This window comes from Hemitrygon akajei, chromosome 1 (assembly GCF_048418815.1).
Source record: "Hemitrygon akajei chromosome 1, sHemAka1.3, whole genome shotgun sequence".
NCBI classification, from domain to species: domain Eukaryota; kingdom Metazoa; phylum Chordata; class Chondrichthyes; order Myliobatiformes; family Dasyatidae; genus Hemitrygon; species Hemitrygon akajei.
This window is the reverse complement of record NC_133124.1, coordinates 5,469,021-5,578,820: the sequence shown is the minus strand read 5'-3', so window position 1 is coordinate 5,578,820 and position 109,800 is coordinate 5,469,021. Positions and strand designations below refer to the sequence as shown.

General features: G+C 43.1%; 1 protein-coding gene across 3 annotated transcripts; it reads left to right on the top strand.

The window, feature by feature from the left end:
• The first annotated feature begins 1,553 nt into the window (after positions 1 to 1,553).
• esrp1 (epithelial splicing regulatory protein 1) lies at positions 1,554 to 109,543 on the top strand. 3 transcript variants are annotated; one of them, XM_073025970.1, is made up of 15 exons: positions 1,554 to 1,892; positions 2,455 to 2,583; positions 19,423 to 19,530; positions 22,757 to 22,871; positions 32,419 to 32,517; positions 33,218 to 33,272; positions 37,001 to 37,111; positions 41,822 to 41,954; positions 50,485 to 50,527; positions 52,635 to 52,936; positions 57,190 to 57,408; positions 61,360 to 61,546; positions 75,205 to 75,370; positions 104,132 to 104,235; positions 105,784 to 109,543. In XM_073025970.1, exons 1-14 carry the CDS (start codon positions 1,761 to 1,763, stop codon positions 104,196 to 104,198), a joined length of 1,866 nt encoding a protein of 621 aa, XP_072882071.1. In that variant the 5' UTR covers positions 1,554 to 1,760; the 3' UTR covers positions 104,199 to 104,235; positions 105,784 to 109,543. The 3 variants fall into 3 exon arrangements, with proteins under 3 accessions (XP_072882071.1, XP_072881987.1, XP_072882154.1); XM_073025886.1 differs by having other exon boundaries at positions 61,360 to 61,558; XM_073026053.1 differs by lacking the exon at positions 104,132 to 104,235 and having other exon boundaries at positions 61,360 to 61,558.
• Positions 109,544 to 109,800: the final 257 nt, after the last annotated feature.

Sequence of the window (109,800 nt, the reverse complement as noted above, 5' to 3'; positions counted from 1 at the left end):
GGTAGCCTGTTACCATGCAGCAGAGGTGAATCTATATCCTCATTTCCCCTTCCAGATTGAACAACTCATCAATGTAGAATGCTGCACTTAATAATTGTAATAATAATGTTTTAGAATCAGAGTCCTACAAATTATATTACAACTGATCTATCATGGCAGATAGGACATCCCATAATAACCATCCAGATATAATATTACAAGATAAGCAAGCAAGAACAACTTATTTAATAGATACTGCCATTCCAAACACACATACATACAGAAATCAACAAGTGAAAAACACCAGAAATATGCTGAGGATATTGAAAGACTATGGAACATGAACAGGGTATACATTGTCCCAATGGTAATATCTACAACTAGTGTCATTCCCAAAGTCACTACAAAATAGCATTAAACGATCAGACCTACACAGGAATATCTATGTAAATCCTCAGAAGCCACAATACTAAACATCACTAGAATAGTCCGAAAGTTCCCAGCAGTTGATAAATAAGTGTGCTTGGGTTTCACCTCAGGATTCACCGGCTGAGCTGAGAAAAAAAATACAACAATAATAAGAATCTCACAAGGGGTGATTGATAAGTTCATGGCCTAAGGTGGAAGGAATCCATTTTAGAAAACCTAGCACATATATTTTTCAACATAGTCCCCTCCTACATTTACTCACTTAGTCCAGCGGTCGTGGAGCATATGGAACTTGGACCTCCAGAAAGTATCCACAGATGGGTGATTGATAAGTTTGTGGCCTAAGATAGCAGGAGATGAGTTATACAGCTCTCGTTACATGCACATGCAGGTCAACTCTTTGAGTGATTATACAGAAAGTTAATAGCTCATCAGTTAACTCATCAGGGTTGATTGATAAGTTCGTGGCCTAAGGTGAGTTATTAACTTTGAACTTTCTGCATAATCACTCAAAGAGTTGACCAGCATGTGCATGTAACAGAGCTGTATAACTCATCTCCTTCTACCTTAAGCCACAAACTTATCAATCACCCCTTTATAGAGCACTTTTCATACCTTTGATGAATTCAAAGTGCTTTACAATGGAATAGAATGCAAATATTAAAAAATAGAAATATAAAATTTAACCTGAAAATAAAAGACAAAAAGATGTTACTTCAAAGCAAGGATAAATGAATAGGTTTGGAACTAGCGTTTAAAAGTGTCAATTGAGTCTGCATCCCTTATAGTTTTAGGTATTGAGTTCCACAAGTTAGGAGCACAGCTTTAAAAAGCTGACTTGTCACTTATCTTCTGAGGGATATCGTTTAAATTTAAGAGACTGGCGGAAGAAGTCCTGAGAGCTGAGCAGAATTATAAAATGAAAACGATTCTGTAATGTAGTCCGGTCCCAGACCATTGAGGCGTTTTTAAAACAAGTAAGAGAACTTTAAAATCAATCCTAAACGACACAGGAAGCCAATGCAGAGTAGCTCGGTCATGCTTGATCACAGTGCCACGTACCTGCACTAAAGCAGCCAATGGTTTTGCCTCTTTTGGGAGCCAGGTATCTGTTTCCAGACTCGCGTAGTGTGTGGGCAGGTAAATAAAAGTGGGGGAGAAAAGTATTAAAGGAAGCCCAATTTATTTGCATGGGTCGCGCGCAAGCTGAAGGTATGGCGATCGCTTCCTCCAGTTAGGAGGGTTGCAGGTGTGGTGTGTCTCCTCTCCCGCTGATTTACTTTTAACTGCGGAAGGGGAACCGCTTGCGCGGGGCTGATTTGCGGACTTGGATTGACTCTACATGGTGGAACATGACAGCGTCTCTGGATTACCTGGTGGTTTTATTCGGGGCGACGGCCGGGGCGCACGGCAGAAAGCTGGGATCTGACGAGAAAGAGCTGGTGCTTTTGTTGTGGCAAGTAGTGGACTTGGTAAACCGAAAGGTAGGGACCGATTTCGCTTGCACTCTGAAATGTTGAGGGACCAGAAGACACAGGAGCAGAATTGGGCCATTTGGCCCATCGTGCCTGCTCTGTATTCCATCATGGCTGATTTATTATCCCTCTCAATCCCATTCTCCTGCCTTCTCCCCGTAACCTTCGACACCCTAATCAAGAATATATCGGACTCTGCTTTAAATATACCCAATAACTTGGCCTCCACATCCGCCTGTGGCAATAAATTCCACAGATTCGTCAGCTCTGGCTAAAGAAGTTCCTCCATCTCTGTTCTAATGGACGTTCCCTCTATCCCAGGGGCGCTCAACCTTTTTTATGCCATGGACCAATACCAGTAAGCAAGGGGTTGGTGGATCCCAGGTAGGGAACCCCTGTCCTATTCTGAGGCTGTGTCCTCTGGTCCAAGAGCCCCCCACTCTCTCCACATCCATTCTGTCAGGACCTTTCAATATTCGATAGTTTTCGATGGGATCCTTACTAGTACACAGCGTGCGAATCCGCGGAAGATAGTACGTTTAACCAGAGATTTGATATATGCATTTTCCAGGCAGGGGTCATACACAAAACGTTCGTAAAGCCTAATGACTCGGAGTTAACGGAGCGATACACTGAACACACTGGCATTACAGTGGAAAATCTGATGACAGCGGAACCTCTGGAAGAAGTCCTTCAACAGGTGAATAGGCGCCTTCCGGGAAAAGTCGCTCAGTTCCTGTTGTCAGTGGAAAAATCCAATTTGATCGGCGCTACGCCCAGTCTTTGTCCTCGTTTCACCTCATTTTCCCTCCCCCTCATTTCTAAAATTATTTCAGAATCAGGTTTTATAGCACTGGCACAGGTCGAGAAATTTGTTGTTGAGAGGCAGCAGGACATTGTAATACCTAATATTAAAATAGTATAAATTACAATAAAAATAAGACCATAAATACAGGAGCTGAATTTGGCCATCGAGTCTGCTCTGCCATTTCATCACTGCTGATCCAACTTCCTTTCAGTCCCAGTCTCCTGACTTCTCCCCAAATCCCTTCATGCCATGATCAATCAAGAATCTATAAATAAAAACACAAAATGCTGGCAGAACTCAGCAGGCCAGACAGCATCTATGGGAGGAGGTAGTGACGACGTTTCGGGCCAAAACCCTTCATCAGGAGTGATGAAGAATCTATAAACCTCTGCCATAAATATACCTAATGACTTGGCTTCCAAGCTGCCTGTAGCAAAGAATTCCACAGATTCACCACTCTCTGGCTAAAGAAATTCCTCCTCGTCTCCATTCTAAAAGGACGCCCCTCTATTCTGAGGCTGTGTCCTTTTGTCTTAGACTCTCTAACCATAGGAAATGTCCTCTCCACATCCACTCTATCAAGGTCTGAAACTGGAGAGGGTTCAAAGGAGGTTCATGCAAACGACTGCAGGACTGAACAGCTTATCATATGAAGAGAATTTGATAGCTCTGCGCCTGTATTCACTAGAATTCGGAAGAATGAGGGGTCAAGAGAGTGAATTTGTTGAATGCCTATGAGGTGCTTTGTAGAGCACCTACTAGGTGATCAGCTATTCTGGATTGGGTGTTATGCAATGATTAGTGAGCTTAAGGTACTGGAACCTTTAGGAGGCAGTGATTACAATATGATTGAGTACAATTTGAAGTTTGATAGGGAGAAAGTCAAGTCTCACATAGAAGAATTTCAGAGGAGTAAAGGAAATTGCAGTGTTATGAGAGTAACTTAGAAGGAGATGCTGGCAGAAATGATAGTGGAGCAGTAATGGTGTGAGTTTCTGGAAAAAATTAGGAAGGTGCAGGATAGACATATTCCAAAAACAAAGAAATACACAAATGGCAAAATAATACAACTGTGGCTGACAAGGGAAGTCAAAGCTAATGTAAAAGCAAAAGAGAGGGCATACAACAAAGCAAAAATTAGTGGAAAGATAGAGGATTGGGAAGTTTTTAAAAACCCATTGAAAGTAACTATAGCAGTCATTAGGAGGGAAAAGAAGAATATGAAAACAAGTTAGCAACCAATATCAAGGTGGATAGTAAAAGCTTTTTCAAGTATGCAAAAAAATAAGAAAGATGAGAGTAGATATAGGACCACTAGAAACTGAGGCTGGAGAAATAATAATGGAGGACAAGGAAGATGGCAGAAGAACTAAATGAGTATTTTGTCTCTGTCTTCACTGTAGAGCACACTAACTGTGCCAGGTGTTGAAAGGTGTGAGGGAAGAGAAGTGAGTGCAGTTACTATTACAAAGGCGAATGTGCTCAAAAAGCTGAAAAACACACCCTAGGGTTCTGAAAGAAGTAGCGTTAGAGATTGTGGAGACATTAGTAATGATCTTTCAAAAATCATTGGACTCTGGCATGGTTCTGGAGGACTGGAAAACTGCAAATGTAACTCCACTTTTTAAGAAAGGGTGGAGGAAGTAGAAAGGAAATTATAGACCAGTTAGCCCAATCTCAAGATTGGGGAAGATGTTGGAGTCAATTGTTGGATGAGGTGATGGAGTACTTGGTGACACAGGACAAGACAGGACAAAGCATGGTTTCATTAAGGAAAAATCTTGCCTGATGAATCTGTTGGAATTCTTTGATAAGATTACAAGTAGAATAGATAAAGAGGATGCAGTGAATGTTGTATATTTGGATTTTCAGAAGGTCTTTGACAAGGTGCTACACGGTTAAGAGACCACGGTGTTACAGGAAAGTTACTAGCATGCTTAGAACATTGGCTGATTGGTAGGAGGTAGCGAGTGAGAATAAAAGGATCCTTTTCTGGTTGGTTGCCAGTGACAAGTGGTGATCCGCAGGAGTTGGTGTTGGGACCCCTTCTTTTTATGCTGTATGTCAATGATTTAGATGATGGAATAGATGGCTTTGTTGCCAAATTTGCAGATGATATTAAGATTGGTGAAGGGGCAGGTTGAAGAAACAGGTACGCTGCAGAAGGACTTAGGCAGTTTCGGAGAACGGGCAAGAAAGTGGCAAATGAAATACAATGTTGGAAAATGCATGGTTATGCATTTTGATAGAAGAAATAAATGTGCGGACTATTTTCTATACACAGAGAAAAATCTGAGATGTAAAGGGACTTGGAGTCCTTGAGCAAAACACCCTAAAGTAGGGGTGGTCAACCCTTTACATTCCATGTGTCAATTTTTTCACTCACAAGTTCAAATGTGCCATGCAACTCTTGTACCCTCATTCAATTCTTGTAAAAATATGTTAATATAGAACTCGTGTGAGAAAAAATCGCATCCGAACTCGTGTGTGAAAAAATTGATGCATGGAATGTAAAAGGTTGGCCACCCCTGCCCTAAAGGTTAACTTGCAGGTTGAGTTGGTGGTGAGGAAGGCAAATGCAATGTTAGCATTCATTTCAAGAGGTTTACAATATAAGAAAGAGCAGGGATGAAATGCTGAGTCTCGATAAGGCACTGGTGAGGCCTCACCTTGAGTATTGTGAAGAATTTTGGGCTCCTCATCTAAGAAAGAATATGCTGGCATTGGAAGGGGTTCAGAGGAGGTTCACAAGGATGACGCTGGGAATGAAAGAGTTATCATTTGATGGCTTTGGGCTGATACTCACTGGAATTCAGAAGAATGAGGAGGAATCTCATCGAAACCTTTCAAATGTTGAAAGGCCTAGACAGAGTAGATGTGGAAAGGATGTTTCCCATGGTGGGAGAGTCTAGGACAAGAAGGCACAGATTCAGGATAGAGGGTGCCCTTTCAAAACAGAGATGTAGAGAAATTTCTTTACCCAGAGGGTGGAGAATTTGTGGAATTTGTTATCACAGGCAGCTGTGGAGGTCAGGCCATTGGGTGTATTTAAGGCAGAGATTAGCCATGGTATAAAAGGTTTTGGGGAGAAGGCCAGAGAGTGGGGCTGAGGAGGGGGAAAAAAATCAGCCATGATTGAATGGTGGAGCAGATTCGAAGGGCCAAATGGTCTAATTCTGTTCCTGTATCTTATGGTCTTATGGTAATACTGATACATTGAACTTTAGCTTCTCCTTCTCAAATTTTAGTGTGAATTCAATCATATTATGATCATTTGCTCCTCAGGGTTTTTTTTAAACCTTAAGCTGTCTAATCTCTCACTCTCTCTCTAAATATGTATATGGAGTAGGGAGGGTGTGGCGGAGGGCTGCGATGTGGTATTGGCCCCGATGGACGTTGCATTGAGAAGATGGAGTTCTGGCATTCCTCAGATCATTGTAGTCCAGGTTCTGCCACAAGGCTCCAAGCGCAGCAGTGTTTGGGGAATAATGAGGGATCTTCCTTGTGGCACATGGGTGGGTATGCCTGTGGTGCCCAGCTGGATTTGCAAGAGATCAGGGAGTGATAATTTCCATTTTGATACATCTATATATCTTTGCATCTATACATATATCTATTATAAAATAAGTAATGCGAAAAGAGAGGGAAAATAGTAAGGCAGAATACATGGGTTCAGTGTCTATTCAGAAATTGGATGGCAGATGGGAAGAATTTAGTGTTGAAAAGTTGAGTGTGCATCATCAGGCTCCTGTACCTCCTCCCTGATAATAGTAATGGGAAGAGTCCATGTTCTGTGTGATGGGGGTCCTCCTTAAAGATGGATGTCATCTTTCTGAGGCATCGCCTTTCGAAGATGTCCTTGATAGAGATTAGTGCCCAAGATGGAGCTGGCAGAGTGTACAATTTCTGCTACTTTTTACGATCTTGTGTAGTGGTCCCTCTATACCAGACAGTGTGTAACCAGTTCAGCTGTTAGTGCCAAATACTGTGGCCAAGAAAACAGCTGAAAATAGCTGATAATCTATTTGCTTTTGGTTTGGTAGGTGAAGAGTGTGATTGTAATTCAACCTTCTGGAACTCTCTCCCAGAGCTGTACATAAGTTGCAAGGAATACCATACTGACTCACTTTGGAGGAGCACATGTTTGGCACTTTTGTACAAAGCTGACTTTTTTTTTTAAAGAACAAAACACAAAATGCCAGAGGATCTCAGCAGGTCAGGCAGCATCCATCTATGGACCATAAGACATAGGAATAGAATAAGGCCAATCCACCCATCAAGTCTGTTCAACCATTGTGGCTAATTTATTATCCCTCTCAACCCCATTCTCCTTGTAACCTTTGGTGTCCTGACTAATCAAGAACCTATCAATCTTGGCTTTAAATATACCCAATGATTTGGTCTCCATAGACATCTGTGGCAATGAATTCCACAGATTCATCACCCTCTGGCTAAAGAAATTGCTCCTCATCTTTGTTCTAAAAGGACGCCCCTCTATCCTGAGGCTGTGCTCTCTGGTCCTAGACCCCACCCCCTCCAACCCCACTATAGGAAATAACCTCTCCATGTCCACACTATCTAGACCTTTCAATATTTGGTAGGTTTCAATGAGATCCCTCCTTATTCTTCTAAATTCCAGTGAGTACAGACTCAGAGCCATTAAACGCTCCTTTTACATTAGCCCCTTCATTTCAACTTAATTGAAATTTAGACCTTGATCTGCAATGGGAGGGGATTGATTAACTGTCAATGTTACAGGCCAAGACCCTTCATCAGGATCATCTGCATCTGCAGAATCTCAACAGAATAGATTCTACAGTTGCTGGAAATCTAGAGCAGAACACACACAATGCTGAAGGATCTCAGCAGGTCAGTCAGCATCTGCGGAGAGGAGTAAACAGTTGAAGTCCTGATGAACGATCTCAGCCTGAAACATTGAATGTTTATTCCTCTGCATGAATGCTGTCTGACCTGCTGAGTTCCTCCAGCATTTTGCATCTGCAGGATCTCTTCATGTTTTTTTAAAGAGTTACCATGGGGATATTGGGTGGGAGGGAAAAAGTAAACTCCGTTTAATTTAGTACTGAAACTTAATTTTCAAAGCTCCTGAACCTCAACACTGAACTGATTCCACAGCCAGCTCATGTTCTCATTATTTATTTATTTTAAATTTATATTCCTTTGCAGATTAGTTGTTTGTCTGTCGTTGTTTATGTGTAGTTTTTCATTTGAGTCAGAGTCAGGTTTATTATCACCGGCATGTGATGTGAAATTTGTTAACTTAGCAGCAGCAGTTCAAAGCAATACGTAATCTAGCAGAGACAGAGAAAAAAAAATAAAACATAATAATAAATAAACAAGTAAATCAATTACATATATTGAATAAATTATTTTAAAAATGTGTAAAAACAGAAATACTGTATATTTTAAAAAGTGAGGTAGTGTCCAAAGCTTCAATGTCCATTCAAGAATTAGATGGCAGAGGGGAAGAAGCTGTTCCTGAATCGCTGAGTGTGTGCTTTCAGGCTTCTGTATCTCCTACCTGATGGTAACAGTGAGAAAAGTGCATGCCCTGGGTGCTGGAGGTCTTTAATAATGGATGCTGCCTTTCTGAGACACCGCTCCCTAAAGATGTCCTGGGTACTTTGTAGGCTAGTGCCCAAGATAGAGCTGACTAGATTTGCAACCTTCTGCAGCTTCTTTCAGTCCTGTGCAGTAGTCCCTCCATACTAGACAGTGATGCAGCCTGTCAGAATGCTCTCCACGGTACAACTATAGAGGTTTTTGAGTGTATTTATTGACATGCCAAATCTCTTCAAACTCCTAATACAGCATAGCTGCTGTTTGGCCTTCTTTATGACTACATCAATATGTTGGGACCAGGTTAGATCCTCAGAGATCTTGACACCCAGGAACTTGAAGCTGCTCACTCTCTCCACTTCTGATCCCTCTATGAGGATTGGTATGTGCTCCTTTGTCATACCCTTCCTGAATCAAGTTTAATATCACTGGCATATGTTGTGAAATTTGTCTTACAGCAGCAGTACATTGCAATACATAACAAAACAGTAAATAACAGTGAAGAAATATACATATTGAGAAGTTAAGTAAGTAGTGCAGAAAGAGTGAAAAATAGTGAGGTTGTGTTCATGGGTTCAATGTCCTTTCAGCAATCTGATGGCGGAGGGGAAAAAGCTGTTTCTGAAATGTTGAGTGTGTGTCTGCAGGCTCCTGAACCTCCTTCCTGATGGCGGTAATGAGAAGAGGGCGTGTCCTGGGTGATGTGGGTTCTTAACGATGGATGCTGTCTTTTTGTGGCATTGATTTCATTGTCCTGAAGTGCTGAGTGTGCGTATTCAGGCTCCTGTATCTCCTCCTTGATGGTAGCAATGGGAAGGGGCATGTCCAGTCTCCCCTTGACAGAGCTGACTGAGTTCACAATTTTCTGCAGCTTCTTCCGATCCTTTGCAGTGGCCCTCCATACCTGACAGTGATGAATGCTCTCCACAGTGCATCTGTAATCTATAGTATTTTTTTGTTCCACTGAAAATGCCTGCAAGGAAGTGAATCTCAGGGTAATATATCCATGCTTTGATAATACATTTACTTTGAACTTTGGTTGATGCTGAAATTAAGTACTACATTATAACAAACCCTGTCTGCTGCTGTTACCTTTAAAATAAGCATTTAAAGATATTTGGTATGATTAAAGCCTCTTGATCAGTGTTGTGTGGAGTTCTGTTGCACTCAAAGACCTGGAGCGGTTTGCTTTTGTCTCCTGCAAACACAGCTGCAGCATACTGGTGCCTGTCTGGCTAACGCAGGAACTAACGGCTTTGGAGGCACCAGGCAAATCACCTATGCAAATTCATTGATGGGCTGAAAGATTCATCTGTCCTTTCTGCTGCCTTTATTTGAGTTATCACCAATTTCTAAATAGGTGCAGGAGATTTTGTAGATGCTGGAAATACAGAGCAATATGCACAAAATGCTGGAGGAACTCAGCAGGTCAGGCTGCATCTATGGAAATGAACGGTCACCAGCTGAGCATATTATTTAATAGAATAATGACTATGTAATAATGTTTATAAGATTCCCATTGAAGATGCACGTGTAGATACAGTGAAATCAAAAGCAATACACTGAGCAGAACACCAAGACTGTTTACTGCTTATCAATGATGAAGGTACTTACCTGGCTTTAGGGTATCAGCCCGAAACATTGGCTGTTTATTCCTCTCCATAGATGCTGCCTGACCTGCTGCGTTCCTCCAGCATTTTGCATGTTATTCAGTGTTTTCTATGTGATTCAAATATGGCTTTCCCTCAGCCACAGCTTTCCATTGTATCTTTGCCATTTCCTGCACGTCTGCCCTTTCTCTCTTCTCCTCCCTCTCAGGGCAAGGAAACAGTTTAAAAGTTGCTCCAGCATTTTGTCTGTGTTACCTGTTGTTAGTTTCTTAAAGAATGGGAATGGCTCCACAACAAGTAATCAGAACTGCCTTCCGGCTGTCAGGGAGGTATACAGAATACAGAAAGGTGCTGGAAAAAGGCCAGTAACATCACAAAGGATCCCACCCACCCTGGTCATGGACTTTGTCCCACTCCCATCTGGGAGGAGTCTACGTAGCATCCACACCAGGACCACCAGGCTCAAAACCAGTTACTTTCCTCAAGCAGTAAGGCTGATCAACACCTCCAGCCACTAACCCACCCAACTACCACTTCTTTATAATTTCCTGTCAGCTACCTTGTAGGATTTTGTGAATAAAACAAGCCAGAGTCCTTTTATGTGCTGAACAAAAGCTACAACCTTTTACTTCCATTACCAACACACCAAATTCAGTCACCTTACACTGATGACATTATGTCAGATACCACTTCTTAAAGTGAACACAATTTAATGTCGGTGTTTTTGAATTATGTATGTTACGTACGCGCAACCCTGTAAAAGTATCAGCAGCAATAGACCACACCTGGAGTCTGGTTTTGCTGTTAATAAACACTACTTTATTAGTAACTACGTCATATGGTAACTTAAACCAGGTAAATCAAGAGTTAATGGTGTTATGCATATCTAGGTGTAAATATATAAACACCCAAACTTCTTCAAGCTTAGGTGGTAAGTGAAACAGTCTTACGATGGTATGTAAGAAAGTTCTGCTCAAATGGGACAGGTTAATTCATGCGAGATATTTGTAATCCAAAGGTGAAAGTTGTGAGAAGGCAATTACATCAATATTCCACAGATTCCACAACAGCAATACAAAATAACAATAGCGGTAGGTTTTGTCGGGGGGTGGGGGGGGCACTAGTAAGGTGAGTGCAGTATAGACGTGTTTTTTCCAGCTCCTCATGGCACACTAAACTTTACCAGTTAAAACTGCCTTTTTGAATGCTTGACTCTCAGTTTTTGTTGCAAGATCTCTGTTGTTTGTTTCTCTTTTGCGCCACCAAAAAGTGTAACGTGAACATGTCCAGTAAAACAGCACGAGGCAGGAAGGGAGCCGCTTGCCCGCTAGCCGATGCTGTAGCTAATGTTAGCTGGGACCAGACTAGCAAGAACCCTCCAGAAATGTCGTCAGTTAAAGAGGAAGATGATCTTCCTCTTATTTGGCAGAAAATGTTAAACAAGCTCTTGAAGTCCTTCAATGAGCGGTTTGACAAGTTTGAGCACAGTTTCCAGAGTCTGTTGTCCGCCCAGCAAGCGCTCACTGAGAGACTGTCGAACACCAAAAATCAGACCGCCGACCACCAGCAGCGAATCCACGTTGTGGAAACTTCAGCCGCCGAGCTGCAGCAAGAAAATAAAAGGCTGCGGGCCAAGCTTTCAGATCTGGAAGGGAGATCCAGACGCAATAACATAAAGATTGTTGGCGTCCCAGAAGGTGAGGAGAAAGGGAGGCCGACTGAATTTGTCGCTAACCTGATCCCTAAGCTGCTGGGGGATGATAACTTCACCAAGCCGGTCGTTATCGATAGAGCACACCGCACACAACAGCCCAAACCACCGGAAGGCTCAAGGCCCCAAACGATAACTGCAAGGGTGCATTTCGCACAAGAGAAAGAAAAGATTCTGCGACTCGGGAGGCAACACAAGATGGATTACGGAGGTCATCGAATCTTAATCTACCCGACTACACCGCGGAGGTTATGGAGCAACGGCAGAGTTTCCGTGAGGTGCTGCAACTGCTGAGAAAGAAGGAGGTCCGGCATTTGTTACGTTTCCCGACCAAGCTCCATATTCATCACCAAGGGCAAGTGAAAGTATTCAGCAACCTGGCTGAAGCCAAGGCTTTTGTAGACCAAAAACTTTGAAAGGCTATTTTTCACAACATAAATGAAGAGAGTCTAAATGTGCTCTGGGCAGACTTTAATTATGGCAGTTCTTTTTTCTATCCTCAATTTGTTCTTTACTATGTGTGCTAATGAGGGGCTGTTAGTTGGAGGGTTTTTTTTTCTCCGCTTTTGTCCGGCGGTCCCAGATTAGGATGAGGGCAACTCTGCTTCGTTTAGGGAAGCAATGGGTGGGGGTTTTGTTCATATATTTGTTAACTGTTCATGTTATTTTTTGTTGGTTTTTGCTGGCTGCCAGACTGAATGTTAAGTTTGCATTTTATTATAATGTAAAAGGTACCACAAATGAATAATACTCTTGACTCCATATCCTTGTTCTCTTGGAATGTGCACGGTTTAGGTCACCCAATAAAGCGAGGTAAAGCTTTCGCACATTTGAAGTCACTGAAATCTGACATTATATTCTTACAAGAAACTCACGTTAAAGCCACACAGCATAGGAAACTCAGGGCTCATTGGATTTCACAGGTCTATCAGGCACCTTTCACTTCCAAAGCCAAAGACTGTGCTTTTTCATTTTTACTCATCCACAATTGATCCAAATGGCAGATTTATAATTTTAACTGGGCATATCAATTCACTTCCCATTACACTGGTAAACGTTTACGGGCCGAACTCGGATGATCCAGGTGTTTTCTGTAAGGTGTTTGACTTGATCGCAGATAACGATTCAAGCCACATATTGATTGGCGGTGACTTTAATTGCTACCTGGACCCCTATTTAGATAGGCTGTCCTCTGCCCCCCCCCCACCCAATATTCTTGCTGTGCAAATTCTTAACAATTTGATGAAGTTGAAGAAGGTGGTGGATATTTGGAGACTACAACACCCACCTGACCGTAATTATTCTTTTTATTCTCCTGTACACAGATCATATACACGGATCGATTATTTTTCAGTTGATTATAGATTAATCTCTCATATTGACCACATCAAATATCACAGCATAATAATATCTGACCATAGTCCTGTCAATCTCAATCTTCAATTGTCCCTCCCTAAGCAAGCCTATAACTGGCGCTTTAATCCCTTTTCACTCAAGGATCAGGCATTTAAAGAATATACTACGATGCACATTTTGCAGTTCCTTGAGACCAACGACAGTGGCGAGGTGAATGACTCAACACTCTGGGAAACACTTAAAGTGTATATCTGAGGACAAATTATTTCTTATGAAGCAACACAGAAAAGGGTTAAGCGAGGTAGATTGGAAGTGATTGAGAAAGAATTAGTAGCGGCTGAACAGGCTTACAAAAACTCTTTGCTCCAATCAGATTATAATAATATTCTCAAATTTATATACGAATACAACTCCATTCTAGGGGAACAAATTGACAACATACTACTTAAACTTAAACAACGCCATTTTGAGTTTGATGACAAACCACAGAAGTTATTGGCAAGGCAGTTAAAAGGAGAACAAGCAAAACGAGCCATTTACAAAATAAAATCCAAATCTGGCCTGATGTTTACGGACTTAAAGGATATTAACAAACGATTTAGTGAGTTCTATTCAGAAATTTACACCTCCAAATCAACAGCTACACAGGAAGATTTTGATAAGTTTTTTGATCTGCTTTACTTTCCACAGTTAGATGCAGCTTTCAGGGAGAATTTGGATTTGGAATTTTCGCTATCTGAGTTACAGGATGCCATCAAAGCATTTCCCACCGGTAAGGCAGCTGGACCTGACGGGATCAGGCCAGAGTTCTACAAAGCCTTCCGAGATGTCCTTACACCGACTTTGCTGAGAATGGTTTGGGATACCTTTAAAAACAAGAGGCTCCTACCCTCTCTCAGTGAAGCAAATATCTGTGTTTCACTAAAAAAAGATAAAGACAAAACAGACCCTGGAAGCTATAGGCCCATTGCACTTCTAAATTATGATCTGAGAATAATTAGTGTTAGCAAATGGGCTCGGTAAGCATATAGCAAATATCATTCACCCGGACCAAATGGGATTTATCCCGGGCAGGTACTCCTTTTGTAATGTTCGCAAAATTCTCAATATTTTGTATGCCGATTATGGGAAAGATGATAGAGCTGCTATAGTGTCTCTAGATGCCACAAGGCATTCGATATGATAGAGTGGCCCTATCTAACTGCAACACTCAAGAAGTTTGGATTCGGCGATACTTTTATAGAATGGGTTAAAATATTATATACCAATCCAAAATCCTCCATTCTCACAAATGGGTATAAATCCAATCCGTTCTCCCTGCACTGTGGTGCCCACCAAGGGGACCCATTGTCCGCCCTGCTGTTCAACATAGCGCTGGAGCACCTGGCAATTGGCATTAGGGGCCACCCACACATTAAAGGTATTACGTTGGGAATATTGAGACCCGCGTGACCCTGTACGCAGACGACCTCCTTGTTTGTCTAGCCGATCCAGCGGTCTCTATTCCCATCCTACTAGAATATATAAATTCCTTCGGGAGTATTTCTGGCTATACCATAAATTGGAGAAAGAGTGAATTCAATCCCTTAGTGGATCAATTTCCTGAAAAAGTTGCCTTTTAGAGTAGAGAAGGACTGTTTCACCTATTTGGGGATTAGACTGACTAAGAATCCAAAGCGTCTTTTCAAATTTAACTTTACAGAATCCTTAGAAAAACTCAGAACAAATATCGAGTCCTGGAGGATACTGCCCTTATCCATGATTGGACGGGTAAATGCGATCAAAATGGTGACCCTACCCAGGTTTCTATATCTGTTTCAAAACCTGCCTATATACTTAAATGCATCATTTTTTAAGAAACTTGACTCTATCATATTGCCCTTCGTGTGGGGCTATAAATCACACAGGATATCTAAGGCTCACCTACACAAACCTCTTAAGAAGGGCGGTCTTGATCTGCCAATTTTCAAACATGACTATTGGGCAGCTAACTCCAGGGCTCTTACACACTGGAAATGTGGAGGTGCTGAGACCGAAGAAAATCCTTCATGGCTACAGCTGGAGGCTTCTGTTGTTAAATATTCTTCACTTCCTGCTCTTCTGCTTTCCACTTATGCCTTAACAGATAAGCTAATCCAACAAAACTTTACCTTAAAGAATTCTTTACGAATATTAAACTAGATAAAAGTGGCTCACCAAATTCCCAGTGTTTCCATACACGCTCCCATTTGTCAAAACCACTCATTTAAGCCTGGACAATTAGATGGGGTGTTTACAGTCCGGAGAGAGAGGGGTATCTGTACATCGATGGCCAATTTGCATCATTCACACAATTAAGCACTAAGTTTAACCTTCCAAATTCACATTTTTTTCACTATCTCCAAGTTAGACACTACGTTAAGGAAAAGTGCCCACACTTCGAGCCTATTTTCACCACTCATCCCTTTCTTGAAAACCTCTTGCTCCCTCCAGACTCCAAACAGTTAATATCAAAATTTGTGAATTGCTTTCCTCCTTTGGTCTCTACAGATTTTATTAGGGAAGCCTGGACTAGGGACTTGAACTCAAGAGATATCAGTGGAAGTTTGGGAGGAGGCAGCATCCCGAGTTCACTGTTGTTCTATTAATTCACGCTACAGGTTAATCCAGTACAAGGTGATGCATAGATTGCATTATTCAAAAACAAAACTGAATCGCATCTTCCCATCTGTGTCTCCTGATTGCGACAGGTGCCGCTCTGCTGAGGGCTCACTAGCACATCTTTTCTGGTTTTGCTCTACATTATACAACTTTTGGACTGCAATTTTTGAGTGGCTCTCAAAAGCCTATTCTAGAGACATTCAGCCCAATCCCGACCTCGCCATCTTTGGATGTTCTGCAGTGACTCTTGAGTTGCCACACGACCTGCAGATTGCTCTGCATCTAGGAATGGTGGTGGCTAAGAAACTTACTCTTCTGACCTGGAAGTCTACTACACCACCTACCTTTGCACACTGGCTCAAGGAGATGTTGTCTATTATACAAATGGAAAGACTGCGTCTGCACAAACCCAATACACAGAACATATTTGGGAGAATATGGGGACCTTTCTTGGCTCAGTGTCATATTACCTCACATACATAGTGATCTTGATCTGTCTAGTCTCATGAGTGGGTGTGGTGCCTAACCGGACTCCTTTATTCATTTTATTTTACATTGCTTCCATGATACCACTGTTGTGTCAACTTTTTTTTCGCAAGTCTATTAAGGTAATCTTGTAAATTGTCTGGCAGCCTTTTAGAAACATAGAAACATAGAAAGTAGGTGCAGGAGTAGGCCATTCGGCCCTTTGAGCCTGCACCGTCATTCAGTATGATCATGGCTGATCATCCAACTCAGAACCCTGTACCTGCTTTCTCTCCATACCCCTGGTCCCTTTAGCCACAAGGGCCATATCTAACTCCCTCTTAAATATAGCCAATGAACCAGCCTCAACTGTTTCCTGTGGCAGAGAATTCCATAGATTCACCACTCTCTGTGTGAAGAAGTTTTTCCTCATCTCGGTCCTAAAAGGCTTCCCCTTTATCCTTAAACTGTGACCCCTCGTTCTGGACTTCCCCAACATCGGAAACAATCTTCCTGCATCTAGCCTGTCCAATCCCTTTAGAATTTTATACGTTTCAATAAGATCCCCCGTCAATCTTCTAAATTCCAATGAGTATTTGTTTCTGTTTCTGTTTTTGATTTGTTTTGTCTGCGCTCCACCTGGAGCTGCATTTCCTTTGTATTGTTTTGTACGTCTTCAATATGTAAAACTGAAAATTGTAAATAAAGTATTGGAGCAGTAGGTTTTATCTCTGCAGTTGTTCCACTTCACGCATGAAGTATCACCGACAATGATCTTCAACGAATATCCTTTCAACACAAGTGGTACCAACCCAAATTCAGCTACGGGACATCTCAAAGTGGTGGCCACAGGAAACTCAAACAGAATCTACATATGGATTATCACCAACGGTAGCTTATCACAAAGGGGACCATCTTCAAGGGAACCACCACCCAGGCAAGGGTCGACACACCGGTAGATTCCACAAGGTTACCCCAATCACACACAATGTGATAGCCACTTATCCAGTTCCACGACTTACGAAATAACTACAACAGTGATTTGCCATAGGGATGCCTGTCTTCAGTGAACTACCACACCCAGACAAAGGGTAAACAAACACATAGTATTCACAAAGGTTTTCCCCTTACCAGAGAACCCACTCCTGTGGATTAACTAAGTGATAATCACACTTTAGTAGCCGAATGGAAACAAACTCATCCCTTACGGACTACTTAGAGCGAGAGTCCAAACAGTGATCTCTTTGTCACTAGGTTTCTTCTGTTTCAAACCTTCCTCTCCTCCCATCTCTTCTCTGCAAACTTCTTCTAGTTGCAGCACATGTGAGAGTCATTTATCAATACTCTGGATCGATCTCAACTCACCCCTTTGGGCTACTGAAAGTTTAAACCAGCGACCGACTTACTGGTGTCTTCCATTGACCGACTCCATCTTGACTCTGACTGTGTGTGTCTGTGTGTCCTCGTACATTCAAAACAAGCCACAGAGAAACCATAACATCGATTGTCCATCAAATAATTCCACTTCTCTCACCATAGTAATCAAGCAACTTTGTAATCAGTAGAAATCCAAGTATCCAAAAGTCAGTCTCATTCTCTCGGCATTTTAAAGTGACAGTCCACAGAAAAAATTAACCCTGGGGGTACATAACATGTAGAAGAGTTTCTATTAGGAACAATATTTAATCTGTCACCATTACATTGTCCTATATTCTTTTATACAGATACTCCTGTACCTAGTGTCACTTTATGGATATACAATCATAAGACCATAAGATATAGGAGCAGAATTAGGCCATTTGGCCCATCAAGTCTGCTCCACCATTTCATCATGGCTGATCCATTTTTCCTCTCTGCACTAAACTCCTACCTTTCTCCCGTATTCTTTCATGCCCTGACCAATCAAGAATCTATTAAACTCTTCCTGAAATATACATGATGACTTGACCCCCCAGCTGCCTGTAGCAGACAATTCCATAGATTGACCACTCTCTGGCTAAAGAAATTCCTCCTCATCTCTGTTCTAAAAGGACACTTCTCTATTCTGAGTCTGCGTCCTCTGGTCTTAGGCAGTCCCACCATAAGAAACAATCTCATCACATCCACTCTATCAAGGCCTTTCACCATTTGATAGGTTTCAATGAGGTCACTTCTCATTCTTCTGAATTCTAGTGAACACAGGTCAAGAGCCATCAAACGCTCTTCATATGACAAGCCATTCAATCCTGGAACCATTTTTATGAACCTCCTTTGAACCCTCTCCAGTTTCAGCGCATCCTTTCTCAGATAAGGGGCCCAAAACTGCTGACAATACTCTAAGTGAGGCCTCACCAGTGCTTTATAAAGTCTCAATGTTACATCCTTACTTTTATATACTGGTCCTCTTGAAATGAATGCTAACATCACATGTGCCTTCCTCACCACAGACTCAAGCTGCAAATGAACTTTTAGGGAATCCTGCACAAGGGCTCCCAAGTCCCTTTGTGCCTCAGATTTTTGTACTTTCTCTCCATTTAGAAAATAGTCGACCCTTTGATTTCTTCTACCAAAGTGCATGACCATACACTGCCCGATACTATATTACACCTGCCACTTCTTCCCCCATTCTCCTAATTTGTCTAAGTCCTTCTGTAGCCTCTCTACTTCCTCTCTACCTGCCCCTCTACCTATCTTCATATCATCTGCAAACTTTGCAACAAAGCCATCAATTCCATCATCCAAGTCATTAACATATAACGTTAAAAGAATCGGTCCCAACATAGACCCCTGTGGAACATCCCTGGTCACCAACAGCAAACCAGAAAAGACTCCCTTTATTCCCACTCTTTGCCAAACAGCCACTGCTTTATCCATGCTAGAATCTTTCCTGTAATACCATATTAAACTGCCTCATTTAAGGCATAGGTTAATAGATTCTTGATTGGTCAGGGCATGAAGGGATATAGGGAGAAGGCAGGAGATTAGAGCTGAGATAAAAATTGGATCTGCCAAGAAGAAATGGTGGAGCAGGCTTGATGGGCTAAATAGCCTAATTCTGCTCCGATGTCTTATGGTCTTACGTGTGGCACCTTTTCAAAGGCCTTCTGAAAATCCTTTACAATAAGTCTTATGTTTGTAAACCAATTTAATGTATCTATATTTACTGAGTTTTTATTGTGTTCTTTATGCTTACTCTGTTTTTTTGTGCTGTGTTGGATCCAGAGTAGAAATCATATTGTTCTTCTTTACATTCGTGCACTGAAGAAAGACGATAAACAATATTGAATTGTGGAAGAACCTTGCGTAGAATGAGAGTTTTTACTGTTTTAACTTCCTTACTAAGTCATCCGGAGGAGGCACTGAAAATGATTGCTAATTGTTTTCACACAGTTCAATCAGTCTGTGAGCAAAGAGCTGAATGAGGGAACTTCGTTCTGCCTTTGTACTGACAGTCAACTGCACGTTCGCCAAGTCTTCCACCCTGAGGCTTCCAGCAAGGTAATCTCTGCATGCCGTTTACTAGTACCCGCACACCTCTGGGAAAAGAAACACGCATATCCAATGACTTACAATTGTCTCCTTTCTTGACACGATTTAAACTGAAACTATATGACATCATGGAGACCAAGTCACAGGGTATATTTAAAGCAGAGGTTGATAGGTTCTGATTAGTCAGCATGTCAAAGGTTATGGGGAGAATGCAGGAAAATGGGGTTGAGAGGGATAATAAATCAGCCATGATGGAATGGCAGAGCAGACTCAATGGGCTGAATGGCCAGATTTTGCACCTATGTCTTATGGCTTTACCTCATACTTGTTTAATTACTTTTAGCATTGGACTTGGTTTTTAAATAAATCTTAAAAACTTAACATTTAAAGAGTTTTTTTAATTATAAGAATTGCAGGAAAATATAGGAGAGATGTCAACGGTTTTTAACATACAAGAGTGCAGTTGATGTGTGGAAACTGCTACAGGGGTGAGAGATGACTTCACGTGTCAAATAATATAGAGCATATATCAAGAGAACATCTAGAGACCTTTCCCCAGGGAGTCAATGGCTAAAACAAACCTTCATGTGATTGGCAGCATGTATAGGGGGATGTCAGAGGCAGGATGTTTAGAAGTCTTGCCAGGGTTGTGTTAGAGACAGATACATTAGGGATATTTAAGAGACTCAGATAGGCACATGAATGATAGAAAAATGGAGAGCTGAGAACTATGTAGGAGAGAAGATCTAGGAGTAGGTTAAAATGTCAGCATAAAATAGAGATCCAAAGGGCCTGCACAGTGCTATAATGAGACCATAAGACATAAGAGCAGAATTAGGCCATTTGACCCATCGAGTCTGCTCCCCCATTCAATCATGGATGATCCTTTTTCTCCCCTCCTCCACCCCACTCCCCAGACTTCTCCCTGTAACCTTTGATGCCGTGTCCAATCAGGAACCTGATTGTGAGCCTCCTCTGAACACTCTCCAATACCAGCACATCGTCTCTTAGATAAGGAGCCCAAAATTGTTCAGAATACTCAAGGTGAGGCCTCACAACGGCTTCAGCATCACATCCCTGCTCTTGTATTCTAGATCTCTTGAAATGAATGCTAACATTGCATTTGCCTTCTTCACCACCGACTCAACCTGCAAGTTAACCTTTAGGATATTCTGCACAAGGACTCTCAAATCCCTTTGCATCTCAGATTTCAGCATTTTCCAACATTGTATTTTCCACTCTCTTGCCCATTCCCCTAATCTGTCTAAGTTCTGCATCCTACCTGTTTCCTCAACACTACCTACCCCTTCACTAAACTTTGTATCATCTGTAAACTTGGCAACAAAGCCATCTATTCCATCATCTAAATCACTGATGTACAGCATAAAAAGAATCAGTTCCAACACAGCCCCCTGTGTAACACCACTAGTCACTGGCAGCTTATCAGAAAAGAACCCTTTTATTCCCACTCGCTGCCTCCTACCGATCAGCCAATACTCTAACCATGTTAGTAACTTTCCTGTAATACCATAGGCTCTTAACTTGGTAAGCAGCCTCATGTGTGGTACCTTATCAAAGACATTATGAAACTCCAAATGTACAACACCCACTGCATCCTATTTAACTATCCTATGTGTAATCTCCTTGAAGAATTCCATCAGGTTCGTCAGGCAAAATTTTCCGTTAAGGAAACCATGTTGACATTGTCCTATCTAGTCTAGTGTCACCAAGTACTCCATAACCTCATCCTTAACAATTAACTCTAACATCTTCCCACCCACAGAGGTCAGGCTAACTGGTCTATAATTTCCTTTCTGCTACCTTCCTTCTTTCTTAAAGAGTGGAGTGCCATTTGCAATTTTCCCAGTCCTCTGACACCATGCCAGGGTCCAATGATTTTTGAAAGATTATTACTAATGCTTCCACAATTTCCGCTGCTACCTCTTTCAAAACCCTAGGTTGCAGTTCATCTGGCCTAGGTGACTTATGTACCCTTAGGTCTTTCAGCTTTTTGAGCACTTTCTCCGTTATAATAACTGCACTCACTTATCTTCCCTCACACCCTTCGAGATCTGGCACACTGCTATCGTCTTGCACGGTGAAGACTGATGCAAAATTTAGTTCATCTACTGTCTCCTTGTCCCCCGTATTATTTCTCTTGCCTCATTTTCCAGTGGTCTGTTATCCACTCTCATCTCTCTTTTGTTTTTTATATACTTGAAAAAGCTTTTACTATCTACTTTGATATTGTTTGCTTGCTTGCTTCATATTTCTTCTTTTCCCTCTTAATGATTCTTTTAGTTGCTCTCTGTAGTGTTTTAGGAGCTTCCAAATCCTCTGTTGTCCCACTAGTTTTTCCTTTGTTATATGCTGTCTCTTTTGCTTTTACATTATCATTGACTTCCCTAGTCAGCCACAGTTGTACAAATAGTATTTGATTATTAAATAGTATTTGATTATTTCTTTGTTTTTGGAATATATCTATCCTGCGTCTTCCTCATTTTTCCCAGAAACTCACACCAATTCTGCTCTGCTATCATCTCTGCCAGCATCTCCTTCTAATTTATTTTGGCCACTGTAATTTACCACTGTAAATTACACTGTAATTGCCATACCACCGTAATTTCCTTTACTCCACTAAAATACTGCTATATCAGACTTGACTTTCTCCCTATCAAATTTCAAGTTGAACTCAGTCATATTGTAATCACTGCCTCCTAAGGGTTATTTTACCTTAAGCTCCCTAATCTCCTCCGGTTCATTACATAACACTCAATACAGTATAGCTGATCCCTTAGTAGGCTCAAAGACAAACTGCTCTAAAAAGCTATCTCTTTGGCATTCAACAAACTCATACCCTTGAGATCCAATACCAACCTGATTTTCCCAATTAACCTGTATGTTGAAATCTCCCATGACTATCATAACATTGCCCTTTTGACACACCTTTTCTATTTCCCATTGTACTCTGTGGTTCACATCCGAGCTACTGTTGGGAGGCTTGTGTATAACTGCCATCAGGGTCCTTTTACCCTTGCAGTTTCTTAACTCAACCTACTAGGATTCGACATCTTCTGGTCCCATGTCACATGTTTCTACCATGTTCTAAGTTCTATCAGAAAAAGCAGCGAGCTGTTTTTTCTCACTTTTGCACCAACATTAAGGGTAATCTGAAAAATCATAGTCCTGATTAACTTCTTTTCAGACAGAAACATGCTTTTCATTTCTCTGACAGAATATTACGTTGCCAGAGTGCTTCTATTCCTTTTTTGATCTACAAAAAGAATTCAAGAAATGCTGCCCAGATGCTCCGGACCTTCATGAAATTGATCTCAATGTTATATCTGATTGTATCCTTTAAAATGTTTTCTTTTCCCCCTTTGCCAAGGGGGAAGGCCATGGTTTTGTTTCATTAAGTAGAGTATCTCCACTGTTTGTGGTTTAAAGTTACCCCTCGAAACCAGAATAAGTCCGGTCTAATAATGCAACACCAGTCAATAGGGAGGTTTCTTAAGGTAGTTATAGGCAGGGGTGCAGTGGGGATAAGTTCCCACGACCTACTAAATACTCCCAATGGTGTGCGTCTCAAGTAGCCTCTGACAGCCAAGTCCAGCTCCTTGCCTTCATGTGTGGCTCAGCTACTAAGCCCAGTGGAACCGTTTCTACTGACAGGAGAAGGAGCAAAGTTGGGTTACTGGCACCTTAAAATTAGACACTTTGAGCAGATTGGTCTCATCAGCCTTGGTTGAAACATCAATTAGGAGAAGGAAAACTCTGATCTCAAACCTCCACTGCCTTGCAATATACCCACTCATGGAGAAGGCTTCAGAAGTAAACCCGAAGAAAAATTCTTGAGATGGACTCCCCAAGACAGTCCTATGTTGAGTTCAACATTGACTGTCAACTCCTGTGACGTTGGTGCTGAACTGTATCGGTCTCTGGCATTCATCGGCTGCATGGAGAGGGGGAGTCTGCTGCATGGCCAACAGACTGCTCCCCATATGCTACTGCCCTGGCCTGCATACTGACTGATGGTGACAATGTAGTCCGCTAGGGCGACCAGTGGAGGGAGACTTGAAGTCAATAGGGAACAAGGTATGTGATTGTTGTCAATCAGGGGTTGCTGCAATGCAGTAGAATTGAGCATGTATTATTGAAGCTCACATGTTGCAACCAGGAGTTACTAAGGGACGCGGGGCATCACTAAGGGACACGGGGTGTCACAGGGCATGACTGAAGGACACTCTGCATTTATTTTTTGCTTACAAGCAAATAATGACCTGAAACCAACTGTGTAACCATACATCACCTGACTAAACAAATTTTTCTTGCTCCTTCTCCCGTAAACACAGTAAAACCAAATCAGACATACCTTATCATTATTCTAAATTTAAACCACTATGCAAATGTTTGAACTACTGTTTTGCTTGAAGGCAAAATTCACTGAATATTCAATATATAATGAGTATTCAGTGAAGGGCACACCACTGGGTTCAGGAATAGTTATTACCCTGCAACCATCAGGCTCCTGAACCAGCGTGGATAACCACACTCACCTCAACACCAAACTGATTCCACAACCTACAGACTCACGTTTACGGACTCTACAACCCATGTTCTTAGTGTTATTAATTTCTATTTGCACAACTTGTCTTCTTTTGCAAAAGACCATAACAATTGGAGCAGAAGTAGACTATTCAGCCCATTGAGTCTGCACTGTCGTTCCAACATGGCTGATTTATTATCCTTTTCAACCCCATTATTCTGCCTTCTCCCTGCAACCTTAGACACCCTGACTAATCAAGAACCTAGCAACATCTGCTTTTAATATGCCCAATGACATGGCCTCCACAGGTTCACCACCTAACTCCTCCTTAGCTCTGTTCTCAGTGGATGTCCCTCTATTCTGAGGCTGTGCCCTCTGATTTTACACTCCCCCACTATAGGAAACATCCTCCCTACATCCACTCTATCTAGGCCTTTCAATATTCGATAGGTTTCAATGAGATTTCATCTCCCCCGTCATTTTTCTAATCTTCAGAGAGTACAGACCCAGAGTCATCAAACAATCTACATACTTACATTCTCAGAATCATTCTCGTCCTACCTGCCTGTCCTTTCCATTCAATGTATTTCCTTGGATGTTAAGCTCTCGACTATAATCTTCTTTCAGCCATGAGTCAGTGATGCCCATAATGTTATACTGTACTGTCAATCACTAATTGCACGACAAGATCATCTACTTTATTCCATGTACTGTGCGCATACAAATATAACACCTTCAGTTCTGCATTCATCACCCTTTTTGCCCTCATGTTACACTGCAAACCATCCCACTGACTGCAAATTTTCCCTGTCCTTCCTCACACACTCACTGCACACTGCACCTACTTGTATACCAATGGGCCATTCTCAGCCCTGTCATTCCAGTTTCCACCCCCTGCCAAATTAGTTTAAACCTTCCCCAACACCTTCAGCAAACCTGCCCACAAGGGTCCCCCTGGATTCAGGTGTAACCCGTTCTTTTTGTACGATCTGTACCTTCCCTAGAAGAGATCCCAATGATCCATAAACCTGAACCATTGCCCTCTGCACCAGTTCCTCAGCCACGTAATCACCTGCCAAATCATCCTATTCTTATCCTCACTGGCAGCATTCCAGAGATTACTACCATGTTGGTCCTGCTTTTCACCTTTCTACCGAGCTCCATAAATTGCCTCTTCAGGATTTCCTTCCTTTCCCTGCTTATGTCGCTGGTACCAAAATGTGCCATGACTTTTGCCTATTTACCCTCTCCTGTTGAATGGTGTGGACCCAGTCTGAGACATCCCTGACCCTAGCGCCTGTGAGGCAGAATACCATCCAAGTGACTTTATCAGTCCACAGAATTTCCTGACTGCTCCACTAGCTATGGCATCCCGTCACCACAGCATTCCACGTCTCCCCACTTCCCTTCTGAGCCAGCAAGTCAGACTCTTCCAGAGACCTGCTAGCTATGACCTCTCCCTGGTAGGTCATTCCCCCACCACCAACAGATTCCAAAGTGGTACACTTATAATTGAGGGGAACAACCACAGGGTTACTCTGCACTGGCTCCCCATTTCCCTTCCTTCTCCTGGCAGTCACCCAGTTATCTGCCTCCTGCAGCCCAGGGGTGACTCTACCTCCCTACAGCTCCTATCTGTCAGCTCCTCATTCTCCCGTGTGAGCCAAAGGTAATTTAACTGCATCTCCAGTTCCTTAACATTCTCTCAGGAGTCATAGCTGGGTGAACTTGGTGCAGATGTAGTTATCAGGGAGACATGGAAGTATCCCAGTGTTCCCACATCTCACCAAGTAACATAGCACTAACTCTGGACCCTTCTCAGTACTCAGAGGAAAAAAAATTATTTGTTTTACACATTGGTGGATTGTGAATATTTATTAATGTATAGTTTTTCATTAATTCCATTGTATTTCTTTATTTTCCTGTAAATGCCTGAAAGAAATTGATTTGTAAGGTAGTGTATGGTGAAATAGGTGTACTTTCATCATTATTTGCTTTCATTCTGACCTGAACTAAACAGAGGAAAATGCAATTTCTGCTGGTATAAAAGGTTATCTCATTGAAACTCTTTGAATTCTGAAAGGTCTGGATAGAATGGATGTGGAGATGATGTTTCCAATGGTGAAGGAGTCTAGGACCAGAGGACACAGCCTCAGCATAGAGGAATCTCCATTTAGAACAGAGGTGAGGAGGAATTTCTTGAGCCTGAGGGTGGTGAATCTGTGGAATTCATTGCCCCAGATGGCTATAGAGGCCAAAGTCATTGGATATATTTAAAGCAGAGGTTGATAGATTCTTAATTAGTCAGGAGTCAAAGGTTACGGGCAGAAGGCAGGAGAATGGCATTGAGAGGGATAATAAGTCAGCCACGATGGAATGGCAGAGCAGGCATAATGAGCCAGATGATCTAATTCTGCTCCTATGTCTTATGGTCTTATCTTTCATAGAATCACAAACTGTTAAATTCTTCTCAGGTTTCCAGTCAGGACAAGGTGTTGATTTTAACCAACATTTTGATGACAAACTCTTCCATTTTCATCAGGGATGATGCCTAGGCATGTCTCGTCTGCTGGTATATATACTCAACTCCCGTCATTGGTTAGATTGATTGGTTAGATTTTGATTGGTTAGATCTCAACCAATCAGGTTTCCGCTTATTTAAAATATTATTCCAGTTCTTACTTAGAGTAAGACCATTGTCTTTGTTGAAATTCTTCTTCTCTAATCTTATTTCAATGGCTTCCTTTACCAGGCGATCCCAAAACCCCTTGACTACCGTGCTGTTTCCCTCTGTTGGGGACTGTGAGCATCACACCTGGCTGACTTCGTAAAAATTGTCAGGAGGGGCCGGATGGACCCAAACGCAGGATGCAGACACTGAAGTACTAGGGGAAGGACAGGATGGGAATGCCATGACACTAAAGGGTAGAGCTGGGGTTCAGGTAGATAGAGTTCAGGCAAGCAGAGCGGAGCAGGCTCCCGAAGTTCGAGATCAGGTAGACAGGCTCCCGGGGTTCAGGCAGGCAGGTCCCCGGGGTTCAGGCAGGCAGGCAGGTAGACAGGTCCCTGGGTTCAGGCAGGCAGGCAGACAGGTCCCTGGGTTCAGGCAGGCAGGTCCCCGGGGTTCAGGCAGGCAGGTCCCCGGGGTTCAGGCAGGCAGGCAGGTCCCCGGGGTTCAGGCAAGCAGACAGGTCCCCGGGGTTCAGGCAGACAGGCAGGTCCCCGGGGTTCAGGCAGACAGGCAGGTCCTCGGGGTTCAGGCAGACAGGCAGGTCCTCGGGGTTCAGGCAGGCAGGTCCCCGGGGTTCAGGCAGGCAGGTCCTCGGGGTTCAGGCAGGCAGGTCCCCGGGGTTCAGGCAGGCAGGTCCTCGGGGTTCAGGCAGGCAGGCAGGTCTAGGTGGTTAGATAAGCTGGCGGAGAGCCCTCCCTGGGCGGGCCGCATATATCCTGGGTAGGGACGCCCCCCAGGCGGAAACACCGGAGGCCTGGGCACGACGCGAACCCCTAGGCGGGTGCGGGGCACAATCCCAGGGTTCGGGTGGAAGAGGAGGACGGGACAGAACCCCCGCCGGGCAGCGGCAAGCCGACGGAGGCAAGGGATAGGAACGGGCATAGGTCCAGGGTGACCAACACAACAGTCATGATCACGGGAAAATCGGAAAACGGCCGGCAGAACGCGACCGCACGAACAAAACCACCGAGCGGAGAAGCGGGACCAGAACAGAACGACCTCCCGCCTGGTCCCAGTCCCAAGGCCCCTTATAAACACCTGCAGCTCAGTGAGTCACAGGTGTGCCTCCTTGAACCAGGAGGGTCCCAACTAGATCATGGGTGACGGGAGGGACAACTGCAGGACCCAGAGTCCGGAGCCCTCGGACCGGATCAAAACCCAGAACGCGGCTCCGGACCGGACCCTGACAAAAAAATAATAGCCAACACCCAGCTGACCCCGGAGGATGTCAGTTTCATTGTAGCGTCCCTGTTCACAAGAGTTCCCATTAAGGACACCTTGGCCCTCCTGTGGTCAAGGTTTCACAAGGATACCATTGACCTTCTTGAACACACTCTTACATCAACGTACCGTACTTGCTCTCAAAGGGGAACTACTATGAACAAAGGAGCACAGTGGCCATGGGATTGCCCTTGTTGCCGGCTATTGCTAATTTCTACATGGCGGACTTTGAGGAGAGGGTGCTGAGTTCATCACCCTTATGCCCCAAATGCTTCTTCAGATATCTGTGACATCTTCCTTGTGTGGCCACATGGACTCCAGGCACTCCAACAGTTCCACAGCCACCTGAAGCTTAAATCCAAGCTATGTGGTTCAAAGATGACCTGGGGACTCAGAACGGCTGCTGTTTGCAGGAGTCTCTGTGAACGCAGAGCAACGTATATCGGCCAGACAGGGCGCACGATGGAAACCTGCATCAAGGAGAATAGGTGGTGTATTCGCTTGCAGCAGAACATTGCTTACGCAGTGACCACAGGATTGACTGACAGTACAGAACTACTGTGCCATTCCAATGGCTTTTGCGATCACCTGGTGAAGGAAGCCATTGAAGTAAGACTAGAGAATACGAATTTCAACAAAGTCGAAGGTCTCACTCTAAGTAAGAACTGGAAAATGATTTTAAATAAGGTGGAACAGCAGGAACCTGATTGGTTGAGGACTAACCAATCAGGAGGGCTAGGCATCATCCCTGAGGAAGATGGCAGAGTTTGTCGTTGAAACATCAGTTAAAATTGACACCTGGACCTGGGTGGTGGCCGAAGAAGAGTTTGTGCGTTATATGCACCAGGAAAGTACTAGATCCTTTTTCTGCTCACAATACTGACAGTGGGGTTGAGAGGGAAAAATAAATCAGCCATGGCGGAGCAGACTCGATGGGCCGAATGGCCTAATTCTGCTCCAGGTGGTCTTATGATATATCTCTGAAGTAAAAGTTCAAAAGACAAAAACATTTTCTTGGTTGACTCAGATTGTAACCAAGTGGTTTTTGGATTACTAAGTAAGATATTAACTGCTTTATGAGCATGGAAAAACAGGTAAAAGTTAATAGGGTAATTTAGAACTCTTAGAGGAGCTTTGCTTGTTTGTAAGTGAATGATTAAGTCTTGTAGATTGCAGTGATGATCAATGTACTTATCACCCATAAATGAGGGGGTGGGTGTTGGCAGAGCAACTGAAGGTACATCAATTACTGGCGAAAGACTTTTTGAAGAGAATTCATATTGTCTCAGTAGCTTCCAACCTGATGGCATGAACACTGAATTTTTCAACTTCCAGTAATTTTCCCCTTGCCCATCCATCTTCTTAAATTTTCCCACTCAGGTCTCCTACCTCTTCTCCTAACCTGCATATTACCACCCCCTTCCCCCCCAGTGCCCCATCTCCTTCCCTTTCTCCCATGATCCACGCTCCTCTCCTATCAGATTCCAGATTCCTCCTTCTCCAGCTCTTTGCCCTTTCCACCTATCACCTTCCAGCTTCAGTTCTGACGAAGGGTCTCGGCCTGAAACGTTGACTGTTTATTCCTCTCAATAGATACTGCCCGACCTGCTGAGTTCCTCCAGCATTTTGTCTGTGTTAATCTGGATTGCCAGCATCTGCAGAATGCCCTGTGTTTAAGAGAACATATTCATCAGTGCTGAGCCAAGATCTAAAGAAATAACTTTTAATAAAACATCCCAAGATGCTCCACAGAATTATTGACACAAGGAATTACTTGAGCAAGTGCACAAGCAGAGTTTTGGAGAAAAATTTAGACTTATACACCTCCTTTGGTGAAGCAGTTAAAATCTGAGTCTTTTAAACATCATGAATTAAGCATGACCATGAGTTTAGGAAGTTGAAGTTCAAGTTCAAGTCTAGTTATCATTTGACCATAAATGGATACATATAACCATATGTATATGTATATGCATATGTAACCATTTCAGGCAGGAAATATGTTCCAGATGCTGGGAGAGTCCAGTACCAGAGGGCATGGTTTGAGAATAAGGTGTAGGTCATTTAGGACAGAGTTAAGGAAAAACTTCTCCCAGAGATTTGTGGGGGTCTGGAATGCACTGCCTCGGAAGGCAGTGGAGGCCAATTCTCTGGATGCTTTCAAGAAGGAGCTAGATTGGTATCTTATGGATAGGGGAATCAAGGGATATGGAGACAAGGCAGGAACCGGGTATTGATAGTAGATGATCAGCCATGATCTCAAAATGGCGGTGCAGGCTCGAAGGGCCGAATGGTCTACTTCTGCACCTATTGTCTATGACAATTACAGCATGGCAACAGGCCATCTCGGCCCTTCTAGTATGTGCCAAACGCTTATTCTCACCTAGTCCCACCTACCTGCATTCAGCCCATAACCCTCCATTCCTTTCCTGTCCATATACCTATCCAATTTGTTTTTAAATGACAATACCGAACCTGCCTCTACCACTTCTACTGGAAGCTCGTTCCACACAGCTACCACTCTCTGAGTAAAGAAGTTCCCCCTTGTGCCCCCAAACTTTTGCCCCTTAACACTCATCTCATGTCCTCTTGTTTGAATCTCCCCTACTCTCAATGGAAAAAGCCTATCCACGTCAACTCTATCTATCCCCCTCATAATTTTAAATACCTCTATCAAGTCTCCCCTCAACCTTCTATGCTCCAAAGAATAAAGACCTAACTTGTTCAACCTTTCCCTGTAACTTAGGTGCTGAAACCCAGGTAACATTTTAGTAAATCTCCTCTGCACTCTCTCTATTTTGTTGACATCTTTCCTATAATTCAGTGACCAGAACTGTACACAATACTCCAAATTTGGCCTCACCAATGCCTTGTACAATTTTAACATTACATCCCAACTCCGATACTCAATACTCTGATTCATAAAGGCCAACATACCAAAAGCTTTCTTCACCACCCTATCCACATGAGATTCCACGTTCAGGGAACTATGCACCATTATTCCTAGATCACTGTGTTCTACTGCATTCTTCAGTGCCCTACCATTTACCATGTATGTCCCATTTTGATTAGTCCTACCAAAACGTAGCACCTCACACTTATCAGCATTAAACTACAATGATTCTATTGTGTTTCTTAGCATCTACAGTGAAAGCCCACGAGTAATTGGATCTCAGGGTCATATGTGGTAACATGCTGTAAATGTACTTGGAACTGCAGTCACTAAGCAATGGTACACCAAATTAGGTAAAAACTTATTCTGCCTTTGTTCACCTGTTTCCCTCATTTACAGAGCTGGGATCTTGATTTCCAAATTCAAAGTCCCACCCATTCCTATATTTAATCATCCCTAGTCTTACAGTTGCCTGTTGGGAAGGAGGCATCAAGGGGGTGTGGGAGAGGCCTCTGTGGGCACCGGGTTGGGAGCTGGCTCCTCCTGCTACCGCTGCTCTCCAGTATTCGCTCCATGGAAGAACAAACTGGACCAGAGCAACTTACCACATATCTACAGTCCTGCCACTTAGGCACTTGGGCTATATGTTTTTTTTTCTTTCTGACTCTGCGTGTTCTGCTGTTGTACCCATATGTGGTATTTGTGCTATGCCCGTGTGCTGTGTGCTGTTTGTAATGTGTTTTGCACCTTGGCCTCAGAGGATCACTGTTTCATTTAGCTGCTACCACATATGACCCTGAGATCCAATTACTTGTGGGCATTCACTGTAGATGCTAAGAAACACAGTAGAATCAATGGAAAACTTCACTCATACAACCAATGTGCAAGAGAAGACAAACTGCACTGATTGCTGACCAGGCAACCTTCGTGCAAGCCAGAGCAGGATAACTGCAGATGCTGGCAAAAAGTTGTGATCTCCATCGAGAATTGTATTTTGTGGCAGACTTATTATGATAATCTGTCACGTGGGTTGGGGTGTGGTAGAAACAAATGAGCATAGTTATGTATTCACGTTTGTGGTTAGTTGTTAGAGGCAGCCAGCGAATTATATTTTTCTGTTGACCACTAAGAACACTTAAATACACTAACTCTGCTAAATGAAGCACTAATTTAGTTTGACGACTAACTACGCTCAGTATCACTTTGTTATTTTGTTAATTGGAACACATTGTTATGCTGATTTGAATGCTAAGATCATTATATCGCTAATTTAGTGTTATTAGTTTTTTATTGCTGCAAGATCATTCATCTTTGCTGCTTTCGTAATGAAGGATTGAACGTACCTTTCTCAATTTGGAAATTCGTTGTTTGGAAGCGCGTCATACAATGTCGATTACCCTGGCCGAGACTCTTAGTGGTTTTGATTTGTTTTCAAGTAACCGCTAAAGTGTTATTAATAGTATTTTCATCATTAAAGATGTTTTTTCCATGATGAGTTTAAATTTGCAGATCTACATCTTGAAGATAATTCAGCCCCTTACAGATTTGGTATTTCCGATATTATGACTGCGACCAGCATTATATTAAGCATTATTTCTGAACCACACAGTGAGTAGTACTATTTATATGCTTTAATATGAATGAGTCTACCATTCTGGTCTATAATGGATGGGGCTGTAACGAGAGGTGGCAGAGTAAGGTTTAGTATACACTCTGACTTAGACTTGAAAGAAACAAGACAACACAAGCAATACTCAAGGGCAGAGTCACAGGCAGTAGTACTAGTGTGGTGAACTAGATATACCTGTCTGACTGCTCCTGTGGCTCCTCCCACAGACCCTGCTGACTGCTCCTGTGGCTCCTCCCACAGACCCCTGTATAAAGGCGACTGTGGGCTGCTGCTCTCCCTCATTTTCCCCAGGATGTAGTGCTGTTTATTCTTCCAGTCAATAAAAGCCGATATCTCACTTCCTAAGTCTCAGCGTGAGTTATTGATGGTGCATCAACTAGGAGTGGAACTCTGTGCTCAGCACGAGCCCTTTAAGAACAGACTGCCCATGGAGGAATGCGGCAGGCAATAATTGGCAGTCGGACCCTAAGGGGACAGAGGTAGCTAACCATAGTGACTGCGTGGGTTTTCTCTGGGCGCTACGGTTTCCTCCACATTCCAAAGACATACGGGTTAGAAGCTTAATTGGTCACATGGGTGTAACTGGGTGGTGAGGGCTCATTGGACCTGAAAGGATTGTTACAGTGCTGTATCGTTAAATAAATGCTGAAAATTAAAATAATGTTTTGCACTGTTCAGACCACAGGTTTGTAGATCCTGAAAGAGTGAATCACAAATTTGAAACGGGGACTTGGTAAGTCTTCATGCTTTAATTGTGAAAATCGCTCTCTGTGATTTAAATATTTGCTTGTTTACTCTGTGATAGTACATTTCCTTCTTTATTGTCTGCGTGCACATGAAACATTTTTTTAACAAAAAAGTGCCTTTTCTGGGAGTCTCCTGCCTTCTCCCTGTACCTTTGAAGCCCTTACTAATCATGAAGCTAACAACCTCTGGTTAAAATATACACAATGACCTGGTCTCCAGAGCTGTCTGTGACAAAGTTCATTATCAAACAGAGAAACCCAAGAGAACCCATTAAAACAAAACAGGACCATCGAGCACCAATGTGTAGAGAGAAAAAACCCACATTATGCAAGCAATAACACTAAGCAAATAGCATTCAGAACTGAAGTTTATGATTCAGATGCCGACTGCAGCCTCCGTTCAGTTCACATATGAGTATCTGAAGAGCGACAATCTGAAGTTCAGTGCAGAGATGAGCAAACCTCACAGAGCAGCGATCTGAACGGGCTTGACGCTTGTCTCCAGCCCCGACACCCTGACCTGTTCGATTCTACATAATAATGATGAATTAATAGCTTTATTTGACTTTTTCAAACACTCCCTTCTGGATTTTCCAAGTCATCATGTAGACAGCTGAGTGTTTGAATAACAGACCTAGGTAGAGGGTACTTGGAGAGGTTGCTTCATAGAGTTGGGAATCCAGGACCAGAGGACACAGCCTCGGGTTAGAGGGACATCCCTTTAGAACAGGAATGAGGAGGAATCTCTTTAGCCAGAGGGTGGTGAATCTATGAAATTCATTGCTACAGATAGCTGTGGAGGCCAAGTCATTAGGTATATTTAAAGTGGAGGTTGATTCGTTCTTAATTAGTCAGGGTGTCAAAGGTTACGGGGAGAAGGCAGGAGAATGGGGTTGAGAGGGATAATAAATCAGCCATGATGGAATGGCAGAGCAGGCTCAATTGGCTCCTATGTCTTATGATATTAAAGGTAACTAATTAATGTTGGTGATGAATTAGACCATAATACCATTAGACATAGGAACAGAGATAGGCCATTCGGCCCATCGAGTCTGCTCCACTATTCCATCATGGCTAATTTATTATCCCTCTCAACCTAGTCACCTGCCTTCTCCCTGTAACCTTTGATACCCTGACTAATTAGTTAAGCAAGATACCCAGTTGAGAAATGATGGCAAGATATTAAGAGGAATAGACAGAGTGGATAGCCAGCGCCTCTTCCCCAGGGCACCACTGCTCAGTACAAGAGGACATGGCTTCAAGGTAAGGGGTGGGAAGTTCAAGGGGGATATTAGAGGAAGGTTTTTCACTCAGAGAGTGGTTGGTGCGTGGAATGCACTGCATGAGTCAGTGGTGGAGGCAGATACACTAGTGAAATTTAAGAGACTACTAAACAGGTATATGGAAGAACTTAAGGTGGGGGGATATATGGGAGGCAGGGTTTAAGGGTTGGCATAACATTGTGGGCCAAAGGGCCTGTACTGTGCTGTACTATTCTATGTTCTATATAATTTCTTGGGATTTGCATTGGGCTCTCGGCTTTACTGGATAGCTTGATTAGAGGCATGGCTTAGTCTGGAGCACAGAGTGTCATACTCAGGATGTTGTCTGGTTTCTGAGCCATTTCTTTATCATGTGGACTGAACTGAATTTGTGGTGGCCTGATTATTCTGCTGGGTATCGCATGAAGAAATCAATACAAAGGTTTATTACTGTCACATGTACCCAGATGCAGTGAAACGCTTTTGTTTATGTGTCATTAGACTTTAAAATTCACACATCTGTACATTGTTACAGGGTCCTAATGCAAAGACTTTTACTCTCTCATGTTGTGGGATGGATGAAAGATTTAAATAAATTCCAAATCCTATATTCTATTCATCCAGACACATCATTGCAAATATAGATCATATGACAGAGAAGCAGAATTACTTCTTCCTGAGGCCAAAGAAATTCAGCACATCCTGTTTGGCCCTCACAAACTTTTATCAAGGCACCTTAGAAAGCATCCGTTCGGGACGCATCACGGCTGATACAGTACCTGCTCTGCCCATGACCGAGGGAAACTGCACATCACAGAAACCAGCCTCCCATCCAGAACATCAACCGATTCTCCTTTCTCTATCCTGCTTGATGTTTCTTCAAAGAATTCCAACAGATCTGTCAGGCAAGATTTTCCCTTGAAGAAACCATGCTGACCACGGCCTATCTTATCATGTGCCTCCAAGTACCCTGAGTTCTCATCCTTACTAATCGACTCCAACATTTTCCCAACCACTGAGGTCAGACTAACTGGCCAATAATTTCCTTTCTTCTACCTTTCTCCCTTCTTGAAGAGTGGAGTGGCATTTGCAAAGAACTCTTTTGATTTAGTGTGTTTTCCCCTATTATTATTTTTTTGTTGTTGTTTGGGTGCAATTTTTAACATGGGGTTGATGTTTTTCTTTAAATGAGTTTCATGGTGTTTCTATGTTTCATGGCTGTCTGTGGGGAAAATGAATCTCAGGGTTATATGCTGCATGTATACTTTGATAATGAATGCACTTTGAATATATGAGAAGTGTGAGGTGTTTCTCTTTATCTATGAAAGAGAATAAAAGACAAAAAGTATGATTGGTCAAAGCCTCCAATTTATATTTTGATTATCGCAGTAAATTGAACGTAGTGGAATGTTTCATAAATCTACCTGAACTTCAATGAAATAATAGTTATAAAACCTAGGTTAAATATTCCTACAAAAATTTAGGATTAGGATTGAATGGTCAACTCCAAGGCATCTTTATTTACAACAAAACCTGCCATTCCTTCAGCAGGTATTCTAGTTCAGTTTGCTAATTTGATTATTTTTCTCTGCATCTTAAAATTAGAAAGATGCATTCCCCTCCTTATTCTGGCTCCCCTCTTACTTCTTTCCCCCTCATCTACCCATCACCTCCCCTGTGTTCCTTCCTCCTTCCCTTTCTCCCATGGTCCACTCTCCTCACCTATTAGATACCTTTTCCTCCAGCCCTTTACCTCTTCCACCTATCACCTCCCAGCTTCTCACTTAGATAGATAGATAGATAGATAGATAGATAGATAGATAGATAGATAGATAGATAGATAGATAGATACTTTATTCATCCCCATGGGGAAATTCAACTTCATCTCCCTCCCTTCACCTGGTCTCACCTATCACTTCCCCTCCCTGCCCTCTTTTTTCTGGCTTCTTCCCCCTTCCTTTCCAGTCCCAATGAAGGGTCTCGGCCCAAAACATCAACTATTTATCGTTGAAGAGTAACAACTGTTCCCTGAACTTGGTAGTGTGGGTTCTGAAGTTCCCGTATCTTCTTCCTGATGGCAGCAGTGAGAAGAGAGCATTGCCTGGGTGGTGGGGGTCCCTGATGGTTGAGGGGTAATAACTGTTCCTGAACCTGGTGGTGTGGGACCTGAGGCTTCCTGACAGCAGCAGTGAGAAGAGAGCACAGCCTGGGTGGCGGGGGTCCCTGATGATGGATGCTGCTTTCCTGCAACAACACTCTGTGTAGCTGTGCTCAGTGGTGGGGAGGGCTTTATCAGTGATAGACTGGACCTTATCCACTACTTTTTGTAGGATTTTCCATTGTCCTTCCAGTCTCCTCTTGTGAACAGAGGAGTTTGTTCAAAATAAAATCGAACACCTAACATCGTCTGAATGGTGGGTGAAGGAATATAACTCTCTTCTTTTTATTTTCAGCAGCAAGATGGAGGTGATAGATGATAATACAGTTATCAGAGCCAGGGGGTTACCCTGGCAGACGTCTGATCAAGACATCGCCAGATTCTTCAGTGGTCTCAACATAGTTAAGTTAGTATTGGATTTTTTAAATATAATACAATCGGATAATGATAGCATAACCATTTTATTAAATTACAATATATTTATTTATCAAGTTCAAGTTTATTGTCATACAACCAAATAGAACAAAGTCCCTCCGGATCACAGTGCACCCACAAAGTATATCACACACAACACACAGAACTAAATATCACCATAAATAAATTAGTAAAATATAATTCAAAGTGCATGTAGTATGCAAAAAAAAGATCATCTGTACATCTTCCCATTGGGGAATTGAAGCCTTGTTATCCATGTGCCAGGCAAGATTACTAACCACTATAATAACAAGGAACCGTGATTGTTTACCTTGGCCTTTTTCTTTTCTGGTTTATTTGTTACTTCTCCCTTCCATTTTAATCACTATATGTTGTTTACTTTGGGTGTCTATATACACAGTCTTGTACATAGCTGTTAAGTGAATGCAATATTTGGCAACTTCTGGTCTCGATGCACGTCTATATTCACATCCTTCTACCGATGCGCAGTAGAGAGCATCCTAACCTGCTGCATCACTGCATGGTACGGAAACTGCACTACCCTGCGGCAGAGAGGAAGGTTCAACAACAGGAAGTAAAAACTGCAGCACCAGCATCATGAAGTAGGATCCCACCCATCCTGCTCATGGACTGTTTGTCCCATTCCCATCAGGGAGGGGAATAGCATCCACACTGGGACCACCAGACAAAAACAATTACTTCCCCCCCACAAGCAGTAAGGCTGATCAATGCCTCCACCTACTAACCCGCCCCTCCATACCCCCAACTACCACTACTATATCAAATCCTGGCAGTCACCTTATGTACAGACACTCTTGTGTAAATTTATGGACATTCAATTAAGAATCTACATTCTCTATTTACACTTGTAGTTATTGTGTTTTTATCTTACTGTGTATTTTTTTTGTGTTGCGCCAGATCCAAAGTAACAATTATTTTGTTTTCCTTTACACTTGTCTACTGGAAATGGCACTAAACAATCCTAAATCTTCAAAATAAACTTTTCTAAACTCTACAAGTAACAGCTTCCATGATCTCAAGCTTTGTATTTCCTCTTGAAAATCCTGATTTTATAAATGTTTCTCATGTAAAGGTGCGTATTTAACAAAAGCATTAGAAATGCAGAATCAGGTTTGTTAGCATTAATTTATCTGATGTGAAATTAGTTTTTTACAATGGCAGTACGGTGCAAACTCGTTAAATCACAAAGGGGAGTTCAGCGATTCAGAAATCTGATTGTGGAGGGGAAGATGCTGTTAAACTTGAACCAGCTCAGTCACATTCAACTGTCCCCATGTATCCAAAAAATGAAACAATGTTCCTCTGGACCAGGGTGACGACACAGTACATATAACTCACACACAACCGTCCCCATGTATACCACCAAATGAAACAATGTTCCTCTGGACCAGGGTGACGACACAGTACATATAACTCACACACAACCGTCCCTATGTATACCACCAAATGAAACAATGTTCCTCTGGACCAGGGTACACAACACAGTACATATAACTCACACACAACCGTCCCCATGTATACCACCAAATGAAACAATGTTCCTCTGGACCAGGGTACACAACACAGTACATATAACTCACACACAACCGTCCCCATGTATACCACCAAATGAAACAATGTTCCTCTGGACCAGGGTGACGACACAGTACATATAACTCACACACAACCGTCCCTATGTATACCACCAAATGAAACAATGTTCCTCTGGACCAGGGTACACAACACAGTACATATAACTCACACACAACCGTCCCCATGTATACCACCAAATGAAACAATGTTCCTCTGGACCAGGGTACACAACACAGTACATATAACTCACACACAACCGTCCCCATGTATACCACCAAATGAAACAATGTTCCTCTGGACCGACTGACAACACAGTACATATAACTCACACACAACCGTCCCTATATATATCACCAAATGAAACAATGTTCCTCTGGACCAGGGTGACGACACAGTACATATAACTCACACACAACCGTCCCTATGTATGTCACCAAACAAAACTACATCTCTCTGGACCAGGGTACACAACACAGTACATATAACTCACACACAACCGTCCCTATGTAGATCACCAAATGAAACAATGTTCCTCTGGACCGAGTGACAACACAGTACATATAACTCACACACAACTGTCCCCATGTATACCACCAAATGAAACAATGTTCCTCTGGACCGAGTGACAACACAGTACATATAACTCAGGCACACATAACACAGAGAGCAATATTACCACTAGTGAATTAACAAATAATAAGATGCATTTACTGTACAACACAAATTAAAAAGTGAACAGTATAATGCTACTGGCGCTTCACACATATTGATGAAAGCTGGGTGTTGGCAGGAAGTTCAGTAATCTCACATCCTGGGTAAGAAGGTGCTTCCCATGCTAACAGTACCTCCTGCCTGATGTTTGGGGGTCAAGGAGAATGTTGGGAGGGATCATTGACAATGTGTGACCGCACTCTGGATAATGATCTCAGTTGGGTGGACCCGTGTCCTTGATGATCCTCTCAGCAGTTGCAATCCTTGGTGGGGTCTGGCAGTCAGATGCTTCACAATTTCCATGCCAGACAGTGATGCAGCTGATCCATTCTCGATGGTGCCCCTGTAAAAATTGGTAAGAATGGGGGTGGGAGCCTTGCTCGCTTCAGTCTGCTCAGGACGAACTGCTGTGCTTTCTCAGCTAAAGAGGAGGTGTGGAGTGACCAGGTGACATCATCCATTATGAGCACAAAAATTTGGTGTCCTGACTCGCTCAACAGCTGAGCCGTTTACGTGCAGTGAGAAGTGATCAGTCTGCATCTTCCTGAAGTCCACAGTCACCTCTTTAGTCATACGTAGAATAATTATAAATTCTTTAAATCAAACAATTATGACTACAGATTGCTTTGCCCTTGACTGTGATGAGGTGATTTACTATAGAAAATAATCACATTCGAATTGAGATACATATCTGTATTCTGCATTGTTTGATTTTGCAATTCTTTTGCTAGTTGCAAGGCTGTCATGATTCAGGGAGTTCTCAACCAATTCAGTAATGTGAATAACAGTAATTTCCATGACTGTAAATTCTGTACACAAATAATTTTCAATAGAAGCTGCTAGATATTGGTTTTTAGAAACTTACAATGTAGATTTAAACCTTCATGCCTGTACCGGATCTTGTTGTTCTACACTCTTTATATTGCCAACATTCTGTAAGCTCCTTATTCCACAGAATTGTGCATTTAATTCTAGAATTAAAGAAAAACTCCTCTCTGAAACAGTTGTTATTGGACCTTGATCGAATTTGATGTCTTTGAACCACTTGCCAAAATCTTCACCTTGAAACCCTCTACCTTGTCATCTCTTGAATAAGCTAAAATTCAAACTTAATGTAAATTTCTCAGATCTGCAAACTTCTTGAGAATTTCTGATCAGTAACTAAATATGAGTAAATAATTAAATTATTACACCTGTCTAAGTGTGGACACTTTACCCAGTTGTTCTGGGTATTTCCTTTCAATTAATTACTTTATATTTGATGCACCATCAATAACTCTCTCTGAGACGTAAAGGCGAGATATTGGCTTTTATTGACTGGAAGAAGGAACAAGCAGTGGTTGACCACCATACTACATCCTGGAGACAGAGAGACCGGGCTCAGACCTCAATCGCCTTTATACAGGGGTCAGTGGGAGGATCCACAGGAGCAGTCAGCAGGGGGTGTGTCCAGACAGGTATATGTAGTTCACCACAATATTCTCCACACAAATTATAAACCAGAGAACATGGAACAGTACAGTACAGTGCAGGGCTTTCAGCTCAAGATGTTGTGTTGACCTTTTATCCGACTCTCAGATCAATCTAATCCCTTCCCTGTCACATAACCCTCAATGTTTCTGTCATCCATATGCCTATATAGGAGTCTCTTAAATATCTTTAGTGTGTCTGCCTCAATCACCACCGCTGGCAGGGTGTTCCACACACAAGCCTCTCTATGTGTAAAACAAGTGACCTCTGACATCTCCCCGATACTTCCCTCCAGTCACCTTAAAATTATGCTCTCTCACATTAGCCACTTCTACCCTGGGGAAAATTCTCTGACGATCCACTCTATTTATGCCTCTTACCATCTTTTACACCTCTTGTACTCCTCATCTTGAAAATCTCTACCTTATCATCCCTTGGATAAGCTAAAATGCATACTTAATATAGGTTTGTCAGAGCTGCAAACCTTTAAAGAATTTTCATTCGGTAACTGAAGAGGAATACATCCAGCCAGCGGTGTAGTGGCACCTGTACCGGACTTCGAGGTGAGTGGTCCGGGCTTCGAACCTGGCCAGCTCCTTGCATGCTCTCCATCCGTGTTCAGCTGAGCATCGAGCAGGCAACTCGACCCTGTAAAAACAGACAAAGGCTAAAGAAACAGCACGGTTGCCTCCTGATGTGCCAGTGAGGTGCAGAGGGATATCACGTATTATATTATAACTGATGAAGAAACTTTTGGTTATTACGGGTAGCTAAGTACAGACATTTTATATAACTGGATTGGCTATTCACTTTCAATTTATTATTTTATATTCTCATATTTCTAATATTTGTATATGTTGCTGTCATTGCCTTTTAAATATCAGTGATTTTTTTCTTAATTTTAAAGGGGTGGTATAGCACTTTGCCTGAATTTTCAGGGACGACGGAATGGAGAAGCACTTGTGAGGTTCATCAATAATGAACACAGAGACCTGGCACTACAGAGGCATAAACATCACATGGGCAGTCGATATATTGAGGTAGGCCAACATCTTAGCTTGCTTGAGTTTGAATTGCCAGTCAGGGAAAACCACTTTCAGGAAAATATGGCTGTTGGCTGGCCCATGGCACATGGTATTCCCAAGTGGACTGCCTAGGCCTGCAGACCATGCAAGAGTGGTTGAGATGGTACATTAATATCATGAAATCTCACTATTCCCAAAGCAGAAGGAATAATGGTGTCAACTAGTTTCTCAACAGGGAGCAAAGCAGAAATCAGAAATGCAGGATTCCCTAAAGGTTAACTTGCAGATTGAGTCAGTGGTGAGGAAGGCAAATGCAATGTTAGCATTCATTTCAAGAGGACTAGAATATAAACCCAAACTGTAATGCTGAGGCTTTATAAGACATTGGTCAGACTGCACATGGACTATTATGAGCAGTTTTGTGCCCCTTACCTAAGCAAACAGGGTGGTGAATCTGTGGAATCCATAGCTACAGGCAGCCATGGAGGCCAAGTCATTGGGTATATTTAAAGCTGTGGTTGATAGGTTCTTGATTAGTAAGGGTGTTAAAGTTTATGGGGAGAAGGCAGGAGAATGGGGTTGAGAGGAATGATAAATCAGCCATGATGGAATGATGGAACAAATTTGATGGGCTGATTGGCCTAATTCTGCTCCAGTATCTTATGGTCTTATGGACAGTGAGGGACTACCATGGTATGTTAATTTTCTAGTGATAACTCTCGTTTCCCAAGGCCTTCCTTAATTCCTTTTCCAGGCTTGCTCAAGGTGTTTCTTTCTTTTTCCAATATTTTTATTAAATTTCATATACACAAATACAGAATTCATAAGGATACTTATCTATACCCACTACCAAGACAAAGAAGACAAAGCTGGTTGGTAAAAAAAAAACAAGCGAAAAAAATAGTGTTTTATAATAGTAGCCCAGATCTATATTTTAATAACAATAACAATTCGAAGATTTTTTAAATAGTTCAGAAAAGGTTCCCATAGCATTTGAAAATCTTGGTTAGAATCAGAAATCGAACAATGAATCTTCTCTAAACATGACATAACATCGCATAACCATTGAGCATGTGTAGGGGGAGAACCTCCTTCCATTTAAGCAAGATCTCCCTCCTAGCCACAAGAAATATAAAAGCCAGTACCCGTGAATGAGAAGGCTCCAAAGTTATAGCCCTCTCCTCAACAATACCAAATAAGGCAGTCAAAGGATTGGGCTTAAAATTAACTTTAAAAAGTACAGAAAATTTTGGAATATAAGGCTCGAACATGACCAAAACATATGAATTAATGAAGCCTCTCCATTATTACATCTGTCACAATAAGGAGATACATCTGCAAAAAAATGAGAGAGCTTGTCTTTAGACATATGAACCCTATGTACCACTTTAAATTGTAGGAGGGAATGATGAGCACATAATGATGAAGAATTAGCCCTTTTGAAAATAGCCCTCCAGGTCTCATCAGATAATGAAGTCTGTAAATCCTTTTCCCAATCTTTTTTAATTTTGTCTAAAGGAGCCATTCTCAATCCCAACAACAGACCATAAATTTAAGATATTGAGCCATTATCAAAATTAAATTTTCAAATTAAAAATTACATCTATTATGTTCTTATCCGGGTTGGTAGGAACTATATGTAGTTTAGATCTTAAAAAAATCTCTAATCTGTAAATACTAAAAAAAATGGGTATTTAATAGGTTATATTTCACTGAGAGCTGCTCAAAAGAAGAGAGATTCCCTCCAACAAACAGATCCTGAAATCATTTGATACCTAATCTATCCCATTCTCTAAAAAACAGATCGGTCGTAGATGGTTTAAAAAAAAATCAGAAAAAATAGGACTAGAAAGGGAAAATCTCAATAAACCGAAATGTTTTCTAAACTGTAGCCAGATCCTCAAGGTGTGTTTAACCACCAAACTGTCAGTTAATTTATTTAAAGATAAAGGAAGAGAGGATCCAAGAAGAAAAATAATAGAAAATTTCGTAACAGAGTTGGCTTCCAAAAAGAACCATATTGGACAATCCTCACGATTAATATAATATAACCAGAACGTAAGATTTTGTATGTTAATTGCCCAATAATATAACCTAAAATTGGGTAGAGCAAAGCCTCCCTTCTTTTTAATTTTTTGAAGGTGGGCTTTATTTAATCGGGGTTTTCTGCTCTTCCATATATAGGAAGAAAGAATCGAATCTAAAGAATCAAAAAAAAGACTTAGGAATAAAATCAGGTACAACTTGAAAAAGGTATATAAATTTAGGTTAAATATTCATTCTAATAGAATTGATTCGACCAATTAATGATAAAAAAGAGAGGCGACCAATTAGAAAGTGTCTTTTTCACATAATTCATTAAGGTTAGAAAATTTTCTTTGAATGATCTTTATAGTTCTTAGTGATTGTTACACCCAAATATGTAAACTGTTTTCTTACAATTTTAAAAGGAAAGTTAATATTGGTTGGTATCAAATTATTTAAAGGAAACAATTCACTCTTATGTAAATTCAATTTATATCCTGAAAACTGACTAAAATTAGTCAGTAAAAGAAACACAGAGGGTAAAGAAGTTGCAACATTAGATATAATAAGCAATAAGTCATCAGCATAAGAAGATCATATTTAGTTTTAATTTCAATACATCTTTTGTATAGTTCAGGGTCTGGTGTCAAAGCATATTTCTGGTCTAATTGTTTTAATTGATTAACTAAATCAGTTCTCTCTTTATTAGTTTTTTTCTTAATATATGCAGTATAGGAGATAATTTGTCCTCTAATATATGCCTTAAAAGCATCCTAAATGATAAGACTAGAAGTCTCTTCCAACGCATTTTCTTAAAGAAAAAGAGTAATTTGATTCTCCAGAAATTTTAGGAAGTCCTTATTCAGATAACAAAGTTAAATTAAAATGCCCGGATCTGTTCATATAAGTGAAACCAGGAAGATTTAAAGATAGAAATACAGGAGAATGGTCAGATACAGCTATTTCTTTATATTCAATGGATAGAACTAATGGAATCATTTGACTATCAATAAAAAAAAATCAAACCTGGTATGGGAATGATGGACATGAGAGAAAAATGAATACTCCCTTTCTGCTGGGTGAAAAAAATCGCCAGACATCAACAATATCGCACTTCATTAGAAAGGATTGAATAAATAAAGCTGATTTATTAGGTGTGGCTGATTTAAGAGAAGAATGATCTAATACTGGGTCTAGACAACAATTAAAATCTCCTCCCATCACTAAAAAATAAAAACTCAAATCTAGCAGGAATGAAAAGAAACGCTCAAAAAATCCTGGGCCATCCACATTGGGAGTGTATACATTAGCAAATACAATTAATTTATTATCTAGTTTCCCTGACACTATGACAAATCGCCCATTAAATATCACAATATCTAATGAAGTGTGATATTGTTGACGTCTGACATTTTTTTCACCCAGCAGAAAGGGAGTATTAATTTTAACTTTATGTTAAACAAAAGAAATTGTATTATCTATAAAAATCGAGACTCCTCGAACTTTTGCTCTGAATGAAGAATGAAATTGTAGACCCCTCCACTGATTATAAAGGCATGCATTGTCACAACTACGTACATGTGTTTCTTGTAGAAAAATAATGGGGGCCCGTAACTTTTTAATATAAGCAAAAATCTTAATCCGTTTTACAAGATGATTTAACCCTTTCACTTTAAAACTAAGTAAATTAATATTTCGATCCATTATAAATTCTAATTAACAGAAGAGTTAAAAGATCTGACCATAAATTATTTGAACCAGAGAATGAACCATAAAATAAGGTACTCAAACAGAAAATCTGGATGGTAGCCCAACCCAGCTTCCAGAGAAAAACGAAAAAAGAGATCCCACCCTCTCCTCCTCCCAAAGCCAAAAATCTGGCCAAAGGACAGTCAGCATGCTAAACCCTAAAGACAACCCTCCTGAAGAAATCATGCTGGCAAAACTCCAGTCATCCAAGGTTATTATGTTCCTACCACGACAAAACAGAAAAAAAACTTAGATCAAAAATCCAAAACATAAGAGGATTCATTTTAACAATTTCAAAAAATATTTATATAGAAAACCCTCAAAAAAAAGAATAAAGTAGTAAAACAATCAAAGAAAATATCAAAAGACAAGATATATAAACGGTCAAAATGTGGGTTTATTAAAACCTTATTCTATCCAACATTAAAAAGATAATTGCTCTTGTAAGAGATATAACGCAATTAATCTTCTGCTTTCAAAAACTTCTGCGCATGTTCAACCGATCCCAGCCATTTCTGCACACCATTTTTCAGAACGATTCTAAGACATGCAGGGAAATAAAGAAAGGGCTTAAACCCTTTCTTATAAAGCAACGACATGACCTCTTTGTACTAGCACGTTCAGCCATAACCTCCGGTGTATAATCTTCCACGAATCTGACCATCTTCCCATTGTAATCAATCATTCCTACTCGATGGGTATGACTTATTAAAAGCTCCTTAGTACGAAATTCGTGAAACATAAAATAACCGATCTAGGACGCTCTCCCAACTTTGGTTTGGGGACCAGTGATCGATGGGCACGCTCCAACTTAGGCACAGACAGTAATAAATCAGGGAATAGCTGCTTCAGAAAGCTTGCAAAGAACTCCATGGGGTGGGCACCTTCAATCGATTCTTCAAGACCCAGAATACATAGGTTGTTCCTTCTGCTTCTACTTTCCAGGTTGGTAAACTTTGTTAATTTTTCATTAGATAATGATAATTTTTTGCAGAGCTTACTCATGTCTTCTAAGTCTGCTTTCAGTATCAACAAAGTTTCTTTATTCTCCTTAATTTGCTTTTCATGTTCGATTAGAGTTTGTTGAATAGTGTCCAACATTGAAATTCCTCAGAGAGTTCTGTTCTTTGCTTCTTAAGGAAATCTCCAATTGATTCCAAAGTGGTTGGAGAATCATCTTCTTTTTCTTTTGTAGAGGCATTCGTCTTTCTCAAAGACATAATATAGTAGAGCAATATTAAGATTTATAATAAGGTTTCAAAAAACAGGTAGGAAACAAAAAGATAGATAAGGTAGAAGCAAGTTCAAAAAGATATTACCCTATTGGCTGCCAGCAGGGCTCTCCAATGTGTTTCAAGGTAAAGTTACTTACAAAGCACATATATTTTAGCGTATACCACCCTGAGATTCATTGTCTTGTGGGCAGTTAATCCAAAACACATAACAGAATCAATGAAAGACTGTACCCAACAGGATAGACAAAAAAATCAATGTGCCAAGTCAACAAACTGTGCAAATACAAAAGAGAAAGTCATAATAATAAATATGCCTTGCTGCTCTACCCTCTGATGGGGAAGGCAACAGGAGTAAACCCTAAGGAAATATCCAGAGCTGGAGTCCCTAAGGCAGTCTCGTGTTGAGTTCAGCGCTGGCTAGTAACTCCTGCAAAACTGCTGGTGCTAACTGTATCAGTCTCTGCCATTCCTTTGGATCTATCAGCTTGCTCCCCATATTGTACTGCCCAGGCTTATGTATTGACATCGACAGCTAGGACACATCCATGGTCAACCTCGACCAACAGAGGCCATCAAAATTGATGTGTGCCGGTAAACGTTGTCCTTCATATGCAAAGATGACAGGAAGCCAGTGCCAGAGAGTTTTTACTGTGAAAAGTCTCGGAAGTCTGAGTCCAGTGGTCAGAGTAGTCGTCACAAACTGGTGTCTTGGTTGCAGTGGATGACCATGGCTCCTTTTGTGCCTCCTCACACCCTTAACTCTTCACTCTTGTCACCAATCTGCCTTCCTGGCCATCACATCTCACAGTACATCTCAGCCACCCAGTCTGCCGGAACTGAATTGATGTGTAATCCATTTTCAAATAATCCAATGTTCACCACATAGCATGGCTTCAGAAGAAAATGTCTCTTTTTGCAGTCTCCAAGCATAACCTTTCTTCAGAAAGCTACAACTTAAGCTGAACTTGTGATACTTTTGCTTATGATGTAATGAGGATATCTAGATGAGCAGTGTGATACTGAATAACTGGGGTTTAAAAATCTGGGGGTGAAGCAGAGTAGCTGGGGGGCAGTAACTAAAATATGGTTATCCCCTGTTGAATTCTGATGCTTTTAATCCAAAGTTCCTTCAGACATCAGGAAAGTGGCACAAAACATTGCTTCACAATTGTTTTATTAAGCACTGATAGAACATTAAAATTGAAAACAGTGATAGAGGTCTAGTAAGTGAAGAAAGAGAGAAGCAAAGATGGCACTGCTGTGTAGATAGTTATTTTAATACCCATAGATAAGAAACATCCCATTCAAATTTGTAAATAAGAGTCAGCCAATCAGAAAGTTGCTATTGAAACAATGCAGCACCAGAAAAGCTTCCAGAGTTTTCCAGAATGATACAAAAGTAACCACTAGGGAGCACACAGAACAACTGTATACACACTGTGATCACTCGGGGGCACACTGAACAACTTTATATACAAACAGTGACCACTAGGGGACACACTGAGCAAATGTATATACATACTGTGACCACTAGGAAATATACTAAACAGTTACATGTGTATAAGTAGTTATATAAAATTCAAGTAGGCAATAAATTGTTAAACTGCAAAGAAAAGCTTCTTCCTTTATCCTCTGCCTATCACCTCCTCTGGTCCCTTCCTCCTTCCCTTTCTGCCATGGTCACTGTCAGATTTCTTCTTCTTTAGCCCTTTGCCTTTTGCACCTATCACCTCCCAGCTTCTTATTCCCACCCCCCCCCCCCGCAATCTGGCTTCACTTATCACATGCCAGCTTCTTAATCCCCCCCAACACAATCCACCTGGCCTAACCTATCACCCCACAGATTCTTAATCCACCCCCATCTGGATTCACTTATCGCTTGCATCTTCTTAATCCTTTCCCCCATACAATCCACCTGGCCTAACCTATCACCTGCCAGCTTCTCTTCCTTCCTCTCTCCCACCTTCTTATTCTGGTGCCTTCCCCCTTTTCTCCCATCCAGATTAAGCATCTCGGCTCGAAGTATCGCTGGTTTATTCCCTTCCGTAGATGCTGCCTGATCTGCTGAATTCCTCCAGCATTTTGTGTGCACTGCTCTGGGCTTCCAGCATCTGTACATTCTCTGGTGCTTATGACGCAGAATTCACATGTTAATATTAAGCATTTCATAGCAGAGTTATCAACTCAGCAGGTCAGCCAGCATCTATGGAGAGTAATAAACAGGCCAAAACTGTACTTTAGCATTTGTACCTGTAGTGCTTTTTACTGCATTGAAATGTGTTAAGTGTAAATTATAGGATTGAAAAAAACTGATAAAGAGCAGAGTAATTTTCTGTGCTTTTGTAATAAAATGCTGTAAGGAGTCCATAAGGCATAGGAGTAGAATTAAGAGAATTGGCCATCGAGTCTGCTCTGCCGTTCCTTCATGGCTGATTTAATTTCATTGTAATTGCCAGTTTATAAAGCAAATGTTTTAAGTGTTAACACAAACAACAAGGCGATCTCTAAATCACAAGGCCATTACAAATGAGAAAGGTAAGGTCTATTTTACTCAGCACACAAAAATTCTGGAGGGACTCAGTAATTTGAACCAAAGGAGATTGGAGGCCCAGTGCCTGTCTTGAAGTTGGAGAGTTGGAGGACTGACCATGTGGGTGTGAGGGAGGGACAGGGCTTGTTCTGCTGTGGTTCTTTTGTTGCTTGTTGTGTTCTGTGTTGTTCTGCCGAGCATTGTGTGCTTGCTATGTTGGCGGCAGAATATGGGAAATCTCGAGGGCCGCTGCCAGCACATCCTTGGATGCTTTGGCTATCAACACAAGCAAAACATTTCTCAGTGCGTTTGGGTGTACATGTGATAAATCAATCTGAAACTGAATTGGAATCTGTTCCTCAAGATCCTATTCATGTCAACCTGAATCTGAAACATGACGTTTTGGGCCAAGACTGGAAAGGAACAGCCGAAGCCACATTAAGAAGTTGGGGAGAGGAGAGATAGTATAAGCTGGCAGTGACGGGTGAGACCAGGTGGGGGGGAGGGGATGAAGTGAGAAGCTGGGACTTGATAGGTGGAAGAAGTAAAGGGCTGAAGAATAAAGAATCTTGGAGAGAACAGCGAACCAAGGGAGAAGAGGGACAAAGAAAAAAGAAAATGTTAATTGTTTGCAAACACAAGGAAATCTGCAGATGCTGGAAATTCAAGCAACACACACAAAATGCAAGATGAAGGGTCTCGGCTCGAAACGTCGACAGTTCTTCTCCCTATAGATACTGCCTGGTCTGCTGTGTTCCACCAGCATTTTGTGGATGTTAATTGTTTATTGCTTTCCGCAGATGCTGCCTAATCCAGCATTTTGTCTGTATTGTTCTGGATTACCAGCATCTGCAAAATCTCTTGTGTTTGTCTGTAAAGCAAACGGGCTTTCATTTGTTTGATCACCAGGATATCGGAAAGCACTTTATAAACAACAAAATACTGTGTTGTGTTGAGGGGAATGCCCAGATCACACAATATCCTCATTGTTAACCTTTTAAAACAGGTATACAAGGCAACGGGGGAAGATTTTCTAAAGATTGCTGGAGGTAAAGAATATTTTATCCTTCATTATTAAAGCATCTACCTCAACCATTTTAACATTTTCCAAACCAGTAAAATTAGGTACCCAGGAAGTAACCCAATTCTTATCAAAGGAAAATCAATTTGACTTATTAGGGATAAACTCTCATCACTGTGTGTAAGAATTTGTACATTCTGCATGTGACCGTGTGGATTTCAAAGTTCAAAATAAGTTTATTATCAAAGTACATAATGTCACCATATACAATCCAGAGATTAATTTCCTTGTGGGCATTTACAGTAAATACAAAGAAACACAATAGAATCAATAAAAATTCGCTCATAACAAGATAGACAAACGACCAATCTACAAAACACTGTGCAAATACAAAACAAATAAAAGAGAAAAAAATATAAATAATCAGAATCAGGCTTAATATCGCTAGCCTTAGAACATAAGAAATAGGAGCATGAGTAGGCCATCCAGCCCATCAAGCCTGCCCCACCATTCAATAAGATCATTGCTGATTTGTCTGTAAACTCAGCCCCATAACCCTTAATTCCCTTACTATGTAAAAATCTATCTAACTGTTTCTTAAATATATTTAGTGAAGAAGCCTCAACTGCTTCCCTGGGCAGAGAATTCCACAGATTCACCACTCTCTGGGAAAAACAGTTTCTCCTCATCTCCATCCTAAATCTTCTCCCCTGAATCTTGAGGCAATGTCCCCTAGTTCTAGTTATGTCATGTTACTTGTTATTGTAGATGCAGTACACTGCATACATAATAAAACTAAACCATGGTAAGAAGTATATATATATTAAAAAGTTAAATTAAATAAATAGTGCAAAAAGAGAAAGTATGGTAGTGAGGTAGTGTCTGTGGGTTCAATTACCCTTCAGAAGTCTGAGGGCAAAGGGGAAAAAGCTATTCCTGAAATGTTGAGTGTGTCTTCAGGCTCCATTACCTCCTTCCTGATGTTAGCAATGAGAAGAGGCCATGTCATGGTGAAGGGCGTCCTTAATGACAGATGCCACCTTTCTGAAGCATTTCTCCTTGAAGATGTCCTTGATGCTGGGGAGGCATGTGCCCATGATGGAGCTGGCTGAGTTTAGAACTTCCTGCGGCTTTCTCTGATCCTGTGCAGTGGCTCCTGCATACCAGATGGTGATGCAACCAGTTAGAATGCTCTCCACGGTACATCTGCAGAAATAAATAAGCAATAAATATCAAGAACATGAGATGAATCTTTGAAAGTGCGTCCGGGTTTTCTCTGGGTGCTCCAGTTTCCTCCCCCATTCTAAAAACATATTGGTTTCAGTTATTAAGTTGTGAACATGCTATGTTGATGTCAGAAACATGGCAATATTTGCAGACTGCTGCTAGCAGCCCCCAATGGCATTTCATTGTATGTTTCGATGTACATGTTTCCAATAAAGTTAATCTTTAATCTTTTATTGTCATTTGCTTTTGGATTTATTTGTGTTTTATTTTATGAACAATATTTTTCCATTTTTAGAACCATAGAAAAATACAGCAGGCCCTTTGGCCCATCTAGTTTGTGCTGAACCATTTTAACTGTCTACTCCCATTGACCTGCACGGAACCATAGCCCTCCATATCCCATCCATCCATGTACCAATAAGTTTCCCCTCATTTTCCCTGTAAACTTTTCACTTTTTGCCCTTACCCCATGACCTCGAGTTGTAGTCTCACCCAACCTTTGTGGAAAAAGTTTGTTTGCATTTACCCTAACTATACCCCTCATAATTTTGTATACCTCTATTAAATCTCCCCTCAGTCTTCTATGTTTCCTGGAATGAAGTCCGAACCTATTCAATCTTTCCTATAACTCAGGTCCTCCAGTCGCAGCAACATCCTTGTAAATTTTCTCTGCACTCTTTAAACCTTATTTACATCATTCCTGTAGGTAGGTGATCAAAACTGCACACGATACTCCAAATTAGGCCTCACCGATGTCACCTTCAACAAAACATCCCATCCCCTGTACTCAGTACATTGATTTATAAAGGCCAATGTACCAAAAGCTTTCTTAATGACCCCATCTACCTACGATGCCACTTTCAATGAATTATGGACCTGTTTTATGACATTAATTTTGCACTTACCAGGTACCTCCAACGAAGTAGCACAGTTCCTATCAAAGGAACATCAAGTCATCATTCGAATGCGTGGTCTTCCCTTTGTGGCCACAGCAGAGGAGGTCCTGGCATTTTTTGGATCAAATTGTCCAGTAACAGGTGGAAAGGAAGGAATACTTTTTGTCAACTACTCTGATGGGAGGCCAACGGGTGATGCCTTTGTATTATTTGCCTGTGAGGAATACGCCCAAACTGCACTCAAGAAGCACAAGGGCTTGTTGGGGAAGCGCTACCTCGAGCTGTTCAGAAGCACAGCTTCTGAAGTACAACAGGTTAGTACTGTGGTGTTCCTCCACCGTATCCAGCAATGACAGGAAACCTGTTAAACTGGAAAAGCCGTTCCACTCTGTCAACCTCAGAAGTTCAGGTGCAGTGCTACGAGCAGTTGACACAAACTGGGGTCTTCCTTGATTGCAGTGGATGACCATGACTTCTTCTGTGCCTTGTCATGTCCTTCGCTCCTCACAGAGCGTTACAGAACCACCTTCCTGGACATTGGATCTCACTGTTGATCTCACTCGCCCAGTCCGCCTTCACTTACTAAGACAGGCAAGTCCTAGAGGTATGAAGCCCACCAGCTACCTTCACCTGGTTCAGCTGGTACCAGTGTAGCAGCGAAGCAGTTTACCAGGGTGTGGTAGCTGTCTTATGCAGAGCCAAAGGTGGGAGATGAGTGTTCAGTGGGACCAAAGGTGAGTGAACTGCTTTGGAATGGACATGACAAGCCCCTTTCACCAGAGATGACACCCCTCCCTAGACACCCCATACAGCCCGGTTAGGGTTCATACTGTACTGCTCTCTTTAATTATACTTTGGAGCACCACAAGCTACTTATTGAAGGTGATACAAAGTGCTAGAGCACTCAGCAGGTCAGGTAGTGTCTATGAAGGGAATACACAGTCGAGACAAGACCCTTCATCAGGACATCAATTCCATAGAGTCCTCTCCATAGATGCTGATGAAGGGTGTCAGCCTGAAACATTGACTGTTTATTCCCTTCTGTCGATGCTCCCTGACCTGCTGAGTTCCTCTGGCATTTTGTATGTGTTGCTCTGGATTTTCAGCATCTACAGAATCTTTTGTGTTTATTGAGGTGCATGCTCCTTTCAATACTTTTGTGAGATTATTTGTCTTTGAACATTTGTATGTCTTCATGAACACGGTAAACTAACAATTGGGAAAATGATTTTCACTGTTTATAGAACAAAGAACATGGAACAGCGCAGCACAATACAGGCCCTTCAGCCCATGATGTTGTGTGGAAATTTAACCTACTCTAAGATCAATCTAACCTTTCCCTCCCGTGTAGCCCTCAGTTTTTATATCATCCATGTTTCTTTCTGAGAATTTCTTAAATGTTCCTAGCAGTCATTCCATGCACGCTCCTACATTCCGTCATGGCTGATTTATTATCCCTCTCAATCCCATTCTCCTGCCTTCTCCCCATATCTTTTGTTGCTCTGACTAATCATGAATCTATCAGCCTCTGCTTTAAATGGCATGGCTTCCACAGCCGTCTGTAGCAATGAATTCCACAGATTCACCACCCTCTGGCTAAAGAAATTTCAAATCATCTCTATTCTAAGTAGAAGTCCTTCTATTCTGTGGCTGTGACCTCAGGTCCTTGACTCCATCACCACAGGAAACATTCTCTCCATATCCACACTATCAAGGCCTTTCAATATTTGACATGTTTCAATAAGATTCTCTTCATTCTTCTAAACTCCAGTCAGTACAGGCCCAGTGTCAGCAAACACTATTCATATAATAACCCTTTCATTTCCAGAATCATTCTCATGAACCTCCTCTGGACCCTCTCCAATGCCAGCACATCATCTGTTAGATTGGGGACCAAAAACTCCAAGCATGGTCTGACCACTGTCTTAAAAAGCCTCAGCATTACATCCTTGTTCTTATGTCCTAGTCCTCTCAAAATCAATGCTAGAATTGCATTTGCCTTCCTCACCACTCAACCTGCAAATTAGCCCTTAAGGAATCCTGCACATGGACTCCCAAGTCCCTTTGTGCCTCTGATTTTTGAATTTTCTTCCCATTTAGAAAATAGTCTATACCTTTATTCCTTCTACCAAATTGTATGACCAAACACTTCCTTAAACTATATTCCATTTGCCACTCCTTTGCCCACTTTCCCAATCTCTCCAAGTCCTTCTGCAGACACTCTGCTTCCTCAACACTACCTGCCCCTTCACCTGTCTTTGTATTGTCTGAGAATTTGATCACAAAGCTATCAACATTGTCATCCAAATCATTGGCATATAACGTGAAAAGAAGCAGACCCAACACAGTCCCCAGTGGAACACCCCTGGTCACCGGCAGCCAACCAGAAAAGGCTCCCTTTATTTCCACTCTTTGCCTCCTGCCAATCAGCCACTGCTTTACCCTTGCTAGAATTTTCCCGTAATACCATTGGATCTTATCTTGTCAAATAGCCTCACTTGTGGCATCTTGACAAAGGCCTTCTAAAAATTCAGTTATACAACCCTACTGATTCTCCTTTGTCTATCCTGCCTGTTATTTCCTCAAAGAATTGAACAAATTTGTCAGGTAAGGTTTCTCCTTAAGGAAACCATGCTGACGTAGCTCTATTTTATCATGTGCCAAAGTCCAAGGAACTTTTCTACCTTCAGGCTCTTCAGCTTCCTTCCTTCCCCTTAGTAATAGCAACTATACTCACTTCTGCCCCCTGATGCTCCAGAATTTCTGGAATACTGCCAGTGCCTTCCACAGTGAAGTCAGACACAAAATACTTCTTTTGTTCTTCCGCCATTTTTTTGTCCCCCATTACTACCTCTTGAGCGCCATTTTCCAGTGGTCTGATATCCACTCTCACCTCCCTTTTACTCTACTTTGAAAAAGCTTTTGGTATACTCCTACCTTCATATTTCATCTTTTCACTCTTTATGGTTTTTATAGTTGCCTTATGTTCTGTAAAAGCTACCCAATCCTCTAACCTTCCATTATCTTTTTATATATTATTTGCCCTCTCTTTAGCTTTAAGCTGTCTTTGACTTCCCTTGTCACCCATGGTTGCCTCATCCAGCCTTTAGAAAACTTGTTTATCTTTCGGATGTATCTATCCCGTGCCTTCCATTGCTCCTGGAAACTCCAGCCACTGCTGTTTGGCTGTTCCACCTATTTAGTCCTAGTCAAAACACAGGACAATTTACAATGACCGATTAGCCTACTAACCGTAACGTCTTTGGACTGTGGGTGGAAACCCAAGCACCCAGAGGAAACCTACGCGGTCATGGAGAGAACGTACAAACTCCTTACAGAGGACAGCAGAACTGAACTCTGAATTCTGACGCTCTGAACCATAATAGTGTTGCCCTAATCACCACGCTACCATGGCACCCTCTTGTGTAGAGAAATATGGGAGGATGTCAAAGACAGGCTTTTTGTTACACCGAGAGTGGTGGCGTGCTGCCAGGGGTGGTGGTACAGACAGATACATCAGGGACATTTAAGAGACCCTTAGATAGGCACATGGATGATAGAAAAATGGAGGGCTATTTAGAAGGAGAGGGTTAGATTGATCTTGGAGTAGGTTAAAAGGTTAGCACAACATCATGGACCACAGAGCCTGTAGTGTGATGTTCTATGTAACATCATGTAACCAGCAAAATGAAGAAGGATTCCACCCACCTTACTCATGGACTGTTTGTCCCACTCCCATCAGAGAGGAGGCTATGTAGCATCCACACCAGGACCACCAGACTCAAAAACAGTTACTTTCCCCAAGCAGTAAAGCTGATCAACAACTCCACCCACTAACCCACCCCATCACATCCCAACCACCACTACTTTATTACTTCCTGTCAGTCACCTTAGGTACAGACATTTCTGTGCCTAGCATCACTTTATTAAACTGAATACATAACCTATTGTATGTATTTATATTTATTTTGTTTTTTATTATTACTGTGTTTGTTTGGGTGGGGGGGGTGGAGATGCATCTCCACCTTCCCTCCGCCAGCCTGCAGGCAACCCTTGGGCAAGGTGTAGCACCTGCTGTGCCCGCCCGATTAGGGTCATGTGAAGTACATGGGATCAGGTGGTGGATGGCAGTATGAGCAGCTGGTGCGTATCACAAGTCCTGGTTATGCGGTCACTAATCTCCAGGCAACCTCTGAAGAGCACTGATAATGGCTGGGGTCACTTGTCTTGTAAAGACACTGCCCAGAAGGCAATGGCAAACCACTTCTGTAGAGAAATTTGCCAAGAACAATCATGGTCATGGAAAGACCGTGATCGCCCACTTCATATGACTCGGCTCATAATGGTGATGATTACAATGTGTTCTTTATATTATTGTGTGTTTTTTTGTGCTGCATCTGATCTGGAGTAACAATTATTTCATTCTCCTTTACAGCTGTGTACTGGAAATGACATTAAACTATTTGAATCTTGAATCTATTCACCGATGCATATGATGATAAACTCGGCCTTGACTTTGCCTTCCACATCGATAACACAAAATATTCCTTATTTGAATTCCACACAGGTTCTTAACAGGTACAGGTCAACACCCCTGATTCCCGTTGCCCCCGCTCCTATCGTTCCTGTGAGACCTCAACCATTTGTACCTTCTGCAAGTATTCGTGACTGTGTCCGTTTACGAGGCCTGCCCTACACTGCCACAATTGACGATATTCTGCAGTTCCTGGGGGAATTTGCCTCTGATATTCGACCTCAAGGAGTGCACATGGTATTGAATCACCAGGTGAGGTAGTAAATCAAATTAAATTCCAAAGTAATTTCAAAATTCTAAGTAAATTTTATTATTAGAATACATATGTACGCTATAATGAATCTCACCGTAGACAATACAGAGATTCATTTTCCTGCGGGAATAATAACTATAACAGGATCAATGAAAGATCAGCCAGAGTGCCGAAGACAACAAACTGCGTAAATGCAAATATAAATAAACAGCAATTGGCTAGGGTTAAATCGGGGGTTGCTGCATCTCTGAATAGACAAATTGCATACAGTGACCTGGAGAGAAGTCATCTGGATAGTGAAAGACTGATCAGAGTGACGTGCAGTGCCAGTGCACACGGTGCCAAGCAGGATACTGCCAGCAGCTCATAATTTAGATTTTAACCAGCTTAGAGCCAATATGTATTCTGCAAGCTGCTGGGTGATACAGCTTGTTGGACGAGTTGAGCCTATTCAGAGCTATATATAAAATAAAATAGAATATTTTGTACAATTATACAAAAACTTGGGTATGCTTGAACAGTTGCTGGTAATCCAGCGAAACATACACGGAATGCTGGGGGTACTCCGCTGGTCAGGCAGCACCTATGGAGGGTAGTAAACATACAAGGTTTTGGACTGAGACCCTTCATCAGGTCCTGATGAAGCTGGAGCATTGTCAGCAGTTTTTGGGTCCTTATCGAAGAAAGGGTGTACTGGCATCGGTGAGGATCCAGAAGAGGTTCACGAGAATTATTCTGGGAATGAAAGGGTTAACATATGAGAAGCACTTGATGGCTTTGGGCCTGTACTCGCTGGAGTTCAGAAGAATGAGGGGGGGGTCTCACTGAAACCTACTGAATATTGAAAACCTAGACAGAGAGGCACACACAAACTGCTGCAGGAGCTCAGCAGGCCAGGCAACATCCATAGAAAAAAGTACAGTCAGCATTTTGGGCTAAAACCCTTCAGAGTGGATATATGGTGAGAGTGTTTCCTATAGTGGTGGGTGAGTCTAGGACCAAAGGACACAGCCAAGGAACACAGAGATGAGGAGAAATTTCCTTAGCCAGAAGGTGGTGAATCTGTGGAATTCATTTCACAGACGGCTGTGGAGGCCAAGTTATTAGATATATTTAAAGCGGAGGTTGACAGGTTTGTGTTTAATCAGGGGTCAAAGGTTACACAGAGAAGGCAGGAAAATGGGGTTGAGAGGGATAATTAATCAGCCATGATAAAATGGTGAGGCAAACTCAATAGGCCAACTGGCCTAATTCTGCTCCTGTGTCTTATAGTCTTATGGTCTCCAGCATTTTGTGTTTGCTATACTTCCCAGTTACTAAAGGCAAGTGTACATTTTCTGCAGGAATCTCCTGCAGATGGTTCCAAGATTTCAGAGAAGTTTGGATAGGTGCTTGGATAGAAGGGTTCTGGATGTCGCTGGTGCAAGTTCAGATTGATGATCCTAGGCAGAAAGACAATCTGGCATAGACTAGATGGGCTGAAGGGTCTGTTTCTCTACTGTAGCCCTCTATGACTCCTTCCTTCCACTGACCAGCAGGTCACTCTTGGACCTGCTTAGCCCCCCCAGTCAGGGTCACGTGAAGTCATGGGAGCAGGTGGTGGATAGTCGTATGAGCAGCTGTTCTAGATTGACAATAGACAATAGGTGCAGAAGTAGACCATTCGGCCCTTCGAGCCTGCACCGCCATTTTGAGATCATGGCTGATCAATTACTATCAATACCCAATTCCTGCCTTGTCCCCATATCCCTTGATTCCCCTATCCATAAGATACCTATCTAGCTCCTTCTTGAAAGCATCCAGAGAATTGGCCTCCACTACCTTCTGAGGCAGTGCATTCCAGACCCTCACAACTCTCTGGGAGAAAAAGTTTTTCCTTAACTCTGTCCTAAATGACCTACCCCTTATTCTCAAACCATGCCCTCTGGTGCTGGACTCTCCCAGCATCTGGAACATATTTCCTGCCTCTATCTTGTCCAATCCCTTAATAATCTTATATGTTTCAATCAGATCCCCTCTCAATCTCCTTAATTCCAGCGTGTACAAGCCCAGTCTCTCTAACCTCTCTGCGTAAGACTGTCCAGACATCCCAGGAATTAACCTCGTGAATCTACGCTGCACTTCCTCTACAGCCAGGATGTCCTTCCTTAACCCTGGAGACCAAAACTGTACCCAATACTCCAGGTGTGGTCTCACCAGGGCTCTGTACAAATGCAAGAGGATTTCCTTGCTCTTGTACTCAATTCCCTTTGTAATAAAGGCCAACATTTCATTAGCCTTCTTCACTGCCTGCTGCACTTGCTCATTCACCTTCAGTGACTGATGAACAAGGACTCCGAGATCTCTTTGTATTTCTCCCTTACCCAACTCTACACCGTTCAGATAATAATCTGCCTTCCTGTTCTTACTCCCAAAGTGGATAACCTCACACTTATTCACATTAAACTTGAGTCAAGTCAAGTCAAGTCAAGTCACTTTTATTGTCATTTCAACCATAGCTGCTATGTACAGTACATAGTAAAAATGAGACAACGTTTTTCAGGACCATGGTGTTACATGGCACAGTACAAAAACTAGACTGAACTACGTAAAAAAACAAACAAAAACAACTACACTAGACTACAGACCTACCCAGGACTGCATAAAGTGCACAAAACAGTGCAGGCATTACAATAAATAATAAACAAGACAATAGGCACAGTAGAGGGCAGTAAGTTGGTGTCAGTCCAGGCTCTGGGTATTGAGGAGTCTGATGGCTTGGGGGAAGGAACTGTTACATAGTCTGGTTGTGAGAGCCCAAATGCTTCAGTGCCTTTTCCCAGATGGCAGGAGGGAGAAGAGTTTGTATGAGGGGTGTGTGGGGTCCTTCATAATGCTGTTTGCTTTGTGGATGCAGCGTGTAGTGTAAATGTCCGTGATGGCGGGAAGAGAGACCCCGATGATCTTCTCAGCTGACCTCATCAGAGTCTTGCGATCCGAGATGGGGCAATTTCCGAACGAGGCAGTGATGCAGCTGCTCAGGATGCTCTCAATACAACCCCTGTAGAATGTGATGAGGATGGGGGGTGGGAGATAGACTTTCCTCAGCCTTCGCAGAAAGTAGAGATGCTACTGGGCTTTCTTTGCTATGGAGCTGGTGTTGAGGGACCAGGTGAGATTCTCCGCCAGGTGAACACCAAGAAATTTGGTGTCACTGACACTTTATGTGACCACTGACACCAGGCAAACAGTCTCTGAAGAGTATTGATAACGGCTGGTGTCACCTGTCTTGTAAAGACACTGCCCAGAAAAAGGTGATGGCTAACCAATTCTGTAGAAAACTTTGCCAAGAACAATCATAGTTATGAAACCATGATTGCCCACATCATTGGATATGGCATGTAATGATGATGATAATTATAAAGTGTTGGAGGAAAGTTTTGGGGGAATGTCAGACGTAGATTTTTTCACACAGTGAGTGGTGAGAGTATGGAATGCCTTGCCAGGGGTGGTAATAAAGGTAAATACATTAGTGGCATTTAATAACTCTTAGCTACTAACTGGGATGATAGAACGATAGAGGATTATGTGGGAGGGAAGGGTTAGACTGATTTTAGAGTAGGTTAATATTAAGTTGATCTTAGAATAGGTTAAGAGGTCGGCACACCATTGTGGGCTGAAGGGCCTGCACTGTGCTGTCCTGATGCTGGATGTTGGCCCGAAACATCAACTCTTTGCTCATTGCCTGACCTGCTGAGTTCCTCCAGCACTTTGTGTGTGTTACTCTGTACCGTGCTGTGGTGTTCTATCATCTGTGATCGATGCTGGATGTTGGCCCGAAACATCAACTCTTTGCTCATTGCCTGACCTGCTGAGTTCCTCCAGCACTTTGTGTGTGTTACTCTGTACCGTGCTGTGGTGTTCTATCATCTGTGATCGATGCCTCGAAAGTTGCATCTTGCTGTTTGCAGGGCCGCCCTTCAGGTGATGCCTTCATCCAGATGAAGACGTCAGATCGAGCGTTCCTGAGCTCTCAGAAATGTCACAAAAGGACAATGAAGGACAGATATGTTGAAGCATTCCAGTATTCAGCTGAGGAAATGAACTTTGTGTTAATGGGTGGCACTTTAACTCGAAATGGCTTGTCACCTCCGCCATGTAAGTTACCATGTAAGTTTGCGTCCCTGTAAGTGGTTCTCTTTGCGGGGTCCTGGTAGGTGATTTATCTTGGATTCCCTGATTCAAAAGTCGACTTTTTCTTCTTCTTCTTCTTAAGCTCATCACACCATTGGGGCCTAGGCCGCCGATAGCAGCCTGCAGAGTCCTCTGTTCTTGGCTGGAAGGTGATTGGTTCTGTGGTTTTAGCTTTCACTACACGACTTCATATATCTTCAGGGTGAATATCCTTCCTCTCCCAGAGATGAGGTCTTTGAAGCTTCTGTCAGTGTTTCTGTAGTTCTGTGTTTTATGAATGGGGTTACTAGATCCATGCCCAGCCCTCCTCCTTTCACAGGCAGGCTTGGGACCATCCATGGCAAAGTTATTCAAAATACTTGGGGGGGGGGGGGGGCAGGAAGGAAGGAAGGGAGGGAGAGGGAGAGAGAGATTGTAGTGGCTTTGATTTACATTTGGGATGGTTTCTGTACTTCAGAAAACATTTTTAATATTATAAGGTTTACGTGGATTTGAATGATCTTTTAAATACCTGGCAATGACAGATTTGTGCAATTTGTTTGATTTGGAGAAATTTACAAAGAAACCTGTGCAGGAGAGTTTTTAAAGTGGAAAGGCATTGCACTGGGGCAGGAAAAGCCTTCCCTTCCCTACCTTTGAGCACACCTATACAGAGTGCTGTCCCAGCATCCATCATCAGGGACCTCAACCACCCAGGACATGCTCTCTTCTCACTGCCACCATCAGGAAGAAGGTACAGGAGCCTCAGGACCCACAGCACCACATCCAGGAACAGTTATTACCCCTCAAACATCAGGCTATTGAATCAGTGTGGATAATATCAGTCAACTTCACTCACCCCATCACTGAACTGTTCCCACAACCTATGGACTCACTTTCAAGGACTCCACAGCTAATGTTCTCAACATTTATTATTATTATCATTATTATTTGTATTTTTTTCTCAGTTCAAGCTGGTAGAACTTGAGTTATGTGCATAGCCAAGCACACTCACTTCTCAATTGCTCGGATCTTTCAGACTATTCTAGTGGTGTTTAGCATTGTGGCTTTCCGGGGATTTACTGATTGTTTGATGCTATTGTGTAGTGACTTGGAGATGATATCAGTTGTAGATATTACTATTGGGACAATGTATACCCTTTCTGGTGGCCAAACATTTTAATTCCCATCCCTGTTCTGGCGTGTCTGTCTATAGCCTCACTGCAGGATGGGAGAGTAACACCTTATATTCTGCTTGGGTAGCCTCCGAGCTGATGGCATGAATATTAATTCCTCCTTCTGGTAAACAAATTCCCTTCCCTCCCTTCCTCTATTCCCCAATCTGATCTTTCCCCTTCTCTTTCTCAATGGTTCACATTCCTCTCCTATCAAATTCTTTCCTCTCCAGCCCTTGACCTTTCCTACCCACCAGCCTTCACCTACTGTGGTGAACTACATATACCTGTCTGGACACGCCCCCCCCCCCCCCCCCCGCTGACTTCTCCTGTGGCTCCTCCCACAGACCCCGGTATAAAGGCGATTGGAGCCACAGACCCTTCCTCTGTCTCCAGGATGTTGTGTGATGGTCACTTGCTGCTTGTGCTTTCTTCCAGCCAATAAAAGCCTACCTTAACCCACGTCTCAGAGTTATTGATGGTGCATCACCTACCAATACAAAATGCTGGAGGAATCTCAGTATTTTGCTTGAGTTGCTTTGCATTTCCAGCATCTGCAGATTTTCTTGTGTTTGAGGCTTCACCTATCATCTTCAAGCTTGCCCCTTCCCCACCCCGCACCTTTTTATTCTGGCATCTTCCAGCCTTCCTTCTCAGTCCTGAAGGGTCTATAAGACCATAAGATATAGGAGCAGAAGTAGGGCATTCGGCCCATCAAGCCTGTTCTGCCATTCAATCATGGGCTGATCCAATTATTCCAGTCATCCCCACTCCCCTGCCTTCTCCTCATACCCTTTGATAACCTGGCTAATCAAGAATCTACCTATCTCTGCCTTAAACACACCCCATGACTTGGCCTCTACAGCTGCTTGTGGCAACGAATTCCATAGATTTACCACCCGCATCTCAGTTCTAAAAGGACGTCCTTCAATCCTAAAGTCATGCCCTTTCGTCCTAAAATCCCCTACCATGGGAAATAACTTTGCCATATCTAATCTGTTCAGACTTTTTAACATTCGGAATGTTACTATGAGATCCCTTCTCATTCTCTTGAACTTCAGGGAATACAGCCCAAGAGCTGCCAGACTTTCCTCCTACGGTAACTCTTTCATTCCTGGAATTATTCTTGTGAATCTTCTCTGAACCCTCTCCAATGTTAGGATATCCTTTCTAAATTAAGGAGCCCAAAACTGCACACAATACTCCAAGTGTGTTCTCACAAGTGCCTTATAGAGCCTCAACATCACATCCCTGCTCTTATATTCTATACCTCTAGAAATGAATGCCAACATTGCATTCGCCTTTTCACAACCAACTCAACCTGGAGATTATCCTTTAGGGCATCTTGCACAAGGACTCCCAAGTCCGTTTGCATCTCTGCATTTTAAATTCCTCCCCATCTAAATAATAGTCTGCCTGTTTACTTCTTCCACCAAAGTGCATGACCATACACTTTCCAACATTGCATTTAATTTGCCACCTCTTTGCTCATTCCCCTATACCATCTAAGTCTCACTACAGGCTCTGTTTCCTTGACACTACCTGCTCCTCCACCTATCTTTGCATCATTTGGCAAATTTAGCCACAAAGCCATTAATACCGTTGTCCAAATCATTGACATACGTCATAAAAAGCAGTGGTCCCAACACTGACCGCTGTGGAACTCCACTGGTAACCAGCAGCCAGAATAGGATCCCTTCATTCCCACTCTCTCTCTCTTCTGCCGATCAGCTAATGCTCCACCCATGCTAGTAACTTCCCTGTAATCCCATGGGCTCTTATCTTGTTATGCAGCCTCACATGCGGCCTTGTCAAAGGCCTTCTGAAAATCCAAGTACACCATGTCCACTGCATCTCCTTTGTCTACCCTGTTTGTAATTTCCTCAAAGAATTGCAGTAGATAAGTCAGGCAGGATTTTCCTTTCAGGAAACAATGCTGGCTTTGGCCTATCTTGTCATGTGCCTCCAGGTGCTCCGTAATCTCATCCCTAACAATCGATTCCAACAACTTCCCAACCACTGATGTCAGACGAACAAGTCTATAGTTTCCCTTCTGCTGCCTCCCACCCTTCTTAAATAGCAGAGTAACATTTGCAATTTTCCATTCATCCAGTACAATGTCAGAATCTATCAATTCTTGAAAGATCATCGTTAATGCCTCCGCAATCTCTTCAGCTACTACCTTCAGAACCCAAGGGCGCATTCCATCAGGTCCAGTAGATTTATCCACCCTCAGACCATTAAGCTTCCTGAGCACCTTCTCAGTCGTAATTTTCACTGCACAAACTTCACTTCCCTGACACTCTTGAACGTTCAGCATACTGCAGACGTCTTCCTCTGTGAAGACTGATGCAAAATATGCATTCAGTTCCTCTGCCATCTCTGCATCTTTCATTACAATATCTCCAGCACCATTTTGTATTGGTTCTATATTTACCCTCGACTCTCTTTTACCCTTTATATACTTAAAAAAGCTTTTAGTATCTTCTTTGATATTAGTCATCAGCTTCTTTTCATAATTCATCTTTTTCTTCCTAATGACCTTTTTAGTTTCCTTCTGCAAGTTTTTAAAAGCTTCCCAATCCTCTATCTTCCCACTAGCTTTGGCTTCCTTGTATGCCCTCTCTTTTGCTTTTACTTTGGCTCTGACTTCACTTGTCAGCCACGGTAGTGTCCTTCCCTTTGAAAATGTCTTCTTATTTGGAATATATCTGTCTTTCACCCCTCATTTTTCACAGAAACTCCAGCAATTGCTGCTCTGCTGTCTTTCCTGCAAATGTCCCTTTCCAGTCAACTTTGGCCATTTCCCCTCTCTTGCCATTGTAATTGCCATTTCCATTATTCCACTGAAATACTGACACATTGGATTTTACTTTTTCTCTCTCAAATTTCAATGCGAACTCGACCATATTGTGATCACTGTTCCCTAAGGGTTCCTTAACCTTGAGCTCTCTTATCACTTCTGGGTCATGCACAACACCCAGTCCAGCACAGCCGATCCCCTAGTGGGCTCAACAACAAGCTGTTCTAAAAGCCATCCCTAGATACTCTACAAATTCTCTGGCACTGAGCCTGGCGCAGTTGTGCAGGAGGGAAGGAGGGAGAAGAGGAATGCGGTAGTCATAGGGGATTCCATAGTCAGGGGAATAGACAGGAGATTCTGTGAGCCTGGTAGAGATACCCGCATGGTGTGCTGCCTCCCAGGTGCCAGGATACAGGATGTCTCGGATTGGGTTCAGAATATTCTGAAGGGAGAGGGCGAGCAGCCAGCTGTCTTGGTACATGTTGGTACCAATGACATAGATAGGAAAAGGGAGGAGGTCCTGAAGAGAGATTTCTGGGAGTTAGGAAGGAAGCTAAGAAGCAGGACCTCCAGGGTAGTAATCTCAGGATTGCTACCTGTGCCACGTGCTAGTGAGGGCAAGAATAGAAGGATCAGGCAGATGGATGTGTGGCTGAGAGACTGGTGCAGGGGGCAGGGCTTCAGATTTTTGGATCATTGGGATCTCTTCTGGGGGAAGTATGACCTGTTCAAAAAGGACGGGTTACACCTGAACCCGAAGGAGACCAATATCCTGGCGGGAAGGTTTAATAGAGTTGTTAGAGAGGGTTTAAACTAACTTGACAGGGGGATGGGAAGCGGAATGATAGAGCAGAAGAGGGGGGAAACAGAAATAGATCTAAGGTAGTGAGCAGTAAGGATGTCAGGAAGGACAGGCAGGTGATGGAGCAAATTTGCAGCCATTGGGATGAGTTGCAGTGCAATAAAATTGCACTGCAATCAAAGCAAAAAGTACTAAATACTGGACTTAAGGTGTTATACTTAAATGCACACAGCATAAGGAATAAGGTGGATGATCTTGTCGTACAGCTACAGATTGGCAGGTATGATATTGAGGCCATCACTGAGACGTGGCTAAAGGATGCATGTCTCTGGGAGCTGAACGTCCAAGGATACACGGTGTATCGGAAGGATAGGCAGGTAGGCAGAGGGGGTGGCATGGCTTTATTGGTAAGAAATGATATTAAATCATTAGAAAGAGTTGACATAAGATCAGAAAGAACAGAGTCTTTATGGGTTGAGCTAAGAAATCGCAGAGGTAAAAGGACCCTGATGGCAGTTATCTACAGGCATCCAAACAGCTGCAGTGATGTGGACTACAAATTACAACAGGAAATAGAAAAGGCTTGCCAGAAGGACAGTGTTATGATAATTGTGGGGGATTTTAACATGCGAGTGGATTGGGAAAATCAGGTCGACACTGGATCTCGAGAGAGAATTTGTAGGATGTCTACGAGATGGCTTTTCAGAACAGCTTGTTGTTGAGCCCACTAGGGGATCGGCTGTACTGGATTGGGTATTGTGTAATGAACCAGAGGTGATTAGAGAGATTGAGATGAAGGAACCCTTAGGAGACAGTGATCATAACATGATTGAGTTCACTGTAAAATTTGAAAAAGAGAAGCCAAAATCTGATGTGTCGGTATTTCAGTGGAGTAAAGGAAATTACAGTGGCATGAGAGAGGAACTGGCCAAGGTTGACTGGAAAGGGACACTAGCGGGAAAGACGGCAGAGCAGCAGTGGCTGGAGTTTATACGAGAAGTGAGGAAGGTGCAAGACAGATACATTCCAAAAAAGAAGAAATTTTCAAATGGAAAAAGGATGCAACCGTGGCTGACAAGAGAAGTCAAAGCCAAAGTAAAAGCAAAGCAGAGGGCATACAAGGAAGCAAAAGTTAGTGGGAAGACAGAGGACTGGGAAGTTTTTAAAAGCTTACAAAAGGAAACTAAGAAGGTCATTAAGAGGGAAAAGGTGAACTATGAAAGGAAGCTAGCAAATAATATCAAAGAGGATACTAAAAGCTTTTTCAAGTGTATAATGAGTAAAAGACAGGTGAGAGTAGATATAGGACCGATAGAAAATGATGCTGGAGAAATTGTAATGGGAGATAAGGAGATGGCGGAGGAACTGAGCAAGTATTTTGCATCAGTCTTCACTGAGGAAGACATCAGCAGTATACCGGATACACAAGGGTGTCAGAGAAGAGAAGTGTGCGCAGTCACAATTATGACAGAGAAAGTACTCAGGAAGCTGAATAGTCTAGGGGTAGATAAATCTCCTGGATCAGATGGAATGCACCCTCGTGTTCTGAAGGAAGTAGCTGTGGAGATTGCGGAGGCATTAGCAATGATCTTTCAAAAGTCGATAGATTCTGGCCTGGTTCCGGAGGACTGGAAGATTGCAAATGTCACTCCACTATTTAAGAAGGGGGCAAGGAAGCAAAAAGAAAATTATAGACCCATTAGCTTGACGTCGGTGGTTGGGAAGTTGTTGGAGTCGATTGTCAAGGATGAGGTTACGGAGTACCTGGAGGCATATGACAAGATAGGCAGAACTCAGCATGGTTTCCTTAAAGGAAAATCCTGCCTGACAAACCTATTGCAATTTTTTGAGAAAATTACAAGTAGGCTAGACAAGGGAGATGCAGTGATTGTTGTGTATTTGGATTTTCAGAAGGCCTTTGACAAGGTGCCGCACATGAGGCTGCTAAACAAGATAAGAGCCCATGGAATTACGGGAAAGTTACATACGTGGATAGAGCATTGGCTGATTGGCAGGAAGCAGAGTGGGAATAAAGGGATCCCATTCTGGTTGGCTGCCAGTTACCAGTGGTGTTCCACAGGGGTCCATGCTGGGGCCACTTCTTTTTACATTGTATATCAATGATTTGGATTATGGAATAGATGGCTTTGTGGCTAAGTTTGCTGATGATACAAAGATAGGTGGAGGGGCCGGTAGTGGCGAGGAAACAGAGAGTCTGCAGAGAGACTTGGATAGATTGGGAGAATGGGCAAAGAAATGGTAAATGAAATACAATGTTGGAAAGTGTATGGTTATGCACTTTGGTAGAAGAAATAAACGGGTAGATCATTATTTAAGTGGGGAGAGAATTCAGAGTTCTGAGATGCAACGGGACTTGGGAGTCCTCGTGCAGGATACCCTTAAGGTTAACCTCCAGGTTGAGTTAGTGGTGAAGAAGGCGAATGCAATGTTGGCATTCATTTCTAGAGGAATAGAGTATAGGAGCTGGGATGTGATGTTGAGGCTCTATAAGGCACTGATAAGACCTCACTTGGAGTACTGTGTGCAGTTTTGGGCTCCTTATTTAAGAAAGGATGTGCTGACATTGGAGAGGGTTCAGAGAAGATTCACTAGAATGATTCTGGGAATGAGAGAGTTAATATATGAGGAACATTTGACTGCTCTTGGACTGTACTCCTTGGAGTTTAGAAGAATGAGGGGGGACCTCATAGAAACATTTCGAATATTGAAAGACATGGACAGAGTGGATGTAGCAAAGTTGTTTCCCATGGTGGAGGAGTCTAGTACGAGAGGGCATGACTTGAGGATTGCAGGGCGCCCATTCAGAACAGAGATGCGAGAGGGTGGTGAATCTGTGGAATTTGTTGCCACGGGCGGCAGTGGAGGCCAAGTCATTGGGTGTATTTAAGGCAGAGATTGATAGGTATCTGAGTAGCCAGGGCATCAAAGGTTATGGTGAGAAGGCGGGGGAGTGGGACTAAAGGGGAGAATGGATCAGCTCATGATAAAATGGCGGAGCAGACTCGATGGGCTGAATGGCCGACTTCTGCTCCTTTGTCTTATGGTCTTATGGTTTCTACACCATCCAGTCCTATGTCATCTCTTTCTAATGATTTAATATTATTTCTTATACACAGAGCCACACCACCCTCTCTGCCTACTAACCTATCTTTGTGATACACCGTATATCCTTGGATGATCAGCCCCCTGAAACATTAACTGTTTATTCCTCTCCATAGATGCTGCCTGACCTGCTGAGTTCCTCCAGCATTTTGTGTGAGTTGATCTGGATTTCCAGCATCTGCAGATTTGCTTGTGTTAGTGTCCATGTTCCATAATCTTTCAATTTCCTCTTGTAATTCAGCATATTTCTGGTGTTTTTCACTTACTGATTTCTGTAATTTATGTGCATTTGGAAGGGCTATTTCCTGTTTGCTTATGATTATTTGTTTCTTTTCCATTGGCACAGTTTGCCTTCTTTTGCACATTCGTGGTTTGTTCGTCTTTGTGTGTAGTTTTTTTTCAATTATTCTGTTGTATATCCACGTCCTTACTGAAAACTGTCTGCAAAAGTAAATGAACCTCATGGTAGCATATGGTGACATTTATGTCCTTTGATAATAAATTACTTTGAACTTTGAGTTCCACTCCCTCGATCTCAGAAGTCCGAGTTAGTGGTATGAATAGTCATCACATTTTGCGTGCTCGGGCAGGCATGTCCTTACCTCATCAGGGTATGAGGCTGCCAGCTACTCTCGCCTAGTTTAGCCCTCCTGTCGGAGCAGAGTACCAGGGTGTGGCCGTGGTTGTAAGCAAATAGCTACTTGGAGCCACAGTGAGAGCTGAGTGTCCGGAGGGGACCAATGGGGAGGGAGCTGCCCCAGAGTGGACATGACACACCCCTTCACCAGAGGTGCTACTGTGTACATCCCATGGGTCCCTTCCTGGACACCACATACACCCCATTATCATTGTTAATAAATGTACTTCAATTGACCCTGATTGATCGACTTGCAGAGATTCAGACCTTGTCATTTCACCCGCTGTAAGAGACTGAGATTGCACAATACACTTGAGATCAATAACAGAAACTGATGAAAACTTTAAGTCTGAGGTTAAATTTAAATTCAGACTAAAGAACAGAGACAATTGTGTTTTGTAATGGCTCAGAAACAGGAAAAAAAATCTGTAATACAGAATTATACACTTAACGGACGTAAGTTCGTTAAGGTCTGTAATGCAGAATTATACACTTAATGAATGTAAGTTCCAGAAAAATAATTCTCCTAAAAGCCATATTTTTTGAGGATGTGACTAAACACATTGATGAAGGAAGAGCAGTAGATGTAGTATGGATTTCAGCAAGGCGTTTGATAAGGTACCCCATGCAAGGCTTATTGAGAAAGTAAGGAGGCATGGGATTCAAGGGGACATTGCTTTGTGGATCCAGAACTGACTTGCCCACAGAAGACAAAGAGTGGCTGTAGATGGGTCATATTCTGCATGGAGGTCAGTGGCCAATGTGCCTCAGGTATCTGTTCTGGGACCCTTACTCTTCGTGATTTTTATTAATGACCTGGATGAGGAAGTGGAGAGATGGGTTAGTAAGTTTGCTGATGACACAGAGGTTGGAGGTGTTGTAGATAGTGTGGCGGGCTGTCAGAGGTTACAGCAGGACATTGATAGGATGCATAACTGGGCTGAGAAGTGGCAGATGGAGTTCAGCCCAGATAAGTGTGAAGTGGTTCATTTTGGTAGGTCAAATATGATGGCAGAATATAGTACAGTATAGTAATATAGACTCTTGGCAGTGTGGAGGATCAGAGGGATCTTAGGGTCTGAGTCCATAGGATGCTCAAAGCAGCTGTGCAGGTTGACTCTGTGGTTAAGAAGGTGTATGGTGTATTGGCCTTCATCAATCGTGGAATTGAATTTAGGAGCCGAGAGGTAATGTTGCAGCTATATAGGACCCTGGTCAGACCCCACTTGGAGTACTGTGCTCAGTTCTGGTTGCCTCACTACAGGAAGGATGTGGAAACCATAGAAAGTGTGCAGATGAGATTTACAAGGATGTTTCCTGGATTGGGGAGCATGCCTTATGAAAACAGGTTGAGTGAACTCAGCCTTTTCTCCTTGGAGTGACAGAGGATGAGAGGTGACCTGATAGAGATGTATAAGATGATGAGAGGCATTGATGGTGTGGATAGTCAGAGGCTTTTTCCCAGGGCTGAAATGGTTGCCCCAAGAGGACACAGGTTTAAGGTGCTGGGGAGTAGGTACAGAGGAGATGTCAGGGGTAAGTTTTTTATGCAGAGAGTGGTGAGTGCGTGGAATGGGCTTCTGGCAACAGTGGTGGAAGCAGATACAATAGGGGCTTTTAAGAGACTCCTGGATAGGTACATGGAGTTTAGAAAATAGAGGGCTATGGGTAACCCTAGGTCATTTCTAAGGTAGGGACATGTTCAGCACAACTTCTGGGCCGAAGGGCCTGTATTATGCTGTAGGTTTCTATGTTTCTATGTGCTTTCACATCCATTCATATTATACTTGATGTCTATAAGAGCAAGGAATTGATTGTGGACTTCAGGAAGGGGAAGTCAAGGGAACACAAACTAGTCCTCATTGAGAGGTCAGCAGTGGAAAGGGAGAGCAGTTTCAAGTTCCTTGTTGACAACAGCTCTGAACATCTATCCTGGCTCCAACATATTGATGTAATTACAAAGAAGGCAAGACAGCCGCTGTACTTGATTAGTAGATTGAGAAGATTCGGTATGTAGGTAAAGATGTACCTTGGAGAGTATCCTAACTGGTTGCATCGCCATCTGCGATGGAGGGGTCACTGCACAGGATCGAAAAAAGCTGCAGAAACTCAGCCAACTCCATAACGGCTTCTAGCCTCCTTAGCATGGAGGACATCTTCAAAAGGTCATGCCTCAAAAAGGCAGCATCCATCATTAAGGACTCCCATCACCCTGAATATGTCCTCTTCCCATTGCTACCATCAAGGAAGAGGTATAGGAGCCTGAAAACACACACTCAACTGTTTAGGAGCAGTTTCTTGCCCTCTGCCATCAGATTTCCGAATGGTAAATAAACTCACATACGCTTCTTCCAAAAAAAAATACACTCCATAACCTGGCCTCCACAGCTGCCAGAGGCAAAGAATTCCATAGATTCACTACACTCTGGCTAAAGAAATTCCTCCTCATCTCCATGCTAAATTGATATCTCTCTTTTCTGAAGTTGTGCCCTCTGGTTCTAGACTCCCCCACTACAGGAAACATCCTCTCCAGATCCACTCTATCTAGGACTTTCAACATTCAATAGGTTTCAATGAGATGCCACTCATCCTCTCAAAATGAATGCTAACATTGCATTTGCCTTCCTCACTACTGACTCAACCTGCAAGTTAACCTCTAGGGGTTCATGGATGTGGACTCCCAAGTTTCTTTGCACCTCAGATTTTTGAATACTCTCCCCATTTAGTAAATAGTCTCCCCTTTTATGCCATTTACCAAAGTGCATGGCTATAAACTTCCCAACGCTGCCTTCCATCTGCTACTCCTTTGTCCATTCTCCTAATCTGTCCAAGTCCTTCTGCAGCCACCCTGCTTCCTTAGTGCTAACTGCCCCCCACCTAGCTTTGTATTGTTTGCAAACTTGGCCACAAAGCCATCAATTCTGTCATCCAAATTGTTGACATACAACACAAAAAGAAGCTGTCCCAATACCGACTCTTGTGGAACACCACTAGTCACTAGCAGCCAATCAGTAAAGCCCGCCTTTATTCCCTCTCTTTGCTCCTGCCAATCAGCCACTGCTTTATCCATGCTAGAATCTTTTCTGTAATACTATGGGCTCTTATCTTGTTCAGCAGCCTCATGTGTGGCACCTTGTTAGAAGCCTTCCTAAAATCCAAGTACACAACATCAACCGATTCTCCTCTATCTATTCTGTCTGTTATCTCCTCAAAGGATTCCAGTAGATTTGTCAGGCAGGATCTACACTTGAGAAAACCATGCTCACTATGGCCTTTTTAACATATACCTCCTAGTACTCCAAAACCACATCCTTAACGATCGACTCCAACATTCTTGCGACCACTGAGGTCAGGGTAACTGGCCTATAATCTCCTTTCTTTTGCCTCTCTCCATTTTGAAAAGTGGCGTGACATTTGCAATTTGAGAACCCTTGTGTGTACAGGAGTGAGATATTTCAGCTAGTTGAGTGGAGTCACAATGACAACTTTGCATTCAACATCAATAAGAACTGGTTGGGGACTTCAGAGAGTGTGAAATGAGGGACACACACCAGTCCTTATCAAGGGATCAGAAATGGAGAGACCAAGCAATTTCAAGTTCCTGGGTGTCAACATCTCTGAGGATCTATCCTGGGCCCAACATATCGATGCAGTTCGAAAGAAGGAATAATAGCAGCTATATTTCATTAGGAGTTTGAGGTGATTTGTTATGTCACTAAAGACACTCGCAGATTTCTAAAGATGTACCGTGGAGAGCTTTCCAACTGCTTGCATCATTGTGTAGTATGCAGGCGGGGGCTAGTGCACAGGATTGAAAGATGTTTCAGAAAGTTGTGAACTCAGTAAGCTCCACCATGGGCACTATTCTCCCCAGTATCCAGGACATGTTCAAAAGGTGATGCCTCAAAAAGAAGGTATCTATCATTAAGGACACCCATCACCACTCCTCCAGTGTCATCTTCCAGCAGTTCAATATCTACTCTTGCCTCTCTTTTTCTGTTCATATATCTGAAAAAAAAACTTCTGGTATCCTCTTTGATATTACTGGCTAGCTTACCTTCATATTTCATCTTTTCCCTTTCTATGGCTTTTTTAGTTGCCTCCTGTTGGTTTTTAAAAGCTTCCAAATCCTTTAACCTCCCACCAATTGTTTCTCTATTATGTATCCTCTGTTTTGTTTTTATGTTGGCTTTTACTTCCCTTCTCAGCCATGGTTGTGTCACCTTGCCTTTAGAATACTTCTTCTTTGGGTTGTATCTACCCTGCACCTTCCGAATTGCTCCCAGAACTCCAGCCATTGCTTCTTTGCTGTCATCCCTGCTCATGTTTCCTTCTAAAAAACTTTGCTTAGCTCCTCTCTCATACCTCTGTAATTCCCTTTACTCCACTGTAATACTGAAACTTCTGACTTTAGCTTCTCCCTTTCAAATTGCAGGGTGAATTCTATCATATTATGATCACTGGCTCCTATGGTTCCTTTACCTTAAGCTCCCTAATCAAATTCAGTTCATTGAACAACACCCAATCCAGACTATCTGATCCCCTAGTGGGCTCAATCACATGCTGCTCTAAAAACCCATCTCATAGGAATTCTACAAATTCTCTCTCTTGGGATAAATCAGCACCAACCTAGTTTTTCTGATCTATCTGCATATTGAAACCCGCATCACAGTTGTAACAACAGCACACACAAAATGCTGGTGGAACACAGCAGGCCAGGCAGCATCTATAGGGAGAAGCGCTGTCGACGTTTCGGGCCGAGACCCTTCGTCAGGACTAGAGCGCTTCTCCCTATAGATGCTGCCTGGCCTGCTGTGTTCCACCAGCATTTTGTGTGTGCTGTTGTTTGAATTTCCAGCCTCTGCAGATTTCCTCGTGTTCACAGTTGTAACATTGCCTTTTTGACATGCCAGTGATATTGAACCTAATTCTCAATCAGCAGTGTATTTCCTGATGAAGGGTCTCAGCCCGAAATGTCGACTCTTTATCTCTCTCCACAGATGGTGCCTGACCTGTTGAGTTCCTGAGTGCGTGTGTGTATTTTCACAGTCTACCTCTTTGTAACTGGGAACTCATTGTGGATATTTTTGTCTTCCTTTTCAGGCTTGTCACCTTCTACCTTTGCTGCGTATCCCACACAGGCGTCTGTTATTCCTGCTGAGATCTGTCAGCAACCCGTATTCGTCATACCCCGAGTTCGTCAGCCGCCAACAGCGTTCTATCCAGCCACCGTGCAGCTCTACATGAACTACTCAGCATTTTACCCAAGGTGAGAATTTCCAGCAGAAAGTCTGTGGTAATGAGTAAAAATGGTATTTCCCAGTGACCAACCATTTTCATTCCAATCCCCATTCCCATTCCATCATTGATCTTTTGCCACGATGAGGTCACTCTCAGGCTGGAGGAGCAACACTTCATGTTCCGTCTAGGTAGCTTCCAACCTTGAACACTGATTTCTCCAACTTCCGGTAATTTTCCTCTACCCCCTTCCCTCTTCTTCTGTGCCCATCTCTGGCCACCCTCTTACCTCTTCTCTAAGCTGGTGCCACTTTACTTGTTTGTCATCACGTGGAGAGATACAAATGGCTAAAGATTATTTTTTAGAGGTGACCTGAAATATTTTTTGCCACCAATATGAAATGCATGGGCTTGAGAGGGTGCAGAGGTAGAGGTCCGAGGCCCGCCATTGGTCTGGGTCGACCATGGATGTTGCATCCCAGCTGTCTATGTATACGCAAGCCTGGGCAGTAGGATATGGAGAGCAAGCTGTTGCCCATGTAGCAAGCTCCCCCTCTCCTCACAGCTCTTGAGTCCAAAGGAAAAGCAGAGACCGATACAGTTTGGCACCAGGAGTTGCCAGATAGTGTTGAGCTCAATGTAGGACTGATTTAGGGACTTCAGCTCCAGTTTTCTCCTTGGCGTTTACTCATGAAGCCTTTCCCGTGAGGGGTTATAGCTGCAAGGCAGCGGAGATTTGAGATCAAAGTTTTTCTCCTCCTAGATGAGCTGCCAGCCATGGCTGATGAGCCCCAGCTGCCTATGAGACGTAGAGGCAGAGACACTCTCACAAGATTTTAACTTCAGAGGTTGAAATGGTTTGTTTCCTTTTTGTTGAAGACTGTTTGTTGTTTTGTATTCACTCTCAACCCTGAGACCGGGAATGTTCATCAAGCTACCGGCATTTTTCTTCCTCAACAGCTTACAACTAGATGAAGCAAGTCTCTAAACTGATTCACTGGTTGGGAAGTGCAGACTTTCTCATTAGTGTGGATTTCTAATTATTTTCAGGTCATCATAGTCACTTGCAAAATAGTGGTGACTGGATTCACAGACAGATACAATATGTTGTCAAGTTGTAGTGGAGTGCATCACCCGTAGTGTTAGTTATCGTTTCATACCAGTGAAGTAATTTTTGGTATAAAAGGCAGAAGGATATTAGGAGCCAGCAACCAACGGCAATGTCCTGCAGACAGTTCACGAAACTACGTCTTCTTCTCTTCTTCTTTTAAATATACTTCTACTACTAATCTGTGTGCAATTGGTGCCTGTAATTTACATTTTGATAATGTGTTTTTGGGCCAACTGAGCGATCTGGTGATTTTGTTGTCTCCGAGGGAATTTGGCGTGGTTGAGAGCGAGGTTGCAAATGGAGTGTGCGGCCTAATGGTGGAGCATCAACCCATGACCGGCTGGCAGAGCGCAGTTTGTTTGGCTTCAGAGCTGTGTATCAGACGTGGTTATAAGCAGCAGAGGGGACTGTATTGGTTCTCTTCCTGTTTACCCTGTATACCTCAGACTTTAGATCATGTCATCTGCAGAAATTCTCTGATGACTCAACAATAGTCAGGTGTGTAAAGGGAGGACAGGAGGATGACTACGGGGTCCTGGTGGAGGACTTTGTCCAATGGTGCAAGCTGAATCATCTGCAGCTCAACATCAATAAGACAAAGGAGATGGTGATGGACTTTAAGACAGCCAAGCCTGGAGCACCAACACAGAGGTTGTGTACGAGAAGGGCCAGAGTCACCTCTACTTCCTGAGAAGACTGAGGTCCTTTGGAATATACAGGCCCCTCCTTCACATGTTCCACCAGTTGTTGATGCCATGAGAGTCGCCTGGGACGATACTCTCTGGAATTCAGAAGAATGAGAAGGGATCTTATAGAAACATAAAAATTTTTGAAAGGGATAGGTAAGGTAGAAGTAGGAAAGTTGTTTCCATTGGTAGGTGAGACTAGAACTAGGGGACATTGCCTCAAGATTCAGAATTTATCAAGATTTAGGATGGAGATGAGGAGAAACTGTTTTTCCTAGAGAGTGGTGAATCTGTGGAATTCTCTGCCCAGGGAAGCAGTTGAGGCTTCTTCACTAAATGTTTTTAAGATACAGTTAGATAGATTTTTACATAGTAGGGGAATTAAGGGCTATGGGAAAAGACAGGTAGATGGAGCTGAGTTTATGGACACATCAGCCATTCTTGTTGAATGGCAGGGCAGGCTCGATGGGTCGGATGCCCTACTCCTGCTATTTCTTATGTTCTTATTACAGTCTTCTATGTGGTGGTGTGCTGGGGCAATGGCATCAACACGGCTCAATAAACTGATTAGAAAGGCTGGCTCTATTATAGAAGCCAAACTGGACACACTGGAGGTTTGTTACAACAAAGGACCCTATGGAAAATCCTGGCAATTCTATATGTTTGCCACCTTGGCTGAACAGAGGAGTATTTTGTTAGATAGACTAACAAAGACTAAGACTACTGCGCTGCTTCAAAAAGCACTACATGAGGTCATTCTTACCTTCGGCCATTAGGCTTTATAATGAGTTAACCTATAGCCGGGGATGTGATGACCCCTCCTGTTAGACTGTTTGAAGTAACTTTTTTTTCTTTCTAGTATTTGTATATCTATGCACTTGTAATGTTACTGTGACATATAATTTCCTTTGGAATTAATAATGTATCCATCACTGTATTGCACTGAGCTGCTGCCGCAGAACACATTTCAGAACATCAGTCAGTGATTTTGATTCTGAGATACCTGGACACAACAATTGCCAAATGTGTCAATCCACTGTTCAGCTGTAAAGTCCAGGTTTCATATCGCAGAGCTCACTTAAGTTCAAAACTTATCAATTTCGATGTGTTAGGGTGTATTCTGGAGTTACGGTGTACGGCAAGTAACAATTTCAACAGCAACCAGTCTTCAGATTTGAATGTAGACTGTAGACTGAATTCAAAATGCAGCTGGGAACAATGGTCTTCCTGAAGCTGCAGACTTGGCTTGATTGCAAACCGGGAAACACCCCATTGACCTGAGAGAATTCAGCTCAGAGACAGGAGACATTAACATTCGATTTGGTTGCCTGGACTGCCGTAAGAAGAACTAGGTGTTTGGAAATTCTATGTAACTGGAAGGAAGCATTATGAATGCATCGTAACTATAGAATTGTCCTGCTGTTACCGTTGATCTTTAACATATAAAATGTGACGTAGTTTGATGTTGTGGTGTTCGCTGAGCTTGGCAATTCGTTTGCAGACGTTTCATCCCAGTCAAGGTGACGTTCTGAGTGCGCAGTTGCTGGTGTTCCTCTCTGGGAGTGCACACATTTATATAGACCCCACTTGCTTGCCTATCCAGACACGAGCACTCCCAGAGAGACTGTGCGCTGAGGATGTCACCCTGACTGGCCAGGAAATGTCTGCAAACGAAGTGCCAAGCTCGGTGAACAATGCAACATCAAACGGCTCAACCGGAGCCTCCAATAGCCACCACCCTCTGATGTAATGTTGGGCTAGGGAGCCTCTTCCAGGGTGACTCCAAACACTGCTGGTTTGTGTGTGCCGAATAAAGACTTCTACACTACCAGCTGCGGGTCTCTCTGGTAGCTTTCGCTGACAGTCACAACAATGATAAACATCACCTCAAAGCTGAATATAATTCCTTGCGACTCAGCCCACACTGCAATACCAATGGGGAAAGCATCCAGCTGATTATCTCAAACTGATTGAATGTGCCTCTAGCTAAGCTGCGTAATTGCCATCATTATCTTCAGTTACTATTTTAAAATTCATGAGCATGAAAAAGTCGTAAAAATAAAAATATTTATTTAAAAAGGACAAGTTAATGACTAAACCTCAGCGAGTAAACCAGCCTGGTTAACTTCATTGTAATGTCAAGAATTTTGACCCTTTAAGCAATAGCAAACAAGCACTTGCTTATACGCTGACAAAATGAGATGCCCTGAGAAGTTCCTGATATTTCTCTGCCTGATGCCAGAATTCAGGCAGTCACAAATTCTCTCAACAACTCTTGCAACTCATGGTCTTGGTATTATTTATTTACTTTTTTTTGTGTGATTTTGATTGAGGCAGCCGCACATAATGAACGACGCAGTATTAAATTGAACTAGAACTGAGCTGGAACTGAATATGCCTGGACTATTTCCATGACTCTTGTGGGCTGGAGTTTTATATTCTGTGATTTTCGCTGGTTTATATTTTGCCGTTTGCGCGGGGGAGGGGGTCTGACGTTTTTCTTTGAATGGGTTCCTTGGTTTTCCTTAGTTTTGTAGCTGTCTGTGGAAAGATGAATCTTAGGGTTGCATGTTGCATACATACTTCGATAATCAATGTACTTCGAACTTGAACTTCAACTTTGAGCTTTTATTTGCATGATTTGTATTCTTTTGTACTTTGTCAGTCTTTGTTATTTACCGTAGATTCCGGACTACAGAGCGCACCTGATTAAAAGCCGCTGGCTCTAATTTTAGAAATAAAATCAATTTTTTACTTGTAAAGGCCGCACCAGATTTTCGGCCGCAGGTGTCCCACGTTGTAATATGAGATATTTACACAGAAAGATATTACACGTGAGGATTTTTTAACTTTTAATTAAATCCATATGGTAACAAAAACAAATACATATTGCAAATGCTTTTTTTCGAACCGTGCCCGTAACGCGGCTACTTTTAAATATACGTTGCGTATACTTCTTTACTGAACAACATTCCAATATCCCCTAACGACTGGTAAAAAATATATATACTGCAGCCTACCAGGAAAAGTTATTGATCGCCTTTAACTTAAAAGCAGCATTTTCGCTCCGCCGCTCGACCCCCGCCGTCCCATTTATCGCAAACCGGTATCCCACAAGACGCGGCGAAACCGGGTGTGACGTCATAGCATCCCGCGATGTAGTACAGAAAACAAATATAGTTAAAACTCTTCTAACTTTAACTAGAAAATGAATTACTAAGCGAAAATATTATAAACTAAATAACTGCCATAAAGGCAGCACAATGCTTTTCTTCGAGTGTTTTCCATGTTGATGAGGGTGAGTACAAATGACTGATTTACAATAATTTAATTGTGAAAGTGCGCTTGATTTATCGTACAATTTCATTGGACCTCTGTGAACTACTCATCAATTTTATTGGTCTACTGTTACGAGGCAAAATGTTTACGAGGCGGCATGAAAAAAAACCATGTATTAGCCGCTCTGTATTAAAGGCCGCAGAGTTCAAAGCTGTTCAAAATGTGGGAAAAAAGTAGCGGCTTAAAATCCGGAATCTACGGTAGTTATTCTTAAATTCTATTGTATTTCTTTATTTTCCTGTAAATGCAGCACAGAAATGAATCTCAAGGTAGTATATAGTAACAAATACATACTTAGATAATAAATTTGACTTTGACCTTGAAAAAAATATATACAGATAGTCAGTCCTCCCCCTTCCCTTTCTTCCATGGTCTTCTGTCTTCTCTGATCAGATTCCCCCCTCTCCAGCCCTGTATCTCTTCCAACAAATTTCACTTATTTTACACACCCTCAAGATTTGGGGGAGTAGATTTAGGATGGAGATGAGGAGGAACTGCTTTTCCCAGAGAGTGGTGAATGTGTGGAATTCTCTGCCCAATGAAGCAGTGGAGGCTACCTCAGTGAATATATCTAAGACAAGGTTGGATAGATTTTTGCATAGTCGGGGAATTAAAGGTTATGGGGAAAAGGCGAGTAGGTGGAAACGAGTCCATGGCCAGATCAGCCATGATCTTATTGAGTGGCGGGGCAGGCTCGATGGGCCAAATGGCTACTCCTGCTCCTATTTCTTATGTTCTCATGTTCAATTGACTTCCTAGCTATTTACTTCACCCCTCCCCCTTCCGATTTCACCTACTACCTACTACCTTGTACCTCTTCCTCCCATCCTCCCTACTTCTCATCTCTTTTTTCCAGTCCTGATGAAAGGTCTCGGCCTGAAACATCGACTGTTTACTCTTTTCTATAGATGCTGCCTGGCCTGCTGAGTTCCTCCAGCATTTTGTGTGATGATTTCCAGCATCTGCAGATTTTCTCTTATTTATTACACAGATAGTTATTGATTTTTAAAGAGGGCTTAATAGTTTGCACAGTTATACCTGTAATCTATTAAACAAAAAGAAACGAAGTGTTAGAAATACTTGGCAAGTTAGACACTTTTTCATGGTAGTGTAGCTGGGCCTTTCTAGATTCGATGATTTCAATGAGATACCACTTCATTCTTCGAAACTCCAGTGAGTACCGGCACAGTCAGAGCCATCAAACACTCCTCATATGTTAACCCTTTGTACCCTGGGATCATTCTCATGAACCTTCTCAGGACCCTCTCCAATGTCAGCACATCTTTACTTTGATAAGATCAGAAAAGATTTCCCTTTATCAGTCAATAAAGGGAATTACTATTGAGATTTCTAAAGGCATGGTAGCACAGTGGTTCGTTGAATCTCTTTACAGCAATGGCGAGCAAGCTTCAGGGTTCGATTCCTAAGGAGTTGATACGTTTTCCCGGTGACTGCTTGACCTTCCTCCGGCTGCTCCGCTTCCTCCCACATTCCAGAGACACTTGGGTTAGGGTTTGTGAATTGTGGACATGCTATGTTGGCGCCGGAAACATGGTGATGCTTGTGGGCTGTGTCCCAGCATAATCCTCTGGCACAAAATGACGCATTTCACTGTATGCTTCGATCTTTTGATTACCTGTGACAAATAAATCAATCATAACAATCACTTGATGAGGTGCTACAAAGGTTATTACAGAAACCTTTTCTATGGTGGTGAGCCCAGCTGCAGCAGCCACTCTGGCTCCAACTAATGGTGTAATTGTTCATCCTCGATGATGGCTGGTTCTTCGCTTGTGAAGATCGGGAGGAAAGAAGAGTCCTTAGGAGTGTTGGTGACTGTAGAGACCAGTTCTGGATCTGCAGTAGTGACATAGGACAGCTGGGATGTGGGTGCTTAGGTGTCACCTGTGTCACCTGCTTCATCCTTAACGTCTAAGAAATACCTTGCCAGCACTGACGCTTTGTCAGAAGGACAGTAAGTTGTTTACTGTACCATTTACTCATTCCCAGTGCTGTGCATTTTGAATGATATTTTATTGACTTATTAGTGGTAACATTTTGTTTAATGTGCTGTGTGTGATTTATGTTGTGTGGGTGCACCGTGGTCCAGAGGAACGCAGTTTCACTTAGTTGTCCATTTGTGCAGTCGTATAAGTTTATTTTGAAGATTCAGAGTTCAAGATTGTTTAATATCATTTCCCGTACACAAGTGTAAAGGAGAACATAATATTTGTTAGTCTGGATTCGATGCAGCACAAAAAAAAGACACAATAAACTAAAGGACACAATAATTAACAAAAAGCACGATAAACATAAATACATAAGACAGTTTAAGTACACAGATTGATTGTATGTCAATAAGGTGACACTAGGCACAGGAGTGTCTGTACATAAGGTGACTGACAGGAAATGATAAAGTAGTGGTGGTTGGGGCTGTGGAGGGTGGGTTAGTGTGTGAAGGTGCTGATCTGCCTTACTCCTTGGGGAAAGTAATTATACATGAACTGGATGCAATGGTAGTGTAGCGCTTAGTGCAACCCATTACAGCTCAGCACATCTGGAGTTCGAAGTTCAATTCCAAAGCCGTTTTGTGAGGAGTCTCTGTACATCCTCCCCATGGAATGCATGGGTTTTCCTCAGGTCCTCTGGTTTCCTCCCACAGTACTGGTTAGGTTAATTGGTCATTGAAATTGTCTGGTAGTTAGGTTAGGTCTAATTGGGTTTAGCTGGGTTTGCTGGGGTGGCTCGATGCTGTATTGCTAAACGCAGTATATACTGCTGATGACACAAAAAATGGGAAGAAGACGTTAACCAACTTTTAGTAAGTGGCCAACGACTGGGCAAATGGAGTATCGCTTGGTGAAATATGAAATTGTTCACATTGGTCTTGTTATCTAAGTAGGTTTACAAATGTATTGGAAGCATTTTGGAGAAGCGTCGTCTGGATTAGTACCTGGAATGGACAGGTTGGTTTATCAGGAAAGGTTGGACAGACTAAGCTTGTATCTAAGGTGCAGTTTAGAAGGGAAGGACTCTTGATTGAAGTTTGCAATGGAATTAAATTTGATATGTCACCAAAGACTCCAGCAAATTTCTGCCGATATATCATGGAGAGCATTCTAACTGGTTACATCACCATCTGGTATGGAGGGGCCAGGGCACAAGATCAGAAAAACTTCAGAAAGTTGTAAACTCAACCAGCTTCATTATGGCCTCCCCAGTATCAAAAGGTGGCGTCTGTCATTAAGGACCCCCATCACCCAGGACATGCCCCCATCTCATTGCTTCCGTCAAATGGGAGGTACAGGAACCTGAAGACACACACTCAATGATTCAGGAACAGCTTCTCTCCCTCCGCTATCAGATTTCTGAATGAACAGAGAACATGTGAACACTATCTCACTATTTTTTTCTCTCTTTTTTCACTACTTAATTAATTTAATATTTTTATACATATACTGTACTTACCATAACTTACAGATTTTATTATATATTGCAATGTACAGCTGCTGCGTAACAACATATTTCATGACATATGTTGGTGATATTAAACTTGATTCTGACTCTGATTTTGACAAAATGTTTTAAGAAAACATCAATATAGTAATAGAGGGGGTAATTTCAAAGGAGATGTGAGGGGCAATTTTTGTTTAAACACAGAGAATGTGCTGTCTGGGGTGGTGATGGAGGCAGGTACATTAGAGACTTTTAAGAGATGTTTGGAGGCATGTAAATATGAGGAAAATGGAAGGATATGGACACTGTGAACGCAGAAGAGATTAGTTCACTTTGATCAGTAACTTAATTTGCTCAGCACAACACTATGGGCCGAATGGCCCATTCCTGCGTCATGCTGTTTGATGTTCTATAAATCAAGCAGATGAAGCGAGACAAAGAACGAGAAATGCTGACACTGTACTGAACTCCATTTCTTGGTATGATCCAATACCTCCAGAGGTTTGTGCCCAACCTTGCCATAACATTGATTTTCCACTCCATTGGCTCTCAAAGAAAAATAAGCAAAAGGTGTATGAACCATCAAGGAAGTTATACCTAGTGCAGTATAACCAGAGTATCTGATATCTCTGGGCCTGTACTTGCTGGAGTTTTGTAAAAAATGATAGGGGAATCCCATTGAAACCTATCAAATATTGAAAGCCTAGATAGAGTGAATGTGGAGAAGATGTTACCTATAGTAGAGGAGTCCAAGACTAGAGGACACTGCCTCAGAATAGAGGGACCTCCCTTTTGATCAGAGATGAGGATAAATTTCTTTAGACAGAGGATAATAAATCTGTAGAATTCATTGCAACAGACTGCTGTGTGGTCAAGTCATTGGGAATATTTAATGCTAGTAATGGTATCAAAGGTTGTGGGAAGAAGGCAGGAGAAAAGGGCTGAGAGGGAAAATAACTCAGCCTTGATAGAATGGCTCAATGGGTCAAATGGCCTATAATACTGTGCAAAAGTCTTAGACGCATACAGAGCCGATAAGAAGTATCCACACTCATTGGCAATTTTCATGTTTTATTGTTTAACAGTATTGAATCACAGTGGATTTAATTTGGCTTTTTTGACATTGATCGACAGAAAAAAACTCTTTTGAGTCAAAATGAAAACAAATTTCTACAAATCGGTCTAAATTTATTACAATTATTAAATACAAAATAATTGATTGCATAATTACTCATACCCCTCAAATCAGTATTTAGTAGATGCACCTTTGGCAGCAATTACAGCCTTGAGTCTGTGTGAATGGGTCTCCATCAGCTTTGCACATCTGGACGCTGCAGTTTTTCCCCATTCTTCTTTACAAAACTGCTCAAGTTCTGTCAGATTGCATGTGGATCATGAGTGAACAGCCCTTTTCAAGTCCAGCCACAAAGACTCTATTGGATTGAGGTTTGGACTCTGACTTGGCCATCCAGGACATTAACTTTGCTGTTTTTAAGTCATTCCTGTGTAGATATGGCTTTGTGCTTGGGGTCATTTACTTGCTGGGAAAAAAAAATCTTCTCCCAAGTTGTAGTCCTCTTGCAGACTGCATCAGTTTTTCCTCCAGGATTTCCCTGTATTGTGCTGCATTCATTTTACCCTCTACCTTCACAAGTCTTCCAGGGCCTGCTGCAGTTAAACATTCTCACGGCATGACACAGCCACCACCATGCTTCACGGTAGGGATAGTGTGTTTTTGATGATGTGTAGTGTTTGGCTTATGCCAGAAGGAGATGTAGGAGCCTAATCTAGTGTTTTCAATCCCTCCGTGGGTGGCAGTATAGAGATACACCTCTACTATAGAAGGTGTAAGGTGCTCCTTCCCTCTGCCAGCCTGCAGATCACCCTTGGGCAAGGTATAGCATCTTAGGCAGCTGTCTAAGATGGTGTAGACGTCCATCTGTGGATGCCTTTGTCATCCATAAGACATAGGAGCAGAATTAGGCCATTCAGCCCATCAAGACAGCCTGCCATTCCATCATGGCTGATCCCAGATCCCACTCAACCCCATACACCTGCCTTCTTGCCATATCCTTTGATGCCTGACCAATCAGGAAACAATCAACTTCCACCTTAAATATGCGCACTGACTTGGCCTCCACTGCAGTCTGTGGCATAGCATTCCACAGATTTACTACTCTCTGGCTAAAAAAAAATACTCCTTACCTATGTTCTAAAGGGTCACCCCTCAATTTTGAGGCTGTTTCCTCTAGTTCTGGATACCCCCACCGTAGGAAACATCCACCCTATCTAGTCCTTTCAACATTCGGTAGGTTTCAATGACATCCTCCTGCATTCTTCTAAATTCCAGTGAGTACAGGCCCAAAGCTGCCAAACGCTCCTCATATGTTAACCTCTTCATTTCCAGAATCATCCTCATGAACCTCCTCTGGATTCTCCAATGGCAACACATCCGTTCTGAGATATGGGGCCCAAAACTGTTGACAATAATCAAATGAGCTTGCCTGGTGCCTTAGGGCTGGGTGTGTCTGCAGCGACGACACCCCTCCCCATGCCTGGCACTCTTTCTCTGCCCCCTGTCCCACACCCCTCCTGTGGCTCTCTACCCTCGACATCCCCAACATCCCTCGCTCTCGCCAGATTTACAAATTCACTCTCTGCTCCACGTTCACAAATATAGAACTGTGCGAAAATCTTAGGCAGCCTAGCTGTATACATATAAACGTGCCTAAGGCTTTTGCACAGAATTTTGGTCTTATTGTCTTCCAGCACCAGCACATCATGTCCACAACTTATTAACCCTAATCCGTACATCTTTGGACTGTGGGAGGAAACCCACAGGGTCACAGGAAGAATATAGGACCTCCTTTCAGATAGTGGTGGAATTTGAACCCTGATCACTGGCACAGTAGTAGCATTATGTAAACTGTTGTGCTGACCATACATGGAATATATGATATACATAGCATACATAGAACATAGTAGTAGCCAGCCGTCGCTCCCAGGGGATCATGGGTTTACACCTCTGGTGGACTGCGTCCTCTCCAGGGCACAAGCCTGGGCGGGAAGGTTTGAAGAACCGGCTGTTGCCCATGCAACGGGTTCCCCCTCTCCATATCAGTGATGTAGTCCAAGGGAGGGGCAAGCGCTGATAGAGCTTGGCACCAGTGTCCACACAGAGGTTGCCAAAGTGAAGTTGTAAACAACATCTGACATCTCAGTCTGACATTGGTGGTGGGGAAAATGCTCGAGTCGGTTATCAAAGATGTGATAACAGCACATTTGGAAAGAGGTGAAATCACCGGACAAAGTCAGCATGGATTTTTGAAAGGAAAATCACGTCTGACGAATCTTATAGAATTTTTTGAAGATGTAACTAGTAGAGTGGATAGGGGAGAGCCAGTGGATGTGGTATATTTAGATTTTCAAAAGGCTTTTGACAAGGTCCCACACAGGAGATTAGAGTGCAAACTTAAAGCACATGGTATTGGGGTATGGTATTGATGTGGATAGAGAATTGGTTGGCAGACAGGAAGCAAAGAGTGGGAGTAAACGGGACCTTTTCAGAATGGCAGGCAGTGACTAATGTGCTCAGTGCTGGGACCCCAGTTGTTTACAATATATATTAATGATTTAGACAAGGGAATTAAATGCAGCATCTCCAAGTTTGTGGATGACACGAAGCTGGGCGGCGGTGTTAGCTGTGAGGAGGATGCTAAGAGGATGCAGGGTGACTTGGTTAGGTGAGTGGGCAAATTCATGGCAGATGCAATTTAATGTGGATAAGTGTGAGGTTATCCACTTTGGTTGCAAGGACAGGAAAACAGATTATTATCTGAACGGTGGCTGATTAGGAAAAGGGGAAATGCAACGAGACCTGGGTGTCATTGCACACCAGTCATTGAAGGTGGGCATGCAGGTACAGCAGGTGGTGAAAAAGGCAAATGGTATGTTGGCATTCATAGCAAAAGGATTTGAGTACAGGAGCAGGGAGGTTCTACTGCAGTTGTACAAGGCCTTGGTGAGACTGCATCTAGAGTATTGTGTGCAGTTTTGGTCCCCTAATCTGAGGAAAGACATTCTTGCCATAGAGGGAGTACAAAGAAGGTTCACCAGATTGATTCCTGGGATGGCAGGACTTTCATATGAAGAAAGACTGGATCGACTAGGCGCCCTCTTCTTTGTGGTGGCGTGTTGGGGAGGAAGCATTAAGAAGAAGGACGCCTCACGTCTTAATAAGCTGATAAGGAAGGCGGGCTCTGTCGTGGGCAAAGTACTGGAGAGTTTAACATCGGTAGCTGAGCGAAGGGCGCTGAGTAGGCTACGGTCAATTATGGAAAACCCTGAACATCCTCTACATAGCACCATCCAGAGACAGAGAAGCAGTTTCAGCGACAGGTTACTGTCGATGCAATGCTCCTCAGACAGGATGAAGAGGTCAATACTCCCCAATGCCATTAGGCTTTACAATTCAACTGCCAGGACTTAAGAACTTTTTTTAAAGCTATTATTAATGCTTTTTGAGTTAGTGATTTAGATGCATATCATATTATTACTGAGTTAAGTATTGTATGTAATGAGTTTTTGCTACAACAAGTGTATGGGACATTGGAAAAAATGTTGAATTTCCCCATGGGGATGAATAAAGTATCTATCTATCTATCTATCTATCTATATTCACTGGAATTTAGAAGATTGAGGGGGGATCTTATTGAAACGTATAAAATTCTAAAGGGATTGGACAGACTAGATGCAGGAAGATTGTTTCTGATGTTGGGGAAGTCCAGAACGAGGGGTCACAGTTTAAGGATCAAGGGGAAGCCTTTTAGGACTGAGATGAGGAAAAACTTCTTCACACAGAGAGTGGTGAATCTGTGGAATTCTCTGCCACAGGAAACAGTTGAGGCCGGTTCATTGGCTATATTTAAGAGGAAGTCAGATATGGCCCTTGTGGCTAAAGGGATCAGAGGGTATGGAGAGAAAGCAGGTACAGGGTTCTGAGTTGGATGATCAGCCATGATCATACTGAATGGCGGTGCAGGCTCGAAGGGCCGAATGGCCTACTCCTGCACCTATTTTCTATGTTTCTATCAAACTACCTTAGAGACCCCGGCTCCGAGTTTCTTCCTCGGGGTTTACTCCCGAAGCCTTTCCCATGGGTGGGTATGGCCACGAGGCAGCAGGGGTTTAAAATCAGAGTTTACCTCCTCCTAGGCAGGTTGCCGTCCAAGGCTGATGAGCCCCAGCTGCCCGAAACAACTGGTTTTGAGGTGCCAGTGGTCCACCTTTGTCAGTAGAAACAGTTCCACCAGGCCTAGTAGCTAAGCCTCACGTGAAGGCCGAGAGTTGGACTTGGTTGTCAGAGGCTGGTCAAGTCACAGGCCATTTGGAGCACTTCATAGGTATTGGGAGCTTATCCCCACTACCACCCTCGGCTAGGAACCATAGAACATAGAAGAAGAAGAGGAAAGCCCTTAACTCCGAGTAGAGACATCAGGACGCCACCGTGATGGCGTTTTTTTTAGCAGGCTTTCTTGTTTTTACGAGGCCGAGTTGCTAGCTCGACGATCAACCCAGCACGAATGGAAAGCGTGCAAGGGAGCTGGCTGGATTCGAACTCGGGAGCCTTCACTCCGAAGTCCAGCGCTGATGCCACTACGCCATCAGCCAGCCATAGAATAAAGAGGAATAATATATCAGCCATGATGGAATGACCTAATTCTGTTCTGGGATCTTATGGTTCAATAGGTTTCAATGAGGTCCCTCTCATTCTAAACTTCAGGGAGTAAAGGTCTAGAGAAATCAAACATTTCCTGGGATCATTCCCGTGAACTTCCCCTGGATCCTCTCCAGTGTCAGCACATCTTTTCCTAGATAAGGGGCCCAAAATTGTTCCGAGTACTCCGTGCAGCCTGACCACTGCATCACACCCTTGCTGTTATATTACTGGATGTGCGTGGTAAGTAAAATTTAAGTCCTTCTAATGGGGTTACCATCGAGCATGATCTTATCCTAACTGAACAGGAAGTGTTCTGCTATTTATGAAAATGATCTTTTCACACAAAATGCTGGAGGAACTCAGCAGGTCAGACAGCATCTATGGAGATGAATAAACAGTCGACAGTTTGCGCTGAGACCCTTCAACAGGACTGGAAAAGGAAGGGGAAGAAGCCAGAGTAAACACATTTTGTGTGTGTTTCCCACACCTACAGAATCTCTTATGCTTATGATTTGCTGCCCCACTGTGAAGTCTGTTCGAGGGATGCCTACCCAGAAGAAATATGTCTACTTTCTGACGGGAGTTCAGTGAGACTCTCTCAAACTGCTGCTGCTCTTCTGTGATCTTCTGCTGCCCTCCAACTCTTCGACCATGTACCCACCCAGGCTCAATACCACATTCAGCCATTCCCTCCCAGCTTCTCACTTCATCCCCCCTCTCCCACCCATCTTCCGTCCCCCTCACCTGCTCTCACCTATAACCTCCCAGCTTCTCACTTCATCCCCCGTCTCCCACCCATCTTCTATCCCCCTCACCTGCTCTCACCTATCACCTCCCAGCTTCTCACTTCATCCCCCTCTCCCACCCATCTTCCATCCCCCTCATCTATCACCTCCCAGCTTCTCACTTCATCCCCCCCACTCCCACCCATCTTCCATCCCCCTCACCTGCTCTCACCTATCCCCCCTCTCCCACCCATCTTCTGTCCCCCTCACCTGCTCTCACCTATCACCTCCCAGCTTCTCACTTCATCCCCCGTCTCCCACCCATCTTCTATCCCCCTCACCTGCTCTCACCTATCACCTCCCAGCTTCTCACTTCATCCCCCCACTCCCACCCATCTTCCATCCCCCTCATCTATCACCTCCCAGCTTCTCACTTCATCCCCCCTCTCCCACCCATCTTCCATCCCCCTCATCTATCACCTCCCAGCTTCTCACTTCATCCCCCCACTCCCACCCATCTTCCATCCTCCTCACCTATCACCTCCCAGCTTCTCACTTCATCCCCCCACTCCCACCCATCTTCCATCCCCCTCACCTGCTCTCACCTATCACCTCCCAGCTTCTCACTTCATCCCCCCACTCCCACCCATCTTCCATCCTCCTCACCTATCACCTCCCAGCTTCTCACTTCATCCCCCCACTCCCACCCATCTTCCATCCCCCTCACCTGCTCTCACCTATCACCTCCCAGCTTCTCACTTCATCCCCCCTCTCCCACCCATCTTCCATCCTCCTCACCTATCACCTCCCAGCTTCTCACTTCATCCCCCCACTCCCACCCATCTTCCATCCCCCTCATCTATCACCTCCCAGCTTCTCACTTCATCCCCCCACTCCCACCCATCTTCCATCCCCCTCATCTATCACCTCCCAGCTTCTCACTTCATCCCCCCTCTCCCACCCATCTTCCATCCCCCTCATCTATCACCTCCCAGCTTCTCACTTCATCCCCCCTCTCCCACCCATCTTCCATCCCCCTCACTTGCTCTCACCTATCACCTCCCAGCTTCTCACTTAATCCCCCCTCTCCCACCCATCTTCCATCCTCCTCACCTATCACCTCCCAGCTTCTCACTTCATCCCCCCACTCCCACCCATCTTCCATCCTCCTCACCTATCACCTCCCAGCTTCTCACTTCATCCCCCCACTCCCACCCATCTTCCATCCCCCTCACCTGCTCTCACCTATCACCTCCCAGCTTCTCACTTCATCCCCCCCTCCCACCCATCTTCCATCCTCCTCACCTATCACCTCCCAGCTTCTCACTTCATCCCCCCTCTCCCACCCATCTTCCATCCCCCTCACCTGCTCTCATCTATCACCTCCCAGCTTCTCACTTCATCCCCCCTCTCCCACCCATCTTCCATCCTCCTCACCTATCACCTCCCAGCTTCTCACTTCATCCCCCCACTCCCACCCATCTTCCATCCTCCTCACCTATCACCTCCCAGCTTCTCACTTCATCCCCCCACTCCCACCCATCTTCCATCCCCCTCATCTATCACCTCCCAGCTTCTCACTTCATCCCCCCCACTCCCACCCATCTTCCATCCTCCTCACCTATCACCTCCCAGCTTCTCACTTCATCCCCCCACTCCCACCCATCTTCCATCCCCCTCATTTATCACCTCCCAGCTTCTCACTTCATCCCCCACTCCCACCCATCTTCCATCCCCCTCATCTATCACCTCCCAGCTTCTCACTTCATCCCCCCTCTCCCACCCATCTTCCGTCCCCCTCATCTATCACCTCCCAGCTTCTCACTTCATCCCCCCTCTCCCACCCATCTTCTGTCCCCCTCATCTATCACCTCCCAGCTTCTCACTTCATCCCCCCACTCCCACCCATCTTCCATCCCCCTCATCTATCACCTCCCAGCTTCTCACTTCATCCCCCCACTCCCACCCATCTTCCATCCCCCTCATCTATCACCTCCCAGCTTCTCACTTCATCCCCCCCACTCCCACCCATCTTCCATCCCCCTCATCTATCACTTCCCAGCTTCTCTTCATTCCCCCTCTCCCACCCATCTTCCGTCCCCCTTCACCTGCTCTCACCTATCCCCCCTCTCCCACCCATCTTCCATCCCCCTTCACCTGCTCTCACCTATCCCCCCTCTCCCACCCATCTTCCATCCCCCTTCACCTGCTCTCACCTATCCTCCCTCTCCCACCCATCTTCCATCCCCCTCATCTATTACCTCCCAGCTTCTCTTCATCCCCCCTCTCCCACCCATCTTCCATCCCCCTCATCTATCACCTCCCAGCTTCTCTTCATCCCCCCTCTCCCACCCATCTTCCATCCCCCTCATCTATCACCTCCCAGCTTCTCACTTCATCCCCCCTCTCCCACCCATCTTCCATCCCCCTCATCTATCACCTCCCAGCTTCTCACTTCATCCCCCCACTCCCACCCATCTTCCATCCCCCTTCACCTGCTCTCACCTATCCCCCCTCTCACACCCATCTTCCATCCCCCTTCACCTGCTCTCACCTATCCTCCCTCTCCCACCCATCTTCCATCCCCTTCACCTGCTCTCACCTATCCCCCCTCTCCCACCCATCTTCCATCCCCCTTCATCTGCTCTCACCTATCCCCCCTCTCCCACCCATCTTCCATCCCCCTTCACCTGCTCTCACCTATCACCTTCCAGCTTGTCCTCCTTCCTCTCCCCCACCTTCTTATTCTGGCTTCTTCCCCCTTCCTTTCCAGACCTGATGAAAAGTCTCAGCCTATGTCGACTGTTTCTCCCCTCCATAGATGCTGCCTGACCTGCTGAGTTTCTCCAGTGTTTTGTGTATTGAAATATTTACTCCTCTATGTGATGCCATCCTACCTGTTTCGACATACTTACTGTCGTTACAGCATTTATATGCTGTGATGATATTTCCGACTTCATGTACAATTCTACACCTTGTATTCTCAATATTTATTGCTTATTTATTATATATATTTTCCTTTCCTTTTCGCATTTGCACAGTTTGTTGTCTTCAGTGCATGGGTTGTTTGTCCATCTGTCATGTGAGACTTTTTATTGGTCCCATTGAATTTCTTGTATTTACTGTGAATGTCCGCTAGAAAATTAATCTCAGGGTCATCGGTGAAACTTATTGAATGTTGAAAGGCCTAGATAGAGTGGATGTGTCTTTCCTATGGTGGGCAAGTCTGGGACCAGAGGGCACAGCCTCAGAATACAAGGACGACCCTTAAGAACAGAGATAAGGAAGAATTTCTTTATCTAGAGGGTGGTGAATCTGTGGAATTCATTGCCATGGATGGCTGTAGAGGCCAAGTCACTAGATATACTTAAAGCAGAGGTTGATAGGTTCTTGATTGGTCAGGGTGTTGAAGGTTTCGGGGGAAAGGCAGGAGAATGGGGTTGAGAGGGTTAATAAATCAGCCATGATGGAATGGCAGAGCAGACTTGATGGGTTGAATAGCCTAATTCTGCTCCTATATTTTGTTGTCTTATGGTCTTATATGGGTGACATATATGTACTTTGATAATAAGTTTACTTTGAACTTGGGACTTTATTTGTAGTGCCCCTGGGTCCCTGTGCAACCTAGGTTATTTTCTGACACCTTCCCTACTCGGTCATTAGGATGCAAGGATTAGTTTACAGCAGAGGGAATAGGGAAATCCTTAATGTCTTCCAGGGATCACAAACAAGAGAAAATCTACAGGTGCTGGAAATCCAAGCAACACACACAAAATGCTGGAGGAACTTTGCAGGCCAGGCAGCATCTATGGAAAAAAGCACAGTCAATGTTTCAGGCTGAAACCCTTCGGCAGAACTTGAGAAAAAAAGCTGAGGAGTAGATTTGAAAGGTGGAGGCGGGGAGAAACAGCAGGCGATAGGTGAAACTTGGAGGGCGAGGGATGAAGCAAAGAGCTGGGAAGTTGATTGGTGAAAGAGACAGAAGGCCAAGGAAGAAAGAAAAAGGGGGAAGGTGTACCAGAGGGAGGCGATAGCGAGCAAGGAGACAAGCTGAGAGAGGGAAAAGGGGATAGGAAATGGTGAAGGGCGGAGGCATTACTGGAAGTTAGAGAAATCAATGGTCATGCCATCAGGTTGGAGGCTACCCAAACAGAATATAGGGTGTTGTTCCTTCAACCTAAGTGTGGCCTCATCACGACAGTGAAAAGAGGAGGGTTGAGCAAGGGGCTAGCAACCCTATCCTGCAGAAACCCAGAGCTACAGAAATGCCAACAGAAGCTCCAAGACCTCACCTCTGGGAGAGGGAGACAACTTGAAATATTGGACGGACCAGGACAGTGGACTCTGTCGAGCTGCTGTCAATTGCCTATGCTCCAGTGGGGGTAATGAGGCTTAAGAAGGAGAACAATGTAATACCTGCCATAAAACTTCAACTGCATAATATTCCAGAAGTTCTGTTAATAAGAAATTATGCTAATTTTATTAGTTCACAGTAAGGATTTATTATCCTTCCCTAACCTGACCTGAGGAGATCATTAAGAGTCAAGGTCTCTCATTGGCCACAATGCACTATTTTGCATAATATTCAAGAATATTAAGCCCCATGATATAATTATGCTGCATATTATTATGCAAAATATTATGCTGCAGAACATAATATGACCTGAGGAGACCATTGTGAGTCAATTTTCCTCATTGGCCAGAATGCTCTAGTTTGCATAATATTCAAGAATATTGTGCCTCATAATATAATTATGGTGCATATTATTATCTAGAACATTTTGCTGAATAATATAATATGACCTGAGGAGATTATTAAGAGTCAAGGCTAAAATTCACAAGTTTGGCAGATCTCAATCCTTGAAGGGCAGATTTTTCTTAAAACTGGTAAGTTGGGAGTTTCATAGTTACTATTACTGAGACTAACTTTAATTCCAGTTTTCCTTACTCAAGTTTAAATTTCTCAGTTGCCATATCATTTTATGAATAAATCAACACCTCTGGTTATCCTCACTAATAATTATAGCTCTTGTTCTGTCACATTTCTATTTCACATGTACAACTATATTTAAAATTATGTTGACGAAGGGGGGCGTAATTTTCAGGTGCCTGGAGGAAAGTATAGAGGTGATGTCAGAGGTAAGTTTTTACACAGAGAGTGGTGGGAGTGTGGAACATCCTGCCAGGGGTGGTGGTACAGACAGATACATTTGGGACATTTAAGAGACTCTTAAATAGGCACATGGAATGTAGAAAAATAGAGGGCTCTGTAAGGGAGAAGGGTTAGATTGATCTGGGAGTAAGTTAAAAGGTCAGCAATACATTGTGGGCCAAAGGGCCTGTACCGTACTGTAGTGTTCTATGTCCTATGATCCGTTTTCCATGTCTAAATCCGATGATCAACATCATTCACCAAGTGGACCGATTTTTTTTTCAATCTAACTTTGCCCCATTCAACCCCAGAACAACATTCAGGCAATAAGTTTTTGACTAAATTAACAGTTTGCAGAAATGATTTGGGTGAATACCTAACTGAGGCATCTACATTTATTCAGGTACTTGCTCCGACAGAACTTCAGTCAACCAAATCTGAATGAAATTCAGCATCAGTTGAAAAGATCTCATGGCCGTGCCAGTTAGAGTAATTTGGCTCTTGCACTACAAATTAATAAAATCAAAATGCAATCACTACTTAACAATATTCTTTCTCTCGCTTCACAAGATAGCATTTTCTTCTACGTTCTCCCTGTGTCGCGCGGGTTTCCTCAGGGTGCTGTGGTTTCCTCCCACATTCTAATGACGTACAGTTAGGGTCAGTGAGTTGTGGCCATGCTATGATGGCACAGTAGAAGAAGCTGTTCCTTTTTAAAGCCATTGCCTTTTGAAGATGTCCTGGATGCTGGGGAGTCTGGTGCCCATGATGGAGCTGGCTGAATTTACAATTTTCTGCAACTTTTTCTGATCCTGTGCAGCGGACACCGAACTCCAATATCCCGAGCTGTAATAACATTGCACTAACCGCTATGCCACAACTGGTACTGGTCTTTTGTATTAGATCTAGTTACATTTATCAGGTCATAGTTTAGCAACTGAAATCATCAAGAATGGCTAATATGAAGGGGTATAATTTGAAAGTGATTGGAGGAAAGTATGGGGGGATGTCAAAGGTAACCACCTTACACAGGGAATGGTGGTGGCATGAAACTTGTCCCCATGCTCAATAATTTCTCCTTTGGCTCCTCCATGGGCACCCACATGGGTCCCAGTTATGCCTGCCTTTTTGTCGGCTTTGTGGAACAGCCTATGTTCCAAGCCTACACTGGTGTCAGTCCCTCACTTTTCCTACACTGCATCGACGACTGCATTGATGCTGCGTCCTGCACCCATGCAGAGATTGTCAACTTCATCTACTTTGCCTCCAACTTCCACCCTGCCCTCAAATTTACCTGGTCCATTCCTGACACCTCCCTCCACTTCCTCGATCTTCTCAATCTCTCTGTCTCTATCTCTGGAGACAGCTTATCTACAGATGTCTATTAAAAATGCACTGACTCTCACAGCTACCTGGACTAACCTCTTCCCACCCTGTTACTTGTAAAAATGCCATCCCCTTCTCTCAATTCCTCCATCTCCACTGCATCTCCTCTCAGGGTGAGGCTTTTCATTCCAGAATGAAGGAGATGTTCTCCTTCTTCAAAGAAAGGGGTTTCCCTTCCTCCACCATCAATGCTGCCCTCAACCGCACCTCTTCCATTTAATGCATGTCTACCCTCACCCCATCCATCCGACAACATAACAGGGTAGAGTTCTCACCTAAAACTCCACCATTCTCTAGGTCCAGCACATAATTCTCTGTAACTTCCGCCATCTCCAATGGGATCCCCCTACCAAGCACATCTTCCACCCCCCCCCCCACTTTCTGCTTTCTGCAGAGATCGCTCCCTACGCGACCCCCTTGTCCATTTGTCCCTCCCCACTGATCTCCCTCCTGGCACTTATCCCTGCAATTGCAACACCTGCCCCTACACCACCTCCCTCACTACAATTCAAGGCCCTAAACAGTCCTTCCAGGTGAAAGTCCTTCACCTGTGAGTCTTTTGGGGGTCATCTACTGTATCTGCTGCTCCCGGTGTGGCCTCTTGTATATTGGTGAGACCGATGTAGATTGGGAGACCGCTTCACCGAGCATCTGTGCTCCATCTGCCAGAAAAAGTGGGATCTCCCAGTGACCACCCATTTTAATTCCACTTCCCATTCTGACATGTCTATCCATGGCCTCCTCTACTGTCGAGATGAGGCCACACTCAGGTTGGAGGAGCAACACCTTACATTTCACCTGGGCAGCCTCCAACCTGATGGCATGAGCATCGATTTCTCAAACCTCAGTAATTTCACTCCCCCCGCTGTTCATGCACTGCTGCGACACTTGCACCTCCTAGAAGTCGCCAAGCTGCCAGTCAAGGGTGCCAGTATGGGTCTACTGCACCACCCGGAAGATGAGACTATTCCCCAAGCTTGGAGGGGGCCGGGAGAGGTGCTTGCACCGTATCTCCCAGACGGTATAGCAGGTACAGCTGCCTGAACATTGGAAGGCAGTCATACTGCACTGGGACAGACGGGCAACATATTGGCCCTTAGCCACCACCGATCTAGCGAGACTGAACGAAGGATGCGACACACTGAGAGCCCTGCCTCTTGCCTCACCAAACAGTGTCGCCACAAACAACCCCCAGCGCCCCAGTTGGCAGTGTCTACTGCCACTGGGACTCCTGGACTCTGGGGTTTCCGGGGATGGCTAACTCCTCAGGCGGGGGCAGTGTAACACTCCAAGAGGGGGCATGGTCGACAGTCCGCTCCAGCATACCCAGTGGCCAACTCTACTTATTGTTCTTGTGTTAAAATGCGTTCGTGAGATTATGGCGGAATGTCCAAGTTCATTTATTGTTACATCTTAGATTGGGTTATACAGTTATTGACATGTGTGTTTGTGGCTCACCCTGACAGTAACCGGGGTGTGTGACAATCACCTGCCCCATCTGTATGTGACTGAGTGGTTCCCTCCCCGGGTCATAGCGCCCGGACTGTTTTTGTGCTTGTCGCAATGAAAATGGTTGTTGGGTTAAACAAACTTTATTGTCTGTCAATGTGGACCAAATGCTTGACACAATATTTTTCTTTAAATGGCATTCATGGTTTTCTTTGGGGAGATGAATCTCAGGGTTGTATACTGCATACATACTTTGATAATAAATGTATTTTGAATCTTGAATTTACTGCACTCCTCAGTGCCCGACCACTCACTGTGCAAGGCCTACCCTCGTTTGTCTTCCCAAAGTGCAAAAGCCCACACTTGTTTACATTAAATTCCCACCGCAAACTTTGACAGTCTCCTCACTGTGTAACTTTACACCCTAGTAAACCCAGAGCTCATCATCAGAGGATGCCAGCTTGGTTTGGTTTAAAAACATGGCTGATTTGCTCATGAATGTCAGCTTAGAGAGTCTCCTCTGTATATTCATGCACGTGAGCACCTGGAACATTTTTGCACATGAGAAAACTTCAAAATGTCTGTCTTTAATTTTATGTGTTTAATTTATAATTTTATTATTTTTTACCATAAGATGTAGGAGCAGAATTAAGCCATTTGACACATTGAATCTGCTCTACCATTTCATCATGGCTGATCCCTCTCAGCCCCAGTCTCCTGCCTTCTCCCTGTATCCCTTCATGCCCTGACTAATCTGCCTTAAAAATACATAAAGACTGTGGCAAAGAAATCCACAGATCCACCTCTCTCTGGCTAAAGAAATTCCTCCTCATCTCCATTCAATAAGGAGGGCCGTCTATTCTGAGGCTGTGTCCTCTGGTCTTAGACTGTCCCACCACAGGAAACTTCCAACATTCGTTAGTTTTCAATGAGGTCACCCCTCATTATTCTAAATTCTAGTGAATACAGACAGGCCCAGAGCCATCAAATGTTTTTCATATGGCAAGCCATTCAATCCTGGAATCATTTTTGTGAACCTCATTGGAACCCTCTCCAGTTTCAGCACGTCCTTTCTAAGGGGTCCAAAACTGCTCACAATACTCTGCGAGGCCTCACCAGTGCTTTATAAAGTCTCAACATTACATCCTTGCTTTTATATTCTAGTCCTCTTGAAATGAATGCTAACATTGTATTTGCCTTCCTGACCACAGACTCAAGCTGCAAATTAACCTTTAGGGAATCCTGCACAAGTATTCCCAAGTACATTTGTACCTCAGAGTTTTATATTTTCTCTCCATTTAGAAAATAGTTGACACTTTCATTTCTTCTACCAAAGTGCATGGCCATACACTTCCTGACACTGTATTCCATCTGCCACTTCTTGGCCCATTCTCCCAATCTGTCTAAGTCCTTCTGTAGCCTCTCTACTTCCTCAAAACTACCTGCCCCTCCACCTCTCTTCATATCGTCTGCAAAATTGGCCACAAAGCCATCAATTCTATTATCCAAATCATTGACATACAAAGTAAAATGAATTGGTCAAGTCAAGTCAAGTCGCTTTTATTGTCATTTCAACCATAACTGCTGGTAGAGTACATAGTAAAAGTGAGACAACGTTTTTCAGGACCATGGTGTTACATGACACAGTACAAAGACTAGACGTAAAAAAGAAACACATAGAAAGCTACACTAGACTACAAACCTACAAACCTACACAGTACTGCATAAAGTGCACAAAAACAGTGCAGGCATAATAAACAGGACAATAGGGCAAGGTATCAGTCCAGGCTTCGGGTATTGAGGGGTCCCAACACAGACCCCGATGGAACACCACTAGTCACCGGCAGCCAGTCAGAAAAGGCTCCCTTTATTCCCACTTTTTGCCTTCTGCCAATTAGCCACTGCTTTATCCATGCCAGAATCTTTCCTGTAATACCATGGACTTGTATCTTGTTAAGCAGCCTCATGTTTGGCACCTTGTCAAAGGCCTTCTGAAAATGCAAGTACACAACATCAACCGATTCTCCTTTGTCTATCCTACTTGTTAATTCTTCAAAGAATTCCAATAGATTTGTCAGGCAAGATCTTCCCTTGAGGAAACCATACTGACTATGGCCTATTTTATCATGTGCCTCCAAGTATCCTGAGACCTCATTCTTGATAATTGACTCCAACACGTTTCCAACCACTGAGGTCAGACCAACTGGCCTATAGTTTCCTTTCTTCTGTCTCTCTCCCATCTTGAAGTGTGGAGTGACATTTTCCCAGCTTCCAGAACCTTACCAGAATTTGGTGATTCTTGAAATATCATTACTAATGACTCCATAGTCTCTTCAGCCAGTTTCTTTCTTTGTAGAAGGAGGACATTTCAGTAGTTCTGGAATGAAAAGTCTCATCCTGTGGTGGAGATGGAGGGACTGTAAGTCGGAGATGGCATCAGACCTTACTGACTGGAAAGAGATGCACTCACCATTCTTCGTTGTTTGCTGCTAAAGGGCTCCAGACTCGTTTTTTCTGCCAGATAGACATCGAAAAACATCACCTAAGAGCAAGGCAATTCGTGTGCTGGCCTGGTCTGAGCACACAGCTGGAGATTATGTTAAGGAGTGTGAAGCACACAGAAAACGACACAACAATCGTCTCTGCCCCACAGAATTCCCACCCATTCCATGGCACATTGCAGGCACAGACATTTCCGCGCAGAAAAGGGACAAATATCTTCTCAATGTGGATTGCTACTTATTGAATGTTGAGGTGTCCAAGCTATCCTCTACATTCTCAGCAGCAGTTATCCAGCACTAAAAAGTTGTATTCACTTATTGTGGAATACCAGAGACACTTGTGGCAGACAACGGTCCACAATTCAGCTGCTCAGAATTCAAAGCCTTTGCTAGAAACTATGAGTTTAAACACTGAATAGTTTGAATAAGTAATGGACCTCACCGAGCTGCACATGGTCTCGAACCGGTGCACTTTGAAAGGAGCCCAGACACTCCTGTGTGCGTAAGCTCTGTCCACAGCTCAAGTGACTTTCTGAGTCAGTGATAAACATTTAAAAAGTATTGTTGTGAACACCACGTCATGAACACAAAGGAGTGGGACTTTAATGATGCCTTACACAAAGTAGGGACAAAGCATTACCGTGAGATGATGTTGTCTTTTTAAATTAATTGATAGCATAGCACCTATTAGAGCTTTCTAGTTTAAAATATGCAGGAAAATGTACCAATCTTGTAATTCTCACGTCTATGGAATGGGTCTTTGCAGAGTCAATACCTTAATATCTTTTCAATATTAATGAAGATTGAGTCCATATCTTTGTTTGTGCTGAATCTATTTAATTTTTTTGTGTTGAAATAACATCTGCCTTTGCACATGGATCTTTTTGAAAAGGCATTTCTTTTTGACATATTTTTTATGTCAATAATATTTCAACATGACATCTAAAAACTGGGAAGACAATACACTCATAGACACACCTGGAGGAAATCTGTTCAAGAGGGAACTGTTCTACATGAGAGCGACCTCTTCTGGACCACAGAGAACAAGCAGCAGCTGTGAAAGCAGAGACTGAACAACCAAAAGACCCAAACACTAACCACAGCCACCACTTAGAAATATAGAAACATAGAAAACCTACAGCACAATACAGGCCTTTCGGCCCACAAAGTTGTGCTGAACATGTCCCTACCTTAGAAATTACTAGGCTTCCCCATAGCCCTCTATTTTACTAAGCTCCATGTACCTATCCAAAAGTCTCTTAACAGACCCTATAGTATCTGTCTCCACCACCGTTGCCGGCAGCCCATTCCACGCACTCACCACCCTCTGCGTAAAAAACTTACCCCTGACATCTCCTCTTTATCTACTTCCAAGCACCTTAAACCTGTATCATCTTGTGGCAACCATTTCAGCCCTGGGGAAAAGCCTCTGACTATCCACACGATCAGTGCCTCTCATCATCTTGTACACCTCTATCAGGTCACCTCTTATCCTCCATCACTCCAAGGAGAAAAGGCCAAATTCACTCAACCTATTCTCATAAGGCATGCACCCCAATCCAGGCAACATCCTTGTAAATCTCCTCTGCACCCTTTCTATGGCTTCCACTTACTCTTGTTCACATTGCACCTGAATGTGGATCTCAGATCAGCCTCTACAGCCACTTGAGGGCCACCAGTGGACAACTCCTTCAGAGAAACACCTAATGAGGAAAAATATCTTCAGTGTCTCATCACACTTGACCAGGCTGATCACACTGCTATTGCTTTTATACATTTTCTTGAAAAGAAGTCCACGTTCCCTGCATTTGCATACGATACTGGTCACCCCACTTTGAGGCTTTGGAGAAGGTGTAGAAAACATTTGCCAGAATGCTGCCTGGTTTACAGGGTATGTGCTATTATGAGAGGCTGAGTGGCGCATTGGAGGCTGAGGGGAGATCTGATAGAGGTGTACAAGATAATGAGAGGCACAGATAGAGTGGACAGAGAGTATCTGTTTTCCAGTATTAAAATGGCTAACACCAGAGGGCGTGCATTGAATGTGAGAGGTGGTAGGTTCAAAGATTAAATTTTTTTCGCTGAAGGTAGTTCTTTTTGACCTTGGCCATGTGTTTGGGCTCATTGTGAGAGTGGTGGATGATGGTATGATGGTAGAGGCAAATATATTACAGGCTTTTAAGAGATGTTTTGATAGACACGTGGATGTAAGGAAGATGGAGGGATGTGGACATTGTGTCATTGGAGGGATTAGTGTTTGGGTGTTTTTGATTTGCTTTTTACCTGGTTCAGCACAACATTGTGGGCCGAATGGCCTGTTCCTGTGCTATCATGTTCTATGTAATCTATACGTTACCAGACAAGCATTCCATAGTACCCACACACAAATGGAGAAGGGGAAAGAGCAGTGCAAACTGTTAAATGTCTCCTATTGAAGGCAAATGAACTCTACAAAACATTGTTAGTTTATACTCCACACACTCCACACCTCTTGCGAATGGCTACTGAGCCAGAGACTGAGAACAAGCAGACAAACCGGTTGACTTTGTCTCCCCCCCCCCCCACCCCCATTTTGTGGATTGAAGTGTTTCTAGTTCTTGAATAATCTAATCAGAGTAATTGAATGTGTAAACAATAAGTGTCAGATAATGACCTGTTAAACCTGAGCCCATTCTCAGATTATTATGTAAAATGCCAGACCTACCGAAGAAACAATCTGTAATCTCTTTAGACTCTGTCTGTGTCACCGCGTTTAACTGGTTTGGTCCAGTCAGAGTTGAAAGACACAAGTACACAAGGCTGGAGTGGACAGAACCTTGAAATAATGTTGGTTGTAGCCCTGTACAAGAACCAGTGAGAAGGTGACCCAGGTAGGTCAGGTGACCTTGAGCCAAAGAGATGAAGATCCACTAGTTCAGTTGACGAGGAACACGATAAGAGTGAAGAGCTCCAAATACACATGGATGATAACTCTCCAACAACCAGGTAAGGAGAACCCCACGGTTACGTGGAGATCAGGACCACAAGGAACGCCTGGCCAGTGTAGACTCCTTTCCCAGATAATATCTTTTCTCTTCAATAATGAACACAACATAGACTAATACTGAAAAATCACTAGGAATTAAAAATACAAATAGATATCACGTAAAGATAAACTTCAGAAGGAGTCCAAGCAAACCCAAAAGCAAAATACTGCAACTTTAGTTTTGATGAAGCTGAAAGTAGTGATGTGAGTTTAATAACTGTTTCATGTTCAACCTTGCATCAGTACCCTGTTGAGGAATGCCGGGAATGTATGCATGCGTATGACCAGGCCAGGACACTTCGGTATTTAAATGACTCATGAAATAGACTCCTTGTAACAGAAGACAGGTAAGAAACAATTATCTCTGCTTTATCCAACTTCAGGCAAATTTTCCCCCTCCCCCTTCCCTCTTCTTCAATTCCCCCACAGTGGCCTCTTCTTCCCACCTGCATATCACATCCCCCTGTGCCCATCTTCCTTCCCTTTCTCCCAATATCCACACTTCTTTCGTATCAGATTCCTTCTTCTCCAGCCCTTTACCTTTCCCACCTAACACATCCCAGCTTCTTACTTTATTCCCCCCCCCCCCACCCACCTGGCTTCACCTGTCACCTTCTGGCTTGTCCTGCTCCCCCTCCCCCCATTTTCTTATTCCAGCTTCTTCACACTTCCTTTCTAGTCCTCAACCCACAACGTCGACTGTTTATTCATTTCCATTGATGCTGCCTGGTCTGCTGAGTTCCTCCAACATTTTGTGTGTGTTACTCTGGACTTTCAGAGTCTGCAGAATCTTGTCTTCATTATCTCCACCTAGCTTAGTCGTTTGACCTTATTAAAAAGCGCCTTCAATAAATGCAATGGTGTTGGGAAACCTGATTGATGTAAATATACGTAAATCATTGTGGATCAGATGTCAGCTTTCTTCTTCATCTAGTCTGGTTCGAAGGTCTAAAGTTGCTGTAAGATTTGTTTAAGTGTCTCGTAAACTCAAGAGATTCTGGAGAAGCTGAAAGTAAATCAGCTGGTTGAATGTTGTTGCATTAACAACCTCGTACTCAACATCAGTAAGGCGAAGGAATTGACTGTGGGTTTCAGGGAGGGGTCACACACCAGTTCTGATTGAAGGATCAGAAATGGAAAGGGTGAGCACTTTCAAGTTCCTGGGTGTAAATATCTCTGAGGATCTATCCTGGGTCCAATGTATCGATGCAATTACAAAGAAGAAATGGCAGTGGCTATATTTCATTAGGAGTTTGCAGAGAAGTGGTATGTGTCTAAAGACACTCACAAATCTCTACAGATATACTATGGAGAGTATTCCAACAGGTTCCATCACTGGAGGGGCCACTGCACAGGATTGAAAAAAGCTGCAGGAAGTTGTAAACTCTGCCAGTTCCATCATGGGCACTGAGCTCCTCAGCACTGAGGACACCTTGAAAAGGTGATGCCTCAAAAAGGAGGAATCCATCATTAAGGACTCCCATCACTCAGGACATGCCTTCTTCTCATTGTTACCATCAGGGAGGAGATACAAGAGCCTGAAGACACACACTCAATGTTTCAGGAACAGCTTCATTCCCTCTGTCATCAGATTTCTGACTGGACAATGGACCCATGAACATTACCTGTGTACTTTTCCCTCTCTTTTTTACACTTGGAATTTAATTTATTTTTTATTTATGCTTTTTATTATAATTTATAGGTTTTTTTATTACATTGCAAAGCTGCTGCAAAGTAACAACTTAACTACACATGCCAGTGATATTAAACCTGATTCGGGTCCTGATGAAGGGCCTTGACCCAAAACGTCGACAGTTTATTAATGTCCTGTTGTGCTCCTCCAACATTTTGTGTGTTGCCCATTGCTGAGTTACTGTTTCTACCTCCTGTTTCAGCGTCCTCTCGAGTCAGTGCTAATCACATCCAGTCTGCGTGGACACAGCAACAGTGGCACTTTTGTGCTGTTTCTATCACAGCATGTTGCCAAGCCAGCTGTGGTAGAGAAGAACCACCAACTCGTTGGCCATCACTGTGTGGATCTTCACGCCTTGTAAAATATGTTTGCTCCTCAGAATGAAATGTGGGCAAGTTGTATGTTGATGCAAACAGTAATATCTGTAAAACATAGTTTAAAAATTATCTTAAATCTAACATGATGCGAGATGTCCAGAAATCATATAACAATTCATATCGCTTCTCAAATATTGTACCATTCTTATCATCATTATTTTTTAAGCTTCTCTTGTAGTTACGTATGCTATTCCAATAATCTAATTAGCTTTCTTGTGCACACTTTAAGTTTTGTAAGAGTTTGTGAATGTAAATGGCAGCAATCAGACATACAGTAGAGTTGTAGGACATCACAGCACAGAAACAGGCCATCTGAGATGCCCTCCTTCTTCGAAGAATGGGATTTCCCTTCCTTCACCATTGATGCTGCCCTCAGCCACATCTCCTCTATTTCCCAAACATCTGTTTCAGCCCATCTTTCTGTCACCTCAACTGCAATAAGAGTTCCTCTTGTTCTTGTCTACCATTCCATCCACATCCAATTCATCATCGTCTGCAGCTTCCGCCATCTCCAAAGGGATCCCACCACCAAAAATATCTTTAATTCTCACCTGCCACTGCATTCTGCAGGGACCACTCCCTCCACAATTCCCTTGTCCATTCATCCTTCTCCACTTATCACCGTCCTGGCAGTTAGACCATAAGACATAGGAGCAGAATTAGGCCATTTGGCCCATCGAGTCTGCTCAACCATTCAGTCATGGCTGATCCTTTTTCCCCCTCCTCAACCCCATTCCCCGGCCTTCTCACGGTAACCTTTGATGCCATGTCCAATCAAGAACCTATCAATCTCTGCCTTAAATACAACCTGGCCTCCACGGCTGCTTGTGGTAATAAATGCACAAATCCAGCACCCGTCTGGCAAAAAAAACTCTCCGCATCTCTGTTTTAAATGGGTGCCCTCTGTCCTGAGGCTGTGCCCTCTTCTCCTAGACTCCCCCACCATGGGAAACATCCTTTCCACATCTACTCTGTCCAGACCTTTCAACATTTGAAAGGTTTCAATGAGATCACCCCTCACCCTTCTAAATTCCAGCGAGTACAGGCCCAGAGTTATCAAACGTTCCTTGTATGATAACCCTTTCATTCCCCAAACCATACTTGTGAACCTCCTCTGAACCCTCTCCAATGCCAGCATATCTTTTCTTAGGTGAGGAGCCCAAAACTGTTCACAATACTCAAGGTGAGGCCTCACCAGTGCCTTATAAAGCTTCAGCATCACATCCCTGCTCTTGTATTCTAGACCTCTTGAAATGAATGTTAACATGGCATTTGTCTTCCTCACCACCAACTCAACCTGCAAGTTAACCTTCAGGGTGTTCTGAACAAGGACTCCCAAGTCCCTTTACAAGTCAGATTTTTGGATTTTCTCCCCATTTAGAAAACAGTCTGCACATTTATTTCTACTACCAAAGTGCATGACCATGCATTTTCCAACATTATATTTCATTTGTTACTTTCTTGCCCAATTTCCTAATCTGTCCAAGTCCTTCTGCATCCTACCTGTTTCCTCAACACTACCTGTCCCTCCACCAATCTTTGTATCATCTGAAAACTTGGCAACAACATCATCTATTCCTTCTAAATCACCGATATACAGCATATGAAGAAGCGGTCCCAACACCACTAGTCATTGGCAACCAACCAGAAAAGGATCCTTTTATTCCCACTCGCTGCCTCCCTGCAAGAATCTAAGTTCTACACCTGCCCATATACCTCCTCCCTCACCTCCATTCAGGGCCCCAAACAGTCCTTCCAGGTGCGGCAACACTTCACCTGCAAACCTGCTGGGCTCGTATATTGTATCTGCCGCTCCCAGTGCAGCCTTCTCTACATTGATGAGGCCTGTCGTAAATTGGGGGACCACTTTGTCGAGCACCTCTGCTCTATCTGCCAAAAGCAGAACTTCCTAGTGCCCAAGCATTTTAATTCCGATTCCCATTCCTGTTCTGACATGTTGGTCCATGGCCTCCTCTCGTGCCAAGATGAGGGTGGAGGTGCAATACCTTATATTCCATCTGGGTAGCCTCCAACCTGATGGTATGAATATTGATTTCTGCTTCTGGTAAAAAACATTTTCCATCCCCTCCCTTTTTCTTCTATTCCCCACTCTGCCCTTTTACCTCTTCTCATCTGCCTATCATCTCCCCCTCAGTCCACTCCTCCTTCCCTTTCTCCTATGGCCGTCTCTCCCCTCCTATCAGATTCCCTCTTCTCCAGCTCTTTACCTTTCCCAACCTCCTTGCTTCACCTATTACCTTCCAGCTGTCCTCCTTCCCCTCCCCCACCTTTTTATTCTGGCATCTTCCCCCTTCCTTTCCAGTCCTGATGAAGGGTCTCGGCCCGAAATGTCGATAATTATTGGGAACTAATTCACAGTTTTATAGTACTGTAGTAGTATTGATGTTGTTCTGTATTTCATTTAAATACATAATTTGTTACTCAGTTAAATGGTAGTTAGTCTTGTGTATATCTCTTTAAATATTTCCATGAAAATTCAGCTAATTGGGGCAGCTGCTCAACTGGGTCAAAGTGTACTGGTCCTGATGTGCCCCGTTTAACCACAATCCACTGTATACACACTGCTTACTCTAGTTAGGCTGCATCTGGAGTACTGAATACTGTTCTGGTCACCCAATTATAGGAAGGGTGTTGAAGCTTTGGAGAGGGTGCAGAAGAAGTTTACCAGGATGCTGCCCGGATTAGAGGGCACGTGCTATCAGGAGAGGCTGGACAACTTGGGTTGTTTTCTCTGGAGCACCAGAGGCTGTGAGAGGATCTGATTGGGGTTTATAAGATTATGAGAGGCACAGAAAGAGTGGACAGACAGTATCTTTTTCCCGGAGTTGAATTGTCTAATATCACATGACATGTATTTAAAGTGGGAGGGGTTCTGCGCGAACTAGATGGGTTGAAGAGCCTGTTTCTGTGCTATTCTTTGACTCTATGAGATGTGAGGTGCATGTTTTTTTTAGATGGAGAGTGGTGAGTGCCTGGAATGCCCGGCCTGGGGTGGTGGTAGAGGCAGAAACACTAGGAACTTTCAAAAGACGTTTAGATAGGCACATGAATGTGAGGAAAATGAAAGGATATGGACATTGTGTAGGCAGAAGTGATTAGTTATCCATTCGATTGCTAATTTAATTGGTTCATCACGGCGTTGTGGGCTGCAGGCCTGTTCCTGTTTTGTACTGTTCTGTGGTCTATGTACAGTAGAATCAATTCAAAACTACACAGGAAGACTGACAAACAACCAATGTGCAAAGCAAGACAAACTGCAAATACAAAAAAAGACAAATAATGAATAAATATATAAATAATACCATGAACGTGAGTTGTAGAGTCTGTAGGTTGTGGAATCAGTTCAGTGTTGTGGTGAGTGAAGTTATCCACGTTAGTTCAGGAGCCTGATGGTAGTGACCAACATTTGGTATGCTAGCATTTCCAATGGAATACTGTTCCTAGTTACTACCAAGGTTCAAGATTGTTTAATGTCATTTCCAGTAAAGGAGATCAAAATATTTGTTACTCTGGATCTGATGCAGCATACAAAAAAATAAGATAAAGAGCACAATAATAATAATTAAAGCACAATAAATATAAATACTTAAGATAGTATATATATATATATATATATATTTATAGATTGATTGTATGTCAATAAGGTGACACTAGACACAGGAGTGTCTGTACATAAGGTGACTGACAGGAAATTATAAAGTAGTGGTGGTTGGGGGTGTGGAGGGTGGGTTAGTGGATGGAGGTGTTGATCAGCCGTTCTGCTTGGGAAAGTAACTGTTTTTGAGTCTGGTGGTCCTGGTGTGGATGCTATGTAGCCTCCT

Excerpts from the sequence above, each read along its gene's own strand:
- esrp1 (XM_073025886.1), top strand. The coding sequence starts at position 1,761 with ATGACAGCGTCTCTGGATTACCTGGTGGTTTTATTCGGGGCGACGGCC. Across the intron at positions 41,955-50,484 it reads TGGGCAGTCGATATATTGAG|GTATACAAGGCAACGGGGGA; the intron begins GTAGGCCAACAT and ends CTTTTAAAACAG. Across the intron at positions 75,371-104,131 it reads TACTCAGCATTTTACCCAAG|TACCCTGTTGAGGAATGCCG; the intron begins GTGAGAATTTCC and ends ACCTTGCATCAG.